Genomic DNA, 144,179 nt, shown 5'->3' on the forward strand with positions numbered 1-144,179 from the left:
TAAGGTTGTGACACCTGACATAAGTTTTGAGTAGGAAATAGTCACTAGGATCCTTTCTCCATGTGGAAAACAATGCCTGTAACAACAGGGTTTACTCCTCTAATCCCACATTGTGAGGGATGACAGCATAGTGTTCCTTTGCCTCTGGGGTACCAGGGATTGCAGTAAGGGCTTCTAAGCTAGAAGATGGTATGGGAACATTTAAGAATTATTGGAATTAGGCCCCAGACCACGTGAGACATTGTTTCCATAGTGGACACACAGAGTTTGACTTGAAACTAGATGCTAAGAGAAACATGGTTGTGTCAACTACCATCTGTTTGTTCTAATTTCTACTTTGCTCGTCAGCGATGATGCTTCAGTGGCTCTTTATTCACCCAGCATTATGTTAAATAGGCATGATGGGATCTGATAATTTCTCATTGCCTCCAAATTGTGCCTCGTATACACCACAAACATATTTGACTCTATTCCTATTGCTCATCACCCTTGCAAACCCTTAACCCTTCCAGGTTATCCAAATTTTACTCATCCTTCAAGGCCTAGACTTCCTCATTCATTCATTCATGAAGTATTTTCTGAGCATGTACTACGTGCTAGGCAGAGTGGCAGGTGCTAGATCTATAACAGCATATGAGACAGACACAGTTTCTACTTTGACAGAGCCTGTGTAACTTGGACTACAAGCAGGAAAACAAATCATTGAGACCATGTGTTACCAAAGCTCTCCAAGAAGAGGGATACATCTGAAATGGTGCTTTCTAACAGTTTTTACCACATAGCACACATAGATAACATATATTGGCTCCCTGGGATAAATGGATAAAAAAGCAACCTGCCAGGGAGCTCTGGCCACCCCAAAGGCAGAAGGCATCAATATCTTAGGTGCATGAGGAATCTCTTGGAGATCTCTGGTGTAGAACCTCAAGCTATAACCCGTGAGATTCCTGTTGCTTTCACTCCATGTAGTCCATGAAGACTGATAGGGCCTTCAAGGACTACATGGGGTGAAAGCAACAGGAATTTCGTGGTTCAGTGGGCAGAGAGGATGCTGCTTTGAATGAATGCATGCTCCTTGTTATTATCTGGAATTTGGTAAAAGTCACTCTCACCTCTTCAGTAGTAGGCTCAGACTGGAGGCCTTCTCAGGCAACTGAATCCTGAAAGACTCTTTGTCTTTTCCAAATTCCTACATATGTAGAATCTTCAGCTCACAGTTCAGCTTCTCATTCACCCTCATGGTCTGACATCATGTGCTAATAGCACAAGAACTTTTTTGTATCTTCATAACACCTAGCAATACTACACAAGAAGGGCCAGAAGCATTTAAGTGCCATGTTTTAAGACGAAGGAAATCTAAGAGTATTGGAACTTCACAGGGTTTTAAAACAAAAATGGCTTTGCTACCTAAGAAAAGTCCAGTGCTCAGTCTGTCTTTAAAACTTGTAAAAGAGAAACTCCTAAAGTTTTAAGAAAGAGAATGAAGTCAACAGCTCAAGCTAACATATTTGTACAACCTTACTCCTGGAAACAGGATGCTGAGTCCCTGCAGCTCCAGGCCAGTTGGTTTTGGAGTTTGCCTTCTTCTGAGCGAAACCAAAGGCTAACCAAGATAGCCCACAACCCGAGGAGATGGGATCCAGAGAGCTATTGTTTATACCATAAGCAAAAAGGAAGAGTTCACAAGCAAAGAGAGCCCAGGGGGCCTCTTGCAGAGAAAACAAAGACTCCTGCTGAAATGTAACAGAAGATTCCATATCCTTTCCTTCACTTGAACTCCCTGAGAAAGGTTAATCCTGTCACCACCATGAATCTTGATGGGTAATAAAATGTAGATCTGGGTGAGAAATTATGCCACCTAGAGGAAGGCTGGTGAGCACACTTGAGCGATTTCAGCTCGTCTTTCTATATTCCTCCCTCAGTCGGTATCTAGGCAGGAGGGCTTCTTGATTTTTCTCTTTGGCCTTGTCCCTCACCTACTCTTGGAGAGCCACATTGCCACTTTCCTATGTTGATACATGCTATTCAACATCCGAAACTGAATGTGGGGCATGGAGTGCCCTATGGTAAGGAATGTCGAAGATACAGCTAAGGTGAGAAAGTCATTTGTAAGAAGAGCAGTTGGCTATAAAGAAGAAAGTATATGTGGACATGTCTGTAATTTATATGTATGTATATGTATATCTAATTTGAAGCTTCTTATAACTTCATGGGCTAGCAAATAGCCAGGTGCAAAAATAAATACCTGAACCTCAAAAGAATTATTTTCAGATTTCTACTGCAAAAGTCACTCTGGAGAGACACATGCGTGGGTGAATTTCAGCATGCTCTCTCTTCCTTTTTCCCTTTGTTTTTGTTTGACTGATTTATTATAACTTCAAGGCAAAAATATGAAATGGGAAACTTGGTGTTTAGCACTCCCAAGTGTCCCTCCACCACCACTAGAGCCCATTTTTAATTTGTGATACCCTTAGGAGTGTCTTCCAAGAAATGCTCTGATTCTATATCTCATCCTCTCAGAATCTCTCATTCTTTTTAGTGTTAAAGGAAATAGCTAGCTAACTTGCTGATATGGTTAGGCTTTGTGTCCCCAGCCAAATCTCATCTTGAACTGTAATCCCCATAATCCTCATAGATCAAGGGAGAGACCAGGTGGAGGTAATTGAATCATGGGGGCAGTTTCCCTCATGCTGTTCTCATGATAGTGCGTGAATTCTCACAAGATCTGATGGTTTTATAAGGGGCTCTTCCCCCTTTGCTCGGCACTTCTCCTCCCTGCTGCCTTGTGGAGAAGGTGCCTTGCTTCCCCTTCACTTTCTGATATGATTTTAAGTTTCCTGAGGCTTCCCCAGCCATGCTGAACTGTGAGTCGATTAAATCTCTTTCCTTTATAAATTACCCAGTCTCAGGTAGCTCTTTATAGCAGTATGAAAACAGACTAATACACCTACCAAAGTGAAAGAAAAATTGATCCTACCAAGAAGGAAGAGTTAGAAGAGCCAACAGTTAACTAGGAGCCTCCTTCCTTGGTTAACCGTGAATACTGTCCACTCCTCTGTGAATTATTTTGTTATTTAATCCTAAAGATAAATGCTAATAAAGGAATTGAAATATCTAACAGGATGGCCTCCATTGGCCAGTGAGGGAGGATGAGGTATGGAAATTGTTTCTCTGTTTTGTTGTTGTTTTTAACCTTCCCATGTGATTCCTAAGTGCAGCCAGGGTGAAGCAGCACCAGGAGAGATGAGTTTAACATACTGGAGAACATACTGGAGTAAAGATCACAATAAATTTGTTGTATCAACAACTTAAAACTCTTCTGCTGAGCACATCTACAGAGGTGCTATATACACCTCTGTTACACAAAGGCTGTACATTTCCTAATTACTGCTATTGTTGTGGAAATATTGCTTCAGTCATTGTCTTCAAATATGTAAATACAAGTGAACTAAATTTATTCCAGACAGTTAAAGATTCAGAATGTGTTATTCCTCCCAGAACAATGACACCGAGGACATCATTTTTCCTTTGAGGCCTTTACCTATCCCGCTGCTGAACCATTATGTGCCCTCTCTTATTATTTTTTTTTTTAACAGAATCTTGCTGTGTCGCCCAGGCTACAGTGCAGTGGTGCAATCTCGGCTCACTGCAACCTCCGCCTCCCGGGTTCAAGCAATTCTTCTGCCTCAGCCTCCCGAGTAGCTGGGACTACAGGCACATGCCACCACGCCCTGCTAATTTTTTGTATTTTTAATAGAGGCGGGGTTTCACCATGTTAGCCAGGATGGTCTCAATCTCCTGACCTCATGACCTGCCCACCTCAGCCTCCCACAGTGCTGGGATTACAGGCGTGAGCCACCATGCCCAGCCCCTTTTTTTGTTTATTATTTTAAGTTCTGGGATACATGTGCAGAACGTGCAAGTTTGTTACGTAGGTATATGTGTGCCACGGCGGTTTGCTGCACCTATCAACCCGTCATCTAGGTTTTATGCCCCACATGCATTAGGTATTTGTCCTAATGCTCTCCCTCCCTGTGCCCCTCACCCCTCGACATGCCCCAGTGTGTGATGTTCCCCTTCCTGTGTCCATGTGTTCTCATTGTTCAACTACCACTTATGAGTGAGAACATGCAGTGTTTGGTTTTCTGTTCCTGTGTTAGTTTGCTGAGAATGATGGCTTCCAGCTTCATCTATGTCCCTGCAAAGGACATGAACTCATTCTTTTTTATGGCTGCATAGTATTCCATGGTGTATATGTGCCACATTTTCTTTATCCAGTCTATCATTGATGGACATTTGGGTTGGTTCCAAGTCTTTTCTATTGTAAATAGTGCTGCAATAAACATATGTGTGCATGTGTCGTTATAGCAGAATGACTTATAGTCCTTTGGGTATATACCCAGTAGTGGGATGGCTGGGTCAAATGGTATTTCTGGTTCTAGATGCTTGAGGAATCACCACACTGTCTTCCACAATGGTTGAAGTAATTTACACTCCCACCAACAGTGTAAAAGTATTCCTGTTTCTCCACAGCCTTGCCAGCATCTGTTGTTTCCTGACTTTTTAATAATCGCCATTCTGACTGGCATGAAATATTTTCTTTTATGACTCTTTACAATTGTACTCTTTATTAAGCACTTTGCTGCTGAAATGCCACCTCTTGCCTTTTCAATCGTTAAATTATCTAAATATATTGTTATGGTGTCAATGTTTTTCTATCAGTTTTCTCTCCTATCCCATACCCACCTTTGATTCATTTGAAAAGACTTGAGAAATGTCTTACTACTGACACTGCTCCATGTAGCTCTTGCTTATTTACCCATCTGGGGAAACAGGATGGCTTTCTTAGAAAAGCCAATTTACAGATTACACTAAAATACTACTCCTTCTGCATCACTCAGCTTTTTAACCTGGTAAGTTTTAAGAAATTTCAACAGCAAAGTTGTTATTCAATGGGCATGATGGACTACAAGTGCCTTGAGTTACGTATATCTGCCCTAGATGTAAACTTCATTGTTTTTTGTTGGATGATATTTTAAGAGGATATAAAATAAATTGGTCTAAAGGCCAAAAAGAAAAAGAAAAAAAAAAGAAACTAGAATGGAAAGTTCCTGTTGGAGAGAGAAGACGGAAAGTTTATTGACAATGGAATAATGCTTTCACCACGGAGAGGAAATTTTCAATCCTATACCCAACCAAATTATCAGTTAAGGTCTCCAATTATTTCCCATTTATCCCTTCTCAGTAAGCTGCTGTAGAATGTATTCTATCAAGGAGAAGTAATAATCCAAGTGAGAAAAAGACGTGGGATACAGAAAACAGGAGATCCAACACATGACAAAGGTAAAGGTAAGTCTCAGGATGACGGTGAAGGTAGATGCCAAGATAATGACCCTGCACCAGAGAAAGGAGGGCAAATCATCTGGTTCTAGGAGAGATTTCTTCCAGATGAAATTGTTAGAATTCTTGTTATCTGGAAGTCTAGAGAGATTTAAGCAATTAGTTGGAGAGCCTGCGGTAGAATTAGCGGTAAGTACATAGAAAACGAAGCAAGTGAAAGAAAGACAATCATTAGCTCCAGTGGTTTAAAAGTGCAGAAGAAAATGAATCAGTTTTCCCACTACATTTCAGCTCTGAATAGCAGTTATTATAACGTAAAGACTTATTGATCTAACTATGCATTTATATTGAGAGGATGAGAAGTGTCCCTGTGTACACTCAAAAGTTGATAAAATCAAGAAGCAGGGATACAAGCATGTTATTTAGATACAAGATGGTAAACACCAAAACAATCAATTAAGAGTTAAAAGTGGTTGCCTCTGAGGCAGAGGAAATGGGGAGGATGAAGGCAGTGGATAGCTGTTTTTCAGAGACTTTGTAGAATAGCTGCCTTTAAACCTGTGCTTTTCAAACGGTGACTTACAATCTCTCTGGAGTAATGCTGTCCAATATGGACATAAAAATAAAAATCCAGTTCCTCATACTAACCACATTTTATTTTTTAAAGATCTTTTAAATTTTTATTTTATTTTTATTTTTTTTTAGAGCTGGGGTCCCACTACGTTAACCAGGCTTGTCTCAAACTCTTGGCCTCAAGCGATCCTCCCATCTTGGCCTTCCAAAGTACTGGGATTGTAGGTGTGAGCCACCGGGCCTGGCCAACAATAACCACATTTTAAATCATCCACGGCCACATGTGGCTGGCAGCCACTACAGTGGATAGTGCAGATACTGAATATTTTCAACTTCACAGAAAGTTCTACTGAACAGCACTATTTTACAGGGTAATTAAATCAATTTAGTGAGTAACAGCCAACATTTAAATAAATGAAATAGAATAGAAAACCAGTGTGCATCTCATTAGTATTGTTTTTTCACAAAATATTTTCATAAAATATGTGTGCACAGCATTGTGGATCACAACAAAAAGAAGTTTGGAAGCACTCCTTTACATTATGTGTGCAAAACCCTGATTAAAATTTTAAAAAACATTAAGGGTCAGGCACTGTGGCTCACATCTGTAATCCCAGCGCTTTGGGTGGCTGAGGTGGGAGGATTGCTTGATGCCAGGAGTTCAAGACCAGCCTGGGCAACATAGCGAGACCCCATCTCTACAAAAAAAAAATAATAATTAGCTGGGCATGTTGGTGCGTGCTTGTAGTCCCAGCTACTTGGGCGGCTAAAGTGAGAAAGAGGATCGCTTGAGCCCAGGAGTTCAAGGCTGCAGTGAGCTATGATGGAGCCACTGTACTCCAGCCTGGGTGACAGAGTGAGACCCTAACTCAAGACAAAAATACATAAATAATAAAAAAAAAAAATAAGAGTCACAGACTCCTTATACCTAGTAGAATCCTCAAATTCTTGTGATCCATAGCCCCATAGCCCTATAGGAAACTCAGAACCTAGGGCATCATTTAAGAAAATAGAGCTTGGAACAGTAATATCACAATACTAAAGCTAGACATGATGGACCATAAGGACTATCATGTTCCCTATTTCTTCTGTCATTTGACTTTCCCTTTTTGCAAAAGGCATCATTTTTGAAGTTTGTTTGTTTGTTTGTTTTTTAATGGGAAGAAGAAACTAAGGCTAAGGCTAAGGTCATGAGATTGGCCCATGGTTACAAAGCTAGTGTCAATAAGCCCAGGTCTCCTGACCTCTAGATCTAGAACTTTTTTCACAAAATCTTCAGGGGCAGTCAGTTCTTTAAGGCCCTGAGTATGCTAGTCAATACTTTAAACAACCTGACTGATGAATAGTGTCTAGATACAATAATAATTATGATAATAATAGCTAACATAAGCTATTGTTCTAAACACTTTACATTTTAACTCTCACAACAACCCTATTAGGCAGATCCTATTATCCATCAACCCAATTTTTCCAGATGAAGAAATGCACCTCCAAAATGCTAATTAATCTGCTGAAAGTTACACAACTACAGTGGCAAAGCCAGGAAATAGAGCTCTTAATGCCATTTTATACACACCCTCATATAACTCAAATTAATTTCTCTCTAAAATATTAATTAGCCTAAAAGTAGCAGTTATAATTTGGTAGCACCTACTGATAATCCATGTTTTGTCCCAAAGTATCAGTGTTACAAAGGGGTTTTACTCTATTGACTGGACCAAAGTAACAGTTTGGGATTCAAATACTCTGAACTAATGGATGGGACTATACAAGCCGGTTTAACTGCTTAATGCAATTCCATAAACCTGGAGATGAGTACTTTAAAAATATGTGTTTAAAAGTTTGGTTAATAATCTTCAAACTTGGAGATTTTATCTCAATGCGTAATGAAGTACAAATTGGCTTGATAACATGGGTGAATTTATTTCTTAAGATTTGAGTGCAAACTGAAAAACAAGAACAAACAAAGCTTTTCATCAAGAATAAACATAAAATCTAAACAATTCTGCAATCGTGCATTTTAACAGAAAGTACAAATATGAATACATTATAATTTGTAACTGCATTTAAAAATTAAAATATTTCTCTCCAAATCCAAAACACCACACAATCTTTATCTGTTCTCATCTTGTTACCTTAGAAACATTTGTCATATGCTATCAGGAAAATATAGGCAAGACTTACTAATCAGTTATTCATGATCAAAGAAACATGATTCTCCTTAACTGTGACTTTTTGAATCATTTATCTGTATTTCTGAAATATCACACAATTATACCTCTACTCTAGAGAAAAAAAAGAATAAATACAAATATCAAGGAGGCAGGAACATTCATGGAATTAAAGCAAAAGTCACAAGTGTTTGACTTAGAAATGTACATATTGTAGTAAATTTTTAAAGTACAACTTTAGTTGATGGCTGACGTGTATGTAATAATTGTGAGCAATTTAAACAGGTATAAAAATGTGAGATCAAAATCTTTAGGCTTAAATACTTGAAAAGTCACTATGGATATGGAAAGATTTGTTTACATAAACATGTATATTTTTAGATGGAAAATCAAGGGGTAGTGGCATCTCCCTGGTCCCTTAACAATATTTGGATTTTTGCAAAGAATTAGCAGCACCCAACCTTAAGTGTTAATTATGTGTTTCTAAAGGACCTATAACAGATCAGTTGGCAGTGTTCTAGCTTTTGGGAGTTGGGGGCAGATTGGGGGTGCAAATATCTGAGATAAGATAGTACATGCACTCACACATTTAAAATCACCATTCTAAATGCGAAAAAAAAATCACATATTGGAAAAGTCTAAGAAACTCATTCTTAAGGGATAAACAGCAGGGCAGGAATAAAAGCTGAACAGTAGTCTACTTGATAATAATGGTATTTCACTCTTCAAAGGCAAGTTGGGAAGAATGAGAATACTCACATACACATAACTTCAGGGAAAACTTGCCTAAAATTTTACCTTGCAAAACACTGAACAGAAATCTTTACAGAAACCTTCATTCTTGTTTATAACACTTGATTTTTCCCTTATTACCACCACATACATAACATTTAAGTATTTTCTTTATAAATATTTTAGAGCAAAAAGAATGTATTTTGTTGCAATGGTGGCCCACATCTGTACAAAACAACATAAGCAACACACACACACATATATATATATGCATATATATATAAAATGATTAAGAAAAAGTGCAAAGAATAACAGTATTAAGATTTTTTGCATTTTACAGTAACTATGGTTCAAGTGTGAATATTTATCAGGGATATATAATCCCAGGTTTTAATTAAAGATTCAAAAAGAAACCACACTCCCAAGTTACTGCACAAACATCAGTCCCTTATCAAGTAACTCTGCCCTTCTCCCAAATCTAGTATTTCCAGTTTCTAAGCTCTTCCCAAACAGGAAAAAATGATAACAGTGTTTTCTTCCCTTTAACTTCCCAAAACTCATCCAAGTTAATCACCTGTAAGTTCGAGCAAGATATTGGGGAAGTCATTCATTATAACCCGCTTTGCTAAAATTAAAGCAAAATGAAAGACTTTCTGAAATGCAAACTACTGATCAATAATCAAAGCAGCAACAGCAAACAGACCTTAAATTACAAATGTAATTTAATACATGTACATTTTAAAATCAATCCCTGTTATCAAAGATAAATTCAGAGTTTAAATCTCTTTCCCAGGTTCAGTGCTGTGCAAGGGTTCTAATTCCAAATACTTATGATTTTATCATCTTTTCTAAGAGAAAATGTTTGCCTGTTAACTTTTTACCTTCCTTGCTCTTGGTCTCAGCTTTTCAGTTTGAATAAACACATAAAGACAATTTTCAGCATTTCAAAAAATGTACTTTCCTCTTAAGTCATTCAAATAATTACAGTTATTTTTAGATCTCAAAGTTTCAAAAAAGCAGCTCAATTTCCCTTTAAATATATTACTAGATATTTTTTGGTGTTGTATATGTTGTTTTATTCTTATTTTAGGCACCGTAATTATTCACAACATTACAATGACTCTATATCTAACCTATGCAACAATTATAATCTTAATACCTTCTAAGGTATTATTTGATTTTGTGTATTATATTACTATTGAATTTTTCCTTCAAGATAAATGGTTGGAAGAGAATTTTAAAGCCCTGCAGCACTTTTGCTTTGAGTAGTGTTAATACATATTTTCTGTCATGCTTAATATTTAAACTTCTGAAATAGGAAGACAAGAGGCATTGGAAGCTGCAAATTTCCTCAAACTACATTCTACTCCAACTCCAATTTATTTTGTTCAACATTAAATATTTTTCTTTACAAAAACAAGTATATCTTAGGCTAATTTTTAAAAACAGAATTTCTGCTCTATAATAACACAGCTAAAGGGAAATAACTTTTCAATTTCAGCTGCACTAGAACTATGCAAAACTAAGTTAAAGTAAACCGGACAACAATTTTAATAACTTTTGGTTTTTTTTTCTTTTTACTCTATCTTTAGAATGATATACCTTACATTCTAACAGCTCAACAAAGGCTTAAAATTCTAGAAGTTGAAAACCACCAGGCTACCTCCTGCACAACCATCAATAAGACAGCAACATTTTATTTGCCCCCATACATTCGTTCAATGTCTTTGAGGTAATGGTTCTTCAGCTCCTTCCTTTTCAGTTTGAAAGCATCAGTTACCAAACCAGTTTCAGGGGTCCATGGCTCTGGGCTTAATCGAACCTTGATTGGAATTTCAAATCGCTCCAATTTCACTGAAATTAGAAGTGAAAGATGGGAGAAAAGGAGAGGGGGGGAAAGAGAGGAGAAAGGAGTGGGGACAGGGAAAGAAGGGGAAGGAGAAGCAATTAACAAAATATGAGTTTTTCAGGATTTACCTAGATGATTCGGGTGTTGAATCACCAATCACCACAAACTTATTTAATGGTATACTAGATAGTTTATTAATGCTACCTCTACCTTACAATTTCATTTTATATTTCTCAAAGTATACATAAGTTGTTTCAGTTGGATAGTTTTAGTCTATGTGGTTATTAAAATATACATACATATACACATTATTTATACTGACACACACACACACACACACACACACACATACACGCATACACACACATCTTCCTCTTCAGAGACTTTATATTTGCCTGAGATGGTCTTTCTCAATACAGTTGTGTGTCACTTCCATACTTTATCTATATGTCTGCTCAAATGCCACCTCCCTGGAGAGGACTTCCCTGACCACTCATAATAAAAGAGAAGTCCCTTTGTCTCTCTATACCTTCTTAACACTATGCTTTGTTCAAAGTAGTTATCACCACCCAACATATTATATATTTGTTTCACCACGGAGCTAAAATGTAAGCTCCATAAAAGCAAGGTCTTTGATTTTTTCACTGCCATCCACAGGGTTGAGAGCCCTCAATAAATACATACAAGTTTATTAATTCATTCTACAGAAAATCAAGCCTCTAGACAAATATTCTTTATAAACTTTACTATATATTCAAATGCAGATAAAAAAGGGGATTGTGAATTTCATATCTTTAAATGGTATAAAAACTGATGCAATGAATATTGTATTTGAGTTAGACAACTTATACATATTGGAAAAAATATAAGGAAGGACATAAAGGTAATTAACACAGTATTAATACTTTTAAATTCCATAAATTATATGCCATCAAGTTATTTATTATGACTACAAGGGTAATTCTTTAAATTATGGAGGCCTATTAACAGTAATGTTAATCAACAGATGTTATGTTAATCAACATAAAATGTTATTTTATGTGATTATTTAAAACAGCAATTGCCAAGAAGCAAACATTCGCACATTTTAAAAAACTACTAAAAAATAGCCTAGATGAGTTTAGAAATGATTTGGTTTCAGTGGCAAGCACAAAGAACTCACATTCACCAAAGTTCTTTTCTAGTACTAGTCTACATTTTATGAAAGCTTGATTGAACTAGTGAGTTTCTCACTAAAATGACAGAAAAATATAAAGTTGAGTATGAAAAATAATCTTTTAAATATAAATTAGAACCAACTTCCTAAAAATAATGCCTGAATGGGTCGTAAAGGAACATAAAACTTGCTTGAATTAACCAGGTCTACTCTGTTATTAAAGTACAGCTCAGTTACACAGACGTTCATAAAATAAGCTTATCTGCTCCCAAGGTCACATTTGGAACTCAAGGAAACAGTTAAATTCTCAGCTACAGATTTGGCCCCCCAATTTTTTATTTCATTTTACTTTTCTTACATACATAGGTCCTAGTCCAGAAACACTGACAAAATTGGGACAAGGCAAACACATTATTTCAGGTGCACACAAGCAAATGAAAGCAGGCTGAAAACAATCTACTTAGTTAAATTCCTACTTTAAAGCCAAAAAAATAAAGACTGCCATAGAAGTTTCATCTTGAAAACTCCTAAACATTATCTAATACTCCAAGCCATAGGAAGCAATGGACTGTCACAGTTTCCTGTAAATAGAATAAATTGCCAACAAGTGAGAAAGGTTAGGGGAAGGAAAAACAAAACAAACAAAAATGTGGCATTTTTATCTGAATTAACTAGAACATTATGAAATGTGACTTGCAGGTGGCAGCAAATATCGATTTTCATAGCCATTAGTAGTTGCTCAAATCACCCAAAAACAAGTATTTTGCATTCTTATGATACTATGTATACCTCACAATTATACTTAAAATATGAAGAGGCCTGCTATGAAAGATGTATAACTTCTGACAGATTTGCTGAATACAATCAAAACTATTTTACATTTTTTTGCATAAGTCTCTGAAATTATAATTTGCAAAATGTTGGCAAGATAAATCCTTTGTGGCACAAAAGGTTTATGATTTATACATTTAGCTCATGATTACCACTCATTATCCATATCATGAGTTACACGCCTCACTGTAAGCACAGGAAAGTTATGAGGACCTAGTGGGTCCTAGGATTTTATTCTGCCTTCTAACAAAGTGGGATACAGTTTGACTTCCCCCATTGTTGCTTCTACACAATTAAATATGCAATGGAAAATTATTCAAGTCACATTCTAATCCATTAATATATTCAGAGGATGAATAAGAGTAACTACAGTGCACCTCTGATGATTAGCCTTTTGGTTGAAATACTATATATTTCTTGAAATACTGTATTTAAAGAAAATACTATATTTGAAATGCTATACTTAAATACCTAAAGAAAATACTATATATTTTTAGAAATACTATATTGAAAGCAAATCAGGCTTTGTATCAAAAAAGGCTCTGGGAGCCTGGTGTCATTAATATAAAAGTGTGTTATATCAATAATATTATAACAAAACCACCTTGAAGAAGGAAATATTATGTCACACTATTTTTATAAGTATAAAATATATGTCACACTGCTTTTATAGGTATAAAATAAATAAGCTTTTTCAATCTGATTATGTTAACAGGCAATTGTTATTTAAAACTTTACAGTGTCTAGAATTCAGAAAATTATTCTTGGGGAGAAATTAGTTTTCAGGTAGAAAAACTATTACTATAAACTATATTTTTAAACCAAAATGTAACCTAAGTAGTTAATATTTTTAATAAATAGAAATAATAGGAGCCCAGTTAGAGAAATAGGTATATTCATATATCTCTGATAGGAATATAAGCCGGTTCAGTTTTCCTGGGGAGAGGCAGCAATTTGGCAATGAGGAAAAAAGTCTTTAAAATATATATTCTCTTTGACTCAGAAATTCTGTTTCTAGGAATTCACACTAAGAAAATAATCACATAAGAAAATAATTGAGTATACAAGATTCGTGTTATATTTGTTTACAGTGATGGGGAAGAAGGTGAAACTCACCTAAAAATCTAATAGGGACTTAAATGGCTATTTATGCACTGGGACTATTTAGTATTTAAAATGATACTGTAATCTTCTATTTACTGACACAGAAAAACTTCGATTATGTTGACAGGTTAAGTATATATACCAAAATGTAATCTCGCCACCCAAAGATAAACTACTCTCAAGTGATTTTTACTTCCTTCTTTGTAATAGTCTGTTGTCCAATATTTTATAATGAGTATAGATAACCTATAATCAGAAAAATGATATTTTTATTTGTAAGAGAAAAACAATGGGTTAAAATTAGGTTAACAGCTTCCAACAAAACACAAAGAGTATATAGTTTTTCTCTGTTCTGCCTAAAAAAGAATTTAAATTGTTTAGAATAATTTAAAAATGAAAAAGGTATTAACCACAAGGCAAAAAGTGAAACAAGAGAAAATGAGCACTGAATGAGAAAGTGTAACAAAATCTTAGAAGACAAAAAGCAAAGGAATTTGTGGTAATTAACTTAGGGCTGAGGAAGCCAAAGCAACTACCAACAAAAGAGGTTGCCAACAAGCAGCAAACTGCCCTCACAGTAGAGCCCAGGCAAGTGCCCCCTAAACCTGTGCCTCTGAAGATAAGAGATGAGGGGTAAAGCTGGAAACAGCAGCACTGGGCTCCAGCCTGTTTAGAGAAAAGTTCTCCCTCCCCCTATGCTGCCCTTCTCAAAGCCATTTGTAGGCAGGTCTACTTTTTGGAAAAACTGAAGCAGAGACTCGGGACTCATGGACATTAGGTACAACAGAAGGAGGGAGTAAGGCTGAAAAGAGAAGGATTCAGTGAGGGTGAGACCCACTGCTCTCCCATCCCCCCCAACAACTCCTTTACCTCTTTTGGCTACCAGAATTCTGGCAGTCAGGCTAATATCGCCCAGGTAAGAGACTGGAGAAATCTCCTTTGGAGAAACAGAATGACTTAAGAGAAAAAGACACTAACATTGGAATGCCTTTTCAGTGAAGCCTAGTAAGCTTTCCAAACAGTTTTTTAGTACCTGGTTCTTAAATATGGACATACGAGGATCAGCAGACACTTGGGACTCAATGACCAAGGCAAGCATAAAGTACAACTTGGAGGTAAAAGAGACAATAACAGGAGAAGAAAACTACATAAAAAGGATTCCTTTTAATATCCTCAGAGGAATAAGAGACAATGCATTGACTGCAACCATGAAAGAGCAACAGGGTGCTATTAAAAAGGAACACTGAGAGGACAGGAACAAGCTCTTGAAAATTAAAATTCTGATAGTGGAAATTGGAAATTCAGTAGACAGAAGAGATGATAAAGTTGAGAGAGTCTGCCAGAATATAAAACAAAAAGAGAAATACAAAATTTTAAAAAGGATAATAAAATTAGAGGATGAAAGCTGGAAGTCCAACAGCCATATAAAAGTAGTCCCAGAAACAGACACACAGGGTGGGGGGAATTATGGGGAAAAAAACAAATGAACAAACAAAAGATAAATTAACATTTCCCAGAACTGAAGGGCAGAGATCTCCATACTGAAAGGGCCCACAACAAGTATGCACAATGATAAATGATCAAAGACCCATACTAAGATACATCATTATGAACTATCAAAACATCAGAAATTAACATAATGACTCTGAAAGCTAGGAAAGATAAAATAGATCATACACAAAGGAATGGGAATCAGGATGCAGCACTGGAGTTGGAAGACAACAAAGCCAAGCCTGCAAAGTGTTCAGGAAAAATGATTTAGAATTTATCACTCTAAAATATGCCAAGACACATCTCAAGGGTGAGGACAGAATAAAAACATATTCAGACACGCAAGCACAGTCTCAAAAATTTACCTCCCATGCACCTTTCTCAGGAAGCTGCTGAAGGATGTGCTCTACCCAAACCGGCAAGTAAACCAGGAAAAAGACAGATATGAGATCCAGGAAACAGGATCCAACATAGGAGAGAAGCAAAGGAAATTCCCAGGATGATAGTAAAGGGAAGCCCTGGGGAGCAAATAGTCTAAATTTCAGCACGAGGATAAAGGGCTCTAAGAAGTATGTCTCCGAGAACAAAAATACAGACATGCTATCCTTTCCTGTATTAGGGAGAATTTTTACAATTTTATCAGAGTTTAGAGGAAGAGTTAAGAATAGGTATACAAAAAACTAATGAAGAGAGGAAATTTTAAGATCCAGGGAAACACAAAAAATTGTCCAAGAAAGGAAATATAATCATAAAACACTATGCAGTTCAGCTGTGAATATTTTCATAATCATAACGGAAACCTGCGTGTAAAATGCAAATTGTACTATTGGAAAAGAAAAAGTGTGGTGGGGAAGGCAAGGAGAATGGTCATAAGAAAGGTAAATCATCTTCTATGGTTAGAGGTCCATAAAAGTCCATAACATCACAAATGAAAAATTCAAGAAGGAGCAATATAACCATTTTCTTTAGAAAAACGGAGACGAATGCCAGAAACTTTAAAAAAACAACTAAAGTTGAAGACAGATGAGAGTTGGGGAAAAGAGGGATATAATATGGGCTGCTTTTGTTGCAAGTCCATAATACTGACATTTTTTAAACTATATATACTTGTTATATTGATAAAACTGAAACTTAAAAAAAGGTTATAAAATCAGCCACCCACATGGAATCCCTTGTTGGGAAAAAAGAAAAAAAAAGCCTACTATTGAACTTGAGCATTAATTTTTAATCTCTTTAATTTTCCAATCAACGTTCCAATAAGCTTTCTCAGTCCTTTCTGCTAACGTAAAACTGTTGATTACTCTCTTTCCTGAAACTCTCTTAGCAGTGGTCTGCATGGGCATTGCTCTCCTGGCATCTTGCCAATCATGCTTCCCCCACACATCTTCTTTCTTCATCCATTCCTTGTATGCTGGTGTTATCCAGAGACCCATCCACAGCCTCCTGTTCTCCCTTTACAATCTCACCCAAGGTTGGCCCATCTACTTTCATGGTTTCAATTATCCCCGAGTCTATAGTAGAGTCCAGGCCTTTCCCAATAAGATTTGGACTACACACAACCGCCTGCTGGACATTTTAAATTTGATTATCCAAAATGTGTTTTTTATTGTTTTCTTTTTTATACTTTAAGTTCTAGGGTACATGTGCACAACATGCAGGTTTGTTACATGTGTATACATGTGCCATGTTGGTGTGCTGCACCCATTAACTCGTCATTTAGCATCAGGTATATCTCCTAATGCTATCCCTCCCCCCTCCCCCCACCCCATAACAGGCCCCAGTGTGTGATATTCCCCTTCCTGTGTCCAATTGTTCTCGTTGTTCAATTCCAATCTATGAGTGAGAACACGCGGTGTTTGGTTTTTTGTCCTTGTGATAGTTTGCTGAGAATGATGGTTTCCAGCTTCATCCATGTCCCTACAAAGGACATGAACTCATCCTTTTTTATGGCTGCATAGTATTCCGTGGTGTTTATGTGCCACATTTTCTTAATCCAGTCTATTATTGATGGATATTTGGGTTGGTTCCAAGTCTTTGCTCTTGTGAACAGTGCTGCAATAAACATACGTGTGCATGTGTCTTTATAGGAGCATGATTTATGATCCTTTGGGTATATACCCAGTAATGGGATGGCTGGGTCAAATGGTATTTCTAGTTCTAGATCCTTGAGGAATTGCCACACTGTCTTCCACAATGGTTGAACTAGTTCACAGTCCCACCAACAGTGTAAAAGTGTTCCTATCTCTCCACATCCTCTCCAGCACCTGTTGTTTCCTGACTTTTTAATGATTGCCATTCTAACTGGCGTGAGATGGTATCTCATTGTGGTTTTGATTTGCATTTCTCTGATGGCCAGTGATGATGAGCATTTTTTCATGTGTCTGTTGGCTGCATAAATGTCCTCTTTTGAGAAATGTCTGTTCATATTCTTTGCCCACTTTTTGATGGGGTTGTCAAAACGTGTTTCAAACTACATGTGTCCCATACTGACCTCATCATCTTCTTGTATATGCCAGCTCTTCCTCTGGTATTTTCTAGCTCAATCAGTAGTAGTATTTACCTTGTCGCTTCAGCTACAAATCTGGGGGCTATCCTAGACTCCTCTTTTCCCTTATCTACATTATCCAATTAATCACTGAAGTGTGCCAATTTTGCTTCATAAACGTTTCCTGATTCCCTGCTTCAGGCCCTCATTACTCACCACCCCCCAGTCTAGGTATCTCCTACAGTCCTCTTCAACTGGCCTTCTGCCTCAGTCCAGTCCCCCTCAAATTCATCTTCAGCACGGCCTCCAGAGTGACTGCATCTCTCCAAAATGCAAACTTGACCACATCACTAACCTAGTAAAACCTGCCAATGCTCCTCACTGTCTACAGGATTACATCCAAATTTCTGAACAAGCATAGAAGGTACTACACAACTTGGCCTCTGCTAACCTCTACAGCCTTACCTCATACTTTGCACTGTACCGGTACCACCAGACTCCTTGTAGTTCCGTGCACACATCATCCTTTTCATACCTATTTGCCTTTCTCATGTTGCTTCTTGACCTAGAATGCCCAACCTAGTTAACTTCTAATTAACCCTTAAGAATGAGCTGAAGTGACATCTCTTCCATGTCCTCCCAAGTAGATTAGGTACCCTCATCTGTGGTACCATGATTCTCTGTTCATCTCTCTATTGCTGTTAAGATTGTTGTCTCTCTCATGTGCCCCTCTCACCTGATAATGAACTACATGAGAGCAAGAAATGAGTCTTACTACTTCTGTATTCCTAGTGTGTAACACAATTCCTGGCATACACTATATAAGCAGATTTTCTCCAATTGGTTATTAATGTACCATCTGAGATAGTCCATTTACAGAGCCAAAGTATACACACAAAGCATAATCATGGTTATAACACTATTTACTAAACTTAGAGTTACTAATTTCTGCTTTACAGACACAAAGTAGATTTATGTAACAGATCTACCCAAAGATGGACCATTCCAAACACAGGCTAGATGACCACTTTGGGAAAGATGTTGAAACATGCAATAAAGAACTACATAGGTTATTCTACTATATGACATTGAAGGATCCTTCCAACATGGAAATCCATTATACATATTTCAGAAATAGGTTTCTTAAAATCCTGTATTTTATTATTAAAGCAAATGTCTTGAAGAGTCTAATGCAAAAGACATCATTAGATGACTTTTAGGGACTATACCAGTCTAGCAATTTCTTACTTACTGGCATTTGCAGCTTCTCGAATTTCTTTCAGTATTTCAGCTTCCATAGCAGGATTATTGCAGATATCAACCCAAGTTCCTTCTACCCCTTTCTGTTGTGCCAAAAGTGTCAACCTTTTCTGGTTAGGAACCACAAAACTGATCACATAGGACTGATCACTAAAAAAATAGAAAACAAAACAGAAATGAAAACATTGAGAAAAGTTATTCATAAACTAGTCAATAAAACAGTACAATACAGATAATTCCAAATATATATTTCTCTTATTTATTAAAGTTTCATTAGGAAATGATAAAACCCATAGTACCAGCATAAAGAAGGATATATAGACCAATGGAATAGAGAAACTAGAAGTAAACCCTTGTATCTATGGAGAAATGATCTTTGACAAGGGTGTTAAGACCACTCAATGAGGAAAGGACAGTCTTGTCAACAAATGGTACTAGGAAAACTGGATATCCACATGCAATGAATGAAGGTGGACCTTTACCTTACAACATATACAAAAATTAGCTCAAAATGGATCAAAAATCTAAACACTGAAAAGCTATTAAGTGGGTGCAAAAGTAATTGACATTAATGGCAAAAACCGAAATTACTTTTGCACCAATCTGATAAAACTATAAAACTGCTAGAAAAAAAAAAAACAGAAGAAACACTTTATGAGAATAGATTTGGCAATATTTCTCGGACATGACACCAAAAGCAAAGGCAACAAAAGCAAAAAACAGATAACTGGGACTACATCAAAATTAAAAACTTGTGTGTATCAAAAGACTCAATCAGCAGAGTAAAAAGGCAATCTATGGAATAGAAAAAAAAATTTGCAAATCATATATCTGATAAGGGGTTAATAAACAGAATATATAATTTCCACAACTCAATAACAAAAAACCAAATAGCTCAATTAAATAATGAACAAAGAACTTGAATAGACATTTCTCCAGCGATAATATATGAATGGCCAACAATCATAGGAAAAGGTGCTCAGTGGCACTAATCATTGGGAAAATACAAATCAAAACCAAAGCAAAATATCCCCTCACATCCATGAGTATGACTACTATATAAAACAAACAAGCGCTAGTGAAGAAGTGGAGGAACTAGAATGTTTGTGTACTGTTGTAGGAATATAAAAATGGTGCTGTTGCTATGGAAAACAGTATTGCAGTTCCTTAAAAAATTAAAAATAGAACTGTCATATGATCCAGCAATTCCAAATCTAGGTATCTATCCACATAATTGAAAGCAGGATCTCAAAGAGATATTTGCATGCTCATTTTCCTAGGAGCATTATTCACAACAACCAAAAGGGGGAAGCAACCAAAATGTGCACTGACAATGAATATATAAACAAAATACATTATATGGATACAATGGAATATTGTTAAGCCTTCAAAATGAAGGAAATTCTGACATATGCTACAACACGGATAATCCTTGAGGGCATTATACTAAGGGAATTAAGCCAATCACAAAAAGGCAAAGACTGTATAATTCTACTTATGTGAGATTTCTAGAGAAGTCAAATTCATAGAAACAGAAAGTAGAATGGTGGTTCCCAGGGGAAGGAGGGAGAAGAAATAGGAGTTGCTGTTTAATGGGTATAGAGTTTCCATTTTGCAAGAAAAAAAGGTCTGGAGATTGGCTGCACACCAATGTAAATATACACAACACTACTGAACTGTACATTTAGAAATGGTTAAGATGGTAAATCTTACGTTATATGCTTTTTACCACAATTACAATTTTTTAAAAAGAATAAAACCCATAAAAATAAGACATATCAACACATAAAGAAAATGGCTCAGTCTCTTAGGCTTTTGATTTAGAAAAACTTGGGTTCAAAATTCATCTCAACATGTAGTAGTTGTGTTACATTTTTGGGAAAATTACTTATGCTAAGTCTCAATTGTCATGGATGTTAAATGAAATAACTTGTCGCACAGCTAAGTATTTAGCAAGATGCAGGTGTCCAATAAATAGTTAACATGTCTGAGTTATCTAAAATGATCTTCAAGCTGTTGAATTCACTAACTTACATAAATGTACAATTCCCCAGATCTGATGAAAATTCTAAGAGAAGTCTATGTTACCCTTATGGTAATACGTAATCACATTATTTTCTAAATATCTTTTGACTTATGAAACAAAAAATACAACTTTGGAAAGTTACCTTTTGGCAAAAGCACAGATGTTGTCAATAAGTGGACAATTCTTCAGTGCAGCTTCTACTTTCCCAAGAGATACATATTCTCCTGCTTGTAACTTCACTAGATCTTTCTTACGATCTGTAAGTCATAAAGAATGTTAAGTCATCCATAGTCTGTTTAACTAAGGTATATGCAATTCTGACTGTCTTCTTTGAATATCATTGCCTTAATTGTTATTTACAAAACTACTTCTTCTAAAATTATTATTAGGTTGGTGCAAAAGTAATTGTGGTTTTTGCCATTACTTTTAAAATGGCAAAAACTGCGTATATATAATGCTTGCCCATACACACCAGTTAAAAATAAAATGCCTAGTTAAATAAGTATTGGCTAAAAGTTACACCTTATACCCAAAGCTTTAGCATCTTATTATAATCTTAAATACTATAATCAATTTAATAGAGGGAACTAGGACTTTGGAACATTCGATTTGAATGGTAACTCTGCCTGGTACTAGCTAAGTGATCCTGGGCATGTCAGTTAACCTCCTAATCCTCAAGTTGTATCAGGATAATGATGCCTACCTCATATAGACATATCCCACAATGTCTGGCATGTAGAACACATTTAACACATGTCAATTCTCCTTTTCCACTTGTGAAATTATCTTGTTAAAATGACAGTTCTCTAAGAAAGTGCTAGCACAGGATGGCACAGCTTGAATAATCATCACATGGCCTTGAAATGAGTATGAGTGCTGATTTGCCTACCCGTAGCCTGGGAACCCACTCTACATAAATAACCTTTGATTCCAGTGCAATTAAGGAACAAGGGGGAAAAAAGCTTGTTGTTTCTCAACTGAACCATGGTTCCTGGTTCAAATTTCTAGATGAAGAACCAATTTTCCCAGGAAATCTCTAACTATATTCAGGTCAGATATCGTGAGGTCCAGCGACGGATTGAAATCAGTCACTACATGTAGGTGAGGAAACTCTATGTCTTAAAAAAGACCTGACTGGGATCTTGCTGAGGGGTTCTCATCAGCAAGTTTTAACTTTTGCCTCATCCAAGTGAATAGCACAAGGGCCCATTTTGGAGTCATTTTTTGAACATAAAGGTCCACTTCAGTAGACTCAATGAGGACAATGCCAAAGTAACTGACATTCTCAGAACCGACTAGTGCTAAGGATTGATATTAATTTTCTAAGGTTCAGGCCTCGTTAGACCCATATAAATAGCCAACAGTAAAAAAAAAATATATGTGCCCATGCTGCCCCTTGGGTGGAGAGGTGAAGAGTGAGGAAGGCCTAGCATAGAGTATGTTATAGGAAATGGTTATATAAAATCACATGTGGTTGACCAAGAAAGACGTTCTCTGAGCTCTTTTTGTTTTCTCATTACCTATTTGCTATTTCCCTGCCCATTCTCTCTACACTCAATGCTGCTGTTGCTAGTGCTGCTAGTACTTACGCTAAAGTTCAGGCTCCGTTTAGAATATTTTACATATATCAACTCATTTAATCTTAACAACAGCCCTATGAGGTTGGTATTGTCCTTGTTTTGCTGATGGAGAAGCTCATACATAAGTTAAATAACTTGTCCAGAGTTTGAACTAATGGAACCATCAACTTTATTAATGACTGATCAATATTACCTTTCATATATACTGAAGTTATAAAAACTAAAGAAAACTATAAAAAGAAAACATTCTAACCTATAATCTGTAAACATCCATCGGGATGGAATTCTCCAATATCACCAGTGCAAAACCACCTTTGTCCATTTTCATCCACAGAATAATCTTCTGCTGTTTTCTCTTCATTTTTAAAATATCCCATGGAGATGTTCTGTCCACCAATTACGATTTCACCTCTGGGGTTTGGTTTGTCATTAATTGTATAACCGCCTGGAAATCATAAAAGTAAATTAGTTATTGTTCTACAACAAATTTCATTAATTCTTAAAGCTTATACGTATGTTAGTATTTTTCTGCTGATCAAATTTTATATAACTTTATGAGAGAACATTAGTTTATATTTACCAAAATTTACATGAGGATACTGGGTGACTGTGATTTTAAAAACACTAAGAAAGGCTCAATGATAATCACCACCAACAATCACCCATCTCAAACCTTCCCATACCATAACATTTCACACTTAGAACACCATTAGAGCTTAGTGTTCACAGAGTTCTGTTAAGATAAAATCACCCCCAGGAAGAGTAACACTTGAAGCTGTTATAAGTAAATTACTGACATACTGATATCAATGCATTTCAAATTTTTTCTAAGGAGGTTTTAACCAAAAAGAACGTGCAGTTAGTACCCAAAAATGGTAGCACCATAAAGTAAGAGGGAAAGGGGGGACTATGGGAAACAGGAAGAAAATTGCATTAATTTTGCCTGTGGCCAGTCATGACTTTAGAAGTTCAAACACTAAACTAATTGATAATAACTACTAATATATTTCATCACTACTCATTACCTCTGTATTACTGAAGGAGGCTTACTTTAAGGAAAATATACAAAAATCTAAATTTGCAAAATAAGATATAGATTAGATTTTGTGTCATAAAAGGATTAAAATCAGGGTTCCTTTCAGCTGTTAGCTGCTCTGATAAACTTAAAACTATTCAATATTTCAACACGATAAAACCCATTGTATGTTAAAAAAAAACTGAGATCATTCATACAGTATAAAGCCAAAGAGTCTTCACAGCAAGGAAAACTCCAAATACATGTTCAACAAGGGACCTACTCCCCAAAACTGACATTAAGGCCCAGTACCAGGAAATCAGAAAATAAAAATTATAGTAAAACTTGGTAAGGAGATTTTTGCCTTTAAACATTTCTCTGATTCCACTGCCTAACAAATAAAAACTTACCTAATAAAATAATTCTGATGTTGATGTCCAAAACACATACACACATACTATTTTCTTCAGATTTTCATGGTAAAATTGGAAAGCCATTACCATGGAAAAAGGGAAGACTAAGTCCCAAGGTGTAAAACTCTTGCGAATGCAACTGGCTTTTTAAAATGTGTTTTTAAAAAAGAAATAGTCATTTGCTCATAGACCACTGACAATAACATACATAATAAAAAATGCTTTAGAAACTTAAAGTTTATGTTAGATAAAAATGCATTCATTTTCTCAGGGTTTGGAAAACCTAAGGGTTGCATCCTACAAGGTAACTTGTACTTTAAATTTTTAGTCCGTGGTTCCATCCTAAGGTAAATATTCTCTTTTAAAATCTTAAGCATTTTAATTATTCTTCCTTTCTCTGACATGGCTAGGCTGTTAATTATTTGTTTTATTTAACAGTCTACTTTATTGTAGTTACTGTGTATGTTTAGTATCTTTCATTAAGAAGACTGGATCATATTTGCCTTCAGCTACTTTATAGAAAGGATGATCATCAATGTCTCTAGTTTTCTTCTAAGTGGCTTGTCTCTGCAGGTACATATAAAAATTCAACTATACAAATAGCTGGACAATTGAGTCTCAACTATGAAAATATTTTCTGGGATCAAGATCTAAGAAGTTGGTGTGTGTATGAGTGCAACCCATCATTCTATCCCCTAAAAATCTGGGGTTTCTCAGCCCAAACATTCTCACTAGTAAAGTCAAGTTTCAAGGATCCTCACCTTCTCCAAACCCAGAAAGCTCCAGTAAGAATTTTTTTTCTCTTTACCTTCAAGTATTGTCAAGTTCAGAATCATTAGTCCTAGATTCTAGAGATTTTATTTTCCTCTTGGGAACCTAAAGGTATCACTGAGGAAAAAGAACGCATGGGGACAGGCAACAGCAAAACAGCAGAGAATTACTTGCTTCCCCAGACTTTAAAGAAATGAAAGTCATAAAGCTGACAGTAGTTTTCAGCATATCTTGAATCACTAGAGCTTTTCATAAAATTCTTACCTTCTTGCCAGTCTTTTAGCTTAATTTCACAGCAAATAAGAGGTGCTCCAACTCTGCCAGTAGTATAGTCAGTTACTGTGAGGGGAAAAAGTAACAGAGATATTAGCATACCACATTCCAGATTTGTACCAATGTACTGGGAATATTAGAGTTAGAGCCAGAGTCAGAAAAATGACAAAAGAAGGAGTGCAAAGTGTGATCATTTTTCAGTATTTCAACTCCATTTCAGTAGTGCAATGGATTCCATTGTTGTTACATCATTTTTGCTTTTCATGGTTATATTTTATGTAATTAAGTATAAAAATATCTATTAAAGGAGGAGAGATGGCTCCACCGTTATCTACCTAAGCTTGTCATAAGATAGATTTTGATTGGAATTCCTGCTCTACCACTCATTGGCTGTGTAATATGGACAAGTAACTTAGCCTCTCTAAGCCTCCATTTCCTCATCTATGAAATGGAGATAGTAACAAAAGCTACTTCACACAGGGATATGCTGTGAGGATTAAATGAGATGATACATGGACAATGCTTAACACTTCTTGGCACAAGCTAAGCCTTCAAAAGATGTTAGCTGCTGTTGTCAAACATCATCATGATGACGATATCCCTTTGCAATTTGTGATTATTGCTAGCAATAAACAAATATTTATGGACAGCCCATTATGTAAACAGCATTATATTAACTATTATGAAGAAAACACATGAGAGATAAGGAGACCCTGCACTCAATGACCTTACAAATGAACTGGGAAGAAATGCATGTGAAACAATTCAGAGAACATTTAAATACTAAACTGCATGGCACTGAAGGTAAGCACAATAGTAGCTTAGAGACTCAAACAATGAATGTAAAATGAAGTGGTTGGGAAAGACATTATTGAAAAGTGGGCATTAAAAGATGGTTGTGATCAATTAGCAAAAAGGGCATTCCAAGAGAAGGGAAAAGAAAATACAGAGAGATGAGACCAAGAATGCCTTTATAAGCAACAGTAAGAAGGCTGGCGGGTCTGGAGAGAAGAGCCAGGCATTGTGTATATGTGGAGAATAATGGAAAATGATGTTGGATAAGTACACTAGCATCAGATTAAAGATGTCAAAGCTAGGTAAAGAGGTGTTTAGATTTGATACATCAGGTATCAAGCAGTGGGTGAGGTGGATGTATCTAATAGAAGGATACAGGATAAATTAGAAGTGATGTAACGTAGGCAGACACAGCTGTTACAAGGCTGTTAGGTCAGGCCAGGCGCAGTGGCTCACGCCTGTAATCCTAATACTCTGGGAAGCTGAGGTGGGTGGATCACCTGAGGTCAGGAGTTCGAGACCAGCCTGGCCAACATGGTGAAACCCTGCCTCTACTAAAAATACAAAAATTAGTCAGGTGTGGTGGCACACGCCTGTAGTCCCAGCTACTCAGGAGGCTAAGGGAAGAGAATTGCTTGAACCCGGGAGGCGGAGGTTGCAGTGAGCTGAGATTGTGCCACTGCACTCCAGCCTGGGCAACAGAGCAAGACTCTGTCTCAAAAATAAAAAGGCTGTTAGGTCGGAGCAGAATGGAGCAATAAAAAGTTGGACGACAAAGGTGGTATGGAGGGAAAGGAGAAACCCAATGAAGGAATGATCTGATGACATTTAAAGATATTTTCAAATAAACAATCAGATGACTTCAAAGCTGATACCTGGAATGACTTTAAGGATGGTATTACCATTGACACAAACAAATAATTTGTCAATAGAGAGACAGTTTAGAATAATGGCATTGATTTTGGACACAATGAGTTTAAAGCGAAAATAAGATTATCCAAAAAAACAATTCCTATACCCCAGTGTTTCTCAACCTAAAGTGATTTTGCTCCCCAGGGGATATCTGGCAATGTTTGAGGATATGTTTCATTGTCACAGCTGGGGTGAGCCCATAAACATCTGCTTTGGCAACTAAATATCCTGCAATGCATACAACAACCCTCAACAACAATGAATTATCGGATTCAAAATTTGAACAGTGTCAGGGTTGGGAAACCTCACTTTAGGCTGTTGAAAATAACAAAAGGGAAAGCAAAGAAGTCAGGACAGGAACACAGATTTAAGAGGGAGCATAAAAGTGATACTTCATTTTTAATAGGACAGTTCTCCAAAGAAGTGATCATTTAGAGAAAGAAGACTAAAGGACCAGGGTGACAGGATTTTGAGGACTGACTATGTGGCATAAATATTTATAAGGCGACTGGGCGTGGTGGCTCACCGCCTGCAATCCCAGCACTTTGGGAGGCCGAGACGGGCAGATCACCTGAGGTCAGGAGTTCGAGACCAGCCTGGTCAACATGGTGAAACCCCGTCTAAAAATACAAAAATTAGCCAGGTGTGGTGGCACATGCCTGTAATCCCAGCTACTTGGGAGGCTGAGGCAGGAGAATTGTTTGAACCCAGGAGATGGAGGTTGCAGTGAGCTGAGATTATGCTATTGCACTCCAGCCTGGGCAACAAGAGTGAAACTCCATCTCAAAAAAAAAAAAATTATAAGGCTTAAAATTAAAAGGTCCACATGATACCTATAATTAAGAATTTATAAACTAAAACTACACTGATTTGCAATCAATCTGATATTAGTTAAGAGGTATTTTAAAGTTGCAATGAATCTGATATTAGTTAAGAGGTATTTCAAAGTTACCATGGTTTCCAAAGGTAATGCAAATATATTTTATTAGCAGCAGCTGATACAGAATATTTACCACATTAATAATGCTTACCTTCAGTAACTGTCCCAGCACCACATGATTCTGTCAGTCCATAACCCTGGCCAATTGGGCAGCAGAAGCAGACATTCATGAATCGGTGTGTCTGAGGAGATAGCGGGGCCCCTCCAGACAGCATCATGCGGACATTCCCTCCCAGCAGAGCCTTCACCTTTTTAAACAGTAACCTTAATAAAGGGAGGATAAATGATTTTAATGTATGCATACATTATTCTTGGCAACACACTAATTTATAAGCTCTGGGAAAGATTCCTCAACTGGTTGAACATCTCAATGTCAGAATCACGGCGAGAATGAGAGGTTAACAAGGCAACAACTAGTAACGCCTTGAAAAAATGCCAGAAAAAAACTCTTTAAAAATGAAGAAAGATAATGTGTAGTATCGGGAAACTATGCTGACACAAGTAAATGAAAGAAAACAGACGTCAGAGGAAAAAAATATTTAATTATCTTTGGAACATTTAATCACCTATCTTATCTCACTTCCAATAAAAAATGCTTCCCCATCCCCACTCCTCAGCATCACATTTCAAATAACAGTTATATTCATATACTTACTGCACTATTTTATGAATACAATAAATCAGAAACCTTCATGCAATGAAGATCACTTTTTTTAGTTAGAAATGACATTTTTTAAGCTCAAGTGTCTTGATTCAAAAGTCTATTTTAGTTTTTCTTTATGAGACTAAATTTTATAAATAAATCTTAAATATATACTCAATTATTAAAATTTGTTAAATTGCCAAGATCAGAGTCCTCTGCTTGCTGTATAAACAATAAGACTTAGAATAAAAGAGAAATTCAACCTTATGATCATGATGGTGATATTCAAATGAATTAACTTGCCATTTATTTATTCATCTTCTGGATTTAAAAGCATAAAAAAATTTAAAGGCTCAAACCACAGAGCCTATGAAATGTACTTACAGATTGCAAAGAGGTGCATCATATCCCTTTTTGATCTGTTCCAATTTGTAATCATAGCCTATCTTGAACAGAGTTTTCTGAATATAATTCATCTCTTGGACTTTGCTCATAACATTCTTATAAATTCTATCCATGATTTCCTGAAAGTTAAACAAAATATTCAACAATCTGAAAAGAATGGAGACAGTCTTTACTTGAAGATACCTTACTTGCAACATCTTGGGTAAAAGTCTTTAGCATAATGGACATATTTGTTTCTTTAATTATATAATTAATTTCACTGACTACTTGTTCACTACTTCAAAAAGACTAAGGACAGATATAGGGGTTTCTTCAGTTCTATACATTAAGTTAATCTAAATTTTTTTTTTTTTTTTTTTGGGGGACGGAGTCTCACTCTGCTGCCCAGGTGGGATCTCGGCTCACTGCAAGCTCCACCTCCTGGGTTCATCCCATTCTCCTGCCTCAGCCTCCCCAGTAGCTGGGAATACAGGCGCCCGCCACCACACCCGGCTAATTTTTTGTATTTTTAGTAGAGACAAGGTTTCAATGTGTTAGCCAGGGTGGTTTCGATCTCCTGATCTCGTGATCCGCCACCTCGGCCTCCCAAAGTGCTGGGATTACAGGCGTGAGTCACCATGCCCAGCCAAGTTAATCTGAATTTTTAAGAAATGTTAGCTCGAGTTTAGAGAATTCACTCAGCTGTCACAGAAAAAAAAAAAAATTTAATCTCTGTTACAATATATTCACTTATTCTCAAACAGTACCAAAACACCTGACTATGTTGAATCTATTCATAATGCTTTTCTCTTTTTTTTACTACAACTTTGTGACCTTCTTACAGCATGGCAGAAAGCATTAGTTTCTTAAAATCCTAAGTATCTATAGTTTAAGCATTTCTATTACATTTTAACAGAAGCAAACAACATGATTCTTGCTCACACAAACTTGGAAAACTGGAGGTAGGACCAGGTTTAAGATATACCGACTCCAAGGTTAATACAAAACAAACAAAAAAAATAAACAGCCCAGACTACCACTAAATGATGTTTTCTTGAAATTATTTAACACAAATTAAGAATTATTACATAAAGCACATCTGTTTATAAATACGTGTTTCCAAATATTTAAAATATCAATTATCAGTACAAATTAAGGTATGCTATAATGAATAATTTAATGGGCAGTTCTTTCAATATTAGAATAGAGCCACTCACAAATGAAGACAGCAGAACCATCCCTTAAAAAGGTTACCACAGGCCGGGCATGGTGGCTCACGCCTGTAATTCCAGCACTTTGGGAGGCTGAGGCAGGTGGATCGCGAGGTCAGGAGTTCGAGACCAGCCTGGCCAAGATGGTGAAACTCCGTCTCTACTAAAAATACAAAAATTAGCCGGGCAAGGTGGCAGGCGCCTATAATCCCAGCTACTAGGGAGGCTGAGGCAGGAGAATCGCTTGAACCCAGGAGGTGGAGGTTGCAGTGGGCCGACATCACACCACAGCACTCTAGCCTGGGTGACAGAGCAAGACTCCGTCTCAAAAAAAAAAGGTTACCATAGCACTCAAACATAGTACAATATTGTTTCCTCCATTTCCACAAAAGGAATCACTATTATATAACTGAAATATTTCTCTACATCTGTGACAGAATCCCCAATCATTCCCTAGCAGGACTTGAACATACTACTATAACCATCCTTCTTAAAAAGCATATGAGATCTTAAAAAAAAGCGGGGGTGGGGAGGGGAGAGGGGTCTGGGGCTTGGGAATGAGACAGATGTGTGAGAACCATGTCTACTGCTCCTTCCAGCACTGGATACTAATCATAGACATCGGCAAGGCCTTGATGAGTAAGGAACATAATACATTGTAACATGTTGGCAGAGTTTATTGTTAGCACATTAAGTCACCCTTTATCTCAACCTAACACTACATGATGTTCAATGGAGCCACAGCTGATAAGTAGTGACTTATTCTGAATTTTCACTGTGAATGTTATAGTATTCAATCAATCTTTCATTCTGACCCAGGAAAGAAACAAACTCAAAAAACAGACTCTACCAAAAATAATTCTCAATAATAAGAGTTTTTTTTTTTAAATGGCCTATTTCTGGAGGAACAGGAGGGGCTAAAAAGGAAACCCAATAATATTTGATGAGGTGCCAATGGACTAGCAACATAGGAGACCATTACTATATCAAGGCCGCAAGAAATAAGAAAAGTGTCATTGGAACCTGGATGAGGACTCTAGCCATGGGAAAGACCTGGTTACAACCAACGGGAAAGAGACTATCCAACAGGGTCTCCTGACAACTGCTAAAATCTGCAGCCCAGCAGGAAAGGAGCAAAGGTAATAAGTGTGCAGACTCTCTATCTTTCTGCCCTCTGATCTCTCATGAGGCCCTCCAATTGGCTGAACCCAACCAGAAGTCATAAGGCAAGGACGCACTGGTAATTCGTGCACAGAACATAGCCCCTCAAGACACAAAGTAAAGCAGGGAAGAATGGACAATGGGCAATTAGAGGATAAGCAGCCTATGTGCTAACTGTGCTTATCCTTCAGGCCTAAAATCGGAGATTACTTCTTTAACATCTCAGCCCTTACCTCTTCCTGTGTTATCTGAAAAGGTTTGCTAGGGAATTCTGTATGTGAAACAGTCCTAAATAGACAAGCCATAGTGGTTAAGAAGACTGGTAGACTGATACTCCACCAGTATCAGATTGGTAGAGTTCAAACTTTGATTCCATCACCTATGAGCTGTGTGGCTTTGGGGCAACTTTCCTTCTTTATAAGATAGAGTAACAGGGCCCACCTTGCAGTCTTAGAATTAAGTGAGATAATTTATCTAAGGCATTTTGCACAGTGCCTACCTAGCACATAGGAAGCACTGCACTAGCTATTATTAGCAACTTTTTTATGGTTTTAGTCAGATGCCTCTTCTTTCTGTTTGAAAACTTTATGAATTACACAGAACCTCTAAATAAAAAGGCAAAGTCTTCTCTGACCTATTCTACTTCTTTGTTATTTGGTAATTTTGCAATTAGAAGCTAAAAGGACCATAAAGTATCTTCCATCTGTAATTCTCAGAAAAACTTGGACTGAATACTTTCTTACCTAATCTCAGACTTTCCATATACAAAAGTAATTCTGTGAAAGATATTGGGGTAAGATTTCAAGTCTGATCATAATATAAGCAGTAGTGATACACAGTCTTTCTGAAGTTTCTGAAGCATAAAAAAGCTAGAACATATTTGATTACACAAATCTGAAACATGGTGTTAAATGTTTCAAAATTCATCATTACAAGGCTATAAAATGTAACATCTTTTTTTTTTAAGGCAGTATTTCACATGAGGATTCTGAATATATACAATTAAACTTTTTTCCTTTGGGAGCTCTCTCCAATTTTCAGTTTACTTAATCACCATAAGAGAGTTGGGAGGGCTTAGATCCTCGACCTTGTATACGATTCTTCAGCTCCCTAGGATAGCCTAAAGTTTCCTCATTTTTTTAATTAAGAGATTAAACAAGAGGATCTTTAGAATATATTCTACCTTAAAATGGTCTGACCAATTCTTATAGTAGGTAACCTGAACTAGGTCATTTTCATCACCTAATTTTCATGTATCAGCAAACTCAAACAGGCGTACATTTCAAAATCTTGCCATTTTGTCTTCCCCAGTATGGTACCTAAGATTTTAATGAACACATTTGCTGTGATTTCAACAAGGTAAAATTATTTTAAAATGTAGACATATCTAAGAGTATTACTTTTTAAAAGGTCCAAGTACGATCAATAAATTATATAAACGATCCTCTTATGTTCATATTCATATTCTGTACTCACCGGAACAGCAGCCATAAGTGTGGGCTTCAGTACAGTACAGTCTCCTTTGCTTCCTTTTTTAATTTTGCTGGACTATATTAAAGAAAAAATAAATATGATCAGGAAAACCAACCTTAAAACATGTTGTAATTCAAGTATTAATAACAAATACAGAAGTTACACTTGGAATTTGAGCTTTTATTGCTCTGTGATTATCTGTTAACAACTATTATAACCTACAAGTCTCAAATGTAAGTACTTTAGTGCTACAGATAACTGCTTCTAGCACATTTCACCTTCCTTGGAGGAGAAACCTTGATCCAGGATAATAAGAGAATGAGATATTTTGATGAATCAAACATTCTTATTAATAACATAGTATCAAATATAGCACAGACTACTACTACATTTTCAAAAAAACTTGATTAAGACAGATATAACACTAAAACAAAATTGAAGGTGATTTTAACTTTCTTTGATTAACAATAGGCAAAGCCACATCTTGAAGACACCACTATGAACATCAATTAACATCATACTGAAACTCTAATTTGGTAATATTCTAGTTGGTAAGATACAGAGAACACTGCCAGGGACAAAGTAGAGATACACATAAATGTGCACAAATGGCCATCCATATAGAGGATGGTTCTCCTGATAGAACTAAGTTGCCTTTCTCCTACTTTTCTTTAATATGGATAAAGGAGATAACTCGTTTTACGTATGTGCAAGGATGTGCACATTTGCAAGTGGAAACCTACACAGAAACCATGTACACCACACACAGGAGGGCTGCTCTACAGAGACAAAATGGGCTCTCATGTCCTTCAGGTTGGAGTTGCCCTCTGCATGCTATTGACCAGTTCTTGCTACAGAGAGCAGTTCCAGGATAGCAGAAGCCACAAGAAGCCCTTCTTTGTTTTTTTTACTCTTAGTAATTTTATCAGTTATTTTGTCTTCTTGTGATCATAGTAATCCTGGTTATGACAATATTGCTATCATCAGTTGGCTCCAAATGTGGTGCTTCTAGTCTCCTGCATCCTTCTGATTTCCTATGTGAAGCAAGTTCCTGTGTTTTAGATTCCTAGTAAGATTGAGAGTCTTTACAGTAAAGTTCATTTAAAAAGTAGGTGTGAATTTTACTGAACAGGCTTCTAATGTACTAGCTTAGCCTAAGAGACAGCAAGAATTAAGTCAGACCAGCAACAGACTCCAGCTGTCCCTCCTTTCCCACACTGAGGCTATTGTTCTCAGAAAGGCAGTGAAAAATCAAAGAGTGGCTAGTCCTGGCTTCCAAATTCACAAAGGGAAAAAAAAATTATACTCAAAGTTTACTGAAATGTTTTCTACATTTTGATAATGTCTCTGAGCATAAGAAAAACCCACGACAACAAAACATAATGATCAGAGATTTTACTAAATTTTTTTTAGAGTTTAAGCCTCAGTCTTATTGATAGGTCTACTTTGATTTTACTAGGTCAAGTTCTGTTATCAATTGGATAGTGTATTTATTCATACCATTACTATTCTAGCAGATTTTAAGTGTGAATTTATAGCTGAGTGGTATAGTCAAACACAGCAGCACCCTGTCATACAAAGATTGTGTTTCTTAAAGTACAAAGCTAGGAGTTGTTTGGAACAGAATGCTTTCTCACAGAAAAAGCCACTTTAAAAGAAGGCTGGATTCTTCTTTCAAAGAGAATCCAATGTGGTAATGACCAGGAGGGGACACAAGGGACATTCACGGGTGCTGATAATGTTCTTTGTTTTCCTAATCTAGATGGTGATGATCACAGAGGTCTATATGTGTATGTGCTTATTAAATCTCATCAAGCAGTACACTTAATATTTGTGCACTTTAAGTCATACATCAAAAAAAAAAAAAACCACAAAAAAAGGTGATTGGAATCTCAAGTCCAAAAAAAACTATTTAACTTTTTTGTTTTAATAGTATACAACCTATCTAGCCTCTCCCTAAAATGGTATTTCTACAAATAAAGTATTACAATTTCTAACTGAACACTGAGGACGTATCTTACCAACTACATGCTCCATGGAGACTCTCAAACAAAAGGCAGCATTGCCTGGTGGGGGGCGGTCTGAAAAACAACAGCTGGGCCCCCACTGTTGGAAGAGCAGAGCCACTTATAGACAAGTCATTCCTACCTATACTCGCTTTATCTTTCAGCATCCAGAACCCCACAGCTTCTTTAGTGGCTCTTTTTTTTTTCCCTAAGCCTGGTTGAAGCTTTTCTACAGCAACTATTCCAAAGAAGACATAAAACAGAACTGTGGACAATAGTATTAGGTGTGTAATTTCAAATGGGTATAACATATATGAGTTAGCCCCACCCATTGTTGGGATTTCTGCTATGAACTACAGAAAGAAGGAAGAATCCTAACTTGGTATGGTGAGCTGAGACTACCTTTGGAGGCGCCTCAGCCCCTACCAATAGAACTTTCTGTGATGGTAAAAATATTCTTTATCTTTGCTGCCTAATATGGTAGCCATTGGTCACACGTAGCTATTGAGAGCTTGAAATGTGGCTAAAGCAAATAAAAAAAATTTTTTCAATTTTACTTAATTTTTTTTTTTTTTGAGACAGTCTCGCTCTGTCGCCCAGGCTGGAGTGCAGTGGCACGATCTTGGCTCACTGAAAGCTCCACCTCCCAGGTTCATGCCATTCTCCTGCCTCAGCCTCCCGAGTAGCTGCGACTACAGGCGCCCGCCACCTCGCCCAGCTAATTATTTTGTATTTTTTTAGTAGAGACGGGGTTTCACCATGTTAGCCAGGATGGTTTCAATCTCCTGACCTCGTGATCCACTCGCCTCGGCCTCCCAAAGTGCTGGGATTACAGGCATGAGCCACCGCACCTGGCCCTTAATTTTTATTTAAATATCTGCCTAGTGGCTACTGTATCAGATGGTACTGCTCTAGAAAAATCTCGGGAAAACTGGGCCAAGACCCTAACATATCTCCTCCCAGAAACCCACCAATGCTCATGGGTAGTGTGTCAAAAAGGCTCATTGCATTTATATTCTCTATCGTAGTTCTCAAGAGTAAAAATCTAGTAGAAAAAAGTAATTATTCATTTTTAAATAATTTTAAGACTGGGCACAGTGGCTCACACCTGTAATCCCAGCACTTTGGGATGCCGAGGCGGACAGATCACTGGAGGTCAGGAGTTCGAGACTAGCCTGGCCAACATGGCGAAACCCCATCTCTACTAAAAATACAAAAAAAATAGCAGGGCATGGTGGCGGGCGCCTGTAATCCCAGCTACTCCAGAGGCTGAGGCAGGAGAATCTCTTGAACCCGAGAGGCAAAGGTTACAGTGAGCCAAGATCATACCATTGCACTCCAGTCTGGGTGACAGAGCAAAAGAAGAGAAAAAAGAAATAATTTTAAAATATATAGCTAAAGCAATGCTAACAAACCTACAGGGTAATCTCCTATAGCTACATATTGTTCATGGAAGCTATTTTGAGGTCAAGGAGAAAGCTTTAGCTGAGTTAAAATATCTCGAGTCCTAGTAATATGTTCTCAGCCAAACTATGCAGCATCATATGATCATGCCAATATACTGAAAAGTTTGTCACCTGGTCAGAGAGTGTAAGCGGAGAAGAATATCCAATCCTGCAGCCATAGGTAAAGCAAGATATCTCTGCTGTCAGTTCTAACACATGAGCCAAAGGCAAGTAGCCAATATATGTGTCCTTTGGTCTAAAACAAAATGAGAGAAATATTTTAACCATTCTTGAAAAGGCATTTGAAGTTAGAAATACCAAGAACTTTATCATTTTAATATAGATTGAGTTTAGAGAATGCTGAACATGAACTCTGATTTCTAAGAAGAAAGTTAAAGAATTATCTTACCCCAGTCCAGGTATTCTTTCACATTGGCCTGTCATTCCAGCTATCAAATTGCTATGATGCATCATCACTCCCTTAGGTCGGCCAGTAGAACCACTAGTATACATAACAATGGCCATGTCTGAAGGCGTTGGTCTACTTGGAGGAATGCCCACTAAATGAATGAATGAAAAACATCACAGTTACTTCAGTTCAAAAGTTAAATTACTAAACAATAATAGGATATTTAGATTTTGCATAATGATAAACTATCAATAGACAGTATTTGCTTTAAATCATCAAAATGAGCTGGGTGAGGTGGCTCATGCCTGTAATCCTAGTACTTTGAGAGGCCAAGGTGGGAGGATCACTTGAGCCCTGGATTTCGAGACCAGCCTGGCCAACATAGCAAGACTCTGTCTCCACAAAAACTAAAAAAGTTAGCCGGATGCAGTGACATGCACCTGCAGTCCTTGCTACTCAAGAGGATAAGGCAGGAGGACTGGGTGAGCCTAGCAGGTTGAGGCTATGGTGAGTTATGGTCATACCACTGTGCTCCAGCCTGGGCTAGAAAACAAAAATGTGTATCAAATTCTGGTTACAGTGAGCATTTTGGACTCAATTTGGCCCATTTTCTGGATGTTTAACCTAATCTCTGTCTGTGCATTGCCTCTCCACAGTGTTGTATACAGACCAATGTTGTGGAAAGATTTCTGGGACTTTGGAGTATCAGGAGGACAGAGTATTGTGTATAAACTTCTTAGGCCTCAGTTTCTCATCTCTAAAATAAGACAGCTGGACAGATTGTGGTTACTAACCACTAGTGGGTATCAGAATCACCTGCAGAACTTAAATAAAATACTATTTCTGAACCCCCTTTCTGAAAATTCAGATTCAACATGTCTGGGATAGAACAAAGCTCCACAAGTGATTCTCATATATGCCCCTGATTGAAAACCACTGGATCTGATCTTTAAGGTGACTCCAATGCTAAAATTCGAAGGTGATAAGTTTTAAACAGCACCCTGGAGCTTCCACTTTCAAGACAGTGTATAGTGCTAACCTAGTAACCACTTTTCCTTCCAAGAATATACCAAAATGGCTAAGAAGCCACAGATATATCATCAGAATTAAATACAAGTTTAACAGGATTATCACATTTAAAAATCGTTACACAAATTATTTACATTTTTATACCCCAGTTAAAATAACATTTTTTTAAAACAGTGAGCTATACCACTAAACAAAGATAGTTACACTTAAACTGGCTAATTTTAATGTTTTTTAAAGATATAGTCATAGTTTATAAACCAAGCAAATAAGGACTGCATATTTCCTCTGATGATTAACCAAAGCAACAGCAGTAGCTAAATTCTTCTTAATCTAAGCACATAATGTGATACTTTGCTTCTGCCCACTTTTAAGTAAATATGCAAAAAAGTGGCATCATAATAACTGTCTGTACCACAAAAATATATGTATCCTATCTATTGCAGAGATGAATAGAACCAAGTGGGATATGTGGCCTATTACATTATTGCTCACACAAAATTATGAAGACTATTGACCCCTTAGCTTGCTGCCAACACCCTTTGGTAAATCAGCAGAACTGTAACTGATCCCTACCAATCAGGACTTCTCAGTCAAGTTTATCCCAATCTTACAGGGTCAACCTAGTGTAGAAAAACAATTCTCTATGGGTCTCATGTTCCGCACATCTTGCAAGCAGAGACATTGACTTTGTTCCAGACTATCTTTACAAGGATATTTGCACAGAGATAGTGTCTCTCCCCAGAGCAAACAGCAGGCATGCTTACTGTCCAGTACAATAAGATAATAAGATATTCAGGCTCTTTAAGCTCAGAGTTCCTCTCTTATGACACAAATGCTGATATGATACTCTGGCTACTGCTATTGTTGTGAGTAAAAAACTGTCCCTCATCTCAGACCCAAAAGTCTATGGCCCCAGGAAGTTTTGCAGGCTCATCTGTTTGCTGGCAAGCAGGGTAAAATCTGACTCTCTGCCATTCTGGACACACGGCAGATGTGTATAATAACACCTGTTATTATAAACGCATGCTCATTCTCTAATGGTAAAATGTTCAGAAGCTGAATAGAGGTTCGACCAACATTTTCTCCTGCAAAAATGAATCATTTTCTCATTATAGTACGGTATTTTGACCATTGCATTCAACATGATAAGAAAACTCTTCAAATGGAGTATTAATTTCCTCAACTCTCTGCCCTGATGGCCAACTGACATTTTGCTACAAGGTACACTTACTTGTTTCAAATGAAATACCAACTACCACACCTCAGTGGTAAAATAAATCCAAGCATTAATCTTGGTAAACAGCTTTGCATCCTCTGAAACATCCTTAAGATAACTAGCATTAAGCATTTATTTCAGAAAGTTTACTGAATGGAAGGCCTGAAATATTTTTCTTTTATGAGGCCCAAATTGGAAGGTTATAGTGGGTTATTTAAAAAATGAAGAAACATTTGGCAGCAACAGCCATAAAGTCTGAACCACAGATTACATCTCAACCATTTAGTGAAATTTACTAACTTATTTTTTTTTTAGGAGAAATGGAGGGAAAATCTTAATCATATATAGTCTTGATGGTTTTTAAAGATTTTTAAACTTTTTTTTTTCAGTCAAAGAACTTTTGTGGATTTACTCATGTCATTTGTTTCCCTAACCTACCGAAATAACAAACTTGGAATAGGTAAATAAAATTGTTTTTACTGCTTTACTTACAGTTTTCTGGGTCGGATCCCAACTCTTCTACTGATTGCATGCTGTGAATCTCAAATCCTTCAGGGTACTCTGCTTTATTGACAGCCTTATTGTCCACATAAATGATATGTTTAACACAATTGATATCTAACAATGCAGTCTGTTGAGCAGAAAGAAAAAAAACAGCTATTAAATTTGAGCGCAACAAAAATTCACTTACTGAATATTTTTCCGTCCTGCCAGACAACACGACCATGAATTAAAAGAAAATTTCATATTTACCTTAAGTTTACTTTCCAGAAGTTCAACACTGGTAATCAGATAGGAAGCCTCAGATTCATTTAGCCCATGAACCACTGCTTCTTTGCCAAGTGTGGCATATAAAGTCACAACTACATAATAAACATAAACACAAATATTAAGTAATAAACATCTATTAAAAATGGATATTATTGAAGTCAGTCTTTAATAATAGGTACACTTAGAGACACGAAGACATTGTATATTTTAATTTGATTTCATAGTCTCTGTTACCATCCTTCAACCTTGCTTCAAACTCCCTGGGAGCCCAAAGTTTTCCTTACAAATTCCCAGAACTCTCACTTCCTAAACCTGAAGAAACCCAGAAACACTCGCACTGCCACAGCTGATCAAAAATCTGTCAATTTAGATGCTCAAGGCCAATAGGTACTGGCTGAACTCTTAATTCAGGTCAGACTGGCCCAGCTAGGGCTTCTTCTTGATACACACTTTCATCGGCCATAGCCTCCAAAGAATGGATAAGTCCTTGAAAATCTTGAGGATCTTAAGTCATAAGATCAGCCACAGATAATGTTCTTACTCCTTCTAAGAAGCTGTTTTAGTGAGTCCAATGTACAATGTGACTGGTGACCTCCACACCTTAATTAGAGAGATCAAGGAGATCTACTCTTTAGAAGCCACCAGAGATAACATAAACCAAGATCAGTTAGACTCAAAGGACATCTGCTAAATTTAGAAAGAACTGAAAATTCAGCTCTAGATTGGTAACCAGAAACAACGTGGTTAAAAATAGCCATTTTCACAAGCTGTTCATCGTTGAAAGTGGGTAATGGGTACATAGGGGATCATTTTCATATTATCTATTTTTTGTTTGAAATTTAAGCTCTATAATCCTACCTTACAGTGTTATATTTCATTCAACAAACAACGGAGTACTTAGTATGTGACAATACATTGTTTATTTCTTAAACAATGGCAACAACAAATGCTTTAGTATTAGAAATATACTCAATTTTACTTTCTAACATATCTAATGCCAATTCCAGCTGTCACACGCATATTTCACACGTAAAATGGAATAAGTCAAATAAGAGGTCTCAAAGTGAAGCAATGAACTTGAATTATCCTGAGAAATGGTTTTTTGTTCTTTTAATCATTACTCTTTGTATATCACCCCCCAAATACCCCCAAACTCCATCTCTTTCAGTCACAATTCATTTCCAATTGGAAAATAAAAGTGTAAATCACATTCCTTAAAGCTGCCAATTCCCATATTAGTTCTTACAAGTTACCATATTTAACAGGAGTTATCAGATATCTTTTAGCCACAATATTACATGCCATATTATGGACATAATTTATGTGTAAAATGGCTAAACAACACCTACTTTGAAAACAAGAGCATCTCAAAACAATTTTCACATGCAAGCAAAGACCCTTCTCTCCCCTCTCCGAAAACACAAGGCACTTACGAGGAAAGTTGTACTTAAAGCAGGTCTGTGCTGCAATCATCCATTCGGCCCTGGTCTCACAGAAGATGGCAATGGTGTTCTTTGGTTTTAGTCCCAGTGCAGTGAGTCCACTACCAAAGTTATTCACTCTGCGGTTCACTTCAAGATAGTTCATCCATTTATAATTCCCAAGAATTAACTGTTAAAGTGATACATTCTCTAATATTAGTATATTCAAACAAGCAATTAAAATACTACCCAAAGCATAAAACTCTAAAAATGCTCTTAAGCGAACACACAGAAGCTACGAGCGGCTTCTGAGTAGTTTTACACAGCAATATAATAGAATGCCAGCATATTTAAAATGCACTCGATTTATGATAAAACAAATGTGTCTTCCTCTTTAAAACATAAATGAAAAGCACCAAAATACTTTACCTTCTTAAAAACTTTTCCATTTGGCTGCATTTCATTTTCTTCACTTAGGATTTCCCTGGTCCCAAGGCTGTCCTTCTTCCCAAACTTGGATACAGCATGGTCAAATAATTTATCCAGAGTATCTGCTCCGGGGATGTCTATTACAGCTAGTGAGTCGAAGTGTGTGACAGAGCGATATGGACTTCCAGGTTTGTCTGAAGTGGGCTTAGCTTTTATTCTCTTTGCCATAGCGTTTTTCTTCTTGGCATTGGTAAGAAAATACCATGGAATAAATATAAGGGCACTGTATATTGTTATTAACAAGTGGACAGGCAGCAAAATAATGGTAAGCACATTTAGCTTAAGTTTCATAGTGGAAAGGCTTCTAAAATGGTGCTTATTTCTTGTTATTCTTTGGCTTTTGAAAGCCTTATTGTGCTGAAGAAGGCAATAATAGAAGCAGCAGTAAGAATAGCAGTACAGCCAAGGCAGTTCAATCTTAGTGATACAGATAAAAGTTAGTAATCTTTGGAAGCCGACAATAAAGTACGCCTGTAGGTGATGACAATGAACCAAGCAGAGAGCAGGAAAAACAAAAACAAAAAACAAAAAACAAAAACAAGAGTATTAACAAGTTGATAGCACAATTGATTTAAATACTCAGGTCTTTATTAGTTTACACAATTAATTACGGAAAGCTGAAATAACTGGTCTGAAAGGCTGGCATTTTCCATTTGTAATCATTATTGACGTAAATGTCTTTGAGCACATCAACTTCTGAATTTATTTTTTTCTAGGTTTCTAGGTGTACTGGTACTCTGCATATCATTCTGTGAGTTGAATAACAACCTTAATGCTTACACAAATGCATGAATATGATATTTAAGTTTGTCAAAACTTTGGTAGAATAGGGTATGCCAATAATGAGATTTCTCTTAAACATGTGCATGTAAACTAGACATCTTTAAATAGTGTTAGGTTTATAGCCAAAGGGGGAGTGGTGGGGCAGAAACTATCAACTTAGATTTATTTCTCAAAGGTCAACCCAGAAACATTACTCTGAGTTCTTCATTAAGGTAAATTTCTCAGGTAATGCTATTTACTATCTACTATTTCCCATATGGGAGCAATACAATTGTAAAATCATTTCCTACATGTCCACTTTGTGCTCAAAACTGCACCAGCTGCCTAGGAGTGGTAATAGAAGTCTGAAGTAGTATTAATTCCTGGCCCTTGGCCATTATAAGTTAACACTTATGAGTCAACTATCACACAAGATAGATCCAGTATTTTTGAATCTGTTTGGGGGAATGGGGACAGGGGGTGCAATTAAACCATCTCTTCTAATAAACACTACTGCAAACTGCCCATATATAACACTAAAGTGGAGTTGCTCTGGCCAAAACAGGGTTTGGGGATGTCCAGAGTCCTGCCCCAGAATTCCCGGAATCCCAACTCCCAAGGTGAACACTAAAGCATTTCCACTGAAAAGCCTTGTGGTAATACATAACTAATACATAACTACCACATGCAGTATAGGCAGTAGTATAAGCAATAAATGCAAAAGCAGTTCAGAGGAAGTGCAAAATGGCCAAGAGTAACTAGGAGAGGCTTTGTGGAGATTAGATTTAAGCTGGACCTTATGTTGGGCATCTAGAAATGAAAGAGGAATGGAAGGTATTCCAGGCTCAGGGACCATATGAAAAAAGATACAAAGGTGGGAATGAAAGGACTTTGGGAGAATAGGAAGTACCAATAGCAAGGACACTAGTCTGACTGGGGCATAGCGTACACTAAATACGCTAAATACACTTGACTAAATACGCTATGGTAGTTACAAAATCTAACAAATCAGGCAAAGTAATTTTGATTGGATTACGCAGAAAGCTGGGGGCTGCTGCAGGTTAGAAAAACAGTGCCATTGGAAAGAAACCGCAGAAACAGGCTCAAGAATAGTAAAATTTCTTTTCTTTTTTTTTTTTTTTTTTTTTTTGAGACAAGGTCTCACTTTGTCACACAGTCCGGAGTGCAGTGGCGTGATCTCAGCTCACTGCAACCTCTGCCTCCCGGACTCAAAAGGTCCTCCCACCTCAGCCTCCCGAGTAGCTGGGAACACAGATGTGCATCACCATGCCGGGCTAGTTTTTTTGCATTTTTTGTAGAGATGGGGTTTCGCCATGTTGCTCAGGCTGTTCTCAAAATCCTGGACTCAAGCTATCTGCCCTCGATGGCCTCCCAAAGTGCTGGGATTACAGGCGGGGGCCACCACACCCGGCCCAAGAATAGTAATATTTTTCAAGGAGCTTACCTTCAACTGAGAAAGCTATTTTGGTGAGTTGTAGCATATTTCAACAAGAAAAATCAAAATATTAGTTCACTTTGAAGAGACAAACTGAAGCCCATCCTTCTGCAACTTTTGTAGAAACAGACTGACAGACTTAATTCAATTGACCCCAGGCTAGTTGATTGTTTTTATACCATCTAATATAAAATGGTAGTTTAATCCTGCCTGTGCCTTTGTTCATGTAATTTACTTGAGTACAGTGAAATGAGCAAGAAACTGGAAGTCACTGGGTGTCAATCCTCATCTCTGCCCCTAACTGGCTGTGTAACCTTGAGCAAACCATCTGCCTCAGTCTGGGACCACACTAGATCAGTAGGCCTTAACCTCTTAGAGATGATGGGCCTTTTTGAGAATGAGAATGAGGAACCCAATTCCCCTCAGAAAGACATGCTAAACGATACACACAATTTCAAGTGATTCACAAGTTCCTTGAAATCCATCCATGAACTTCAAAGGGCAACAACCCTGAACTAAAAATGTCTGGCCTAGGTGATTCTTAGGGCCTTTCCAGCTTTAAATTCTATGATTTACCCTACCTGGAAAGTACCTTCTCAGTCTCTTGGACAAGTCTGGTCATTCATTTCTTCAAGATAAGGTATGTCATGTCAAGGGTTTATCATAATGCTGAATGTAAGATCCCCTCTAACAATCCTCTCCTCCCACTGAAGATTTCATAGCTACCCAAGTCCAGAACAATCTTTACTTTTTCTAATTTCACACATCATTAGCAATATCTACCACTCAATCTGAAACATGATTATACTACCATCACTTCCAAACTTCTGGGTACCTCAGTATAGAACACGGACCAGTAGTTCTCAACCATATCAAACCCAGTACCTCTTTCTTATGACAAATATTTTGTGATACCTCTTCATAAACATCAAAGGATAGTCATAATCTACCAACACACCATTTTAAAAAATGATTTCTTACTGGTAATATAAGAGTACCATAAAGAAACTAATTTAAAATTTAACAAAATACTTGTTTCAATACATACATTCTCAGAGATAATATTAGCAGACATAAAAGCATGTCTTCAGATTTATAAAATGCCCCTAAGGGGTGAGCACCACCTTACCCTCAATTGAGAAATCTTCAGACTTAAGGCTGAAGATATATAAAGAAATAGAAAATAGCTTTTGAAGAGCCTATACTTTAGTTGGACTTAAAATGCATTGTATGTTTTTTAGTTATTGATGTTACATAAATTTAATCTTTTATACATATTTGCCTTAAGTCTTGGAGAAAGAGAAATGCTTTCTAGGTAATCCTCATAGTGCTTAGTACAGACACACACACACACATGCACACGCACACACACACACACACACACACACAGCAGGTAAGGCTCAAAGAACATTCAGGTGAGAAGAAACCAGAGAGATCATTTAGTCTAGAGATTTTCAAATTCTTTCTGCAGGTAGTGAGGGGGTCACGGGTCATCCATTTGAATAAAACCTTATATAGATATAAAAACACAAGCGTAGATAAAAGCAAAAAACCATAGCTGCTCTGGTAGGGGAGGCTATGACAGACCCTCAAGGGACTCCTTGGAACTTCCAGTTCAGCTGAATATTTGAACCACTGATATTGTCTGATCCCTCATCTTATGAGAAGCAAATGAATGGCAGAGCACAAATCAAGCACCCAGTGCTCTTTCAAGTACACTAGCCAGCCTCTGCCCAGTTTTGCCTATCATCTTAAACTATAGTACTTCCTTGTCAGGGGTTATACTCAGTCTATAGATAAATTCATTTCAAAAAAGATTTAAACATTTCACTTCACTTCAAAAAAAAAAAGAGTTGGTGGTAAGGGTATGATGCTGAGCATCGTACCCATCATTAGGCAGAATATAATGTCTCATAAGAGAAACAACAAAAATTTTCTAGGCTAGCAGATCTGAGTTTAAAATGTGGTTCTATGCAGCCATAAAAAACAATGAGTTCATTTCCTTTGCATGGAGATGGATGAAGCTGGAAACCATCATTCTCAGCAAACTAACACAGGAACAGAAAACCAAACACTGCATGTTCTTACTCACAAGTGGAAGTTGAACAATGAGAATACACGGACACAGGGAGGGTTACATCACACACAGGGGCCTGTCAGGGGGTGGGGGGCTAGAGGAGGGATGGCATTAGGAGAAATACCTAATGTAGATGACGGGTTGATGGGTGCAGCAAACCACCATGGCACGTGTATACCTATGTAACAAACCTGCACATTCTGCACATGTATCCCAGAATTTAAAGTATATTTAAAAAAGAAAGCTCTATATTAGTGGCTTCATCTGTAAAACAGGAATACTGCTTATATTACCTACTTTATAGTGCTTTTGTGAGAAACCTTTGTCTTCTTCCTCTTAAATTCCATAGGCAATCATACTCAGTCCCTCTTGGTTGTCTCACTTGGTTGTACTTAATCATCTCAACCACAGCCTGGTTCTATCCTATACAATTCTCCACCTAATCTGTACCTGTACCTATGCAGCTGAATTTGCTGTGAGAAACACACAACTGTGTTGAATGTCTCACTTTAAACTTGTGATTGCTACCTCAAATGGACTCTCCCTGATGCAGAGAGACCACAATGCACTAGTCCACTCACTGGCCCACTCCTCTGGATTTCATACTTTACTCTCTTCAGACCACCAACATTCCTCATCCAGACTTATTCTCAGCAGCTGACCTATTTTGCAGACAAAACAGCAACAATCCAAAGATAATTTCCACAGACTCTCACTGCTACATCTACCCACCTAATCAAATCTGTGGCCACATGCTGTTTTCTCTCCTGTGACTATGGATGAACTGTTGATGCTCCAAGCTGAGGCCAACCCCTTCACTTATGCATTACACTCTGTCTTTATAAGGACACGGAAGTGCTGCTCTACCAATTCTTCCCCCTCGTCCTTCCTCATTAATTTTCCCTGCTCTTCTGAACTATTCCCTTCAGCATCATAACCAGCTGTTATTTCTTTCATCTTAAAAAACATTCCCTCCTTTGCATCTTCTTTTCAGCTATAGCCCATTTATTTTCTATCTCTTTGGCACTCCTCAAAAGAGGTGTCTATGGCTCTCTGTCTCCCAGTTCTCTCCTATTTTCTCTTGAACCCACTACAGTCAGGCTTATGTCTCCTACCACTCTATAAACTTGTTCTCCTCATCAGGGTCTCCAATGACTTCCATGCTATTAGATCCAAAGGTCAATTAAAGCTCAGTTCTCTTCTTCCTTGACCCACTGGCAGCCTTTAACACAGCTGAGCCCTCTTCTGCTTTAAACTTCTTCACTTAGCTTCCAGGAGACCATATTCTTCAGGTTTTCTTCCTACTTCCCTGGCTATTCCTTTTCAGTCTTTTTTTTTTCTGCTTCTTCCTCATATTCCTGGCCTCTAAATGGTATGGGGCTTGGTCCTTGAACCTCACAATTTTAAATACCACATATATGTCGTGACGACTTCCAAATTTCTCCCTCAAGCCTGGAAGTCTGCCTTAAACACCAGATTTGTATATCCAACTGTTCCCTCAACAGATCCACTTAGGTGTCAGTTAAATACCTCAAACTTAGCATGTTCAAAACTGAGATCATCCTTCCACAATCCTATCTCACCCAGTCTTGCCTATCTCTATATATTCCACTTGGTTTGACCAAAAACCTTAGATTCATCCTTTTACCCCCCTCTCTTTCTCACATATTCCACAGGCAATTCACCAGCAAATCCTAATGGTTTGACTTACGAAAAAGGTGAATCTAATTCAACTACTTCTCACCACCTCCACTGTTACCATCCTGGTTTAAGCCAATATCATCTCTCAAGTGGATAAATGGGATAGCCGATCTAGTCTCCCTGCTTCCACCTCATACCCCTACAATAAATTCTAAACTCAGAAGCCAGAGTACTATTCTCAAAATGTAAGTTAGATCATACCATTCCTCTGCTCAAAATCTTTCAAAGAATTCCCATATGACTCACCCAGAATATAAGCTAAAGTCCTTACTATAATCTATAAGACTATATAATCTTTCCCCTACCCCAAGGTTCTGACTTCACCTCCTAGTATGCTTTCCCTGGAACATTCTTCTGCAGTCCCATTTGTTCCTGCCTCATGGCCTTTGTACTTGATGTTCTCTCTGCCTGGAATGTTCTTCCAAGACACCTACGTAGCTTATTCTCTTGCCTCTTTTTTTTTTTCTTTACTCAAAGAACACCTTCTCAGTCAGGCATTTCTCCAGCTACCTTCTTTTAAAATTGTACTCCCCACACTTTCTATCCTTTACTTGCATTATTTTTTTCCTGAGTACTTTTCACTAATATACCATGTTTTATTTTTCATGTTTACTGTCTATGCTCCCAGTAGAATACAAGCTTCACAAGGCAGAGAGTTTGTCTCATTTGCTGCTGAATCTGTGACTGGAACAGTGCCTCCATGTGTTGGCTTCAATCAAATTGTTTACTGAATTAAGAATGTACTGGAATTATTCTGAATCTATAAGGTAAAAATATATGCAAGTACAATAACGTGAAGGTAGCTAGCTTTAATCACCTTAAAAAACAATCACTTGTCCATGTCAACATCCTAGGAAATACTCTTAAAATAAACTTGAACATGTTGTTAGTTGCTTAATAGAAAATATGAAACTGGAAAAACTGCCTGTTGCACAGAGTTGGAAAAGATTGGTGTTATAAAAGCACGAAGGTTACACAATTTGCACTATGTCCATTTTCACTGATACTTTTCACAAAGGTATGCTGTCCTTCCATGTATGAAGAGTGATGCTGCTATCCCACCATTAGGAGGACATGAACTTTGAGTGGTGCTTCCTTGAGATCATGTATTTATATGTCAGCCAGAAAAAGGCAGGGCATTATCTTCAGTCACTGGATAGTTAATTGCTCCTGTTGAACTTTACCATTCCATATGGGAATCATAGTAATAACCAGGTATTGAGCATTTACTACAGGCTAGATACTGTGCTAAGTCCTTCAGATATATTATCTCATTTAATCCTTCAGAAAACTCCTCTGAGGTAGTACCTTCATTTTAAAGATATAACAGACTCAGAGAGATTAAGTTGCCCAAGATAGCACAGCTGAGTAGAGATTCGAACCCAGGTCGATTTGATTTTAAAGTCCATGTTTTAGCTCAATTGTCTGTGATCCTAGTCATACTGGTATAATCTAAATAAGTGAGAGTGACAAAATTTGGGTATGAAGAAATACTGGCAACAATTTTGAGCACTGATCTGTCCTACATCCTAAGACATTTTGTGTGGGGGGGGGGGTGGGGGGGGCCTCTCTAGATGTCCAGTAAGTACTAGAAGTTTTAGTGAAAAATCAGATTCAATTTTATTTTATTTTTTTGTTCTGAGGTGAGATTTAATAAGTATTTCATTCCAGTTACTTCAAACACTCCGAGATAGGTTAAATACAGAAAGCATTAATGATACATTAAGCTCTAGTACACAAAGTAAACAAACACTACATATTAATTAAAGTCTGAGTTTAAAAGAAGAAATCGTCTTACCCAGAAGCATGTGACACAACACCAATTTGAGAATGAAAGAGAAAAACTACTGAACTGCAGTTGGTTAATGCCAAGATATTTTTTCAAAAGTTTTAGAAAATGAACTAAACCAAGCAAGGATCCATGCATCTGCCAAGTTGAAATATACAGTAGTGACAAATTAACTTTGTCCTTGACATAAGATCTTACAAAAAGTTTTTAAATCAATTTGAAAATCAACAATTAACTATATAAGTACTACTTTTTTAGAAGTCTCATTTTCAAGTTACACATTATTTAAGAGTAATTTAAACACCAAATAAAGAGACAATTTGCCTTCTGAAAAAGATTAGTTGTAACTAGTAAACATTAAATCAGAAAACAATTATAAAAGTTCCAAGAGATTAAACAGATAAGAATACCTGCTGTACTTTAAAAGATCATATTTCTAAATAGATGTTGCATCACAAAGACTTTTGTAAAGGGGTGGAGTGCTTCCTTAAAATCTTATTTTCTTTCATACACTATTAAAAACTTCCAAATGATTGTAAAACATACAAGAGAAAGCTCAACTAGGTTGTCAGAATGGTTTCACTTTGTAAATGAAATCAAACTTTACAAGAGACATTACAATTAACTTTATACTTTAACATTAAAACTTAGAGAATGCCAATACCTAAAGAAAATAAAAGCATTAAGAGTTGCTAACAAGATCTTTCATCAGTCTGCAAGACGAAATAATCATGTAAAATATATGTATCATTACGGCACTTGTCTCATCTGATTCAAATTGTTATATTGCAAATAACAAGCAGTCTACTCAATATGAAATAACTTGTGCAATCAAACCTTAAGCTCAAATATACAGTAATTATAATAAATACATTTTAAAACCAAGAAAAGCAAAACAAAACCTAAGATGACTATGTAGATGCCATATACCAACACATTACACCTGTGCCTGGCTAGTATGACTGAAAGCTTTTCACAATTATGACTGATCTTTGGGTGCGTCTCTCACAAGATAAACTGAACCTGTTTACTTCATCACCTGGGGAGGTATTAATTCCTGAAGTCGCCATTCTGCCAGTCTCTTTGCAGCTTTTCCCAGCAAAGAAAGCACCTCAGCTGCCATGTTGAAGATACTTTTAATGCTCTAGAGTGAGTTCCCTCCCATCATGCCTTAAGAAGATCCCCAGCATGCATCAGATAATGTTGTTGCTAGGTCATAGGATGTTATAATCGGTATCCTATCCATCTATGTTAAAATGAGGAGCTCTAGGAGTCAATGTTGCTGCCTACACACTTCACATACACTGTGTATAATACTTCTATTCCTCATTTTAAGTGATCAAGATACACTTGATTTTTAAAAATGTAGCTTTCTAAAGCTGGGAATTGGTTGTATATAATTTAATCCAATAATTGGTTGTAAATAATTTAATCCAAACCTTACATTTAAGGAATCTTGAGGATAAATCAGGCTAGAAGTGGCACCTACTGGCTAAGCATGATGCTATAATCAAACTTTACTAAACATAATGAAAAAGGGAGAAAAACTAAGTTCTGGGTGATATGTGTTTAGAGAGCAATACAAATGGTTCATTGCTGTAGAAGGGCAGCAGATAGCATAATGACAATGTCAATGTTGTACAACTGATGCTAAAGAGTAACTGCTGCAGGTCCCTGTACACAAAACCTTGCTGCTAAATTAAACTGCCCATTGTACCACAGTGCAGACTTTTATTTTATCTACAAAGTCTTCGATTTACTGGGTGCTTTTTCTCTGTTGGGATATACAGATGATTTTAACATAAGTTAACCAAAAATAATTGGGTTATAGAATTTAACTTTAAAGTTAACTTTTATAATAAATGTGTTTTGTTCAAGTGAAGAATATACAAAATATCTATAGGTTATACATCTATCTCCTGTCATCTTATATATTTATTATAATAAAGTAATACAACTTAGGGCTTTCAACAATGAGCGTACATTCCAAAAAAGTCTTTAAGCAGCAGTAGTAGTTCCCATAGGAATATATTCATGTTACAGGGAGAATTTTACAACTGTGCCTTTTTTTGCCACATGATCTGCCCTCCCCATTCTGCCAGAGGAGGAACCAGTTTAATAGATTAGTTTGTCAATGTTCTTTTCAATATGTCAGACTGTTAATAAATTATGCAACAATGCAGTCTTAAACCATTTCTTATAAAATGGCCAAATAAATGACTATAATTCAGCTGCCTGACCACCATAATACAAAATTGTATCGTGATTTAAAAAAAAAAAAACTCGGGGGGGGAGGAGCCAAGATGGCCGAATAGGAACAGCTCCGGTCTACAGCTCCCAGCGCGAGCGACGCAGAAGACGGGTGATTTCTGCATTTCCATCAGAGGTACCGTGTTCATCTCACTAGGGAGTGCCAGACAGTGGGCGCAGGTCAGTGGGTGAGCGCACCGTGCGCCAGCCGAAGCAGGGGCGAGGCATTGCCTCACTCGGGAAGCGCAAGGGGTCAGGGAGTTCCCCTTCCAGGGGTGACAGACGGCACCTGGAAAATCGGGCCACTCCCACCCGAATACTGTGCTTTTCCGACGGGCTTAGGAAAGGGTGCCCCAGGAGAGTATAGCCCGCACCTGGCTCAGAGGGTCCTACGCCCACGGAGTCTCGCTGATTGCTAGCACAGCAGTCTGAGATCAAACAGCAAGTCCGCAGCGAGGCTGGGGGAGGGGCGCCCGCCATTGCCCAGGCTCGCTTAGGTAAACAAAGCAGCCTGGAAGCTTGAACTGGGTAGAGCCCACCACAGCTCAGGGAGGCCTGCCTGCCTCTGTAGGCTCCACCTCTGGGGGCAGGACACAGACAAACAAAAAGACAGCAGTAACCTCTGCAGACTTAAATGTCCCTGTCTGACAGCTGTGAGGAGAGCAGTGGTTCTCCCAGCACGCAGCTGGAGATCTGAGAACGGGCTGACTGCCTCCTCAAGTGGGTCCCTGACCCCTGACCCCTGAGCAGCCTAACTGGGAGGCACCCCCCAGCAGGGGCAGACTGACACCTCACACGACCGGCCAGGTACTCCAACAGACCTGCAGCTGAGGGTTCTGTCTGTTAGAAGGAAAACTAACAGAAAGGACATCCACACCAAAAACCCATCTGTACATCACCATCATCAAAGACCAAAAGTAGATAAAACCACAAAGATGGGGAAAAAACAGAGCAGAAAAACTGGAAACTCTAAAAACCAGAGTACCTCTCCTCCTCCAAAGGAACGCAGTTCCTCACCAGCAACGGAACAAAGCTGGACGGAGAATGACTTTGACGAGCTGAGAGAAGAAGGCTTCAGACGATCAAATTACTCCGAGCTACGGGAGGATATTCAAACCAAAGGCAAAGAAGTTGAAAACTTTGAAAAAAATTTAGAAGAATGTATAACTAGAATAACCAATACAGAGAAGTGCTTAAAGGAGCTGATGGAGCTGAAAACCAAGGCTCGAGAACTACGTGAAGAATGCAGAAGCCTCAGGAGCCGATGCGATCAAATGGAAGAAAGGGTATCAGCCCTGGAAGACGAAATGAATGAAATGAAGCGAGAAGGGAAGTTTAGAGAAAAAAGAATAAAAAGAAACGAGCAAAGCCTCCAAGAAATGTGGGACTATGTGAAAAGACCAAATCTACGTCTGATTGGTGTACCTGAAAGTGACGGGGAGAATGGAAACAAGTTGGAAAACACTCTGCAGGATATTATCCAGGAGAACTTCCCCAATCTAGCAAGGCAGGCCAACATTCAGATTCAGGAAATACAGAGAACGCCACAAAGATACTCCTCGAGAAGAGCAACTCCAAGACACATAATTGTCAGATTCACCAAAGTTGAAATGAAGGAAAAAATGTTAAGGGCAGCCAGAGAGAAAGGTCGGGTTACCATCAAAGGGAAGCCCATCAGACTAACAGCGGATCTCTCGGCAGAAACCCTACAAGCCAGAAGAGAGTGGGGGCCAATATTCAACATTCTTAAAGAAAAGAATTTTCAACCCAGAATTTCATATCCTGCCAAACTAAGCTTCATAAGTGAAGGAGAAATAAAATACTTTACAGACAAGCAAATGCTGAGAGATTTTGTCACCACCAGGCCTGCCCTAAAAGAGCTCCTGAAGGAAGCGCTAAACATGGAAAGGCACAACCGGTACCAGCCACTGCAAAATCATACCGAAATGTAAAGAACATCGAGACTAGGAAGAGACTGCATCAACTAACGAGCAAAATATCCAGCTAACATCATAATGACAGGATCAAATTCACACATAACAATATTAACTTTAAATGTAAATGGACTAAATGCTCCAATTAAAAGACACAGACTGGCAAACTGGATAAAGACTCAAGACCCATCAGTGTGCTGTATTCAGGAAACCCATCTCACGTGCAGAGACACACATAGGCTCAAAATAAAAGGATGGAGGAAGACCTACCAAGCAAATGGAAAACAAAAAAAGGCAGGGGTTGCAATCCTAGTCTCTGATAAAACAGACTTTAAACCAACAAAGATCAAAAGAGACAAAGAAGGCCATTACATAATGGTAAAGGGATTAATTCAACAAGAAGAGCTAAGTATCCTAAATATATATGCACCCAATACAGGAGCACCCAGATTCATAAAGCAAGTCCTGAGTGACCTACAAAGAGACTTAGACTCCCACACATTAATAATGGGAGACTTTAACACTCCACTATCAACATTAGACAGATCAACGAGACAGAAAGTCAACAAGGATACCCAGGAATTGAACTCAGCTCTGCACCAAGCGGACCTAATAGACATCTACAGAACTCTCCACCCCAAATCAACAGAATATACATTTTTTTCAGCACCACACCACACCTATTCCAAAATTGACCATATACTTGGAAGTAAAGCTCTCCTCAATAAATGTAAAAGAACAGAAATTGTAACAAACTGTCTCTCAGATCACAGTGCAATCAAGCTAGAACTCAGGATTAAGAATCTCACTCAAAACCGCTCAACTACGTGGAAACTGAACAACCTGCTCCTGAATGACTACTGGGTACATAACGAAATGAAGGCAGAAATAAAGATGTTCTTTGAAACCAACGAGAACCAAGACACAACATACCAGAATCTCTGGGATGCATTCAAAGCAGTGTGTAGAGGGAAATTTATAGCACTAAATGCCCACAAGAGAAAGCAGGAAAGATCCAAAATTGACACCCTAACATCACAATTAAAAGAACTAGAAAAGCAAGAGCAAACACATTCAAAAGCTAGCAGAAGGCAAGAAATAACTAAAATCAGAGCAGAACTGAAGGAAATAGAGACACAAAAAACCCTTCAAAAAATAAATGAATCCAGGAGCTGGTTTTTTGAAAGGATCAACAAAATTGATAGACCGCTAGCAAGATTAATAAAGAAAAAAAGAGAGAAGAATCAAATAGATGCAATAAAAAATGATAAAGGGGATATCACCACCGATCCCACAGAAATACAAACTACCATCAGAGAATATTACAAACACCTCTATGCAAATAAACTAGAAAATCTAGAAGAAATGGATAAATTCCTCAACACATACACCCTCCCAAGACTAAACCAGGAAGAAGTTGAATCTCTGAATAGACCAATAACAGGAGCTGAAATTGTGGCAATAATCAATAGCTTACCAACCAAAAAAAGTCCAGGTCCAGATGGATTCACAGCCGAATTCTACCAGAGGTACAAGGAGGAGCTGGTACCATTCCTTCTGAAACTATTCCAATCAATTGAAAAAGAGGGAATCCTCCCTAACTCATTTTATGAGGCCAGCATCATCCTGATACCAAAGCCTGGCAGAGACACAACAAAAAAAGAGAATTTTAGACCAATATCCTTGATGAACATTGATGCAAAAATCCTCAATAAAATACTGGCAAACAGAATCCAGCAGCACATCAAAAAGCTTATCCACCATGATCAAGTGGGCTTCATCCCTGGGATGCAAGGCTGGTTCAATATACGCAAATCAATAAACGTAATCCAGCATATAAACAGAACGAAAGACAAAAACCACATGATTATCTCAATAGATGCAGAAAAGGCCTTTGACAAAATTCAACAACCCTTCATGCTAAAAACTCTCAATAAATTAGGAATTGATGGGACGTATCTCAAAATAATAAGAGCTATTTATGACAAACCCACAGCCAATATCATACTGAATGGGCAAAAACTGGAAGCATTCCCTTTGAAAACTGGCACAAGACAGGGATGCCCTCTCTCACCACTTCTATTCAACATAGTGTTGGAAGTTCTGGCCAGGGCAATTAGGCAGGAGAAGGAAATCAAGGGTATTCAATTAGGAAAAGAGGAAGTCAAATTGTCCCTGTTTGCAGATGACATGATAGTATATCTAGAAAACCCCATTGTCTCAGCCCAAAATCTCCTTAAGCTGATAAGCAACTTCAGCAAAGTCTCAGGATACAAAATCAATGTGCAAAAATCACAAGCATTCTTATACATCAATAACAGACAAACAGAGAGCCAAATCATGAGTGAACTCCCATTCACAATTGCTTCAAAGAGAATAAAATACCTAGGAATCCAACTTACAAGGGATGTGAAAGACCTCTTCAAGGAGAACTACAAACCACTGCTCAAGGAAATAAAAGAGGATACAAACAAATGGAAGAACATTCCATGCTCATGGGTAGGAAGAATCAATATCATGAAAATGGCCATCCTTCCCAAGGTAATTTACAGATTCAATGCCATCCCCATCAAGCTACCAATGACTTTCTTCACAGAATTGGAAAAAACTACTTTAAAGTTCATATGGAACCAAAAAAGAGCCCGCATCGCCAAGTCAATCCTAAGCCAAAAGAACAAAGCTGGAGGCATCACACTACCTGACTTCAAACTATACTACAAGGCTACAGTAACCAAAACAGCATGGTACTGGTACCAAAACAGAGATATAGATCAATGGAACAGAACAGAGCCGTCAGAAATAATGCCACATATCTACAACTATCTGATCTTTGACAAACCTGACAAAAACAAGAAATGGGGAAAGGATTCCCTATTTAATCAATGGTGCTGGGAAAACTGGCTAGCCATATGTAGAAAGCTGAAACTGGATCCCTTCCTTACACCTTATACAAAAATCAATTCAAGATGGATTAAAGATTTAAATGTTAGACCTAAAACCATAAAAACCCTAGAAGAAAACCTAGGCATTACCATTCAGGACATAGGCATGGGCAAGGACTTCATGTCTAAAACACCAAAAGCAATGGCAACAAAAGCCAAAATTGACAAATGGGATCTAATTAAACTCAAGAGCTTCTGCACAGCAAAAGAAACTACCATCAGAGTGAACAGGCAACCTACAAAATGGGAGAAAATTTTCGCAACCTACTCATCTGACAAAGGGCTAATATCCAGAATCTACAATGAACTCCAACAAATTTACAAGAAAAAAACAAACAACCCCATCAAAAAGTGGGCGAAGGACATGAACAGACACTTCTCAAAAGAAGACATTTATGCAGCCAAAAAACACATGAAAAAATGCTCACCATCACTGGCCATCAGAGAAATGCAAATCAAAACCACAATGAGATACCATCTCACACCAGTTAGAATGGCAATCATTAAAAAGTCAGGAAACAACAGGTGCTGGAGAGGATGTGGAGAAATAGGAACACTTTTACACTGTTGGTGGGACTGTAAACTAGTTCAACCCTTGTGGAAGTCAGTGTGGCGATTCCTCAGGGATCTAGAACTAGAAATTCCATTCGACCCAGCCATCCCATTACTGGGTATATACCCAAAGGACTATAAATCATGCTGCTATAAAGACACATGCACACGTATGTTTATTGCGGCATTATTCACAATAGCAAAGACTTGGAACCAACCCAAATGTCCAACAATGATAGACTGGATTAAGAAAATGTGGCACATATACACCATGGAATACTATGCAGCCATAAAAAATGATGAGTTCACGTCCTTTGTAGGGACATGGATGAAATTGGAAATCATCATTCTCAGTAAACTATCGCAAGAACAAAAAACCAAACACCGCATATTCTCACTCATAGGTGGGAATTGAACAATGAGAACACATGGACACAGGAAGGGGAACATCACACTCTGGGGACTGTTGTGGGGTGGGGGGAGGGGGGAGGGATAGCATTGGGAGATATACATATGTAACTTACCTGCACATTGCGCACATGTACCATAAAACCTAAAGTATAATAATAATAATAATAATAATAAAAGAAAAAAAAAAAAAAAAAAAAAAAAAAAAAAAAAAAAACTCATTCTGCTTTTCAGTATTAAATAGATCTTAGAAGTGATTCTAATTAAATAACTCAAAGACTGATGAATCTGTTGAATATTGAAATCTTATGGCCATATAGTCAATGCTCACATATTAGCCATAGTAAAGAACAGAAGGGCACATATTCTAAAGACAGCAGATAATTCAAAAATGCATTTTATCCTTATTAGCATTTCATTTTGAGTATGTCTGACATTTCAGAAATTAAAGAATTCCTACCTAAAGAAGGAAGTCACACAAAGCCAAATATAAGAAGCCATGGAAAAATACCCCTAGAGTTAATATCTCCACATTAGGATTGGGAATACATTCCATTCTGTTCTCTCCCTCCACATTCATTTGTTTATCTGGCTTATGCTTCAGTAAGATGAGTGAGACAAGGGTGATAAGGGAGCTAATTATTTCCATTTTGAAACGTATTTTGGGAAAGTTCAGACAAAGGCAATTGATGGGGGGCCTCTAAAGTGTCACAGAGTACTATCTGCAATCTCCTGAACACAACTGGCCAGATATGTTCATGCCAATGCTTCTGGTAACTCTTACTCTTCACCTTGGTAGTTTTTTCCCTTCCAAATCTAGATGGGCTGCAGATTGATTGCTATAAATATGTATGTGTGTGTGTAGGTGTGCATCTGTGAGAGAGAAAACAGTACTTTCTGTAGTTAAATTAACTATAGAAGTTTGAATACTACCACTCTTCACAGTGGCAGTATAGTCTGTCAACTTCCAAAAGGAAATAATAACTTTGCTGATATTTTAACTTCTTTGTCAGCCACTGGGTAGTGTGTAACACGCAAGTAGCTGAATTCGGTGACAGCTAATTCTGATCTGCTGATACAAATCTTTGGCCATGTTTAAGATTCTTCTAATGCAGGCTAATCAGTGGACTTCAGCACTTAGCTATACAAAAACATGGCCTTTTGAATTTCTTTATACTTGGAAATCAAAAATAGTTATTAGCACATAAGAACTACTATATCTTCAGTTTCAAATTTATAACCTATTAAAATGAAAGCAATTTTCAGAAGACCAGAAATTCTAGAGAGACAGTATCAGATATAGGGTTTTAGTCCTGGTTCACAAGCTGCTGAGCGGTAAGACCTGGAACAAATTAACCTCTCAATGTCTGTTTCCTCATCTGTAAAATGAGAAAGTTGGGTTCATATCTTAAGATATCACAAAACAGTAAAAAATGTAAATGAAAGAATAGTGGGGGGAAATGACACAGAGCTACCAAGTTGTCGTCGTTCTTCTGCCAGGCATGAATTTTTTTAAAGCCCTACCATTTACTATCACCATAATTTCATGAGATAAATAACATGTTTAATTCCCCTAAATTAGAAAGATATATTCTATAAGAAGCAATCCTTTAAACTGAAAATGTTTAGCTTTTAAAAACTCATGATCTGCTATCCTTATTTTTCTCACTTCACCATGGACCAGTAAAAATGTTTTCACTAACCAGCACTGGTCTAAAAATCAACAACTGGGGACTATAGGACTAGGTAAATTTCAAAGTCCAAGCCTCAAACACTATGATTTTAATTTTAGGTGCTCTGTTGTATTTCTTTTACTCCATATTGTAGTCTAGAATAGATGCCTCAATGAAATATATACTTAAAAATTTATGAAGATCAGAAATACACGCAAATCAGTTTGAGAGAGAGCCTCAATGTATACTTGCCCCGATACATTGAAGCTTATTCTTCAATAAGCTTCGGCGCAAGTATACATTGTGGCTGTCTCCCAAAGAATAAGCTTCAGGCTGGTATGGTGGCTCATGCCTGTAATCCCAGCACTTTGGGAGGCCAAGGTGGGCGAATCACGAGGTCAGGAGTTTGAGACCAGCCTGGCCAACATGGTGAAACCCCTTCTCCAGTAAAAATACAAAAATTAGCCAGGCGCCGTGGCGGGCACCTATAATCCCAGCTATTCAGGAGGCTAAGGCAGAAGAATTGCTTAAACCCGGGAGGCAGAGGTTATAGTGGGCCGAGATCACACCACTGCACTCCAGTCTGGGTGACAGAGCAAGACTCCATCTTGGGGCAAAAAAAAGAATAAGCTTCAACGTATCGGGGCAAGCATAAACTGCTATGGATTTAACTTCATCAATAATAATGAACCACTGAGGACGGGCGCGGTGGCTCACGCCTGTAATCCAGCACTTTGGAAGGCCGAGGCGGGAGAATCACTTGAGGCCAGGAGTTCAAGACCAGCCTGGGCAACATGATGAAACCCCGTCTCTACTAAAAATACAAAAAAATAGCTGGGCGCGGTGGCACGTGCCTGTAATCCCAACTACTCCGGAGGTGGAGGCGGAGGTGGAGGTGGAGGTGGAGGTGGAGGTGGAGGTGGAGGCAGAGGTGGAGGTTGTAGTGAACTGAGATGGCGCCACTACACTCAAGCCTGGAAGACAGAGCGAGACTCTGTCTCAATAACAACAATAATAATAATAATAATGAACCCCTGATTGTGTACTTACTGTTAAACCCATTTTAAAGATAAGGAAACTGAGATAATGAGAGACTAAGTAGTTTACCAAAGACACATATTCTATAAGCCTCAGTAGTCAGAACTGGAACTCCAATCCCTGACTCCAGTTTTGGGTACGACTCAAATAGAAAGACGTTGTTTGAATTTTAATTACCACTTGTTCTTTTACAAATGAGTGGCAAATGGTTTAAATTTTAGAAGCTGCACAGGGTAAAATGTTTTCCTATTTTGCTCTATAAAATAGTGCCTTTTTAAACACAATCATAAATATTGGTAGAGTTTTTCCTCTATAAAAAGGGTCAAGATGCCTGTTAGTATGGTCACTTAATTTTCTCAAAAAGCTAATAAAATTACACATTTAGAATTTCTAAAGGACAAATACTTACAAATGTCCTCTTTTTCTCTTAAGAAGAACACGAATATCTTCTGTGATTTCAATCTGTAGTAAGAGACAGCATTTATGAGTACAGTGACATAAGAAAAGTGCCCCTTTAAAAGAAATATCGAGTGCTTGTTCACATTATCTGTGCACCTTAGCTCATAAGCCAGGTACTAAAGGAAAAGCAAGAAATGACTAGAGATGAGTGTCTGACTAGAATTAGTGCTATTAGGATCTCAGAAAGTAACTGAGCCAGACTCTAAGTGACAGTAGTTGAAACTCTATGGAAAAATGACAAGAAGCAAGAGCCATGTTCTTAACTGTTTTATTTGTATCTCTGAATCCCCCATGGTCAGGACCAAAGCCATGTTCAGACACAGAGACAATGTCTGACCACAGCAAACTAGTCAGTCACGCAAGACAGCCATCCCCACACACAGATGACTGTAGGCATCTATCCTCCCATCAAAACCAAAAACGAGTAAGTTCCTTGAAACAACACGAGGTTTCTTCCCAAATACAAATATGACACTGGTCTAAGCAGAAACCTAAATATATTTCCATCTTCTTTCAATTTGTAAACACATCATTTTTGTGACATTTTTCAAGATATACACCAAAAGGACCTGGTAATGGTGACTCACGCCTGTAATCCCAGCACCCTGGGAGACCAAGGCAGGCAGATACCTTGAATCCAGGAGTTCAAAACCAGTCTACAAAAAATGGCAAAACCCCATCTCTACTAAAAATACAAAAAATTAGCCGAACATGGTGGTGCATGCCTGTAGTCCCAACTACTCAGGAGGCTGAAGTGAGAGGATCACCTGAGTCTGGGAGGTCAAGGCTGCAATGAGCCAAGATTGTACCACTGCACTCCAGCCTGTGCAACCAGAGTGAGATCCTGTCTAAAAAAAAAAAGAAAGAAGAAAATAAAAGAAAAAAGAAAGAAAAAGAAAAAAATATATACACCAGAAATGTTTGTCAGTTTCGGGTTGAGGGTTTGACCTATTTTGGACAATGCAGGAGTAAACTAGTTACCATCTGAATACTTGGAATAGTAAAATAAGGCCCTTCAGTAATTTGATATTGCTTTCTACAGAGCTGGGGCCCCCTGGGCATGATGCTATATTCTGAAGAACTAAGGCTTTATTCCATCCGGCAGTATTCACTACTATTTGCATATGATTATGTTACGAGAATAACCCTTCGAGTTTTTTGGGTTTTTTTGTTTTTTTGTTTTTTTTAGTCTAGACGCCCCCATGGAAGTCATATAAACGAACATCCACATAACTGTAATCATCACACTAACTAGCTGGTGTTAATTCAGACAGTTAATTTTCTCCTTGCTACCATTAAAGAGATGAAGGAAAGAATGATTTATACCCAAGCCTATTACTAACAAAGGCTAGTTACTAATAGTGAACTACTTTCAACTTTATGTAATATCCACAATCTACTTTTGTTGAGGGGTTACCAGGGACAGTATCAGTATATGTCTTAACACAAATGGTTAAGATTACTTATAAACGGAAGTCAGGTTATTTCATATGTTCTTATTTTTCTTCCAGAAACCTAACATTTGCTATTAACATGAAGGGGGGGTGGGGCGGGGAACTTGCATATAGATATTAAAATAAGATCCAAAGAGCTCACAAGGAGAATGTTGGAGAAGAAAATCTTCATACTTCTATATAAAAACGTACACATTTCCCCCATAGATAATTCCAATAACTTAAAAATGACCAAAAAAAAAAACCCATCCTTCTATAAAATCATCTAAAGATCTAAAGGTGGAAGTTGCAGGGGAGAGGGATAGGGGAAAATACAAAACTATCTGCTAGTTTGCTTAATTTGGAAAATAACTCCATAAATAAATATTTGCAAAGGATAGTCAACTCTTGACCCTTGGTACTAGAGAGTGTCAGGGAATTCTCCAAGCTGGATGAGAGCCCCAGCTTAAACCTTCTACTCGTCTCCATTCTCATAGCCCCAAATTGGCTGAGCAGGAGAAGCAACTCTCAGAGGTTCTCTAATGCGAAGGAAGTAATTTTTCTCAATGCCTATCACCTTAAAAGCCATTTCTTTCATCACAAAAAAATGAAAGTAGCAGCTACCCAGCAAAGAAAAGGAAACCAAATCACATTTTGTAACCTAGCCTTAGTTCTACACAACAGAAAAACTGATCCTGCACTCTCCTCTCTCCTAGTCTCCTCCTACAAAATAGCATCTCCCTGTTAAAGTCATTATACTAAAATAAATTAAATAATTTAATATAAAAAACTAAGCAGATTACCACCATGTGGGTTGCATTTACAGATGATCAGGAATTGGGATGATTTAGCTAAAATTGTAAAACAAACTTTAGACTCTTTCACTTCAGATATATGCAAGGTTTTTGTAATATAAGAAAGAAAGTCTTAGCCTAGCAAATCTTTAACAGACTGAAGCATATAATATTGTTTGTTTCGACCTAACAGTAACCTGGTGGCATTTAAAAAAGAAAAAAGAGATAATACAGCATCAAGGGTTTATCATCTTACAATTAGAAGGCAGCACTGAGAAAGCCCAACTCACCAAATGTCAATGAGCAAAACAAAGTCCATGCAGCTAATAGGAGAGCAAAAAGTGATATAAAAAAAGTAAAAACTGATACAAATACAAGGCAGTGTCGTTCAATTTCAGACAACCCTCATATTTGGGGACAGACTTTAAAACAAATCATTAATGTGTTTGGCTCTAGCCCTCTCTGCAAATAAGTTGGTCTGTTAAGCAATATTTTGAAAACATTCTTCCACAAGTAAAGTCCATACTAAACTTGTGATAGCATCTGTTGGAAATGTTTCAAGCATGAAGAATCATCGTCCTGTACTTAATGTCTCAAAAATCGATCTTAATAAGTTTAAAATAGAATGTTTCAGAAAACAGTGGAAAAGTATTAAGAAAGCTTTTGGCCGGGTGCGGTGGCTCATGCCTGTTATCCCAGTACTTTGGGAGGCTGAGGTGAGCAGATGACCTGAGTTCAGGAGTTTGAGACCAGAGTGGCCAACATGGCAAAACCCCATCTCTACTAAAAATACAAAAATTAGCTGCGTGTGGTGGTGCATGCCTATTAACCCAGCTACTGGGGAGGCTGCGGCAGGAGAATCGCTTGAACCCGGGAGTCAAGATCACGCCACTGCACTCCAGCCTGGGTGACAGTGAGACTCGGTCTCAAAAACAAAAAGAAAAACAGAAAAACATTAAGAAAGTTTTTAGCATTTGATGTTCAAATCTAAAAGTAAATTCTGGCCAAGTCCTTTTCAAAACAATTCCCTAAACAATGGTCCTTGATAGGTCTTATTTTAGATAAGTATACATAAATCACATATTGGTAAATAGTAGATTAAAACTGCCATACTAAAATACATTTCAATGTTTAGAAATGTTGTTATCAAGAAATACAGGTCAAAAACAGTATGTATGACTGCATTCTAAATATGTACATATATTTGAGTGTTACATATTCATAGAAAAATTAGCAAAATGTACTTCAAATACTAACAGTTATTGCTGGGTGTTAGGATTAGAGGTGAATTGTTTTAATATTTGCATATATTTTGGTTTTTTTCTGCTGATTTAGTGTCTTCCAAAATTTTCAAAACTAAAAATTGTATACTTAAAATTTATTTTAAAAATCATAAAGGAACAAGAAAATGTCTCATTAAAAACAGTACTAAAAAACTGTCGTAAGCCAGTCAAACTACTGGAAGGTATCACTCACATGCTAAGCTGTGGGAGAATCTTTTCTTTTCCCCTTAAGAATATATGTGAGCCAGGTGCAGTGGCTCACGCCTGTAATCCCAGCACTATGGGAGGCTGGGGGCGGGGGGCTGGGGGGGGGGGAGGTGCAGATCACAAAGTCAGGAGTTCGAGACCAGCCTGACCAACATGGTGAAACCCTGTCGCTACTAAAAATACAAAAATTAGCCAGGCGTGGTGGTGGATGCCTGTAATCCTAGCTACTCAGGAGGCTGAGGCAGGAGAACTACTTGAACCCGGGAGGCAGAGGTTGCAGTGAGCTGAGATCACACCACTGCACTACAGCCTGGGTGACTGAATGAGACTCTGTCTCAAAAAAAAAAAAAAAAAAAAAAAAGAATATATGTGAATGTGGTCAGGCACAGTGGCTCACGCCTGTAATCCAAGCACTCTGGGAGGCCAAAGCGGGCAGATTACCTGAGATCAGGAATTCAAGACCAGTCTGGCCAAGATGGTGAAAAACCCCCTCTCCACTAGAAATAACAAAAATAAATTAGCCGAGCACCACGGTGCGCGCCTGTAACCCCAGCTACTCAGAAGGCTGAGACATGAGAATTGCTTGAACCCGGGAGACGGAGGTTGCAGTGAGCCACGATTGCATCGCTGCACTCCAGCCTGGGTGACAGAGTGAGACTCTGTCTCATAAAAAAAAAAAAAGAATATATGTGAATGTGTAGCACAGGAGGACTAAGTGGTCATAAGATTGAGTCACTTGATTCGTAAATATTAAAACGTATTAAATAAATGTTACAACATAAGTACAAATACCCAAAATCTAGCCTGTGCAATGTACAGAATGAACTAGATATGTTGCTTCATGGAAAAGTTAGATAACTTTTTTAAAAAGTTTTTTAAAAATATTCAGGGCTGGGCACGGTGGCTCATGCCTATAATCCCAGCACTTTGGGAGGCTGAGGCGGGCAGATCATGAGGTCAGGAGTTCGAGACCAGCCTGACCAACATGGTGAAACCCTGTCTCTACTAAAAATATAAAAATTAGCCAGGTGCAGTGGCGCACACCTGCAGTCCCAGCTACTCAGGAGGCTGAGGCAGGAGAATCACTTGAACCCAGGAGGCGGAGGCTGCGGTGAGCCGAGATCACACCATTGCACTCCAGCCTGGCTGACAGAGCGAGACTCCATCTCAAAATAAATAAATAAACAAACAAACAAACAAACAATAAAATAAAAATATTCAAACATTACCAAATATATTAAATGAAGTGAAAGTGTCCTTTTTATCCAACCACCTAGAAATAACAGCTTTTTATATTTGGTGGGTAACTTTGAAGCCTTTTTTCTAAGCATATTCTAATACACACATACATTTTTTTTTTTTTTTTGAGATGATGGAGTCTCACTCTGTCACCCAGACTGGAATGCAGTGGCATGATCTCAGCTCACTGCATCTCACTCTGTCACCCAGACTGGAATGCAGTGGCATGATCTCAGCTCACTGCAACTTCCACTTCCCAGGTTCAAGCGATTCTCCTGCCTCAGCCTTCTGAGTAGCTGGGACTACAGGTGTGCACCACAGCACCCAGTTAATTTTTGTATTTTGAGTAGAGACGGGGTTTCACCATATTGGACAGGCTGGTCTTGAACTCCTGACCTCAAGTGAACCACCCACCTTGGCCTCCCAAAATGCTGGGATTACAGGCATGAGCCACCCCGCCTGGCCAACACATAGCATTTTTCTTCTTCTTCTTCTTTTTTTTTTTTTTTTTTTTGAGACGGAGTCTCGCTCTGTCGCCCAGGCTGGAGTGCAGTGGTATGATCTCGGCTCACTGCAACCTCCGCCTCACGGGTTCACACCATTCTCCTGCCTCAGCCTCCCAAGTAGCTGGGACTACAGGCACCCGCCATCACGCCCGGCTAATTTTGTGTATTTTTAGTAGAGATGGGGTTTCACTGTGTTAGCCAGGGTGGTTTCGATCTCCTGACCTTGTGATCTGCCCGCCTCGGCCTCCCAAAGTGCTGGGATTACATGCATGAGCCACTCCGCCTGGCCAACACATACAATTTTAAACAAAAATTGAATCATACTATCTATACATGTCTGCAACTTGCTTTAAAAAAAAAAAAAAAAACTGGGCTGGGCACAGTGGCTCATGCCTGTAAGTAATCCCAACACTTTGGGAGGCCGAGGTGGGTGGATCACCTGAGGTCAGGAGTTGGAGACCAGCCTGGCCAACATGGTAAAACCCCATCTCTACTAAAAATACAAAAACAAAATCAGTCAAGCGTGGTGGTGGATGCCTGTAATCCCAGCTACTCTGGAGGCTGAAGCAGGAGAATCACAAACCCGGGAGGCGGAGGTTGCAGTGAGCCAAGATCACGTCATTGCACTCCAGCCTGGGCGACAACGGCAAACCTCTGTCTCAAAAAAAACAAAAACAAAAACAAAAAACAAACTGACTCTCTTACATGTCTTTCCATGGCAGAATACATAGATCTATTTTTTTAACCATTCCAAGGCATTCCATTGATTGCATGAGCATATTTCAATTAAGTTAACCCATATTCTCTGTTGGTAGACATTTGGGGTTTTTCTAATTTCTGATCATTGAAAAGATCACAACGAACATCCCTATCAATATACTTACGCTAGTGATTCTAGAGGATTTATATCTAGCAGAACTGCTGATTCAAAAGGGTATGATCATTTTATATTTAGTCTATTAAAAATTGCCCTCCAGGCCTAGAAGCAGTGATACCCCAATAGCAATGAGCATATCCAGCACACAGATCTTGGGTTCCAAATACTATTCTCCAAGAAAAAGAACCAGAGCTCTTTGGAGCAGTTGATTACAGGGCTGAGGCAGGAAATATTCAAGATGAGGTTAGTGTCATCTAGTGCCAAGGAATAAAGAAGTGCTGAATTTTTTTAAATGGGGACATGTTAAAAGGACACAGGGGCCAACCCAAAAAGAGTTCCCAATGGCCAAAGCTGGCATTAACACAACCTGGGCAACAAATAACAGTAATACTAGATTATATCCCACAGAATAAAATAATACCCATGAGTCCATACTAATATAAATGAACGACTGAATAAGTAAATGAGGGAGAAGAGACTAATCTTCCTCATAGAAGAATTCTAATAAATGTAGAAGGAATAAAGGAAATAGAAATCTCCATTAGGGCACCACAGGAATAATGACTACAGGCAAAATCCATCAGTGAATGCTAATGCTGGTGAGCAAAAGCTGAAACTGGACATTACATGGTCTCAAAGTATCTCCCCCAAATATGTATTAATAAAAAGTATGTGGATATTACTTCATTGCAAAGGGGAAAATAATAACATTACTGTGGAAAAACACAGTTGATACCATCTTAACTAGGTGATCAGAGTTACCATCACCAGTAATAAGGTACATCTATATCATGTAAGCCCTAGCTTGATTCACTGAGAAGAATACAGCATCATTTTTGTGGTATTCTTGCCCAAATTGCATAATCTCAATCAAATCATGAAAAAACATTAGATTAACCCAGATTAGGAACATTTTTAGTTTTTATAATTGTACTATAATTGTGTAACATGTTAACATTGGGGAAATTGGGTAAAGGACCCATGGAAATGGTGTATGATTTTTACAACTCTATTGTGAGTCTAAAATTTATTTTTTTAAAAAAAGTAAAAATGCCCTCTAAAAAAGAATATACTGTTTCATATTCCCACCAGCAGTATATTAACATGCCCATTTCCCCATATCTCCTCCAATACTGGATTGAACTGTTTGATAGATACCAAAAACACTGTCTTAATTTTTTGCTTTTCACTATTAGCCAATGAACATATGAAAATATTTCACTGACTGGGTACGGTGGCTCATGCCTGTAATTCCAGCACTTTGGGAGGCTGAGGTGGGCAGAACACTTGAGGTCAGCAGTTCGTGGCCAGCCTGGCCAACATGGTGAAACCCTGTCTCTAGCAAAAATACAAACATTAGCAGGGTGTGGTGGGAGGCACCTGTAATCCCAGCTATTCGGGAGGCTGAGGCAGGAGAATTGGTTGAACCTGGGAGGTGGAGGTTGCAGTGAGCCGAGATCGCACTACCGCAGAGTGAGACTCCATCTCAAGTAAAAAAAAAAATCACTATGTCTGAATTTCTTAGACATATTAGATAAATATTGTGGGGTTTTTTGTTGTTGTTGTTGGCTGTTTGTTTTTTAGTTTTAAGTAGTAAAATATATCTCCTTTATGGCTTCTGGGTCATTTTCCCACTTCAAGACTATAAAATTATTCCCTCGCATTTCTTAGAAGTATGATTATTAGGTCAAAGATCTTATAAACTATGCCATATTCACATTCTCTGATGCCTTCTTACTTGAGATACCAAACTGCATATCCATGACAACGGTCATATTTCTTTGCATAGATAAATATGCAGTATTCTGATAGTTTTCACTTTATCCATTTTGAAGCAATGTTTATTTTTATTTTTCTTATTTAAATAAGGTAAAAATTAAAGCAAATAAGCATTTATAAATAAACGCTTATTTATCTTAGACCCATTCTCTTCATCTAAACTCAAAGACAGAGTCTAGTTTGAATGCCAAGAGAAATAGTCCAATCTTAGCTAATAATTCTATTATCATTCATTTTGTTATATAAATTCTCCCCCATGATTAGTAAGAAGATATATAAATACGATGTAGATCTATCAAGTGCCTAATGAACTACAAGCACACAAATTTCACTCCTTACATATCAAGTTGTAGACTCTCAGAACCAAAATAGGCTTTAAAGTAAAGATAATGAGCTTGTCTCTAAAAAAGAAACACTTCTCTTGGGCAAACCTGGAGGACACTATGCTAAGTGAAATAAGCTAGACACAAAAGGACAAATACTACATTACACCATTTATAGGAGGAAACTAAAATAGTCAAACTCATAGAAGCAGAGAGCAGAATGGTGGTGACCAGGGGCTGGGTAGAGGGAGAAACAGGATGGTATTAGTCAAATGATACAAAGTTTCAGTTATGAAAGATGAAAAAGTCCCAGAGATCTACTGTACAACATGGTGCCTATAGTTAACAATATTGCATTGTGTATTTTAAAATTTGCTAATAGGGTATATCTTATGTTAAGTGTTTTCATCACACACACACACAAATAACAATACATAAGAGGGCAGGAGGAAACTTTTGGAGGTGATGGATGGGTTTATGGCATAGATTGTAGTGATGATTCTCTCCGAATTCATTGAGTTGTATACATTCCATCTTTACAGCTTTTTGTATGTAAATCATACCACAATAAAATGGTTTTAAAAAATGAGGGATGGGTCATTAACTATTATCCATTTTTGGTGCCAATAGTTTTCAAAGGCAACTTTTTAATTATATAGGTGTAATCATTCTCTAGGGAAAAATGAATACAAATTAGAGTGTGCACACAGAGGTTTCCAAATGAATCCATCCATCTCTCTTTAGGAAGTCTCTGCAGTGTACATTTCTTAGGACAGTTTTGCTTAAGGAAGTTTAGCTTGTTCTGCTACCAGTGACAGAGAGCAGGGTAAAAGACACAGGGAACCAGTGAGATGCCTACTGAAATAAGAAATGGAAGATGCTCAAAGACAAACATTGCCTGGTTTGACATTTTGTCTGTGTGGTTTATTCTGCCTATTTGCTTCCTTTACCTGAGGCTTAATTGAAATCTCCAGTTTCTGAACCATACTTTTTATCTCAGCTTTGAAATTCAGTTTAAATATGTACCTTTTGGGAAATTGTTGCTATTTATTTTTTTAACCACAAACCCACCCATCCCTCATATTTAGTGACAAACAGAAGCTATTAAAACACTAGAGGGATTTTCAATATCTGATCCAAGGAAAGCTTTTTTAAATGCCAGAAAATTCCTTTGAGAGGTGGAATTTTGCTCTTGTTGCCCAGGCTGGAGTGCAATGGCACGATCTTGGCTTACCGCAACCTCCACCTCCCAGGTTCAAGCGATTCTCCTGCCTCAGCCTCCCGAGTAGCTAGGATTACAGGCATGCACCACCACGCCTGGCTAATTTTGTATTTTTAGTAGAGATGGGGTTTCTCCACGTTGGTCAGGCTGGTCTCGAACTCCCAACCTCAGGTGATCCACCCGCCTCAGCCTCCCAAAGTGCTAGGATTACAGGCGTAAGCCACGGCGCCAGGCCTCATTTACTTTTTAGCAATAATGTTTAAATCTTGACTTTTGAATAGGGGTATATACTAGCTTAAAATAACTTACTATAACACAAAAATTATGGATGAAGTTCTAGGTTGACATTAAAATTTATTCATCTACTCTTTACCTTCTTCACAGAGGTGGTAAGAATTTTTAAAAATGAATATCATGATAACTGTAAAATAATTTTAAAAAGAAAGAAACAGTTCCCCCCACTCCATGACTAAGAAGCTAAAATAGGGTCTGCTTTCTAGAACATTAAGAAAGTACCCTATGTGCTTCCCTCTATACTAAAGTTAGGAAATTCTTTCTAATCAGTTATAATTACAGCTTTACTCTTAAGATCATCTTGAGACTAGATAAAAGATGAATGTGAGAATATGAAAAAACAAGAAAGTACACCATTCCTTTTCTTTCAGTTACCTAGAATTAAATTAGCAGCAGTATCAACAGGGAAAGCACATTCTCTTTATGAGCTCTCAATATATCAATTGCATTTAAGTTAGAATTTTTCAAAGTCATAAAAATCAACAGATCATACTTTTTGAGGTCCACACCTAAGAAACAGCTTGATTATTATGAAACAACTACTGGGGAAAAAACTTTCAACATATGAAAATTGCTGTCACACTGATAATTCTTGACTCTGAATCAAGAATCTTATGACACTGATTTTTAAATATTTTGGACAAATAGATTACATAACAGCAAACACTGACCTTACCACAACTCTCCTTTCCAAGTTTAGTCAAGAAGTGTGTTGATACATGGATGAATCTGAATTTACAAGGCATTCGTTAAAATACTAGAGACCTGATTACTTGAAGAAAGTGTCTGTTACCTTAAGTGTTCTTAACCAGAAAGTACTCCTGTGTAACAATCAAGACTTCCCACAAAATTTGTACAATTTTTGCCAGAAGGTATGTTTTGTTTTTGTTTTTTAAAATGGCAAAAACATAAGTCTTACACACAGAGAAATGCCTAACATAATGAGCAGAAAGTACATATGGAATTATAACTTTAGGAGAAAAAATAGCACTTTCCTCTACATTAGAGACTGATAAAGTATTTCAGAAAGGAAAAATATATTTTTAGAAACATAGACCCTTAGAGTTAAAATATGGTCCGTTTAGACAATTCTCAAAGTATCAGCTGGAGTTACCAGTTCCTTGCAGTACTACTACTCATAATATTACATCCTTACTTTAATTCCTGCCATGAATAACTTTTATTTACTAAAACAGATAGCAATGCACTGGGGGGTCCATAAAAACTAGTGCCAATTAAGAATAAAGAAATTACTCAGTGCTGCCAGTATACAAAAAGGCACTTTATATACTGTTGACAGAAGTAGAAATTAGTACATGCTAAATAGAAAACAACTTGGCAGTATGCGACAACAGGCCTTCAGTTATACTTCCTGCACTTGTAATTTTACTTTCTATTTCTGGGAATATCCTAAAGCTGCAGTTCTCAAACTTTTGGGCACCAGAGACCAGAGGTGGAGCTCAGGCAGAAATGCTCACTTGTCGCTCACCTCCTGCTGTGCAGCACAGCTCCTAACAGGCCATGGACCAGTACCGGTCCACAGTCTGGGAGTTGGGGACCCCTATCCTAAAGGAAATCATTAGAGATTCACACAAAAAAATAGAGGACAGTCATCACGGTGGTACAGATAACAGAAAAAAAAATAGGAACAACTTCAAATGCCCAATAGGAGATTGGTAAAATAATGTATCCATGTGATCAAATACTATGCGGCCATCAAATGCAGCATTGCCAGAGTATTTAAGAGTATGAGAAAATGTTTAAGATAGATGAAGTGAAATTGGTTTAAGATGAAACTTCATACTCAAGATCAACTTCCTCAAATTTATGTAGGCTATAAACCAAAATGTTAATCTCCAGGTTGTAGAATTACAGGTGATTTTTTTTTTTATTGAGACAAGGTCTTGCTCTGTTACCCAGGCAGGAATGGAGTGGTGCAATCTTGGCTCACTGCAGCCTCGACCTCCTGGGCTCAAGCCATCCTTCCACCTCAGCCTCCTGAGTAGCTGGGACTACAGGCATGCGCCACCACACCAGGCTAATTTTTTGTGTTTTTGGTAGAGACAGGGTTTCGCCTTATTGCCCAGGCTGGTCTCCAACTCCTGGGCTCAAGCAATCCATCTGCCTCAGCCTCCCAAAGTGCTGGGATTATAGGCATGAGCCACTGCACCCACCTAGAGGTTATTTTTAGTTTCATCCTTATAATTTCCCTACATTTTCTAAAACTTCTACAGTGAATGTAACTTTTAACATTTAATAATAAAGTAGAAAATATAGCACCAGCCTTTCAATTAATTCTAATGTGTGTCTATGTATTGACAGTAACAATGAATATTGTCCAAAAGGTGTTTAGCCCTACTCAAGTGGCAAAGTAATACTGTAAAAGGAGCTAAAAGTTGGCTTTATTTGTACTAAGGAAAGCAGGTTAGATCTTCTGTTTTTAAATTAGGCTCAAAGCAAAATAAACTCTTCTTTTGCTCATGTAATATAACCTATAAGCTAAATAAAATGAGGGTTTTCTTCCTTACTATAACTACCATGGTTAACTGTTTTCTGAAGCTAAGCATCCTTTTGGTGTCCCCTATGTCAAAACGTGACTAACAAAAATTGACTAGTACAAGCTGAGTCTCCCTAATCTGAAAATCCAAAATCTGAAATGCTCCAAAATCTGAAACGTTGTGAGCACCAACATGACACACAAAGGACATTCTCATTGGAATATTTCAGATTTTTGGATTAAGGATGCTCAACCAGTCAGTATATAATGCAAATATTCCAAAACCTGAAAAATTCCAAAATCCAAACACTTCTGGCCCCTGGCATCTTGGATAAGAGATACTCAACCTGTAATAACAAGTGAACAGACAATATCAAAAAGGCAGACAACCATGAGGGGTTCTGCACAGATGAAAGTATAAATAATTTCTTTAAAGCTAAGAGTTCTACTTACTTATCCTCTTAAAACAAATGGGAACTCAAATGCCAGATTATATCTGCATGAGATAGAATAGGGATCATGCCATACTTGCAACCTTCTGCCCCATAATGAAAATGTTTTTCAACTGACCAGAATCAGTCCCCTACAGGAAATGAAGCCTGCCCCCAGGAGAAGGTAACTCAAGCAAAAGGAACCAAATGAATATCATTCCTTTGATGTCTGTGATTAGTAGACCCAGAGGGCTACTTTCCACACGGGTGATCAGAGGGCCTGTGAAAGGAGGGGATTTCAGAAGTGAGCTTTCCATCAGTACTTTCTTCTTTACAACCTGGTTCTGGGACCAAATACTCAAACTTCAGAGGATATCATCTTACCTGTCTAGCTTCAGACATTCCAATCAACTGTGCTATCACATTACAAATGTGCACTAGCTGACTTCAAAAAGTAGGAGGCAGAAAAGGCTGAATCATTTCTTTCTCTCAAAGTTTTTATTTCGAAATGTTTCGAGCAGTGGTAAAGTATCATTAAGTAATTTCACTTCCTGTAAGGCCCACACATCTACAAATGTGTCCTGCAATAACCCCAACAGGGTCTGGCAGCATGGAGTTCACAATGCTAAAAAGTACAAAAAGAATACAGCTGCTATGCATACAATTCCAGTATAATAATACAATAGAATATTTTCTCAAAAATTAACTTTTACTCCAAAGTAAAGGGAAATCTGTCATTGATGGTTTGCTAAACTGGGTTGAGCCAGTACTTCTGAAGCTAGAGTCACAAACTTGATCCCCAGATAAACTGGTTAAAATGAAGGCGAGGCCGGGTGCGGTGGCTCATGCCTGTAATCCCAGCACTTTGGGAGGCTGCAGCAGGCAGATCACTGAGGTCGGTAGTTCAAGACCAGCCTGACCAACACGGAGAAAACCCGTCTCTACTAAAAACACAAAATTAGCCGGGCCTGGTAGTGCATGCCTGTAATCCCCTCTACTCAGGAGGCTGAGGCAGGAGAATCGCTTGAACCCGGGAGGCGAAGGTTGCAGTGAGCCAAGATCACGCCATTGCACTCCAGCCTGGGCAACAAGAGTGAAACTCTGTCTCAAAATATAAAATAAAATGAAGGTGAACACATTTCCCAGCTTTCTGAGCACTGTACTGTGATTGTCCCAGCATAATTATCAAACCCCTCTTTCTTTTGCAAAAATATCCTAATGATGACCCTAGTTGTATCCTAACTTTCGTCCCACAGAGAACAAGGCAAGAATATATGGGTATATTAGCAGAAGCCAACCTTCACTCCTGGAAAAACACTTCCAAGTAAAAACTCCTGTTTGAATCCACAGTCATATACGATGGGCAAGTAAATGAAAGCACCAGCTGCACACCATTAATCACACAAACACACAAGACTCTTTATTCCAAGTGTTTCAATGATATCAAATTACTACAATCTCAGTTTATGTGCAACATTTATAATCCAATTTCTAGAATCTAGATTAACACCTTAAATGATGACTTCAAACTGAAGTCAATTTCTCATCTCACAAAAAACACACTTGCATCTTAAACACATATAGGACAAATCAGATGCATTATAAGAAAATACCTCCGTGTATAGGTATTTAATTTGTGACTTTAAAAAATTATAGTCCTATTTAATAAGTTATGGTCACCCTTTAACTAATTTTATTTTTTAATTTTTAATTTTTTTTGTTTAGAGATGGGGTCTTGCTTTGTCACCCAGGCTGGAGTACAGTGGCACAATCATAGCTCACTGCTGCCTTGAACTTCTGGGCTCAGGGGATCCTCCTGCCTTAGCCTCCTATAACTAGGACTTAGGAACTCACCACTGCATCCGGCTAACTTATTTTTTTTATTTTTGTAGAGTAAGCATCTCACTATCTTAACCAGGCTGGTATTAAACTTCTGGGCTCAAGTGATCCTCCGGCCTTGGTTGCCCAAAGGGTTGGCATTACAGGCATGAGCCACTGCACTCAGCCTAACTTTAAAAATCAGAGAAAAGGATATTGCCAAGTTAACTTTAACAATCAAACAAAAACCCTAGCCTTTCAGGAAATACATATTTCACACCAATTTTATTTTTGTAATAAAATATGTAACCAGTTATAATTTCCCATCTATGGTTTTCTGGAAAATATGTGTCAATAGCCTCAGAGTTGCCTATCAAATGAAGCATTTCATTCCCAATCAAGAATAAAAGACTAAAGCAAACCTGTATTTCTAAACTAATCCAGATCCTATAAGCTCCAGCTGTTTTTATGGTAGGTAGTACCAGACACAGACCATTCCATTTACTAAGGAAGACTATGCCCCAGCTGAGAGGCAATCCAGTATGGTAGTTAGGAGCCAATATGCTACAGCCAGATGACCTGGGTTCAATTCCTGGCTGTGCCACTTACTAGAGATGGATGACCTAGGGCAAAATATTTAACATCTTTTCCTCATTTGCCACAACCATAAAAATGGAGGGGATAATATTATTACTTACAGGTACTGTCATGAGGCTTAAAAGAGTTGATCTCACAGCTGTAGCCATTACGAACTTGAACTTCTTTTAATTTCTCAGAAGCATCAAGCTTAATCTCTCATCTCCGCTTCTAGCACATGCTTTTCCCTTTACCAGTAACATTCTCTTCTGCCTTTTCTTGCTTCCCTTTAGGTCTTCATTTAAATGAAATGTGTAGAAAGCCTTCCTTGACCTCCTATGTTATGTGAGGTGCCTCTACTATTTGACCTCAAAGTACCCTACAAGACAGCACTTAAATTTGTCTATGTTTCTGTTCCCCCGCTAGGCTGTAAGCTCCTTAGAGGCAGAGGTCATGTCTGTCTTGATAACCACTGTAATACCTGGGGCCTAGCACAGTACTGGTTCACAGTAGGTGCTGGATAAATATTTTTGGAATTAAGTTGGAATGAAATAAGAAGTCATATTATGTAGAAAGGAAACCAAAAAAGGATTTCCAAGATAAATCTTTCAATCTGAGTAGAAGTATATGCCTCTCCACATTTGAAATACATAGGAGGGCCTCCTCTCATACATTAGGAGTCTCATCATTGAACAGGAGAAGTGGCATTTTTTTAAGAGATGGTGTCCTGCTCTGTTGCCCAGGCTGTAGTGCAATGGCACAATCGCAGCTCACTGCAGCCTCAAATTCCTGGGATCAAGCAAGCTTCCCACCTCAGCCTCCTGAGTAGCTGGGACTACAGGCACTCGCCATCATGCCTGGTTCATTTTTAAAAATTTTGTAGAGACAGGGTCTCACCATCTTGCCCAGGCGGGTCTCACCATCTTGCCCAGGCTGGTCTCAAAACTTCTGGGCTCAAGCGACCCTCCCACCTCAGCCTCCCAAAGTGCTGGGATTACAGACGTAAGCCACCATGCCTGGCCAAGAAGTGCCATATTCTGACCAAGTACAAACTTGATGCCAATTCTGGGTAAGAACCATAGCTTCATAAGCAGAGTAAGTGACAGTGTGTTCAGTGTGTTTACACTTACTATTTCACATCCTATATTCCAAAGCTTTATTAAAATAAGGGTATCACAGCAAAATTATATGACTAGTGTCCCAGAATATTATCAGCTGGCCGAAATGAAGCTCATAAGTGCCAGTGGCATAGGTGGGGAAAATAAAAGGAAAATGAGACCATGAATGTGGAAGAGCATACAAGAAAGAAAAAGAAAGCCAGGTGCCATGGCATGTGCCTGTAGTCCCAGCTACTCAAGAGGTTGAGATGGGCGGATCATTTGAGCCCAGGGGTTTCAGATCAGCCTGGGCAACATGGGGAAACCTTGTCTGTACAAAAATTTGCAGGCTGTGGTGGCACACGACTGTAGTGTCAGCTACTCCAGAGGCTGAGGTGGGAGGATCGCTTGAGCCTGGGAGGTGGAGGGTGCAGTGAGCCGAGATTGCGCCACTGCACTCCAGCCTGGGCAACAGAGTGAGACCCTGAGAAAAGAAAGAAAACAAAAAGAAAGGAAGAAGGGAGGGAGGGAAGGAGGAGAGAAGGGAGAAGGGAAGGGAAGAAAGGGAGAGAGGAAGGAAGGAAGGAAGGAAGGGAGGGAGGGAGGGAGGGAGGGACGGACGGAGGGACGAAGGGAAGAAGGGAAGAAGGGAAGGGGAAGGGGAAGGGGAAGGGGAAGGGAAAGGGATGGGAAAGGAAAGAATTTGATACGGTGAAGAGTGCTAGAGCAACATCAGCAGCTTGTCTATAACGTGCCACTGGGTGGCACCACTGTCCTTAGCTAGTCACTACAGATATGGAACCAGGATAGAGGACCATCAGGCTCTCTTGCAGAGCTTAGGTGAAAACTCAGAAGTCTATCTCTATTGTATTGACACACAGATGCAAGTCACTATAGTTAAAGTTCTCTGCATATGTCATCAACACAAGGATATGTCTTCAGGATGTTGTGTTTATCAGAGACTCCTGGAAGGTGAGTTTGTCAACATTGTTGCTTAGTCCAAAGGCTTCAGAAACAGCTCACTATTCTAAATGCAGATTCTCAGGGAAGTGAGAAATGGGACGGGGTGCAGCGTGGTCAGAATAACCTAGAAAGCTTTTTCAAGCTATTAGGTTGAACCACATAAAATTGCCAATAGTAAAAAATTTGCTACAGACAAAAAAAAAAGGCAATTTCAAGTGGTTCAACATAATATATGTACATTTAGAATCACTGGCTTATTGAGCCACTGTAATGATGACAGTGTCATATTTCTCATTTGTTAGGGGGGAAAAGATTGAGAAGACACACACAGTTGGCCTTTTACTTAAAATCATGAAGAATTAACTGAGCAAAGAGATGGAAACAACAAAATACCTAAAAATAGGGAATAAACTACAGTCATGAAACACATAACATTTCAGTCAATGACGGACTGCATATACAGTCGTCCCATAAGAATGGAGCTGAAAAATTCCTGTAGACTAGTGAAGTCACAGCCACATTATTCATGAATACTAGCAAACCACCATGGACATATCAGTATTTCTAAAAAGAATGACACCTTCTCAAGAAGCGCCTCAGGCAGGTCCTTTAGGAGGTATTCCAGAAGACACTCTTATAGGAGATGACAGCTGCATGCATGTTACTGCCCTTAAAGACCTTCCAGTGGGACAAGATGTGGAGGTGAAAGACAGCGATACTGATGATCCTGACCCTGTGTAGGCCTCGGCTAATGTTTGTGATTGTGTCTTAGTTTTTTGTTTTTGTTTTTGTTTTGAGACTGTGTCTTAGTTTTAACACACAAGTTTAAAGAGAAAAAAATCAATTTGAAAAATATAAAAAAGCTTATAGAATAAGGACATAAAGAAAAAAATATTTTTGTACAGCTGTACAGTGTGTTTGTGTTTTAAGCTAAATGTTATGAAAGAATCAAAAAGTCAGAAAAATTTAAAAGTTTATAAACTAAAAAGGTTATAGTAAGCTAAGGTTAATTTATTACTGAAGAAATAAAAATATTTTCATAAATTTAGTGTAGCATAAGTGTACAGTATTTATAAAGTGGACAGTGGTGTACAGTAATGTCTTAGGCATTCACAGTCAGTCACCACTCATTCACTGACTCACGCAGAGCAACTTCCAGTCCTGCAAGCTCCATTTATGGTAAGCACCCTATATAGCTGAACCATTTTATCATCTTTTATACCGTTTTTTTTTACACTACCTTTTCTATGTTTAGATATATTTAGATACACAAATACTGAGCACTGTGTTACAACTGCCTACAGTATTCGATACAGTCACATGCTATACAGGTTTGTAGCCTAAGAGCAATAGGCTGTACCATACAGTCTTGGTGCATAGTTGGCTATACCATCTAGGTTTCTATAAGTACACTCTATAATGTTCACAATGATGAAATTGCCTAACAACCCATTTCTCAGAACATGTCCCTGTCATTAAGCAACCTATGACTATGTAACTACATGTATTAAAAACAGCAAACATGGCCAGAGGTTCACAAAAAAAGTAAATGCTATATTAAGTATAAAAAAAGCAAAATGTGGGTCAGGTGCAGTGGCTCATGCCTCTAATCCTAGCACTTTGGGAGGCTGAGGTGGGGCGGATCCCTTGAGCTCAAGAGTTCCAGACCAGGAATGAGGGATATAGACTAAAAATATCAGTAGTTGTCTCTGGGTAGGAAGATTACTGTATTTTGTTTTATGTTTTTATATGCATACGTTTTCTAAAATAAACATGTATAATAATTTTGAATTCTGAAACCAAAGAAAAAGATTTTGGTAGAAAAACAAGGGAAATCCAAATAAATTCCTTAGTTTAGTTAACAGTATCACACTAGTGTTATATAAAATGTTAACATTAGGGGAAGCTGGGGGCACATTACAGAGGACCTCTGAACTATCTTAAACAAATTTTCTGTAATTTAAAATTATAAAACAGGCCAGGCACAGTGGCTCATGCTTGTAATCCCAACATTTTGGGAGGGTGAGATGGGAGGATCTCCTGAGGTCAGGAGTTCGAGACCAGCCTGGTCAACAAGGCGAAACCCTGTCTCTACAAAAAAATACAAAAATTAGTCAGGCGTGGTTGTGCACATCTGTAATCCCAGATACTTGGGAGGCTGAGGCAGGAGGATCGCTTGAACCCAGGAGGCGGAGATTGCAGTGAGCTGAGATAGTGCCACTGCACTCCAACTACATCTCAAAAAAATAAAATAAAATACATATACATATATAGAGAGAGAAAGAGATCAAAACAATAAATCATATAATAAGATGATATTTTAAAAATCTAGAAGGCATGAAACTAAAACTTTTAAAAATCTAAACAAAAGTATCCACTTGGTTAAGTGGTCCCTACATATAAACAGGAATATGATGGTACAAAGCTTTTCTGGTAGTAAGTTACTATGCTCTTTTAAATTGCAACAGAAAGTTATAAAGGCAATTATATCATCTGGCCTCTCCTAAATATGACAGTGACGTCACCCCACTGGGTATGGACTCACTGAAGTGGGAAACAAATGGTTAATTCTCATTTTATTTGGTTTTGTAAACATCATTGCTGAAGAATAACATGTTGATTTAAGGAGGAAGAAAATTAAAAGTTAAGTATAGCCAGTAACAACCCTTTTCCTTCAAAATATTTTTTAAAATCTAGTTTCCCAAACCCTGGGTAGTTACAGGTACATGTGCATGCATTTGTTCAAGAAATACTCAGTAAGTATATACTATGCCCTGCCTTTGTGGAGCTTACTATTCAACTGATATTTTAAGTGGACAGCAGACTAACACAGAGAACTAGACATGTAGGTAGAATAGGAAAGGAAGGTCACACATGAGGCAATCCTCAACCCTATAATAATTGCCCAACCTGACAATTATATGCTTTTTAAAAGTTAAAAATAATAGTTACCCTCTGGAATTAACCAGTTATACCTGTTACTACTTAAGTATCACCTGGCTTGCTTTGAAAATGAATGTTATTAAAAACTTCCTTCAAATATTGGGGCAAGGAAAAGTATGCAAAGCCAAAGGATGAAAGTGAGGTTCTGAAAGAATAGAGGAAGAAAAATGCAGAGTCGAAAAGCACCAACTGAGAAACTAAAACATCTTGATCAATTTCACCTACAGACTAGCCAGCTGTTACAAACAACACTGCTGTCTGGTTATAATACTCCAGCAAGCGTAAAGTTTGGAATAGGTTAGTTCCACTGTGGAACACAGCCAATGGAGGTTTCATTCTTTAAGTACTTAAAATGCCTCAGTATAAGGCACTTTTGCATAGTGCCAAAACAAGAACTCTAAGAACAGATTTAAAGAGAAGGGCCAGAGCACTAAAAAAGCCAAGCAGAGCAGGAGTCTTTTTTCCCATCTCAATGAAATACTATTTAAGGAAGGAGAGTTATGTATCCCCATACAAAGGTCAGCCAAGAAAATGGCTGTAATCCTAAGTGTTGATATTTCCTACTAGTAGATATTGCCCATGCATCCCTAATGCATTTAGCTTCTGTTGCATCTGCAATGTAATGTACCTTTAAGATATCCTTTTGCAGCTATTTCTATGATTATCTAAGATATATCACCTTTAAACTAGGCAGTAATTCAATCCTCCTTGAAGCATCTGCAACCAATATGAATAGCAATAAAATATAAGAGGGTAGTTTGCTTTTTCATCAAAGGCAAAACTAAGGCCAACACAGAGGACAGTTTTGAAAAGAAACCTGTTCTCTCTTACCATACATCTTTAACTCTGATTGATGGCTATGTGACTGTGTCTTACAAGCCTGATTTTTTTTTAAGAATAAGAAAAGATTGGCTCACGCCTGTAATCTCAACACTTTGGGAGGCCGAGGTGGGCGGATCACCTAAGGTCAGTAGTTCAAGACCAGCCTGACCAACATGGTGAAACCCTGCCTCTACTAAAAATACAAAAAATTATCTGGGCGTGGTGGTGAGCACCTGTAATCCCACCTACTAGGGAGGCTGAGGCAGGAGAATTGCTTGACTCAGGAGGTGGAGGTTGCAGTGAGCCGAGATAGCGCCATTGCACTCCAGCCTGGGTGACAAGAACAAAACTCCATCTCAAAACAAAAAAAAAGAACAAGAAAAGATTAATTTCAAAATGCTTTCAATAGCCCCATCTTACGGTTTTCAGGGCTGCTAATGCCTGAAAGTAGAAGGGAATGACATTGAGGTTCAGAGCCTTGTGCCAAGCCCAGACAGCATCCTGGTCTTTCAGCAGCAATGGGGCAGTGCCGGCAAGAGCAAGGGGAAAAAAATGGTCTGGCAATAGCAGGACATGGCCCCAATCCTGGCCAAAAATCAAACTCAACACAAATTCCAATAGTTTATACTCACAGCCGTGTCCAACCCTTTGAATGCGAGGACATTTTTGCTTATCTCTGGTGGTAGATATCGTGAAAATTATGTACACACCTTTAATTTTTTTTTTTTTTTAGCTCATGAGTTATCATTAGTGTTAGCATATTTTACGTGTAGCCCAAGACAATTCTTCTTCCAACATGGTCCAGGGAAGCCAAAAGGTTGGATAACCATGGTTTAGAGGATCATTCCACAGAACTGTTTTATGCAACTCAAACAGGTAACTGTGCAACTTTGATTTTAACTAAAGAGGTAGAGGTCATAAGCAAAGTCCACAATTCTAAGATTTGGTTTTCTGTCCTAAACAAATTCCTGCTCACTCCTCACAATGCAAAAGTAACATTTTCCCATGATTTCATGACAAAACATTACAGCATTTAGAAAAGACTGGACAAATAATATGACCTTAATGTTACAATTTGCTAGGAATTATGCGAAATTGAAGAAATCAACTCCAGGTTGAAAAATAATTCTTTCAACCAAAGTCAGCTGCTTCAAAATGTGTTACTTACATCTCACTGAAGTCATTAAGTACCATGTAACTGTTATATAACAATAATCCCAACTTTGAAAGACAAATTCAGTTTTGACTCAATTTTGCAGATTTTCACTGGAGACTGATCATCAAATGAAATACTGCAGACTTCTCAGTATACTACCTAGCTTAAGAAATCCCATAGTCAGCCAGGCACAGTGGCTTACTCTTGTAATCCCAACATTTTCGGAGACTGAGGCAGGCAAACTGCTTGAGCTCACGAGTTGGAGACCTGCCTGAGCAACATGGCAAAACCCCGTCTCTACAAAAAATACAAAAATTAACTGGGCATGGTGGCATGAGCTTGTGGTCCCAGTACTTAGGATGCTTATGTGGGAGGATCGCTTGAGCCCAGAAGGTGGAGGTTGCAGTGAGCCGAGGTCACACCACTGCACTTGGGTGATAGAAGTGAAACCCTGTCTCAAGAAAAAAAAAAAGAAAGAAAGAAAAGAAATCCCACAGTTTACAATTTGTTGTTTAAATATGTCTCTTAAGTACAGACTAGATCTCAGATTCTTGGTTTTTAAAACTCAATGTACACTCTGGCTATAGACTGTAAGTTCACTGCCACTCCTCCTCATCTTTGGTAGTGTCCTAGTATGGCATCTACCTCCTCTTTTAAGCTGGCAGTGCCCTAAGCAAGGTGATCCTTCAACCAGAGGGGGTGCAGGGAGACAGTCAACAGACTTCCTTAGTTGAAGACAATTGGAAACAAGATTATAAGGAAGCACTTTATCCCTATGAGGCTAACAAACAAAACAAACAAACAAAAAACTATGGTCTTCAGGGTTAGGGATTTTTCAATAAAAAGATAGCTCCGTAAAACGTGTTAGGAACAAATCTTCTGTTTTACTAAATGTTATCACTGCAATCATAAGCCAGTCACTCCACAGAAACATTTTATGTAACCAAACAACAATGGCATAGATGCAGGGTACCACAGAGATAAGACAGGGGTTAGGGAACTATCCCACCACTAGAATGTTCTCCAAAGTGCCAGAAGTGCCACCTATGTAAAAGTTGTTATGCCTATGGCAGCTTAAGAGTGACCCCTACTGAGCTAGGATTCAAGGCAGCTGGCAGGGCTGATGCAAGTGTCAACTCCCCTATTTTGTACTCCTCACGCTGAAAATCATCAATCATTCAGTTCTAACTAAGTCCACAAAGAAATGCAAAGATATGGCTGAGCTGTAATGGTGATGTTGGGGAACTCCATTTCAAAACAGGAATAAAAAAGAAGGTGGGGAATTCACCATGGAAGTTTTCATTCTGCTACTGTCTCTTCTGAAACAGTCTGTATTTTAAGGGATACCACCTATAATGAAGTCAATTCTTTGGGGGAATGTTTCCTTTAAAAAGCTACTTTCCGCCGGGCATGGTGGCTCACGCCTGTAATCCCAGCACTTTGGGAGGCTGATGTGGGCGGATCACCTGAGGTCGGGAGTTCGGGAGTTCGAGACCAGCCTGACCAACATGGAGAAACCCTGTCTCTACTAAAAATACAAAATTAGCCGGGCGTGACGGCTCATGCCTGTAATCCCAGCTACTAAGGAGGCTGAGGCAAGAGAATCGCTTGAACCCGGGAGGCGGAGGTTGAGATGAGCTGAGATCATGCCATTGCACTCCAGCCTGGGCAACAAAAGCAAAACTCCATCTCACAAAAAACAAACAAACAAAAAAAAAACAAAAAAGCTAGTTTCCTGGCCAGGCATGGTGGCACAGGCTTGTAATCCCAGCACTTTGGAAGGCCAACGCAAGTAGATCACTTGAGGTCAGGAGTTTGTGATCAGCCTGGCCAACATGGTGAAACCCCTTTTCTACTAAAAATACAAAAATTAGCTGGGCGTGGTGGCACAGGCCTGCAATCCCAGCTACTCGGGAGGCTGAGGCAGGAGAATCACTTGAACCCAGGAGGCAGAGATTGCAGTGAGCCGAGATCACGCCACTACACTCCAGCCTAGGCAACAGAGCAAGACTCAAAAAAAAAGCTACTTTCCTACAGACATTTTAATACTTAATCTCTTGATGACCAAGAGGATGTTAAAATTAAGTCAATGCGTATATAAATTTTTAAAAACCTGCTTCCACATAGAAATCCTGGCCTTAATACTTGACACTAAAAAACAAAATCTTAGTAAAACAGCCCAAAATTTTCTGGGGGGAAATTTGAGCTGTATAACATACTTAGGTCAGTTATTTTGCTTAAAAATTTATAACATGTAACTCTATTTGAATATGCTAATACTCACATTTCTACTTCAGGAAATAAAAAAACTACATAGCTTCCTATCTACAGGTTGCTATAATTCACCAATACTGTGTGCCTGAGCCCTGCCTTTTGTAGTTTCCAGGTTATGGAAAAACAACTTGCTTCACAGAAATTCTAACCTACTCCTATAAGGAATTGTCTAGGTACAGAAGGGACCCCAATGCCTTCCAAAATGGGTCTTTGCCTTGGTTCCTGACACTTTCTGAACCCGAAATATTCCACTAAAGACTTTAAACCATCCTAGACTAACCTTGCAATTGACTGTTGACCAAATCAGGAAAGTTTCCATGGTTCCAGGTGAAGAAATATCATTATCCTAGGCCTTCTCTTCTCTTTTCTGCTCTGTTTGTCTAAAACATATTCATCTAACAATTGCTACAGCTACTTCTGCCCAGTTCTACCCTTCAGTAAAGTTGTGATTTTTCAACTATTCTTTGAAGCTGCTTCTCAACTTAGTATCTTCAGTTGTCATATGGAACATAGGATCTTTTACTTGGATTCATCCCATGTGGTATTAGTGCTAGTTCTTCTTTTTCTTCTCAAAACCATGACTGAATTTTATGCTCATTCACCAAGTTCCTGTCTCCTGACTGAGGGAGTTTTCAGTTTTCAGTTCATCTGGAAAGCAGAAATTACTAACATATCCTGAGCACAGTGAATTTTCACCATCTTAGCAGGGCAGCTCTGCCTATTTCTCCAGGTTTTCTTTGATAAAACATCATTCAGGTATTCCCCAGGAGAGTTGGTCCTTCAAAACCCTATCATTATTTATAGTATTAAAATACTTTAAGTCCACATTAAAGGTAATAAAACAGAATACCTAAGAAAAAACAGGGGCCAGGCATGGTGGCTCATGCCTATAATCCCAGCACTTTGGGAGACCAAGGCAGGCGGATCACCTGAGGTCAGGAGTTCGAGACCAGCCGGGCCAACATGGTGAAACCCCATCTCTACTAAAAATACAAAAATTAGCCAGGCGTGGTAGTGCATGCCTGTAGTTCCAGCTACTCAGGAGGATGAGGCAGGAGAATAGCTTAAACGTGGGAGGCAGAGGTTGCAGTGAGGCGAGATCCCGCCACTGCACTCCAGCCTGGGTGACAGAGTAAGACTCCGTCAAAAAAAAAAAAAAAGAAAAGAAAAGAAAAAAGAAAAAACAGGTATTTCACCATACCTCTCCACTGCATTAACCTCATAACTACCACAAGAATCCACCATTAACATTTTCAATGCCTCTGTAAAAGTTCAATCTCACTTGCCCTCTCATTAACCAAGTGAGAAATAGAGAAACTCTATCCTGATTCCCTTTAAAATCTGCTAACTTGATAGCACCTAAAACCCTCTGTACTGTGAAATCAATTCCAAAAAGGCCTAAATGGCTTTAGAGAATAGGGACACTGTTTCAATCATCATAACAAAAACCCGAGTATAGCTATGTTGGGCCTTCACATTAACACCATTGTCTACCAGGTAGAATCTTGTTTTGTAAAATGCACTGTTGAATTCATGGAAAATAGTAAGTAACAAAAACCCTTCAACAAAAGTAAGATATTTTCACCTCTAAGTCCTACAGCACAAACCCAGAGGAAATTATAATGGGTCTTCAGCAAATTTGTTTAACAAATACTTCTAGATGACAAGAGAAAGTAGCATACACACATACTTGCCTAAATCAAACTTAATTCTCTGACACAGTTCTCCTAATAATCAATTTGATAAACTACAAACTGAGATATCGTAGAAAAAAGGTTAATGTTGCCACAGATACCTAGATTTTCTTTACTTTTATAAGTTGTAAAAGAATACAACTATACACACCTCTACCAAAAACTAGCCACAGCAGTTGGTTTTTCTTTGAACAAAAATAACCATTCAGGTTCAGTGTTTAATTCTTCGTTAAAATCAAACTCCACCCAAAAAAAGCTTCCTAATGATATTTTAATATATTGCAATTTTACATCGTCATTGATAGCTACAATGTAAATAACATGTTCATAGTTAAATTCAAAACAGAACTGAACTGATTCAACATTAAAGACTTTAAAATTCCTTGGTTATTTACTTTGGTGACCATGACTTTTTTTTTTTTTTTTAATTATGGTTTGTCCTAGAAACCAGTTATTTTAACTAAAACACTGTATTTACATGGCACGATGTTGGGCCTTTTCCCACCAGATGTCTTTTTCACTTACTTGGAGTTACTGATCCTGCAAGATGCTCACAATATAGTGTCGAGTTAAAGAAGGAAGTTACAAATCAGTATGTACAGTAAAAACCCATTTTTGTAGAAAGGTGATGTATGTGTGCACATGTGCATGCAAGTGTCCATACACATAAGCACAAGCATATATACCAAAAAGTTGACAATGGATGTTTCTGGGTATGAAATTACTTCTTTTATTCTTTTTTATACTTATATTTTTGGTGTCAAAAATTTAGAAAATACCAATAATACTTCATCGATAGCAGAAAACGTCATTTTTTAAAAAACCTGAGTGTTCAGTACAAGGCATTAATTACATTTATAGTAGAGTGTTGTTGTAGAATGAAGGAATCCTATTATAAGCATCCTCCAGTGTGCAAATGTTTCATATTAGTAATCTGCATACCTAATATCAAAATAGTAATTGTATTTTGCTATAATAGTAATCTGCATACCTACTATCAAAACTGTAATTGTAAATTATATAATATAGAATTGTATAGAGAAAAAGTAAAACTATACTGCCCTCCTCTAACACCACTCTCTTTTCCTCTAGGGATAATTACTCTTGATGTGTATCAATTAGATTGTTTTGTATTACCCATACACATGATAAGGGTTTATTTTTAGATAAGTAGAATTATGGTATACAACTGTTCTTTGACTCCCTCCCCCTCTCTTCCCCTGCTTAACAGCATACTTTGGAACTCCTATGTCAGTGTATATACGTCTAACCAAGAGGCTTTTCTTCTTTTTTTATGTAATAGCTCAATGGTATTCCACAGTATAACTTATCATTATTTAAATCATTCCCCTACTGATGGATATTTAGGAGACTGCCAAATTTTCACAGTTACAAACAGTTTCACTGCAGCGAAACCTTACATATAGTTTTACACACATGTAATATTTCCCTAGAATTGTTTTCTAATAAAACTATTGGGTCAAAATGTATGCACATTTAAAAATGAGATGATTTTGGTATTCTTCAGCAAAGAGTTATACATGTGAACTCTCATTAACAGTGTATGCAAATGCCTATTTGTTAAAAGTGGATATTAAGTTCTTGCCAATCTGTCTGGTGAAAAATGGTTTACATTTCCCTAATAACCAGAGTGAATTTGAACATCTTTTCTCTTTTATTCACCAGTACTTCTTTTCCTGGGAAATGCCCATGGATAATCTTCTGCCACTTTTTGCTTTTTGTAGTAGGTACCTTTCTCTTATTGATCTGTAGGAGCTCTTTATATATTATGGATATTATGCAGTAGAAACCCTTTTATCTAATGTGATTTGGAACAATTGGTTACATAATTAAAAAGGTTAATTTCAGGTAAACGATCATATAAAATATGTATGGCAAACATTTCACCTTCCTTTCATCAGTGGTATACATATACTCATTCAACAAAATTTTTGTGTGTGTGGTTTTGGTTTATTTATTTTTGGGGGGTTTTTTTGTTTGTTTTTTTGTTTGTTTGTTTCTGAGACAGGGTTTTGCTCTGATGCCCAGGCTGGAATGCAGTGGCGTGACCTTGGCTCGCTGCAACCTCTGCCTCCCAGGCACAAGCTATCCTCCTGCCTCAGCCTCCCAAGTATCTGGGACTACAGGTGTGCATCACCATGCCTGGGTAATTTTTGTTTTTGTTTTTTTGAGACAAGGTCTCACTCTGTCACCCAGGGTGGAATGCAGTGACGTGAGTGATCATGGTTCACTACAACCTCCACCTACTGGGCTCAAGCAATCCTCCCACCTCAGCTTCCCCAGTAGTTGGAACCATAGGCACATGCCACCATGCCCAACTAATTTTTTGTATTTTTTGAGCTGGGCGTGGTGGCTCATGCCTGTAGTCTCAGCACTTTGGGAAGCTGAGGCAGGCAGATCACCTGAGGTCAGGAGTTTGAGACCAGCCTGGCCAACATGGCGAAACCTCATCTCTACTAAAAATACAAAAATTAGCCGGGTGTGGTGGTGCGCACACCACCCACAGTAGTAGTAATCCCAGCTACTCAGGTGGCTGAGGCAGGAGAATCGCTTGAATCTGTGAGGCGGAGGTTGTAGTGAGCCGAGATCATGCCACTGCACTCCAACCTGGGCGACAGAGCGAGATTCCGTCTCAATAATAATAATAATAATAATAATAATTTTCTGTAGAGATGGGGTTTCACCATATTACCCAGGCTGGTCTCAAACTCCTGGCCTCAAGAGATCTGCCTGCCTTGGCCTTCCAAAGTGCTGGGATTATAGGCATGACCCACTGTACCTGACCTGGGTCTTTTTTGTTTTTGTTTTGTTTTGTTTTTTTTATTTAAAGACAGGATCTCACTCTGTCTCCCAGGCGGGAATACAGTGCTGTGATCATGACTCACTGCAACCTTGAACTCCTGGCCTCAAGCAATCCTCCTGTCTCAGCCTCCTGAGTGACTGGGGACTACAGGTGTGTGCCACCACACCCAGCTATTTTTTTTTTTTTTTTTTTTGAGACAGGGTCTTGCTATGTTGCTCAGGCTGGTCTTGAACTGGCTTCAAGCAATCCTCCTGCTTTGGCCCCCCCAAAATGTTGGGATTACAGGCATGAGCCACCATGCCAGCTTCAAACTTTCTATATGGGGCCAAGAGGCCAAGACCTTTTTCTCTAACTCCAGGCCCATTGATTTTACATTTGACAAGTAATGTGAGCATAAAACCCTTTTAGATGGCCGGCGTGGTGGCTCACGCCTATAATCCCAGCACTCTGGGAGGCCGAGGCGGGCAGATCACGAGGTCAGGAGATCAAGACCATCCTGGCTAACACGGTGAAACCCTGTCTCTACTAAAAATACAAAAAAATTAGCCAAGTGTGGTGGCGGGCACCTGTAGTCAGGAGAATGGCGTGAACCCGGGAGGTGGAGCTTACAGTGAGCCAAGATCGCGCCACTGCACTCCAGCCTGGGCAACAGAGCGAGACTCTGTCTCAAAAAATAAAATAAAATAAAATAAAATGAAACCCTTTTAGATTTTTATATTTTTTCCACATATCTTGTATAGTCATCTTACCCACATCTAAGTGGACAGTATTTTTTTTTTGCAACTTGTTTTCATTAACTCTTCTCAAAACAATTTGTTTCATCATAATGAATCTAATGTAATCATCACCCAGCTTCAACAATTATTCATATGTGCTGAATCGTGTTTCTTCCATGCTACCCACAACCCACCTCCATCCCTCACCCCTTGTATAATGTTAAGCAAATCCCAGACATCATATTATTTCATTTGTAAATTTTCAGTAAAAAGAACTCCAATTTCCCCCACTCATATATTGTCAGGTTACAACATATTAAACAAATTACCTTTTAAAAACAAATCCAACCAGGCTGGGTACGGTGGCTCACGCCTGTAATCCCAGCATTTTGGGAGGCTGAGGCACGTGTATCACCTGAGGTCAGGAGTTCAAGACCAGCCTAGCCAACATGACAAAACCCCGTCTCTACTAAAAATACAAAAAAAAATTAGCCAAGCATGGTGGTGGGTACCTATAATTCCAGCTACTTGGGAGGCTAAGGCAGGGGAATTGCTTGAACCCAGGAGGCAGAGGTTGCAGTGAGCCGAGATTGCACCACTGCACTCCAGCCTGGGCAAAAAGAGCAAAACTCCATCTCAAAAACCAACAAACCAACCAACCAACAAACAAAAAAAAACAAATACAACCAACATATACAGGTTTAGTAATAAAAAAACATTTACTGTACTGGTAGGTAAACAAGCACACTGGAGTACTGGAGATCAACCAACTAATACCAAGTATTCAGTGTACACTGTATTTTACAAAGGAAATAAAAATTATTCAATGTGGTGAGTCAATTAATTGGAGGTCAATTAAAGCTTCTAATGCATATGTAGACACTTTTTCATGTTTATTTATTTTATTTATTTATTTTTTGAGACAGGGTCTCGCTCTATCACCCAGGCCAGAGTGCAGTGGTGCAACCATAGCTCTCTGCAGCCTCGACCTCCCAGGCTCAAGGGATCCTCCCACTTCAGCCTCTGGAGTAGCAAAGACTACAGGCACATGCCACTATGCCTGGTTTTTTTTTTGTTTTTTTTTTTTAGAGACAGGGTCTCACTATGTTGTCCAGGCTGGTCTCAAACTCCTGGGCTCAAGCAATCTTCCCACCTTGGCATCCCAAAGTGCTGGGATTATAGGCATGAGCCGCAGTGCCCGGCCATCACTTGTCTTTTTAACTGCGTTATGATGTCTTACACTTTCTAGAAGATACTTTTAATATATACTTAGATTTTTAAAATATATTCTTAAGTTATTTTTGTGTATGATGAGAGATGGAGATTTATTACTTTCTAAATACCTGTCTTTACTCAATTTCCATTTTCAACATCACACTTAGAACACTTAAAAGAACTAAAGCGTCAACTGCTTCGTTATAAAAAAGGAAGTTGTACAAACAAAATAATAAACCAACAGTCTAAGCTCAGTTTGATAGGCTCTTACTACCATGTACTTAAAGATCACATAGCAGTTTCAGGAGCAAAAACACTACCATGCCTGGCTCTCTTATTACCGCTACCGCTCACAACAGGGTCTCCAAAAGACATCATAGACTGCATAGAAGTCTATCTGCAGCTTACTGATTGCCACACATGTAAATTCACATTCACATTTAAATAACCCACACCTAACAACAAAATCAACCATCTCAACTCTCTATGCATTCCTTATTGCTGCTCCTAGACCATAGTGCTTTGGAGACTTAGTAAAGAAAATGAATGCACTCTCCTGAATCACAATATTACCTGGAAATGTAGCCAGAAGGTATAAAAAGTCAGGGTAGTTTTGTTAAATTGTGTGTGTGTGTGTGTGTGTGTGTGTGTAATCAACAATTTATAAGGTTACCTTATCTCTGGGGTCAGCAAACTTTTTCTGTAAAGGTCCAGAGAGAAAATTGGCTTCACGGGCCATAAGGGCTCTGTTTCAGCTCTGATGTTGTATTGTGAATGCGGCCAGAAAACACATAAATTAATGGATGTGGCTATATTCCAAGAGAAGTTTATTTACAAAAACCAGTGGTGGGCAGGATTTGGCCACAGGCAGTATTTTGCCAGCCCCTGCCTTATACCAATGTTTTATCTTTTTCAAATAACAATCTACTTCCCTCATTGCATACATATTTGAGTAAATATAGTAACACTGAAGGGACAAATAATAATTTCAGTACTGCCTTACAGAAATGAATATTCTCAAAGTTAATCACTAACCTTTTCCTATAAGTCCTTCTCATATGAGCACATACATTTTTCAAGATATAAAACTGTAAACATCACCTTGAACCTAATATTTATTTCAAAAGACAGTTACAATGACTGTCATGTAGCTGCTATAAAAGGAAAAATGCAGTCTAGACAGTCAAATACAATGATCTTTTATTCATTATTCTCATAATCAACAGTGAGTAGAAAAGTCTGCTAAATACATGGTCATGAATCATAACTTCACTACTCAAAATGCAGAAGTAGACTTTCAAAGTACATTTAAATAAGAACACAAATTTGTTTTTTGGATTTCTTACCAAAATCCTTGATGGGAAATGATACATTTTGCCAAAATATTTTTAATTTAGAAAGTGAAACCAAAAACCTCTTTAGCATATCATGTGTCTATTTAATTTGAAAATACAAATTTTAATGTTGCATTTGACAGCCTGGTGAGGTAGACATTATATTTTTAAGGCAGCCATTTTAATATAGTGAGAGCATGTGTGAATATGTATCAACATTCTAAGCCATTAAGGCCACTTGTTCACAGAATATATTTGAGCTCTAAAATTGTTGAAAGAGAAAATGCTCAAATAGCTTACAGAAATAATGGATGTTATACAGAACAGAAAGGAATCAAATTAAATAACAAAAGTTTGTAAGATTTCTTGACACCAAAAGCACAGTCCATAGAGGAAAAATTAATAAACTGGACATCATCCAAATTAAAGCCTTTTGCTTTGTGAAATTCCCTGTGAAGAGGTTGGAAACACAAGCTACAGACTGGGAGAACGTATTTTCATACCACTACCTGACAAATGATTAGTATTAAGAATAAAAAGACCGGGCGCGGTGGCTCACGCCTGTAATCCCAGCACTTTGGGAGGCCGAGGCGGGTGGATCACGAGGTCAGGAGATCGAGACCATCCTGGCTAACACGGTGAAACCCTGTCTCTACTAAAAATACAAAAAAAAAAAAAAATTAGCCAGGTGTGGTGGCGGGTGCCTGTAGTCCCTGCTACTCGGGAGGCTGAGGCAGGAGAATGGCGTGAATCCAGGAGGCGGGCTTGCAGTGAGATTGCACCACTGCACTCCAGCCTGGGCAACAGAGCGAGACTCCGTCTCAAAAAATAATAATAATAATAAAACTCTTAAAACTCACCAGGTTAAAAAAAAAACCCAAATAGAAAATGGACAAAAGACATGAACTGACATTTCACTGAGGATACAGAGATGGCAAATAAACACATGGAAAAATGATCAACATCATTAGCCACCAGAAAAATGCAAATTAAAACTAGGAGGATATATTACTATACACGTATGAGAATGGCTAAAATGAAAAATAGTAACACCACCAAATGCTGTCAAGGATGAGGAGCATTCACACATTCCTGGTGGGAATGTAAAATGGTACAGCCACTCTGGAAAATGGTTTGGCAGTTCCTTAGAAAACTAAACATGCAAGTGCTATACCACCCAAGAAGTACATTCTTGGGCATTTCAGAAACAGAAATTTATGTTCACACAAAATCCTGTGGACAACTGTTCATATGAGCTTTATTCAAAATAGGCAAAAAATAAATAAATAAATAAAACAAAAACCCTGGAAACATCAGATGCCCTTCAACAGGTGACTGGTTAAACAAACTGCAGTAAATCCATATTATGGAATACTACTCAGCAATGGAAAGGAACAAGTCATTGATAAAGGGTATATTCCTTGCACTAATCTCCAAGGAATTATGCTGAGTGAAGTAAAGCCAGTCTCCAAAGGTTATATGCTGTGTGATTCCATTTACATAAGCATTTTTAAAATGACAAAATTATAGACATGAAAAACAGATCAGTGGTTGCCAGGAGTCAGGGATGAAGGGAGATGGCTACATCTATAAAAAGACAACAAAAAGGATCCTTGTGGTGATGCAATTGTTCTGTATCTTGACTGTGGTGGTGCTTATATAAATCTACGCGTGATAACATTATGTAGAACTAAATACACACATGCAAATGACTGCATTAAAGCTGACGAAATCTGAGTAAGGCTGATGGATGGTATCGATTTCAATTTTGTAGTTGTGATGTTACACTATACTTATGCATGAGGTTACTATTGGGGGAAATTAGATAAAGCGTATTATTTCTTACAACTATATGTGAATCTACAACTATCTCAAAATAAAAAGTTAAAAGGGAAAGAAAGTATATAAGACCAGCCAATGGTAGAAGTGGAAAAACAAAGCTTTTATTTTTGCTAAAGGCTCAGCAATTGAAAGTGAAAGGATGGAGAAAAAGGTAATGTCAAAGACTCTACAGGCTACAATTAATAGAATCATCTCTTCCTCCCCTATGGAGCCTTAACTTCTCCAGAATTTTGTTTGTCCTTGATTTGACTGTTGCTGTTTTTAATAAAAATAAACTGGATGTACATCTGTCTTTCCACATGCCCCCCAACCATCTCCATCAGCCCAAAGTATAAACTCATAGAGTAGGGTTTGTCTTCTTAACCATCATGTCCTGAGGGCCTGACATACGTGACAGATGAAGGAAGAAGATAGTTGAATGAATTAATAAATGAATGAGATGCCCACATATTCTTTTAAAGTTCCTAGCCAATTACAGTTGTAAGGCAGTATGTGAGTGCAGTGGCGCGATCTCGGCTCAGTGCAAGCTCCGCCTTCCGGGTTCACGCCATTCTCCTGCCTCGGCCTCCCAAGTAGCTGGGACTACAGTCACCCACCACCACGCCCGGCTAATTTTTTGTATTTTTAGTAGAGACAGGGTTCCACTGTGTTAGCCAGGATGGTCTCGATCTCCTGACCTCATGATCCGCCGGCCTCGGCCTCCCAAAGTGCTGGGATTACAGGCGTGAGCCACCACACCCAGCCATTCCCTTATAAATTTCTAAAAGCCATGGACATTTAAAAAATAGTGTGGTATAACACACATTTCACTTGCAAGCAGAAATTAACATAATACCCAACATTTGTAAAATGCTTGAGTTTATAGATTTTCACATATAATTATTTATTTAATCAGGATTAATTAAAAACTAAGTATACCTAAATTGAAACCACTATACACAAACCTTTGAGAAAAACATTCTAGTCAACTGGTATAACAGGATTTATGACAGCCTTAACGCAAATTGCATTATGTGTGTGTGTATACCTATACATACACGTGTGTATATATATATTTGTCATATATATTCATTATAAGAATATATCATTCAAATTGGGGGACTTGTGGATCATTTCAACAATCATAAAGACACTTATTTTACAGATGCAAAAACTAAGAGAGATGAAGTGACTTGTTCAAGGTTATATATATATATCTAGAGCTGGGTCTAGAACCGGAGCCCCTCCAGAGTTCCAATTCATTTCTCTTGTCTTTGAATTGAACAAGACTCTTCTTTCTTCACCAATCTCACCCCTACCAAAAATACTGAAAGAAATATCTTAATCTAAATCACTTGTTTTTAAATAGGGGGTTTTCCAAAAAAAAAAAAAAAACCCACAAAACTGAATTTACTCAAGCTTTCAATTGCTGTATTACACCTTCCATGGATTTTTAGTTGTCAAATTATTTCTTATATCAGGACAATAAGGTACTTTATTCTAAGGTACAAGTATACTGACAGTTTAATGTTTCATCCCCCACCTAAATGGCAGAGAGTGTTAATTCTAACAGGAGTCTTACATGTCTTACACTTTAGCAGTTTCAATCAAAAGATGAGCTATTTTACAATTTAAGGAAGAGGACTTACACTGTTAAAATCTTGACTGATTTGCTCAACGGCAGTACCATCATTGAATCTCCACCTGCTGCCTTATGTATCAAGAACATTTAAAAGTCTTTCTTGTTAGAGACAAAATAAAAGAAAAACTAAGGTGACAAGTAACTATGAGAAATAAGGCTTTAATCAGGTTAAATTTGCATTACGCAGCCTGCATGAATTTAGAGGTCCTAGAATCAAAACACTAGAATGAACCTTTGATATGCTCTAGTTCAACAGACTGATTTTTGCAGAAGAGGAAACTGAAGCGCTGATGAGACCATTAACTGATAAAGCAAACCGCTTACTTTTTCAAAGGGATTCATTTCAATGCCATTTTACCCTTATTTTGCATCTCACTGTTGTTTCTCAGAGCGACGATTGACCTTTTTTTTAGGTGAAAAGAGCGAATAGAGCAAATTAATTTCAAGAGGGTGAAAAATGCCTTTGAAGGAGGAGATGCTGGAGTGAAGAGAAATGACGTCTTATTTAAAATATGTAACCCCTTGATGGGGTTAGACAATGAATCATATTCTCCTAGATTTTTCTATGTCTATAGACATCAGCCACAGTTCTTTCGGGCACTCAAACGAGAGGAAGAGGAAGTGAATAAAGCTCATACTAAATATATAGCACCCACTGAAGGCAGGGATGTAGACAGAAAGAACGGGGGTGGGGGAAGGAAGGAAAGCACGCTTCGCCAGGATCCAGCTGTTTTCTAACATACCTAAGCCTACGGAAGCTAGGAAGATATCGGAAGCAAAGAAGATATCGGAAGCGACGGCATCCCTCAAATTCGAGAGGGCGGATGCCTCTAGGGCTAGAGAGGCTCCCTAGCCCTCAGTTACAGAGCGACTGGGAGGGGACAAAATGGAGTTGAGGTTTAGGGGCACCCTAAAGGTCGTTTGGAGGTCTAGCAAGCACTTCATGGTCTCCTCTGGAAAGGGCCGTGGCAAAGCCTAGTACCCCGATCAGGAAGATGACTTCTGGCCCTCGGGATGCGGTGAGCGGTAGGAAGAGGCAGGCTGGGGTTCCGAGGACCCCAGACTCCATCACAGGAGCAGATACAGTGACCTCGGGAATCTTCCCGGCCCCAGCGGAGGCGAGCGGACAGATAGCCCTGGCTCAAGGAAAAAAGCGAGCCGACTCCAGGGGCTGGAATGCCCACCCAACCTCCTCCCGGCTCAGGTGAGGTACGCCAGTCCCCCTCTGGAAATGGGGCCCTGGTACCGACAGGGCAGGGGTGCCTGGGCCGCAGCCTCCCCATCCAGGGATACTCACCGGAGGGGCGGCCCACCGCGTCTTCGCAGCCGGCCGGCGCCTGGCACTCGGGAAGCTCGCAAAAAGGAACCGCGTGCCCGCTAGCGCTGGGACGAGGAGGAGCGCGCCGCGGAGGCCAGAGAAAAAGCCGCAGCGGCGCGCGCGCACCCGGACAGCCGGCGGAGGCGGGGCTCAGCGCGAGCCCGGAAAAGACGCGCCCGGAGGGGCGGGAGGAGCGGGGGCGCGCGGTGGTGTGGCAGAGCCAGCCGAATCGCTGGCGGCAGACGGCTCGGCCCACCCACGCGCCCGCCCCCGCTCGCCCGGGACGTCAGCCGAAAAGGCGGAGCCGAACGGGCTTCCCGGGGCGCGGGAGGGGCGCTGCGGGGAAGGCGAGGCGGCTAACGGCTCACCTCAAGTTGTTGCTCCTGCTGGCGATCCGCTTCTGTCAGGCTCGCTGCTGGTGTTTGTTGAGTGTGTTTCGGGATGTCCTTGCGCCTAACAGCAGTGAGGCGCAGAATTGGCCCACGCCCTCACCTGCGGCTTGCTTCGCAGGACTCCACCCCAGGATAAAAGTTCCCCTCGGGTCATCTTCCAGCTGCCCTCGAAAGACACTCACTTTTGGATTTCACTGCTCCTGGTTTAGAGAGCTATCTTAAACACTTTGACTAAAAGCATCTTGCTCCTGTAAGCCTGAACTAATGCCTCTCATCCATTTATCTTGCCTCTTACTGCGTTAAGATCCCCGCTCACTCCCTCTGATGAAATATCACAAGGACGCAGGATTTTCACGTTGTCTTTCATTTCCACGATGGTTTCATGGCAAAAGAACCCCCAACTGATAAGGAAAAGTCACCGCAGCTTTGTGACATCTTACTAGCCCTGATCATTCCTTGTAAGCCAGTCATACGAATGCTGTTCCAACAGATGCAAGAAATTGCCATTAAAATTAAAATCCCAGCGAACTATCTGAGGGCTTCAAAAGGGACAGACCATAATTGCAAATGAGGCCTGATAAACTGCCAAGAATATATCACCCCAAAAAAATAAATCTCAAGAATTCTTCCAATTCCCTGATGCGTAATGGTGAACTAGCTTCCTGTTCCTGATGGTAATCGACATTTCACTTAACTTGTTGATTTCCATTTTCCCATAGAATTACCATTTGTGCTTGTGTGTGTATGTGTGTGTGTATATATATATGTATATATAAAATGCCTTACCACCTGAGATTACAGGCTAGAGTAGTTCTTAAACTTCAGTGTGCATCACAATTATCTGGGGTGCTTGTTAAAATGTAGGTACCTGGAGCTACAACCCCCAGGTATTTTGATTCTGATCTGGGTAGGGATAAGAAATTTGAATTTTTAATAAGCAGCCCAGGTGACACTAAAAGTGGTTAGCTGAGAGCACAGAGCTATAGTTTTTGTGTTACTACTCTAAAGCCATATTACCAATTCAATTTCCAAGAAACCCACCCACTTACATAAAATATACCTATAAATATTGCTAAGACAGTCATGTAGCTTTCTTTTTCAAGATTGACCTACAAAGTTCAGTACTTCAAACAACGAGTTTAATTGTCATGTTTATTTTATGAAATCTTGTTTTAATACCAGAAATAAGCAATCATATGTCAGGTATGTAATTCACTGGGCAACTATGATGTACAGAGCACTATCACCTACAGTTGGGTTAACACAAATGAAATTGAAGAAATGAATATCGCTGCTCTCAATAAAGTTAGTGTCTAGTTGTGGAATTAAAATATAGATATAATACAAACCCAGTGTAGCACATACATCAGTGTGTTGGATGAAGATGAAAAAGAACTTGTAATTAAAGAGTACTTTTGCCAGTTTCCTTTATTGTCAGTCTCTTAGCCCAGACATTTTCAATTAGGTAATTTCCTCTGAACAGAGTCTTCAGCTTACTGAAGTTCCTCCAGCTCTACAAGATATAAAGGAAAGAAATCACTATAGCCTGAAACTATCCGTTTTTTGGTATACAAATGTGTGTATGATATACATATAGATATGTTTATCAGACCAAGAAACTATTTGGATTTTCAAGATCTCTTATTACTTAAGCTATTCATTAGTGTGTACAGTTCTGGCTGTCTTCATCACCTACCACATCTCACCTTCTTCCACATCTAACTGCACCCAAGTTTGAAGAGGAAAGAAGAACTATACCTCCAAAAAGGAAACCAAGTATAACCACGCTATTTCCAGCTTTCCTTTTTCGGAGTCAAAACAAACCTTGCTTAATTTCTTGTCATCAGAAACCTTCCAGAAATTACTGCCCAGGAGCAAAATATTTCCCAAGCAGCTGTCTGACATTTTAAAGAGAACATTTGCAACGTTGTTTATTAGTTAGGAAGATAGGGTATTATTATCCCTATTTCACAGATGAAGAAATAGATGCAGGTTAAGTGTCTTGTCCAGTCACACAACTAAGTAGTAACAGAGCCTGAATTTCCTACTACACTGCTTATGACTCCTAGACCAGGGTGCTTGCCGCTACATCAAGCTGCCTCTGTAATGAGTCCTACCCAGAACTACCAACCCAATTAGAAATGGAATAGATAAACGTATGGATATGGAAGAGTTAGGGAAATGTACAATGCAATTGACAGATTCGAAATACAATGTAATAAGTATTAAAAGCATGAGAATTAGTCTGTTAGAAGCTAAACAGAATTTAAAGGACAGCTCTGTTAACAGGCACTGATATTTAGGCCTTGCCTGTTTTATTATTCTGTAACAAGAAGCTGAAACAGATAGCCAGGCTGCTCTTGGCATTAGTTATTTATGGAAGGGCAGAAAACAACTGTTCTTCATTGACTGTGTAACAAGCCTTTGCGTGTTAAACTTCACAGGTTTGTAGAATAATAATAATTTTCTTCTGTGGTCTAAATACAAGCAGCAGGACTTCATAATAATATTTGCATTGACAAGTTGTGTTAGATTTTGTCATTAACAAACCTTATTTTTTGCAGACCCAACAACCAGGCCAAATATTGTCTTTAGTGGCTTGTGTTAAACAACCGGTGAAATCAGAAACCTACGTAGAAGATGATCTCACTGTGAACATAAATAATAACCTAAGCCACTCCTTTCAAAAATGATCAAAGGCATAGTAGCTACATCTAAATGTTATTTTTGAGAAATGATTTGTTTTTTCAAAATAACTATTTCTTTTCATTCTGGCACATTTTTCAGGTTTTTAAATTAATGGAAACACCAAAACAAATAGACATCTAGTGCACCCAGATAGGAAGACACAGTATTGTATGGAGTCAAGTCTTTCCAAATTAATCCGTCAAGACAGTGTGGTCCACATCAAAATCACAGCAGGATTTTAATGGAACTTAATTTCAGTTTCTCTCATGAAACTCCTTATTTGTCCTTTTTAAAGATAACTACAACACCCTCTAAATAAAATCCTCCACAGTTATCCTTGAAATTGTTTGTGCAACCTTCCCATAAAGAATCAAAAATAACAAAATATTTTTATTATCCATAAGGCCATGAGTATGTGAAAAATCTGCTGTGGTTGTCATTGAATCTGTAAGAAAAGTTGCCTTTGGTATATTTTTGCCCACTCTCTGTAGTGATTCTAGCCCAGTAATATTACGAAAAAAGATAGGTCATCAATATCATAACTTGCCTTAAATCTCTATTATCCTTTCCCTTTAACATACAAAAAGCTTCCAATATGTCCTATTCTTAAAAGACCAGTAAAATAACAAAATTTTAAAGTGTCCCTTACTCAAAATCTTCGACTATTAGTGCTGGGAAGCCACTTAGATGCAGAGTAGCAGGATGGAAACCATATGGGTTTGGACTTAAGCCAACCACCCTAGACCAAGTTATATAACATTTTCCTGAGCCTCAGCCTCTTCTGTAAATTGGGGATAATAATGGTACCTCATTCATAAGACTCTTCTGAGGGAGGATTAAATGAAATCATGCCTATAAAATTCCTGATTTATGGCAAGTGTGTATAAAATGATGGCTATTAATCACCAAGTTCAACCTCTTCATTTCACAGATGAGAAAAAGGAAGCTAGAACCAGAACAATCTTTCTCCAGATTCTCCTACTTATTCAGTAACTTTCTTTACAACTAAGGACAAATTCCTTGAGAAGTGGTCTACAGCCACTTCATTCACTAAATCACTATCTGACCTCCAAGTTAATCTCCATTCCCATCAATCCTACAAATATTCCTATTGCTAATGCCTTCTATGAAATAGACAAACCCCATAATTATGCTTAAATAATTATGGGACTATTTCACTCTGAAACTGAGTGAATAGTCCCCACTGGGACTATTGGACTGATTAAACCCTTTGATATTTATTCAAAGCATCCCTCTTCAAACCAAAATTCTGTAATAAAACTGTCTGCTTCACTTGGACCCTACATGGCACCTGATACAAGCCAAATTACTGTTATTCAAATAAAACATTTTTAACAATATGTTTCAATGAATAATTATTACTTTTAGAAATAGATATAAAAGGTTATTAAATATTTTTAATTTTTCTTTTCAAGTTGGTAAGACCTTTAGATTGATAATATTCAATTTTGGCCAGAATATGAAGAAACTTGCACTCATATATTCTAGGTAGGAGTGTAAATTGGTTTGGCCCCTTTATTTTATTTTATTTATTTGTTTTTGAGACAGAGTCTTGCGCTGTTGCCCAGGCTGGAGTGCAGTGGCACGACCTCAGCTCACTGCAACATCTGCCTCCCGGGTTCAAGAGATTCTCATGCCTCAGTCTCCTGAGTAGCTGGGATTACAGGTGCCCGCCCCCACGCCCAGCTAACTTTTGTATTTTTAGTAGAGATGGGGTTTCACCATGTTGGGCAGGCTGGTCTCGAACTCGGAACTCAGGTGATCCACCTGCCTTGGCCTCCCAAAGTGCTGAGATTACAGGCGTGAACCACTGCACCCAGTCTGGCCTTTTTAAAAGACAATTTGGCAATATCTTTTAAATTTTAAAATGCATATACTCTTTGACATTTTCATGTACAGGGCTCTACTATACAGAGAAACTTGAACAAATACACAAAGATAAATGCACAGGAATAGTAACCAGAGTATTATTTTAATAGTGAAAAATTAATCAAAAATCCCAAGTGTTCATTAATAGGAATGCGGTTAATACCTTATGGTATATCCATACTATGGAATACTGTGTTAGGTTAAAAAAAAAAAAAGAATGAGGCACAATTATTTAAATATCTATATGCAAACATAATGACATGAAATGATGTTTGTGATATATTATTAAGAGAATAAGAGCAATCTGCAGTTCGATACACATAATTCATTCTCATTTTGAAAAAAATAATTATATGTCACAGTATGTGTGTGCAGCAAACATCTGGAAAGATCTATACCAGATCTATACCAGATAATGAATAGTTGTTATCTCTAAAGAAAGGGATCAGAAACTTCTTTATATACTTACTTCTATTTGAGCAAAAGAGGTGAACAGGCACTTCTTTTGTAATATAAATAAGAATAAAGAGACAATCAGTGGAAAAATGAGCCTTACTGAATGAAAATTTGCTTTACAAATAGCCTTTCTGGAATGTGTTTAGCCTATGTACAGTGATGTACAGCTACAGAGAATTTGGAAACCTTCACATAGGGCCTATTTGCACCATGGCTCAATAAAGAGAGTATAGTCTTAGGGAGGGCCAATTCCTAAGCTGTTCTAGATCATCATACCTAAATTTTTGCCCTTTGGCAACAAAATTAGATTTGTTGAACTATTTCATAGATTCCATTGAAACAAGCTTGTAAAAAGTTGAGGTTAAGACCAGATGTGGTGGCCCATGCCTGAAATCCCAGCTACTTGGGAGGCTGGGGCAGGAGGATCACTTGAGTCCAGGAGTTCAAGACCATCCTGGGCAACATAGTGATATGTCATCTCTCAAAAAAAAAAAAAAAAACTATTAACTGAGTGTGGTGGCATGCACCTGGAGTCCCAGGTACTCTGGGAGGCTGAGGCAGGAAGATCCCTTGAGCCCAGGAGTTCAAGGTTACAATGACCTATGACTGCAGCAGCCTGGGCAACACTGTGAGACCCTGTCCAAAAGAGGGAGAGAGAGAGACAAAAGAAGAAGAAGAGGAGGAGGAGGAGGAGGAGGGGAGGGGGAGAAGAAGAGGAGAAGAGAAGAGAGAAAGAAAAGAAAGGAAAGAAAGAGCTGAGGTTAGCCACAGAATCTAGAAGCTGTCTGTATAGAGACAGTGTGTATTAGATACATATAACAGCTAAAAATGATTTTCTTAAAATCTGTGATTCACCTTCAAGGTATTTGCTATGAGTGTCTTCTCATGGGAGAAGTTCACCCTGGGTTTGATTCTGGGTAGAGAGAGAGGTCATTTCTTTTGTTTGGTATTTGAAATTGGGGAGTTTTTTTTGCGGGAGAACAATATTTTAACATTCTATTGGGAAAAAAAGAGGGAGGAGAGACAGCTTAATTGAACAGAACACATTAAACTTAGACCCTTCAGCTTTGGCCGGGTTTGGTGGCTCAGGCCTGTAATCCCAGCACTTTGGGAGGCCGAGGCGGGTGGATCACGAGGTCAGGAGATCAAGACCATCCTGGCTAACACGGTGAAACCTCGTCTCTACTAAAAATACAAAAAAGCCGGGCGTGGTGGCCGGCGCCTGTAGTCCCAGCTACTCAGGAGGCCGAGGCAGGAAAATGGCGTGAACCCGGGAGGCAGAGGTTGCAGTGAGCCGAGATTGCGCCACTGCACTCCAGCCTGGGCGACAGAGGGAGACTCCGTCTTAAAAAAACAAACAAACAAACAAACAAAAACAACAACGACAACAACAACAAAATTAGCCAGGTGTGGTGGCGGGCGCCTGTAGTCCCAGCTACTGGGGAGGCTGAGACGAGAATGGCGTGAACCCAGGAGGCGGAGCTTGCAGTGAGTGAGATCGCACTCCAGCCTGGGTGACAGAGGGAGACTCTGTCTCAAAAAAAAAAAAAGACCCTTCAGCTTCAATCATACCTCCCTTCCCCACACCCCATACTGTACCTTGTTTCCCAACATTGCAGAAGCTGCTATTTTTTTAAAAAAATAAACAAGTTAACCTAAGGCTGAAAGAAGGACTAAATACGGATACACAAGGAAAGCACTGATGCAAAGTACATTTGTAAATTAACAAAAAAGAAATAGCCATGGGGTAATAAAAATATCAAAATAAGATTTTCTGATAATCCAGATCAGATCAGTTCCCTGATAAAGTTATCTGATGGTGAAATTTAATAGAGCCTTTATCTGCTACAGTGTTCAAGATGAGAAAACCTCTAAAATTGAAAAAAAAAAAATACTAATGTATCGACCATGTCAGCGACATTCATCTGAGATTGCTAGCCTTTCCCTTTCCATTGGCTTTTTGTATTAATCCCAGGATTATGAACAAACTCATGCTGTGCTGTACCTAAATGCAACATAATCCTTCCCAGGTAGATCTTAAACTCCTGACTCCTCATCAGAGACTGAAGTTGCCAGTTGTACTCTTGTGGCAATGAGATGACCCAGAGCTCACTGGGGCCTATGTTAGAAGAAAACCCCTATAGTGGCAGGGCAGAATGACCTCACCATTTATTATGACTTTTCCTACAAATGGAAAAAAAAGGGGAGGAGTTTCAAAACCCAGTACCTTCCTGTAGAAAATAAAATGCATCATCAGATTAAGTGAAAGTCAAAGTGTCCTCATTTGAGATCATCACAGAAGTTACAGCATGAAAGACTGGAAAAATGCAGAAGATGAAAAGTGTTTTAGCTACTGAATAGGAGACAGTGCTATGTCCTGTCTGAGCCCGTTGCACCATGTTTGAAAAACAAACATCTATGACACACATTGCAAAACCTAGATTAAGAAACCTCAGGGCAGAGGGCAGATCATCACACGTACAAGTGTACCCAGGCACTTGGCCAGTACACAAAGAGGTGCATGGCTTCAGCACTTCGAAGTCTGTGTCCTTGGGCCTCTTTGTTTAAAAAAAAAAAAAAACTATTTTCATGATACAGGTTTGATCAAGGCAACAGTTTTACTTTCTGTAAATGTAAACAAAGAAAGGATATGCATTTGCCTATGAAATTTAAAGTACCTAACACATGAACTTTTCAAATAGAATGATAGAGCAGTAAAGAACTTTAAAGATCATCAAAAGTCCAGTCACTTATTTATTTAAAAATGAGGAAACTGGGGCTCCAAGAGGTTAAATAATTTACCCAAGGTTACAAAACTTGTTATTTCAGAACTGGGGACTGGAACACAGATCTCCTGACTCTCAGTTCAGTGATCACTCCACTTTGCCACGTTGCCTTGCCTACCTCATACTATTTCCTAGAGATTTTACAATATAACCATAAACAAAATTATCATAACCACACTTTCTAAAGTGCCCTGATTTGCTTGGATTAAAAAATCAACAGGAATATCTAAGGAAAACAGAAAAAGATGATCTGTTGGATTTATGTGGAATATGTCTGAGGAAGCAACTGGAATTTTTGAAGAAAAGATTATTTCTTCTCCTTTACATAATTTGTTATGGAAAAAAGTCTAAACTTTTCCAATACATTTGTTATCATCTGGATGTGCTTAATCTACCCCTCAACAAACGTCCACTCCAGGTTGCAAACTCCTCCTTACCCAACGTGCTGATGGCGTTGATAACTTGCTTTTCTTATTTCCTATCTGCCACTTTTTGTTTGCTTGTTTGTTTTTTGAGATGGAGTCTCCCTCTGTCGCCCAGGCTGGAGTGCAAGGGTGTGATCTCGGCTCACTGCAACTTCCGCCTCTCGAGTTCAAGCATTTCTCCTGCCTCAGCCTCCGGATTAGCTGGGATTACAGGCGCCCACCACCACACCTGGCTAATTTTTGTATTTTTAGTAGAGATGGGGTTTCGCCTGTTGGCCAGGCTGGTTTCAAACTCCTGACCTCAGGTGATTCGCCTGCCTCAGCCTCTCAAAGTGCTGGGATTACAGGCGTGAGCCACCGCACCCGGCCCCTGTCTGCCACTTTTATGACATTCTTGCTATTTCATTTAACTATATGAGCAAATATACCAAGCCTGTAGACTTGATATCAGAAAGGAACTTCCCAGTGTAGCAGAAAATGTAACACTCTCAGGGGTTAGGGCCAGGAAGCCATTTGGGGCATTTGACAAATATAATTTTGTAAAAACAGCTTTCTCATTCTTGTTTGCTTCTGATCTTTCCATCTTCTGTAATATATAACAGAAGCTGTAGAAGTTCAGAAATATCCAAATGTAAGAAATAAGCTACATTAAAAATGACCACGAAACACATGAAAAGATGCTCAGCACTACTAGTCATTAGGGAAAGGCAAATCAAAAACACAATTAAATATCACTCCATACCCACTAAGATGGCTATAATGATAATTTTTTTTAAAAACACTGGAAAATAACAAGTGTTAGCAAGAATATGGAGAAACTGGAATCCTCCTACATTGCTGGTGGGAATGCAGAGTGGTGCAGCTGTTATGGAAAACACTTCAACAGTTCCTCAAAAAGTTAAACATAGAGTTACTAATAACCCAACAATTCTACTCCTAAGTATATACCCAAAATAATTGAGGCTGGGCGTGGTGGATCATGCCTGTAATCCCAGCACTTTGAGAGGCCGAGGCAGGTAGATTGCTTGAGACCAGGAGTTTGAGGCCAGCCTTGGCAACAAGATGGACACCATCTCTACTAAAAATTAAAAAAAAATTTTTTTTAAAAAGCTGTGTGTGGTGGCACATGCCTGTAATCCCAGCTGCTCAGAAGGCTGAGGCATGAGAATTGCTTGAACCCAGGAGGCAGAGGTTGCAGTGAGCTGAGATTGTGCGACTGCACTCTAACCTGGGTGACAGAGCAAGACTCTGTCCAAAAAAAAAAAAATTTGAAAACAAGTACTCAAATATATGTACACTCATGTTCATAGCAGCACTATTTACAAAAGCCAAAAGGTGGAACACTCCAAATGACCATCAGCATATAACTAGACAAAGAAATTTGGTACATCTATACAATGGAATATTTTTCATCCATAAAAAGGAATGAAGTACTGATACACGCTACAACATGGATGAAACTTGAAAATAGTACATTAGGCCAGGCATAGTGGCTCACACCTGTAATCCCAGCACTTTTGGAGGCCGAGGCAGGTGGATCACCTGAGGTCAGGAGTTCGAGACCAGCCTGGCCAACATGGCGAAACCCCATCTCTACTAAAAATACAAAAAAAAAAAAAAAAAAAAATAGCCAGATGTGGTGGCACGTGCCTGTAATCCCAGCTACTCAGGAGGCTGAGGCAGAGGTTGCAGTGAGCCAAGACTACACCACTGCACTCCAGCCTGGGCAACAGAGCAAGACTCTGTCTCAAAAAAAAAAAAAAAAAAAAGAAAATAATACGTTATGTAAAAGAAGTCACACACACAACATCACTTATTGTACTATTCCATTTAAATGAAATCTCCAAAATAAATTCGTACAGACACAACACAGAATAGTGGATGCCAGGGGCTAAGGAGAGGGAAGACATTGCTTAGTGGATAAGTTTTATTTTGGAGAGATGGAAATGTTTTGAAACTAGATAGAGGTGGTGACTGCACAGCATTGTGACTGTACTAAATACCAGTAAATCGTTCACTTGAAAATGGTTAATTTTGTTATTTGAATTTCACCTCAAATTATTATTAAAAAATAAATAAACTGCATCGGAAGGATGAAGCAAAAGATTGTAAACTTTCAATATTCAAAAGTTCATGTAATGAAGCATTAGAGAAGATATGCAGAAAATAATATCTCAGAAAATAAAACGGAGTGGACCAAGTTCCCTTGGGGTAAAATTTAGGTTTGAAGAGTTATGAGGTGTTTTTCTTGCTCGTTTAGCTTGGCTAATTTTCTAAGATTTTTTTTTTTTTTTTTTTTTTTTTTTTGAGACGGAGTCTCGCTCTGCCGCCCAAGCTGGAGTGCAGTGGCGCGATCTCGGCTCACCGCAAGCTCTGCCTCCCAGGTTCACGCCATTCTCCTGCCTCAGCCTCCTGAGTAGCTGGGACTACAGGCGCCCGCCACCACGCCCGGCTAATTTTTTATATTTTTAGTAGAGACTGGGTTTCACCGTGTTAGCCAGCATGGTCTTGATCTCCTGACCTCGTGATCTGCCCACCTCGGCCTCCCAAAGTGCTGGAATTACAGGCATGAGCCACCGCGCCGGGCCAGAATGAATATTTTCTATGTCTGCTTAGAACCCTAAGTGTTAAGACATAACATCTTAATTTGTTTTACTATAGCATCAATATTTTTATCTGTCCTCAAGGGTTTTTCTGCTTCTCTCTAATGGGCAACATATAGGGATAAAATTTTAATTATTTTATTAATTCAACTTTAAATTTATAATTATTTGAATAAATTTTTATTTACATGCAATATAAACAAATACATCATTTTGTGCTCTAACCACATTTGCATACTATGTCATATGTTCCTAAATGATGTGGCATTAAAATTATAAATGATTGTTTTAAAAATTCCATATTCTGGCCAGGCACGGTGGCTCACGCCTGTAATCCCAGCACTTTGGGAGGCCAAGGTGGGCAGATCACCTGAGGTCAGGCATTCAAGACCAGCCTGGCCAACATGGTGAAACCCCATCTCTACTAAAAATACAAAAATTAGCTGGACGTGGTGGCAGGCACCTGTAATCTCAGCTACTCGGGAGGCTGAGGCAGGAGAATCGCTTGAACCTGGGAGGCAGAGGTTGCAGTGAGCTGAGACCACGCCACTGCCCTCTAGCCTGGGTGACAGAGCGAGACTCTGTGGCAAAAAGCAAACAAACAAACAAACAACAAAACAACAACAAACAAACATATTGTATAACTTTACTCCCAAATTTAAATTTCTTTTTTTTTTTTGACAGGCTTGTCTCGAACTCCTGACCTTGTGATCCGCCCTCCTTGGCCTCCCAAAGTGCTGGGATTACAGGCTTGAGCCACTGTATCCGGCCCCCAAATTTCCATTTTTAAGAGGCTAAGGAAACAACAACAAAAAAATGTGTTCCACAAATATAGAATTTCAAGAAATTTTAAATCTTTACCTCAAACTCATTCATGCAGTCATTCAGTCATTCAACAAATATTTAAGTGTGACTTTGTGACCAACTGGGAGTGGGGAACACAGATATGGTGCCAAACTCAAGAGACAGATCACCTCCCTTAGGGAGCTTATATGTTGATGTATAAGACAACCAAATGAGATAACTTCAGAAAATGATGTGTCATAGACAACATAAAACATGACTATGAGATTAAAGGTGCATTTTTGTGTAAAGCTGTACTTTTTTTTTTTTTTTTTAGTCTAGTGTAGTAGTGAGAAGGTGGGAAAGAGTAGAACAAGGAGTTTGATCTGTAACTGACTGTGAACAATCAATTGAGATAAATTACTACCTTTGGACCAGCCTCAAGGTGTATTTTTTATTTTTATTTATTTTATTTACTTATTTATTTATTTATTTATTTGAGACACAGTTGCTCTGTCACCCAGGCTGGAGTGCAGTGGTGCAATCTTGGCTCACTGCAACCTCCGCCTCCCAGGTCAAGCAATCCTCCCACCTCAGCCTCTCAAGTAGCTGGGATTACAGGCATGTGCCACCATGCCCCACTAATTTTTGTGTTTTTAGTAAAGATGAAATTTCACCAGGTTGGCCAGGCTGGTCTCGACCTCCTGACCTCAAGTGATCCACCGGCCTCGGCCTCCCAAACTGCTGGGATTACAGGCATGAACCACTGCGCCTAGCCTTAAGGTGTACTTTAAATAGGGTGATTTGGAAAGGCCTAGCTGCGAAGTCAACATCTGAGCTAAGATGTGAATAATAAAAGGGACCCAGTCAGGCCCAGGTCAGGAGGAAGAATGGTCTAGTCAGAAGGATCATCAAGAGCCAGACATGGTGGCTCACGCCTGTAATCCCAGCACTTTGGGAGGCTGAGGTGGGTGGATCACCTGAGGTCAGTAGATCCAGATCAGTCTGATCAACATAGTGAAGCCCTGTCTCTACTAACATTACAAAATTAGCCCGGTGTGGTGGCTCATGCCTATAATCCCAGCCACTTAAGAGGCTGAGGCAGGAAAATCACTTGAACCCGGGAAGCAGAGGTTGCAGTGAGCCGAAATCACGCCATTGCACTCCAACCTGGGCAACAAGACCGACCGATACTCTGTCTCAAAAAAAAAAAAAAAAAAAAAAAAAAAAGGATCATCAAGAGCAAAAGTCATAAAGAAAATCTGGCAATCTGGGCTTGGGTCTTGTACAACTGGACGGATCATAGATAACTAGAGAACTAAGGGCAGAGGCGACATGGAAAGAAGTCAGAGAGGTGAGGAGGAACTGGTTTTTCAGGGTAGTATAGTCCAGGGCAAAAAGTCTGATTTTATTTAAGTACACCTATGCTCTGAAATGTTTACAACACCAAGAGTAATCTGGTCAAAGCAGTAGATAAAAGGGATTGGTGAAACACAAACAACACACACACACACACACACACACACGTTTAAGAGAGGATATACCAAAACATAATACTTCCCTTTGGTTGTCAGAAATTAATTTGATCAACCTGAAAGATTGTTTTCTTTTCCTTCTAGCCCAGGATTTCTCAAACTCAGCGCTATTGACATTTGGGCTGGATAATTTTGGGAGGAGCTGCCCTGTACATTGCAGAATGTTTAACAGCATCCCTGATATCTACCTGCTAAATACTAGTAGCACCCCTCTCCGAGGCTGTGACCACCAGAAACATGTCTAGAGATTGCCAACTGTCTTATAGAAGCAAAACTGACCTTGGTAGGGTACAACTGTTCTAATGCAAGGCAGGAAAGTGAATAGATGACATGTAGGGAGGTAGACTTTGAAGGAGGTGGCATTTTCTTTTTAATTTCGCCTTTCCCACCTCCAGCCTCGTTCCAAAGCCTCTCCTGATTCCCCAGCCTATGGAACACATACACTGGTGTTAAGTAAATATTCAGTAAATTCTTCCAATACCGACTGCCAATCTGTACACACTGAGCCAAAATTTTTCTTCAACAACAGGGTGGTAGGTGGAGGATACCATTGGATTTGAGTAGTCTGGGTAACTGCCTCAACTTTTCAGCTCATTTTGTTTATACAGAGCCTTAAAGAGACAAAACCTCCTACTGGATGTCTACAGAACACCAAAAGAATTATTCATTTTCTAAATTCCAACAAAGTTTTCTGAAAACACAACTTTTATTCACTGACTTCAATTATAAACTTAGAGTTGCATTTCCATAAGCAGGACCTCCTAACAGAGTATGAGACTGTGAGAGTAGCAGAGAGAATAGTCAGAGACTCTCGGGAAGGGTTTCCCATTCTTGGTACCATTGACATTTGGGGCCAGATAATTATTTTTGTGGGGTCTGTCCTGTGCATTATAGGATATTGAGCAGCATCCCTGGTCTCTGCCCACAGGATGCCAGAAGCACCCACCCCAGTCCTTTTGCAAAAATAAAAAAAAAACTGTTCGTAATGAATATCCAGGAGTTCATACTGATGTAAAGAAATGATGGATAAATGAATAGATATGGGAGAAGATACAAATTTCCCACAGAGAAGAATTCTAAGTAATTTATGTAGATACACTTTACTCAAGGAGGTAGTACATAATTCCTCACTCTTTGAGTGAGGGCTGCACATAGTGACTTGCTTTCAAAGAGTAGAGTATGGAAAGGCAGGAAAATAACTTTACAAAGAAGAAACTTCGGCCAGGTGCGGTGGCTCATGCCTGTAATTCCGGCACTTTGGGAGGCCGAGGTGGGCAGATCACCTGAGGTCAGGAGTTTGAGACCAGCCTGGCCAACATGGTGAAACCCCACCTCTACTAAAAATACAAAAACTAGCCGGGTGTAGTGGCGCACATCTGTAATCCCAGCTACTGGGGAGGCTGAGATAGGAGAATTTGTTGAACTTGGGAGACAGAGGTTGCAGTGGGCCGAGATCACACCATTGCACTCCAGCCTGGCCAACAGAGCGAGACTGTCCCCCCGGCCAAAAAAAAAATCTCACAAACACTACCTTGGATAAGTGGCCAAGATTAACATCATCAGTGATGTCATGTTGATAGTCTTAGATATGATATAATGAGAATGGCAGTTCACCTCTATGGTGCCTCCCCCTCAAATCCCATATCAGAATAACATGAGATAAATTGGCCAGGCATGGTGGCTCACACCTATAATCCCAGCACTTTGTGAGGCTGAGGCAGGCAGATCACCTGAGGTCAGGAGTTCCAGACCAGCCTGGCCAACATGGTGTAACCCCATCTCTACTAAAAATACAAAAATTAGCCGGCCGTGGTGGTGGGCGCCTGTACTCCCAGCTACTAGGGGGCTGAGGCAGGAGAATCGCTTAAACCCAGAAGGCATATTTTGCAGTGAGCCGAGATCGTGCTACTGCATTCCAGCCTGGGCAACAGAGCAAAATAATAACATTAGACAAATCCTAACTAAAAGATATTCCGCAAAATACCTAATCAGTACTCCTCAAAACTGTTAAAGTCATCAAAAACAAAGAAAGTCTGAGAAACTGTTATAGCCAAGAGAAGTCTAGCTAAATACAATGTGGTTTCTTGGATGGGGTCCTGAAACAGAAAAAGGACATTAAGTACCAACTAAGTGTGTCCAGAATTGGTGGGTTCTTGGTCTCACTGACTTTAAGAATGAAGCCGCGGACCCTCGTGGTGAGTGTTACAGTTCTTAAAGGTGGCATGTCCAGAGTTTGTTCCTTCTGATGTTCGGATGTCTTCAGAGTTTCTTCCTTCTGGTGGGTTCGTGGTCTCACTGGCTCAGGAGTGAAGCTGCAGACCTTTGCAGTGAGCGTTACAACTCTTAAGGCGGTGCATCTGGAGTTGTTCCTTCCTCCCGGTGGGTTCATGGTCTCGCTGGCTTCAGGAGTGAAGCTGCCGACCTTCGCGGTGAGTGTTACAGCTCATAAAGGCAGTGTGGACCCAGAGAGTGAGCAGCAGCAAGATTTATTGCAAAGAGCAAAAGAACAAAACTTCCATGGTGTGGAAGGGGACCTGAGAGGATTGCCACTGCTGGCTCAGGCAGCCTGCTTTTATTCCCTTATCTGGTCTCACCCACATCCTGCTGATTGGTCCATTTTACAGAGAACCGATTGGTCTGTTTTACAGAGAGCTGATTGGTCCGTTTTGACAGGGTGCCGATTGGTGCATTTACAATCCCTGAGCTAGACACAAAAGTTCTCCACGTCCCCACTAGATTAGCTAGATACAGAGTGTCCACACAAAAGTTCTCCACTTCCCCACTAGATTAGCTAGATACAGAGTGTTGATTGGTGCATTCACAAACCCTGAGCTAGACACAGGGTACTGACTGGTGTGTTTACAAACCTTGAGCTAGATACAGAGTGCCAATTGGTGTATTTACAATCCCTTAGCTAGACATAAAGGTTCTCCAAGTCCCCACCAGAGTAGCTGGATATAGAGTGTCGATTGGTGCATTCACAAACCCTGAGCTAGACACAGGGTGCGGATTGGTGTGTTTACAAACCTTGAGCTAGATACAGAGTGCTGACTGGTGTATCTACAATCCCCTAGCTAGACATAAAGGTTCCCCAAGTCCCCACCAGACTCAGGAGCCCAGCTGGCTTCACCCAGTGGATCCCCCACTGGGGCCACAGGTGGAGCTGCCTGCCAGTCCCACGCTGTGGGCCCGCACTCCTCAGCCCTTGGGTGAGGATGGGACTGGGTGCCGTGGAGCAGGGGGCGGCACTCGTCGGCGAGGCTTGGGCCACACAGGAGCCCACGGAGAGGGCAGAGGCTCAGGCATGGCGGGCTGCAGGTCTGGAGCCCTGCCCCGCGGGGAGGCAGCTAAGGCCTGGCGAGAAGCTAAGGCCCCGGCACTGCTGGGGGACCCAGCACACCCTCCGCAGACGCTGGCCCGGGTGCTAAGCCCCTCATTGCCTGAGGCGGCAGGGCCAGCTGGCTGCTCCGAGTGCGGGCTGCCAAGCCCACACCCACCCGGAACTCCAGCTGGCCCGCAAGCCCCATGTGCAGCCCCGGTTCCCACTTGAGCCTCTCCCTCCACACCTCCCCGCAAGCTGAGGGAGCCGGCTCGGGCCTTGGCCAGCCTAGAAAGGGGCTCCCACCATGCAGCGGTGGGCTGAAGGGCTCCTCAAGTGCCGCCAAAGTGGGAGCACAGGCAGAGGAGGCGCCGAGAGTGAGCGAGGGCTGCGAGGGCTGCCAGCACGCTGTCACCTCTCATAAGGACACGGAAATAAAGTATAAACTTTAGTTAATAATAATGTGTGAATATCTCTTCCTTGTAACAATACATCACACCAGTGTAAGACGTTAACAATAGGGGAAACTAAGTGAAGATACATGCAAGTCTTTGTACTATGTTTGCAACTTTTTTTGTAACTCTAAAACTACTGTAAAAACTTTTTAAGTTTATTTTTTAAATGTCTTCAGATATTGCCAAAGTTCCCCTAGGGAGAAAAATCTCCTTCAGTTAAGAATCACTGTTCTAGGTCAATCTAGTCATATGTTTTATCATTATAACACTTTCCACCTTTTACAATATTTTTACTAACTCCCAGCTCTCCTCTATGTTGTCAGCAACTCTTAATATTCAAGAATTCTTATGACTTTAAGATCTCCTTTGTTCTCACCCACAGCTTCCAGAGCTTTCCTCCTCTCCACTTTTGTCTGTCTATTCACTACATACCAATTGAAGTGGAGTTCAATGTCATTTCCCTCATAGGTAGTGCTGTCTAACAAATCAAGTCTGTAAATTCTTCTACTTCAAGACATGAGGTAATAGTTAAACTACTTTTTTCAGCTTGAAAAATCTGCACATTGTGATTATATTAAAAAGGGCTACTTGCACTTCATCAGTGTTGCAAAAACTTCAGTTCAAGAGTGATACTGTCTTAATATTAAGACTGCTTTGCCCTGAAAAGATATTCCACCAATATATGGAACAGAGGCTTCAGCTGCAGATATGAAATAGAATTATTTTAAGGTGAAATGGTCTGCCAAATCAAACATTGTCAGTCACTCTCCATAGCATTTTGTGATTTTAAAAAATTTTACCTAGTAGTTGTTTAGCCATGAATATGAATTTCTGCCTTCTTCAGGGTCTAAATATGAAGAAACAAAAGAGTTTGACCCAATATTGAAATTAAACCTGAAAAAATTAAAGATACCAGTAAAAAGAAAGACAAGTGGAGCCACTAACGTAATTTATTTTTATTTTTATTTTTATTCTTATTTTTTGAGACAGAGTCTCACTCTGTCACCCAGGCTGGAGTGCAATGGCACCATCTCAGCTCACTGCAACCTCCACCTCCTGAGTTCAAGCGATTCTCCTGCCTCAGCCTCCTGAGTAGCTGGGATTACAGGCACGCACCACCACGCCCAGCTAATTTTTGTATTTTTAGTAGAGGCAGGGTTTCACCATGTTGGTCAGGCTGGTCTCAAACTCCTGACCTTGTGATCAGCCTGCCTTGGCCTCCCAAAGTGCGGGGATTATAGGCATGAGCCACTGTGCCCGGCCGCCACTAACGTTTCCAACGTGTAATCCTCTTTTTGAGGTGGTGGTTCCTTTTATACCACTATTTCCTTCCTCTGAATTGCTGTTCCTGTTCCCACCTAGCTCTAATAGAAACATAGCCTATGTTTTATTATATGTGTAGCAGTGTCTTGGCGGGGCTGAAGGTAGTGCCAGAACCTTGTCTGAGAGAAATTAGATGACACTTCCCCCATCCCTTCTTTTATCTATTTGCATAAGTTTATATGCATGGAGACTGGGGTTTGGGCCGAAGGAGGAGTGATAAGTTGGTTTTCATTTGTTGTTATTTGCTGGAGCACACAGAAAAAGATAATGAAAGCTGGAAAGAAAAGAAGGTAAGGTAGAGTGCTGGTGCTATGGCTGAATCTTTGGATTTGAGGCCTAGTAGGGGAGAAGGGTATATGGCCAAAGTTGAGGGAATCATTTTCTTGAAGGACTTTATGTGATTCTGGGCTGAAATAATGCTGTTTAGGTACAAAGTTAGAAAATTATTGTAGAGTTGGGTGAGGGGCCTGGATCCCAGTACCTCAAGGACTGGAAACTTTGTGAAAATAGGGAGCCAGTACCCTTGGCACAGACAATGTTGTTTGCACAAAGGGCATCTGCAGCAGAGGCAGTGATAAGGTGCTTTGCCTAGCAGGCTAGAGTATAAGAATGTAAGTGAACTTGTTACAAACACGCGGCAAACAACTCTTCTGAAAACAGCCAGAAATAACCAGAGAGTCCTTGGAAGGGTTTTAAATTCCTCTGTGAGCAGGTGAGGGCTTGAAGCTGATGAAATTTGGATACAAGTGTACATGTGATCTCATTTTACCAGCAGGAAAAATCTGGAATATTTGGGTTATATAATTTTTGTTTTCTAGGATTCAATTCTAATAAGATCTGAGATTTCTTAAAACTGTCTCCATCTTAGAAGAATACTACTTCATACCTGAGCCATCATTTACCTCCCAAGTCTAAAGACACACTATTATAGTTTCCACTGAGAGTCCTTTGAGCAATCTTGTCTAACAGCATACTAACTGGCTATAGGTCTCATTCTCTGGAAGTTCCCTAGAGTTAGCCTTCCTCAGTCACCTAAGTTAACAAGGATACTTCTCCTTCAGAAAAGTAATGTAGCTTATTTTTACTTTAACCCCCTTGGAAGCCTCTAAATATCCTTTTAAAAACACTTATCATAGGGAGCCACATGCTCCTTTCAATAACCAGTGTTTCTTTCTATGAAAATAGTCCTCTTCGGGCCGGTCACGGTGGCTCATGCCTGTAATCCCAGCACTTTGGGAGGCTGAGGTGGGCGGATCACAAGGTCAGGAGATCGAGACCATCCTGGCTAACATGGTGAAACCCTATCTCTACCAAAAATACAAAAAAAAAAAAAAAAAAAAAAAAAAATGAAGAGAACCTGGGAGGTGGAGCTTTCAGCGAGCCGAGATCGTGCCACTGCACTCCAGCCTGAGCAACAGAGTGAGACACTGACTCAAAAAAAAAAAAGAAAATAGGCCTCTTCAGATCATTACTCTTTGCTGAAAATCCAGACTTTTGTGTCCTAGATAACTACAATAATTATCTTGCTCCTTTTCTATTTTTCTTTGTACTCTTTAGTTAATACGGAAAAATAGACACTCATGTTCTCTGCATATGGCAAGTACAGAAAAAAATTCAATGAACACCAAGATATCTAGACTATATATCAACTAACAAAAGATTTAGAAAGACAAATTTCTTGGACTGTAGCCACATGTCTTCTTGCCTAAGAATTTAAAGATTCATTTAAGATCCACTTAATATTCCATAATAATATGGTCAGTTAGGACATAGATGTTGACCTCGTGAACATTTTCCCCATTACTAAGGAAGTGAAAGAAGATTGCATAGTAAGTTCAGTTTTATCTTTGGCTACAAAAGCTAATAACCCAACAAGAAACTTACAAATTGGTCTTTGGACTAAGCTTCCAATTTGCCTTTCAATTAAAATGAGTTTATACGAGATCTAAGTACTCTTGTAGACTGACTATGTGCCATGGAAAATATTCACAAGATGATGTGCAAAGGATCCAGAAAATAAATATATTTACTACTGAGGTCATGTACCAGTCTATATCATGGAAATTTAAAATAGCATCCTAAGATATTCCTGTAGATAGGCAGCTGAACACTACTGCCAAATCTTACTTTCTAGACAAAGCAGGAAACCAAAGTTATAGACTCAATGTGTCAGGAGATTTAGGTAAGCAGAAATAGTGTTAAAGCAACATGAATCCAAAGGTCATCAGAGTTGAATGTCAGGTTTCTTTAATAGCTACATGACCATTGCTTTTCTTTCTTTTTTTTTTTTTTTTTTTTTGACTGAGTTTCACTCTTGTAACCCAGGCTGAAGTGCAATGGTGCAATCTCGGCTCACCACAACCTCCGCCTCCCGGGCTCAAGTGATTCTCCCACCTCAACCTCTTGAGTAGCTGGGATTACAGGTGTGTGCCACCACACCCAGCTACTCTTTTTGTATTTTTAGTAGAGACGGGGTTTCGCCATGTTGGCCAGGCTGGTCTCAATCTCCTGATCTCAGGTGATCCACCTGCCTCGGGCTTTCAAAGTGCTGGGATTACAGGCATGAGCCACTGCACCTGGCCAACCATTGCCTTTAAGAAATCCTTGTTGGGAAGTGGAGCAAGAGGGCTGAATAGAATTCTCCAGCAATTAGGCCAGGTGTGATGGCTCATGCATGTAATCCCAGTATTTTGGGAGGCCAAGGTAGGTGGATTGCTTGAGCTCAGGAGTTCGATACCAACCTGGGCAACATGGTGAAACCCCATCTCTACAAAACTAAACTAAACTAAACTAAACTAAAATAAAATAAAATTAGCTGAGCGTGGTGGCATGCACCTTAGTCCCAACTACTTGGGAGGCTGAGGTGGGGGGATCACTTGAGCCTGGGAGGCAGAGGTTGCAATGAGCCATGGTCATGCCACTGCACTACAGCCTAGGTGACAGACCAAGACCCTATCTCAAAAAAAAAAACAAAATTATCCAGCAATTGTCTTTCCCACAGGAACAACAAATTGAACAAATATCACCACAAGTTATAAAAAGAAACAAAACTGAAAAAGTAGGAGAGGGAGATGATGTTAAAGTGTAGAGTTTTTATTAGTTTTCTCTTTGTTTGCTAGTTTGTTTTTGCAGAGTTAAGTTCTCATTGGTTTAAAATAATGGGTTTTAAAATGTTGTTTTCAAGCCTCATGGTAACCTCATATCAAAAAACCTATAACAGATACACAAAAAATAAAAAAGCAATAAATTAAAACATACCACCAGAGAAAACTACTTTCACAAAAAGAAAGGTAGGAAGGAAGGAAGGAAGATAATGCCACAACACAAGCAGAAAACAAATAACAAAGTGGCAGGAGTAAGTCTTTACTTATCAATAATAACACTGAATGGAAATAGACTAAACCCTCCAGTCAAAACACATAGAGTTGCTGGGCATGGTGGCTCATGCCTGTAATCCCAGCACTTTTGGAGGCCAAGGTGGGCAGATCACTTGAGGTCAGGAGTTCGAGATCAGTTTGGTCAACATGGTGAAACTCCATCTCTACTAAAAATACAAACAATTAGCTGGGTGTGGTGGTGGTTACCTATAATCCCAGCTACTGGGGAGGCTGAGGCAGGAGAATTGCTTGAACCCAGGAGGCTGAGTCTGCAGTGAGCTGAGATTGTACCACTGCACTCCAGCCTGGGTGACAGAGTGGGACTCTGTCTCAAAAAAACAAAACAAAACAAAACAAAACCACATAGAGTGGCTGAATGGATGAAAAAAAAATAAGAACCAACTATCTTCTGCCTACAAGGAACACTCATCACCTATAAAGACACACATAAACTGAAAATAAAGGGATGAACAGAGATATTCCATGCAAATGGAAACCAAGAAAGAGCAAGAGTCACTCTATTTATATCAGATAAAATAGATTTCAAGACAAAAACTATAAAAAGAGACAAGGAGGGTCATTGTATAATGGCAAAAGTCAATTCACCAAGAGGATATAACAATTGTAAATATATATGCACTCAACACTGGAGCACCCAGATATACAAAGAAAATATTACTAGAGCTGAAATGAAAGACAGACCCCAATACATAAATAGCTGGAGACTTTGACAACCCACTTTCAGCATTGGACAGATCATCCAGATAGAAAATCAACAAAGAAAGATCAGACTTAATCTGTACAGTAGGCCAAATGGACCTAATAGATATTTACAGAATGTTTCATCCAATGGCTGCAGAATACACATTTTTCTCCTCACTACATGAACATTCTCAAGGATAGGCCATATGTTAGGCCACAAAACAAGTCTTTAAAATTTCAAGAAAACTGAAAGCATATCAAGCATCTTCTCTGGCCACAATGGAATAAAACTAGAAATCAATAATAATGAGAGGAACTTTGGAAATTATACAAACATATGGAAATTAGATAATATGTTCCTGAATTACCAGTGAGTCAATGAGGAAATTAATAATGAAATCAAAAATTTATTGAAACAAATGATAATGGAGACACAGTATACCAACACATATGGGATATAGCCAAAACAGTACTAAGAGGAAAGCTTATAGCAATAAGCACCTACATTAAAAAAAAAAATAGGAAAACTTCAAATAAACAACCTAACAGTGCATCTCAAAGAAGCAGAAAAGCAAGAGCAAAGTAAGCCCATTAGTAGAAGAAAATAAATAATAAAGACCAGAAGATAAATAAATGAAATTAAAACAAAAAATACAAAAAATCAAGGAAGTGAAAAGTTGGTTTTTGAAAGGACAAAATTGACAAACCTTTAGCCATACTAAAAAAAGTGAAGAAAAGAGGGAAAAAAAAGAGTGGAGGCCCAAATAAATATAATCCTAAATTGAAAAGAGACATTGCAACTGATACTGCAGAAATTCATTAGTGACTACTATGCTCATTAGAGACTACTATGAGCATCTATATGGCAATAAATTATAAAACCTAGAAGAAATGGATAAACTTCTAGACACACACAACCTACGTAGATTGAACCATGAAGAAATCCAAAACCTGAGTAGACCAATAACAAGTAAAGAGATTGAAGTTGTAATAAAATGTCTCCCACCTAAGAAAAGCCTGGGACCTGATGGCTTCACTGCTGAATTCTACCAAACATTTAAAGAAGAAATAACACCAATCCTACTCAAACTATGTTGAAAAATAGAAAAGGAGAGAATACTTCCAAACTCATTCTATGAAGCCAGTATTACCCTGATACCAAAAACAGACAAAAGCATATCCAAAAAATAAAACTACAGGCCAATAGCTGACGAACATTAATGCAAAAATCCTCAACAAAATATTAGCAAATCAGATTCAACAATACATAAAGAAGATGATTCATCAGGACCAAGTAGGATTTATCCCTGGGATGCAAGGATGGTTCATCACATGCAAATCAATCAATGTGATACATCTTATCAACAGAATGAAGGACAAAAACCATACCATCATTTCAATTGATGGTAAAAAAGCATTTGATAAAATTCAACATTCCTTCTTGATAAAACCCTCAACAAATGGGATATAGAAGGAATGTACCTCAACACAATAAAAGCCATATATGACAGACCCACTGCTTATATCAAATTGATTAGGGGAAAAAATGAAAGCCTTTCCTCTAAGATCTGGAACAAAACAAGGATGCTTACTTTTACAACTGTTATTCAACATAGTACTGAAAGTCCTAGCTATAGTAATTAGACAGGAGAAAGAAATAAAGGGCATCCAAATCAGAGAGGAAGAAGTCAAATTATATTTGTTTGCAGATGATATGATCTTATATTTAGAAAAAACTGAAGACTCCACACACACAAAAAAAAACTATTAGAACTGATAAATTCAGGAAAGATGCACGATGCAAAATCAACATACAAAACTCAGTAGCATTTCTATATGCCAACAATGAACAGCTGGAAAAAGACATCAAGAAAATAATCTCATTTGGAATAGCCATAAATAAAACAAACTATGTAGGACTTAATCAAAGAAGTGAAAGATCTCTACAATGAAAACTATAAAACACTGATGAAAGAAATGTTTCATCATTTTAAAATGTCCTTTGAAGATGACACCAAAAAATGGAAAAATATTCCATGTTCATGGATTGGAAGAATCAATATTGTTAAAAATGTCCATATTACTCAAAGCAATCTACAGATTCAATGCAATCTTGATCAAAATACCAATTACATTCTTAACAGAAATACAAAAAAAATTCTAAAATTTATATGGAACCACAAAAGACCTAGAATAGCCAAAGCTATCCTGAGCAAAAAGAATAAAACTAGAGGAATCACATTACCTGACTTCAAATTATACTACAGAGCTACAGTAACAAAAACAGCACGGTACTGGCATAAAAATGGACACATAGACTAACGGAACAGGACAGACAACTCAGAAACAAATCCATATGTCTACATTGAGCTCATTTTCAACAAAGGTCACAAGAACGTACATTAAGGAATAGACAGTCTCTTCAATAAATGGTGTTGTGAAAACTGGATATCCACATGCAAAGGAAAAAACTAGACCCTTGTCTCTCACCATATGCAAAAGTCAAATCAAAATGAATTAAAGACTTAAATCTAAAACCTCAAATTATGAAACTACTACAAGAAAATCTCCAGGACATTTGGAGTTGGCAAAGATTTCTCGAGTGATACCCCACAAGCACAGGCAACAAAAGCAAAAGTGGACAAATGGAATCACATCAAGTTAAAAAGCTTCTGCATGGTAAAAGAAACAATCAACAAACAAACAACCCACAGAATGGTAGAAAATGTTTGTAAACTACCCATCTGATGAGGCATTAATAACCACAATATATAAGGAGCTCAAACATCTCTATAGGAAAAAATCTAATAATTCAATTAAAAAATTGGCAAAAGATTTGAGTAGACATTTCTCAAAAGAAGACATACAAATGGTAAACAGGCATATGAAAAGGCGCTCAATATCATTGATCATCAGAGAAATACAAATCAGGACTACAATGAGATATTATCTCCCCCAGTTAAAATGGCTTAAATCCAAAAGACAGGCAATAACAAATTTTGGCGAGGATGTGGAGAAAAGGGAACCCTCATGCCCTGTTGGTAGGAATGTAAATTAGAACAACCACTATGGAGAACAGTTTGGAAGTTCCTCAAGATCCAGCAATCCCACTGCTAGATATATACCCAAAAGAAAGACATCAGTGTATCAAAGAGATACCTGCACTCCCATGCTTGTTGGTATACTGTTCACAATAGCCAAGATTTGGAAGCAACCTAAGCATCCATCAACAGAGGAATGAATAAAGAAAATGTGGTACCTATACACAATAGAGTACTAGTAAGCCAAAAAAAAAAAAAAAAAGAATGCGATCCTGCCATTTGCAATAACATGGATGGAACTGGTGGTCATTATGTTGAGTGAAATAAGCCAGGCTTGGAAAGACAAGAGGATGGTTACCAAAGGCTGGGATAGGTGATGGGAGGTTTAGAGGGTGTGGGCAAAGTGGGGATAGCTAATGGGTACAAAAAAAAGTTAGAAAGAATGAATAAGAACTAGTATTTGATAGCATAGCAGGGTGACTACAGTCAATAATAATTTAATTGAACATTTAAAAATAAGTAAAAGAATATAGGCCGGGTGCAGTGGCTCACGCTGTAATCCCAGCACTTTGGGAGGCCAAGGTGGGCGGATCACCTGAGGTCAGGAGTTCAAGACCAGCCTGGCCAACATGGTGAAACCCGTCTCTACTAAAAATACAAAAATTAGCTGGGCATGGTGGTGGGCGCCTGTAATCCCAGCTACTCGGGAGGCTGAGACAGGAGAATCACTTGAATCCCGGAGGCGGAGGTTGCAGTGAGCCGAGGTTGTACCACTGCACTCCAGCCTGGGCATCAAAAAGTGAAACTCCCTCTCAAAAAGAAAAAAAAAAAGAATATAATTGGATTGTTTGTAATACAAAAGATAAATGCTTGACGTGACAGATACCCCATTTATCCTGATGTGATTATTATGGATTGCATGCCTATATCAAAATATCTCATGTAACTCATAAGTATATACACCTACTATGTCCCGACAAAAATAAAAAATAATTTTAAAAAAATCAAATGACAAACCAGAAAAGTCTTTGAATGAAGGTGAGTGGAATTATAATAGTTTTGATACCCATTCCAACAGTTTTCACATAGCAAGCACAAGTTGGGTAACTATATACAGGTAGCCCCTATCCCCAAGAAAATGCCATATAGTCAAAGTAAAGCAAAGTTTTGACAATTTTTTCATAACTATAGAATTTCAGACATCCATAGAAGTAAACACTCCAATGTGTCAGACAACAATTAAGCAAGTCATCAACAAGCAAAAGCGGCTATGTGCCTTCCACTGTGCTAAATGCTGTGGGGCATATGAAAGAGACAAGATATAATCTCTTATTGAGGAGACAGGCTCAGAATACATAAGACAAAGGAAGCCATACAACAAAACAAAAAGGCTGAATGCGGTGGAGCAGACTAGAAGAGTCAAGATAAGTCCAAAAAGGCCAGAATAGTGGAGGGTTTCACAGAGAAGTCTGGATTTGAGCTGGATGGCACAGAGGAGGGCAGAATGCATCCTTGGAAGAAGAAACAATATGAGCAAGGGTAGAGACTGGGAATAAAGAGGGCACATTGGGAAGAGTCCAGAAACTACACTAAAAGGAGCAGAGGATTCTTGTCAGGGAAGAATGATAAGGAAGTTTGGGAGAGACAGTCTGCAAGTTGAAATAGAATTTCAGAGCTGTAAACCCTGAAAAACCACAGAAATGATTACTAGATGTTCTTATGCGCACTGGTATAGAGAGGGCTGCATCACTAATGAGACCCTTCAGTCACTCGTTCACATGCGGAGGTCTCTGCCAATAGTGTCTCTTTGAATAATACAAAAGGAAGAGATGATGATGTAGAAATTGGGTAAACATAAAAAGTAATGTTTTGGGGTGTAGTCTCTGTATTCTGAAAGCAAAACACTATTGCATGCTCCACCCATTGAGGTTGAAATTCTTTTCTTACAAAAAAACTTAACCTTTGCCTGTGGAGAATAATAGCTATTTAATCTATCGTACAGTTAATACACAATTAAGTGCCTGCCTTTCTACCTTGCCAATATTTCAGTAAGCAATTCACATTTTAACGCAGATCAGATTACTGTCTTTTGTGTTTCAAATGTTTATCTAAGAGTTGCAGAGATAACATCTACATTGAAAAGTGGCATTAAAAACCCAACAGACATTTCTGGTTTCCTGTCCAATATGTAAGGAGCTTGAAAGTTGCCATTCCATCCTAACAATGAGTAAAAAACTGAAGAAACTGAAAAATCAACAGCTCTTCTTACATCTGTCGGGGAAGTAAGGTCACAGTGGAAACTGCTGCCCCCAGAATTGGAGAGACAGTCAGGGGAATCCAGAGAATCACAACTTACCTGAGCAGAAACATCCACAGGAACCAGCACAGGGTAGGAAAACCTAGAATGTAATTGATGAATTGCTGGAGGCTCAGTGTGGACAAGCCTGTGAGCTGAAAACTTCTTTGTTTTACCTCCTGGGAGTTCTACCAGGTTCTCACAGTAAAGATCAGACAAGAACTCCTTAGGGTTTCAAGTAGCGGGAGGAAAGTAATTATTTTGAAATATGCCAGAGCATTCTGTTCTTAACAGGGCCTGCCATCAAGATAATCTATTTTACTGGAACCTAACCTATTGGGGTTTCATCAGAGCCTAACAGACCTGGCTGAAGGGAAATGGCCAACTCGCGTCTGCTCTACCCTTCTGCCTGTAGGAAGGGAAATACCCAACTCCAGCTCCAGTCCCCTCCAGCCATTCTATCCCATCTAAGGTGGGGGGAAGGGAGGACACAGAGAGGCACTTTTGAAGTTTACAGCCCAGGGGCACAGCATCACTAAAATAGTGAGACCTAATTATAAAATTATAGAATGCTTCCCCTCTCCCAAAACCTTAGCACCATGTCACTAAAGGCCTGTTGAACAGTTTCTTTCACCCAGTACCTGTACATCATGACCAGCTTTCAACAAAAAATTATAAAGCATACTAAAAAACAAAAAAAAATACACTTTGAAAGACAGAGCAAGCTTTAGAACCAGACTCATACATGGAAGGGAAGTTGGAATTATCAGTTGGTAGATTGAAAGAAACTATGTATGATTAATGTGGTAAGGGCTGTAATTTAAAAAGTAGATAATACACAAGAACAGCTGAGTAATGTAAGCAGAGATATGGAAATTCTAAGAAAGAATAAAAAAATGGTGAAGATCAAAACACTGTAACAGAAATGAAGAATATTTTTAATGGACACGTTCGTAGACTGCACACAGCTGAGAAAAGAGTCTCTGAGCTTGAGTATATGTCAATAGAAACTTTCAAAACTGAAAATCAAAGAGAAAAAAAACACTGAAAAAAAGAAACAGAATGTCCAAGAACTATGAAACAAAGACATAACACATGCATAACAGAAATACAAGGAGACTTCAACAAGTTTATGGAAAAAATAGAATTAAGAGATAAAAATAGGCAACATAGCAAGACTCATATCTACAAAAGAAATCTTTTAAAAAGCCAGGGGTGATGGTGCATGCCTATAGTAGTAATTACTCGGGAAGCTGAGGAAGGAGAACTTGCTTGAGCCCAAGAGTTTGAAGCTTAATTGAGCTTTGAAAGCACGACTGCATGCCAGCCTAAGCAACAGAGCAAGACCCTGTCTAAAACAATTTTTAAGATAAAAATATATAAACTTTATTTCTCAATACAATTTCCATCAATGTCAAGACACTTTTATAAGCAGTAATACCAGCTATCTAGTCTATCCCTGAGGGCCCTGGGAATTTAGTTATGTCAATGTAGTCTTTTTTATATAACTAACGGAAGAAAAAAATAGGTGCCATTTAAAGAATTTTTAAAATTAGGAAACAAAAAGAAGTCAGAAGGAGCCAAATCAGGGCTGTAAGGTGGATGCCTAATAATTTCCCATCAAAGCCCTCACAAAATTGCCCTTATTTGATGAGAGGAATGAGCAGGAGCATTGTTCTGGTGAAGAAAAACTTTCTGGTGAAGTTTTCCCAGGAGTTTTTCTGCCAAAGCTTAGGCTAACTTTCTTAAAACACTCTCATAATAAGTAGATGTTATTGTTTTTTGGCCGTCCAAAAAGTCAACAAGCAAAATGCTTTTACCATCTCCAAAACCCATTGGCATGACCTTTGCTCTTGACTAGTCTGCTTTTGCTTTGACTGGACCACTTCCACTTCTTGGTAGACATTGCTATGATTGTGCTTTGTCTTCAGGATCATACTGGTAAAGCCATGTTTCATCTCCTGTTACAATTCTTCAAAGACATGCTTCAGGATCTTGATCCTGCTTATTTAAAATTTCACAGCAAACTAACACAAGAACAGAAAACCAAACAACGCATGTTCTCACTTATAAGTGGGAGATGAACAATAAGAACACATGGACACAGGGAGGGGAACATCACACACCAGGGCCTGTTGGGGGCTGGAGGGCTAGGGGAGGGATAGCATTAGGAGAAATACCTAATGTATGTGATGGGTTGATGGGTGCAGCAAACCACCATGACACGTGTATACCTATGTAACAAAACTGCACGTTGTGCACATGTACCCCAGAACTTAAAGTATAATTTAAAAAAATAACAAACAGAAAAGTAAACAGAGCCAGAGCCCAGGACCCTTCTAAATCAGGATACTTTGCAGCTACACAGATGGGACATTCATGGAGCCAGACTTACCCTTTCAAAGTATCTCCTCACAAAATATTTAGATGTGTGGGGAGCTGAAAAAACAATTTTTTAAGAAGCGAACTCCCTACTAGCAAAGTTGCACATGACCCCCTAACCACACAAGAGTCAGCAATAAGAATTCAAAACCACCAAGTATGGTGCACTTGGACGCATACAAGACTAGTTGAAACACCTGGTTCTAGTCCCAACCTTTACTGTTTCTAGTCCCAACCTAGTCCTCACTTTGCTATGAGACCATAGGCAATGCATTCTCATTTGTAAAATGAAGGGATTAAAGTATATGATGAAAATGTCAAAAAAAATTTCAATTGAGCTTGAGAGGATGGATACTCCATTCTCCATGATGTGATTATTACTCATTGTATGCCTGTATCAAAATATCTCATGTACCCTATAAATATGTACACCTACTATGTACCTACAATAATTAAAAATAATTTTTAAGAAATGTAATACAATCTCCATCGAAAGCTCTGCTCTTGTCTGAAGCTGATCTGGGTGCAATGGTTTCAACACTCGTCAAGTGGAAAGTTTGCTCACCTTTAATTTTTCAGTCAGAATTGTGTATGTTGAACCAACTGAGATGTCTATGGTGTTGGCTATTGTTTCTGCTGTTAATTGTTGGTCCTCTTCAATTAGGGCGCGAAAAAGATGAATTTTTTCCTCACAAAGTGATGTGTATGATCTGCTGCTGCAGGATCATCTTCAATATAATCTTCTCCCTTTTTAAAATGAGTTATCCATTTTTTAACTGATGATTTCTTTGGGGCATTGTCACTGTAAACTTTTCATAAAACATCAATTATATCACCATTATTCCACCTAAGTTTCATCACAAATGTAATGTTGGTTCTTGCTTCAATTTTAGCAGAATTCATATTGTTCTCATAGAGACTTTTCAAACTAATGTCTTATTCTTCTTAGTTCTTCAAACTAGAACCTGTTCAGACATGTTAGAACAAGTTAGGGTGACTTTACTTTGGTGCAAATAATTTTTAAGTCATGTATAGTTTTTTATAATATACACTTTCCATGAACTTTTAGAAGACGCTTTGTACAACAAGGAGAAGTAAAAGAGAAAGGAACAGAAAATATTTGAGGGAATAATGACTAAGAATTTTCCCAAATTAATGTCAAACCCCATCCCACAGACCCAGGAAGCTCAGAGAACGTCAGGCAGGATAAATATTTAAAAAAACTACAGGTAGGCATATATTATCAGGAAATCAAAGATAAAGAAAAATGCTTAAAAGAAGACAGAGGGAAAAACATCTTACCTATAGAGGAGTGAAGATAAGAATGACATCTGATTTTCTTTTTTCTTTCTTTCTTTTTTTTTTTTTTTTTTTTGATGGAGTCTCACTCTGGTGCCCAGGCTGCAGTGCAGTGGCGCGATCTCAGCTCACTGCAACCTCTGCCTCCTGGGTTCAAGTGATTCTCCTGCCTCAGCCTCCTGAGTAGCTGGGACTACAGGCGCACACCACCACGCGTGGCTAATTTTTGTATTTTTTAGTAGAGACGGGGTTTCACGATATTGGCCAGGCTGGTCTCAAACTCCTGACCTCGTGATCCTCCCACCTCGGCCTCCCAAAGTGCTGGGATTACAGGTGTGAGCCTCTGCACCCAGCCTGATTTTCTAAGAAACTACACGAGCAAGAAGAGTGGAGTTAAATATTTAAACTGTTGAGAGAAAAAAAAAAATAACCAAGCTAGAATTAAGTATCCTGTAAAAAGTTTCTTCAAAAGTGCAGGAGAAATAATGACTTTTGCAGACAAGAAAACATCGACAAAATTTGTTGACGGTGATTTGCTTTGTAAAAAAAAAAAAAAAAAAAAAAATGGTTTAGGCTGGGAGTGGTGGCTCATGGCTGTAATCCCAGCTAATTGGGAGGCTGAGGCACGAGAACTGCTTGAACCCAGGAAGTGGAGGTTGCAGTGAGCCGAACTCGCACCACTGCACTCCAGCCTGGGTGACAGCACAATACTGTCTCAAAGAAAATAAATAAATAAATGAAGTTTTAAAGGTTCTTCAGAGGGAAGGAAAATTATATAGATCAGAAACTTGGATCTATATAAGGAAAGAGAAAGCATTAGAGATGAAATTTAAAAAGTAAAGGAAAACTTTTATTTACTGATTTTTAATTGATTTAACAGGTAATAGTTGTTCAAAATAATAAGAGCAACAAGGGTTAGATTACATATGCACATTTATGTGTATATAGATATATAGCTACGTACACTTGTGTATTAGTGAAATAAATGATAGTGATAATGCAAGGGACAGGAGGGAAGGATTAGGGATAATTTGTTATAAAATACTTGTGCTACATGTGAATTAGTGAAATGTTATTTGAATGTGACTTGAATTTAATTGTAAAAGTATATTGCAAACTCTAAGGCAACCACTAAAAAAAGCTTCGAAAAATGTATAATTGATATGCTAAGAGAAGAAAGAAAATCGGATCATATAAAATACTCATTTAAAACCAAAAGTGGCAGGAAAAGGGTAGAGGACAAAAATAGGAACAAATAAAAAGGGCAACAAATAGAAAACAGTAATAAATATGGCAGATATTAATCCAGATGATTGATCAATAGTGATTTTAAATGTCAACGATCTAAGTATACCAATTGAATAACAGAGATTGTAAGAATGAGTCAAAAAAACAAGACCCAGTTAGATTATTTCTACAAGATGTCTATTATAAATATAAAGACACACATAGACTCAAAGTGAAGGGATGGAGAAAGATATACCAAGCTAACACTAATCAAAAGTCTTGAGAAGCTATCTTAATTACAGACAGAGCAGACTACAGAGCAAGAAAAATTATCAGGGATACAAAGGGGCATTGCATAATGATAAAGGGGTCAATCTTCAGGAAGAATAACAATCCTTAATGTGCATTTGTCTAATAACAGAGTATTAACATAAATGAGGCAAAAATTTATAGAACTACAAGGAGAAATAGATAAACCCACTATTATAGTTGGAAACTTCAACACCCTTCCATCAGAAATGGACACATGCAGCAGGCAGAAAATCATTAAGGACATAGCTGAACTCAACAGCACCATCAATCAATTGGTTATAATTGACATCTATAAACGATTTCATCCAACAACAGCATAATACACATTCTTCTCAAGCTAAATTGAAACATACATCACATTCTGGCCATAAAACACACATTACATTTTTAAAAAAATAGAAATCATTCACCGTGTGCTCTCAGACCACAATGAAGTTAAACATCAATAACTGAAAGACAGCCTGAAAATTCAAAATATTTGGAGATCAAACAACACACTTCTAAATAACACATGGGCTAAAGAAGAAATCTCAAAAGAAACTCAATAATATTGTCAACTAAATTGAAATGAAAATACAACTATTAAAATGTGTACAATGCAGCAAAAGCAATGTACTTAGAGGGAAGTTTATTGCATTACATGTGTATATTAGAAGAGAAGAATAATCTAAAAGCAATTATCCAAGCTTGCACCTAAGGAAACTAGAAAATGAAGAGCAAATCAAATCCAAAGTATGTAGAATAAAATAAATAATGAAAGTTAGATCAGAAATCAATAACATTGAAAACAGGAAATCAATAAAGAAAATCAACAAAACCAAAAAGCTGGCTCATTGAAAAGACCAATAAAATTGATAAATGTCCTGCCAGCTAAACTAAGGAAAAAAAGATGACACAAATTACTAAGATCCGAAATGAAAGAGGAACCATCACTAAAGGTCCCATGGACATTAAAATGATAATAAAGGAGGTTGAGTATTGTGGCTCACACCTGCAATCACAGCATTTGGGAGGCCAAGGCAGGAGAATCACTTGAAGCCAGGAGTTTGAGATCAGCCTGGGCAATAGAGAGAGACCCTGTTTCTACAAAAAAGAAAGAAAGAGAAAGAAAGAAAGAAAGAAAGAAAGAAAGAAAGAAAGAAAGAAAGAAAGAGAAAAGGAAGGAAGGAAGAAAGAAAGAAAGAAAAGGAAGGAAGGAAGGAAGGTAGGAAGGTAGAAAGAAGCCAGGTGTGGTGGCATGCATCTGTAGTCCTAGCTACCTAGGAGGCTAAGACAGGAGGATCACTTGAGCCCAGGATTTCAAGGTTGCTATGGTCACAAAACTGCCCTCTGGCCTGAATGACAGACAGAGTAAGACGCTGTCTCAAAAAAAAAAGATAATAAAGAAATACTATGAAAAAAAATTTGATAACCTTGATGAAATAGAGCAATTCCTTGAAAGATACAATCTGCTGAAACTCACACAAGAAGAAATAGATGATCAAAATAAGAATATAGAATTTCTTAATCTATTAAATAAATTGAATCAATAATTAATAACCTTCCACAACAGAAAGCACCAGGCACAGATGGTAAATTCTATCAAGGTGAATTCTACCAAACATTTAAGAAAGAAATTATACAAATTGCAAATTATCTACAATGTCTTTCAGAATATACAAGCAGAAGGAATACTTCCTAACTCGTTCCTAACTCGGCCAACTCTTCCCTAATACCAGAATCAGACAAAGCCATTAAAAGAAAATAAAACTACAAACCAACAACTCTCATGAACATAGATGCAAAAATCCTCAACAAAATTTTACCAAATCAAATCCAACAAAGAATTTTTGAAAAACCCTGCACCACAAACAAGTGGGATATAGCGGGTGTACAGGATGGTTCAACATTTGAAAAATCAATTAATGTAATCCATTACATCAACAAGCAAAAAAGAAAAGTCTCATAATTATATCAACAAACGGAGAGAAAGCAATTAATAAAATCCAACACCCATTCATGATTAAAAGAAAAAAAAAAACTCCCAGCAGAATAGGAATAGAGGAAAACTTCCTCAGCTTGATAAAGGACGTCTACAAAAACCTACAGCTTACAAAAAATCTACAACTAACATCATAGTTTATGGTGAGAAACTAGAAGCTTGTTTGCAAAGATATGGAACAAAGACATCTTTTCTCACCACTTATTTCCAACATTGTATCAGAAGTCCTAGCTAATGCAATAAAACAAGAAAAAGAAATAAAAGATACATAAGTTGGAAAAGAAGAAATAAAACTTTGTTTGCAGATGACATGATCATCTATGTAGAAAATCCTTAAGAAACTACAAAAACAAAACAAAGTCCTGGAACTAATAAACAATTATAGCAAGGTTGTGGGATATGAGGTTAATGTACAAGAGTCAATCACTTTCCCATACACCAGCATATTGCAAATAAGTGGAGCTTGAAATAAAAACACAATACCATTTACATTAGCATTTTCAAAAATGAAATATGCAGGTATAAATCTTGGGAAATATGTACAAGATTTATATGAGGAAAGCTATTGAACTCTGGTGAGGCTGGGCACGGTGGCTCACACCTGTAATCCCAGCACTTTGGGAGGCCGAGGCGGGTGGATCATGAGGTTAGGAGTTCCAGACCAGCCCGGCCAAGATGGTGAAACCCCGTCTCTACCAAAAATACAAAAAACTTAGCTGGGTGTGGCGGCAGGTGCTTGTAATCCCAACTACTCGGGAGGCTGGGGCAGGGAATTGCTTGAACTTGGGAGGCGGAGGTTGCAGTGAGCTGAGATTGCGCCACTGCACTCCAGCCTGGGCGACAGAGTGAGACTCCATCAAAAAAAAAAAAAAAAACTCTGATGAAGGAAATTCAGAGAACTAAATAAGAGGGATAATCCATGTTCAATATTGTCAAGATATCAGTTCTTCCCAACAACTTAATAAATAGATTCGATGCAATCCCAATCAAAATCCCAGAGAGTTATGTTGCAGATACTGGCAAATTGATTCTAAAGTTTATAAAGAGAGACAAAAGTCCCAGAATAACCAACATAATATTGGAGAAGAGCAAAGTTGGAGTACTGACACTACCCAACTTCAAGACTTACTGTAACGCTATGGTAATTAAGATGATATGGTAGGCCGGGCACGGTGGCTCAGGCCTGTAATCCCAGCACTTTGGGAGGCCGAGGTGGGAGGATCATGAGGTCAGGAGATCGAGACCATCCTGGTTAACATGGTGAAACCCCGTCTCTACTAAAAATACAAAAAATTAGGCAGGCGTGGTGGCAGGTGCCTGTAGTCCCAGCTACTCGGGAGGCTGAGGCAGGAGAATGGCATGAACCCATGAAGTGGAGGTTGTAGTGAGCAGAGATCGCGCCACTGCACTCCAGCCTGGGCGACAGAGAGAGACTCCATCTCAAAAAAAAAAAAAAGATGGTATGGTATTGGTAAAAGAAAGACAAATAGATTAATTGAATAGAATAGACTAAAGAGCATAGAAATAGATTCACATGAACATAGTCAACTGATCTTTCACAAAGAAGCAAGGACAATACAATTGAGCAAAGAAAGTCTTTTCAACAAATGGTGCTTCGGCTGGGCATGGTGGCTCACATCTGTAATCCCAGCACTATAGCAGGGAGGATTGCTTGAGCCCAGGAGTTTGAGATGAGCCTGGGCAATAGAGCACGACCCCATCTTTAAAAACAAAAACAAGAAAAAAAATGGTGCTTGAACAACGGAATATCCACATGCAAAAAACAGAATCTAGACACGACTTACACTTTTCACAAAGATTAACACAAAATGAATCATAGAGCTAAATGTTAGATGCAAAAGTGTAAAACTCCTGGAAGGTAACATAGGAGAAAATTAAGATGACCTTGGGTATGGTGATGACTTTTTAGATACAACACCAAAGGTACAGTCCACAAAAGAAATAATTGATAGATGGGATTTCATTAAAATAAAAAACGTACACTCCTCAAAAGATGCTGTTAAGAGAATGACAAGACACAACACAGGCTAGGAGAAAATATTTGGAAAAAAATATCTGATTTAAAAACTGTTATCCAAAATATGCAAATAACTGTCAAAACAGAACAATAAGAAAACAAACAATTCAATCAAAAAATGGGCAAAAGACCTAGTCAAAGAAGATATACAGATGGCAAAGAAGCATGTGAAAAGATGTTCCACATCTTATATCATTAGGGAAACACAAATTAAAACAATAATGAGATACCACTACACTCCTATTGGAATCCCCAGAATCCAGAACACTGACAACATTAAATGCTGGTGAGGATGTGGAGCAACAGGAACTCTCAATCATTGCTGATGGAAATGCAAATTTGTACAGCCACTTTGGAAGACAATCTGGTGATTTCTTACAAAACTAAACATATTCTTACCATAAAATCCAGCACTTGTGCTCTTTGACTTTTACCCAAATGATCGAAAACTTCTGTCCACATAAAACCTGCACATGGATGTTTATAGCAGCTTTATTCACAATTGCTAAAACTTGAAAGCAACCAAGATGTCCTTCAGTAGGTGAATGGATAAATGAATTGTGGCAAATCTAGACAATGAAATGTTATTTGACTCTAAAAACTAATGAGCTGTCAAGCCATGAAAAGGCATGGAGGAAACTTAAATGCATATTGCTAAGTGAAAGAAGCCAATCTGAAAAGATTACATTCTGTGTGATTTCAACTATATGACATTTTGGAAAATAAAAAAAAAAAATGGACATGGTAAAAAGACCAATAGTTGCCAGGGGATAGTGAGGAGGAAGGAAAGAATAGGCAGAGCAGAGAGGATTTTTAGGCAGTGAGGCTATTCTGTATGCTATGCTAATGGTGGGTACATGTCATTATACCTTTGTCCAAACTCACAGAATGTACAAAACCAAGAGTGAACCTTAATGTAAACTATGGACCTTGGGTGATAATGATGTGTTAGCATAGCTTTATCAATTGTAACGAATGTACCACTCTGGCTCATGATGTTGATAGTGGGACGCTGGGGTTGGGGGTGGTCAGGGGGTATATGGAAACTCTCTGTACTTTCTTGCTTAATTTTTCTGAGAACCTAAAATTGCCCTAAACAATAAAATCTATTTAAAATAGAAAAAAAAAATGCCAGATGTGGTGGCTCATGCCTGTAATCTCTGCACTTTGGGAGGCTGAAGTAGGAGAATTGCTTGAGCCCAGGAGTTTAAGCCTAGCCCAGACAACATAATGAAACCCCATCTCTACAAAAAAATATTAGCCAGGTGTGGTGGCATGCGCCTGTGGTCCCAGATACTCGAGAGGCTGAGATGGGAGGATTGCTCGAGCCTGGGAGGTCCAGGCTGCATTGACCATGATTGAGCCACTGCACTCCAGCCTGGGAGACAGAACAAAACTCCCAAAAAGAAAAAAAGAAAACCAAAATGGAAAAACAAAACACAATGGAAAAATGTTAAAATTCAAATTATTGTAGTGTCACTATAAGGTGACATTCGTTTCAGAGATTCACATCAGAAATTCCTGTTGCAAAACTCTATTTATTCTTCTCTTTAAACTGGTATTTAAATTTATGGGAGCCATGACTAGATCTATTTTTCTACCATCATAGAACATACTGTTATAAAATGTACACAACTATTTGAATTTGGGCATGGATATGGAATCCAGTCAGTGGTTTAAAGAAGGTGAGAAAATAGCTGGGCGCCATGGCTCACGCCTGTAATCCCAGCACTTTGGGAGGCCAAGGTGGGCAGATCACCTGAGGTCAGGCATTCAAGACCAGCCTGGCCAACATGGTGAAACCCCATCTCTACTAAAAATACAAAAATTAGCTGGACGTGGTGGCAGGCACCTGTAATCTCAGCTACTCGGGAGGCTGAGGCAGGAGAATCGCTTGAACCTGGGAGGCAGAGGTTGCAGTGAGCTGAGATCACACCACTGCTCTCCAGCCTGGGTGACAGAGTGAGACTCTGTCAAAAAAATAAAAAAGAAAGGAAGGAAGGAAAGAAAAAGAAGTTGAAAAAGCTGAAAATGTTTAGTACTTTGCTCCCAGAGAAAAAAATTACTGACCTAACGTCCTTAAACATGTTCAGTCATTCATGCAACGTATATCTATTAAAGAGTGTACTATGTGCAGGCTGGGCAAGCTGGCTCACACCTGTAATTCCAGCACTTTGGGAGGCCAAGGTGGGTAGGTAACCTGAGCTCAGGAGTTCAAGACCAGCCTGGCCAACATGGCAAAACCCCGTCTCTACTAAAAATACAAACATTAGCTGGGTAAGGTGGCAGGTGCCTGTAATCCCAGCTACTGGGGAGGCTGAGGCAGGAGAATTGCTTGAACCCAGGAAGTGGAGGTTGCAGTGAGCCAAGATTGTGCCACTGCACTCAAGACTGGGCGACAGAGTGAGACTCCATCTCAAAAAAAAAGAGTGTACTATGTACTGAGCACTGTGGTAAGCACTAGGAATACCATCGTGAGTTCTTGCTCTAAAGGAACTCACAATTTAGTGACAGATGATAATCAAATAATCAGGAACTGGGATGCTAGTCTCTGAGGTCAGCTGCTCCTTGGCATACCCTTGGAAGGTCAGCCCTTCTGAAAGAAGGTTGACTGTCCAAAGTCAAGAAGCCCTCAGTGATAGGCAGGCTGAAGGGGCAGCAAGGAGTCCTCATAACAGAGGAACCGCATTGCTCTGTTCTTTAGATGTTTCCAGAGAGTAAGCCCAAAGCTACGTAGAAAGAAGGGCTTCAAGCTGAGCATTGTGGTTCATACCTGTAATTCCAGTGATTTGGGAGGCTAAGGCGGGAGGATCATTTGAGGCTAGGAGTTTGAGACCTGCCTGAGCAACATAAGGAGACCTCTACAAAAAAAAAAAAAAAAAAAAAAAAAAAAAAAAAGGGCGGGGTGTGGTGGTGTGCACCTGTGGTTCCAGCTACTCAGGAGGCTGAGGTAGGAGGATCACTTGAGCCCAGGAGTAAGAGGCTGCAGTGAGCCATGCTCGCACCACTGCATTCCAGTGTGAGCAACAGAGCAAGACCCTGACTATATAAAATAGGAGGTGGGGGTGGGGGTGGGAGGTGGTTGCTAAGGAATCAGTGTTGCGGCCCCTGACAAGGAAGAGGGCTAGGGCACTCTCCATGCAGGCTGCCACTCCTTGGTGTTGATCAATAAATATTGTTTTCATGAAAAAACATAATCAAGTAATCACACTAACAAATTTAAAAAGCAATGGTGACAAGTGCTCCAAGGGCATAGCACACAGTGCTATGATAATTTTTAACAGCTGGATTGACCTAGTGAGGGGGATCAAAGAAGGCTACCCTGAAGAGATTGCTCAAAATGTGATCTGAAGCATGAATAAATGTTAGGTGAGAAAAAAAGGAGAAAGGGTTCCATCTGAAAAAAAAGAAAACTCAAAATATGCAAAGTCCCCATATCAGGAGGAAGCATGGTGACATGAATAACTTAGAGATAAATGTAGCTGTGGTGTGGACAGTAATGGGGTTTCAGGTGACGTTGGAAACTAAACATGTGCCAGATCACACAGGGCCTTGTAGGCCACATTAAGGAGTTTTGTGTTTTACTGTAAGGGTGGTGGGAAGCCATAAAGGTTTTAAGTATGAGGATGATAAAGCATTCCTTACAAAAAGACCATTCTGACTATAATCAGAATAGATTGGAGGGGAGCCAGAGTAGATATGTGTAGATATTAGGAAATGCTGCAGTACTCCAGGTGAGAAGTGATGGTACAATAGTGATAATGGAGACGGAAAGAAGTGGATAGATTCTGAATTTTGTTAGGAATTAGAATAAGCAGAATTTGGCAAAACACAAGTGTCAAGTTGAGGGGAGGGACAGGAAATATCAAAAGACTCTTAAGCACAACTAGATAGAATGGTAGGGCAAGCCACTAAGATAAGGAAGGCTGGAAGAGTACCAGGTTTGGGGAGTGAGTTGAGTTTGAGGGGGCTTTAAGACATCCTACAGGAGAGATCAAGTAGGCGGTTGGATATACAGTCCTAAAGGTCAGAGGAGCAGTCCGAGATGGAAATATAGATTGGGCTCATCTGTATGCCAGTGGTAGTTAAGCTGTGGTTATGGGTGAGCTTGCTAGGGAGACAGTACAGAGTGAGATGGGAGAGAACTGAGGACTGGGCCTTAGGAAAAGCCAGCATTTGTCATGGGAAAGAAGTTGCAACAATACATGGGTTATTCCTCTACTTCTGGAATTCAGAAACCCTGAATTTTTTTTTTTTTTTTTGGCTTGGCCACTCAATTACTTGGCACCATCCCCAAAAACAACTCTCCTCTGTTTAAATCAGCATTCCAGTTGTCGAAGGGAACTGTGTCATTTTTGAGGAGTACTTTAGCTTTTTACCAAATATCATTAGGAAAATGATCATAAATATAGTGTAAATTGAGCGTACAGCAACAGAGGTTTAACTTGTTAGAATATTGTGCAAAACAAGTAGGACTCACAGTGACTGCTGTACCCTTCCAGAGTGGTGGGAAGAGGGATGGCCCCTCGACTATTATGGTCTTCAAGATGGTTGTGGTCCTACATGCCTAGCCATTCTCTAAGAATACAGCTATGCTTTCTAAGTATAAAGGCTGTTCTGGAAGAAAGAGTGAGAAAGGAAAAGAAAAAAGCAAGGGCTTCCCCTCCACCTTTGTTAGCTTCATTCTGTAGTGCATACTTTTATGCCCTTGGGAAGTGGAAGGGAGGAATGAGCTAATAATTTGGTTGATTCAACCTTCTGACCTCTGAGTCAAAAAATTACCCAATAGTCCTTTTAGCAGGCGATGAGGGGGTAGTGCATTCAGAGTCAGGAGTCTGTGCCTCTGATAATGATTCATATGCTGAGTGACCTTCGGGTAAGCCATGCAAACTCCCTCCATTTCAATATCAGTAATACCAACTGTCCCCCCTATCTCTTGGGGTTGTTATGAGAGTGTGATGAGATCACAGATCTGAAAGCATTTTTTAAATGTCAGACATTATCATGCCAAAAAGGAAGCCGTCCACCAAGAGCTAGTCTGTCTTGATATAACTTTGTTACATGATTGATGTATTAATTCCTGTTCTATTTTTCTAGCTAACTGCTTCTACCACTACAAAGTCAGTATCAAAATGTCTAAATAAGCAGTTATATTAATCAATGTTCCAGTTTACAACTGGAAACTCTGCAACAAAAAATGTAAAAACCTAGATTATTTTTATCATAATGTGAATTCAAAGGTCTTGACTTAGCCCACTGGGCCCTACATTATCTAGTTCCCAACTATGTCTTTGACCTCATCCTTGACTTTCCCTCACTCTGCTTTGACCTTTTTTGACTTCTTGCTGTTCCTTGAATAACCCAAGCACTGTCTTACCCAAAGGCCTTTGTATTGCTGCTATTCACTCAGAATGCAATCAATTCCTCCTGACATCCTTCATTTCATTTGAGTCTCAGCGGCCTAAGATATGATGCAGAGGCCTTCTCTAACTACCCTATTTAACTACCCTAAATACTCCTATCTAAAGTAGCACATACCCCTAACACTTGCCACCCATGTGTCTGTTTCCCTCCTCTTAGGTTTGCTTTATTATTTTGCATAGCACTAAGCACCACCTGACATCCAATATTTGTTTTTCAGTTTTCCTTCCAACAAGAGTGTAAGTTTTATAAGAACAGGATATTTTTGTTTGGTTTGTTCCTCTGCTGTATACTTAGCACTTATAATATAGCCTGGCACATAGTAGGCACATGATAAATAGCTGTTGAATAAAAGAACGAAGGAACATAAGTATACTACTGAACTAGCCAGAGCTCATAAGAACAATGAAAAAAACATAGAAAGAAAAAAATAGAGCTAACCAATTGTTGTGGATGTAGTTGTGATAGAACTGTTCTGATGAAGTCTGTTAAATCACATCAGAAAACTGAATAAAATAGGTCAGATTTTGCAGTCACATTTCATTTCATGAAATGTATTATTCTTTTTAAACTCTATGGAGTATAATTTATTGATTTATTTCTATAGTTAATTAATTACTGCCTGCTTCTGTCTTCTTTTGTTTACAAGAAATAAATAGTTAAAATATTCAGATATTTCTGCTACTTTTTCCAGGCTCAGAGGGAGCCAGATCCCTAAGTACTACAACCAATACCTAGAACTATGTCCTCATTCATTGGCAATGACCTAGGATGAGACAAAACTCCTAGTAGAGATTTCTTTGTCTTCATCCTCTTCCTCCTTGACATCATCTCACTTTTAACAACAAAAAAGACATTTGTTGATTGATTTTTTGTGTGTGTATCTGGCAGTCTGGCAAGCATTGAGATTTTAATAACCTTTCTATATCTTACCCCCAACCGCAAAACTTTAAGTGGTCTCACTTGGAAACAATGGCACATAAACTGTCTTTGTATTTAGAAATCAGAAATAAGATGGCACTTTTGAAGTAAAGGCTTCGTGAAAACAGGATAGTGGAATGGTTAGGAATAGGTCTTGTCTGGAGTCAGAGGTCAGAGCGCTCAAACCAAATTCCTGCTCAGGAACGTCCACAAGCTGTGTGACACTGGCATGCTGTACAACCTCTCTGTTCCTTACTGTCTTCATGTGTAAAGCAATAATAATAAATGTATACCACGGAGGAGTTTTGAGGAATAAACGAGGTAATTCATGTAAGGTGCTTAGGACTGAACCTGGTAAATTGAAAATGCTCAATAAGTGTTAGCTATTATTGCACAAGGGATTCAAAGTTTGCAGAGTCTAAAAAAGGCAACTCTGGCTGCAAATCAAAGAACATCTTCTTATGTGAAAAAGGTGGAAAGACTAACAGTTACTCAATATCATTTGTGTCAAGCCCTCATACACAGTGATCATTTTAAGTTTATAACTAGGAAGGAAGTCCAGAAACATACTGGAAACACAGATACAAGGCTTTCAAAAAACACATACATTTTTGTAAATCAGGAGTTGGCAAACTTTTTCTATAAAAGACCCTATGGGAGATATTTTAGACTTTACAGACCAGACAATGTCTGTTGTGATTACTCAACTCTGCTGCCATGGGGCGAAAACACTCATCAGCAATGTGTAAATGAATGGGCATAGCTAATAAAACTTTATTTACAAAAACAGGCAGTGGGCTGGCCCGTGGGTCATTATTTGCCCACTTCTGCTCCAAATAATGATCCTAGTCTATCAGGGTTCTAAAGGCCACTTAAGCTGAGTAACCACAGAAAGCAAATACATTAGGGAGGAGAATATAAGGAATGAGGATAATTCAATAAATGTAAGAATAAACAATGGGTCATTTAATGCCTTTCCTCTCCTATCCCAAATAGTAGTAGATGCCTTAGATGACAAGGGAACGGTGAACTTCGTTTACTCTCTCCTTCATTTAACACATAATTGTGAAGCACTTATGCCCCAGGCATTGTGCTGTGATCTATGATGCAGAGTGAAAACAGATCTAGTCCCTGCCATCACGTAACTTACAATCTAATCAGATAGGGATAGGGATAAACATCAGCCAAATAATCACACGAACAAACTTAAACCTGTACCTATGCTAGATCCTACGAAAGCTTATAAGAGGAGGATGGCTCTAGTTATGGAGCTCATGGTTGGCTTCCCTGAGAAACGTGAACCTAAAACTTGACCTGAGATCTGACAAGTGAGTTGCTCTATTTGGCAATAGAATAACTATTCGGAGCAAAGGGAACAGCATACGTTCTTTTAGAATAGAAAGGATGGTGCATGCAAGGGATGAAAATAAGATCACTATGACTGGAGTCCAGAGATCCAGACAGAGCATGGTGAGAGATGGGGCTGGAAAGATAGGCACAGGTCAGACCATAAAGGACCATGGCAGCAATCAATGCTTTATTTATTCAGCAAATATTTACTGAACACTACTCTACATCAGGCTCTGCGGATACTGTGGTAAATGAGAAAAGCAGACATTAAACAAATAAACACTCAAATCTTTAATTACAAAGTTCTGCCTTTAGAAGTTCTATGTCCTGGCTGGGTGCAGTGGCTCATGCCTGTAATCCCAACACTTTGGGAAGCTGAGGCAGGCAGGTCACGAGGTCAGGAGATCGAGACCATCCTCGCTAACAAGGTGAAACCATGTCTCTATTAAAAATACAAAAAATTAGCCAGGTGTGGTGGCAGGCGCCTGTAGTCCCAGCTACTTGGGAGTCTGAGGCAGGAGAATCACTTGAACCTGGGAGGCAGAGGTTGCAGTGAGCCGAGATCGCACCACTGCGCTCTAGCCTGGTGACAGAGCAAGACTCCATTAAAAAAAAAAAAAAAAAAGTTTTATGTCCCAAAACTCTGTCCAGTGGCTTGATTTGTTTTTTAAAAAATTACCTGGCCTGTTTCCACAATGCAGTCCCAATTTAACAAGGTGCCCACGTTAGAACCACATTCAGGCCAGGCACAGTGGCTCATGCCTGTAATCCCAGCACTTTGGGAGAGCGAGGCGGGTGGATCACCTGAGGTCAGGAGTTCGATACCAGCCTGGCCAACACGGTGAAACCCCATCTCTACTAATAATACAAAAATTAGCCAGGCGTGGTGGCGCACACCTGTAATTCCAGCTACTGGGGGTGCTGAGGCAGAAGAATCGCTTGAACCCGGGAGGTGGAGGTGGCAGTGAGCCGAGATCACACCTTTGCACTCCAGCCTGGGCGACAAGAGTGAAACTCTGTCTCAGAAACAAACAAACAAACAAAAACAAAACAACAACAACACAACAAAACTACATTCAAATGTATTACTCTATCAATATCTTTTTGGCAATCATGAGTGGATTTGATATAAGATCCCCAGTACTCAGCCTGTGAAACACCACGCCAAATTATTATTATTATTATTATTATTACTATTATCATTATTATTATTATTATTATTAAGACTGGATGTTGCTGTGTCACCCAGGCCAGAGGGCAGTGGCACAATCACAGCTCACTGCAGCCTCAGTGAGCCTCACTTGAGGGATCAAGTGATTCTCCCACCTCAGTCTCACAAGTAGCTGGGACTACAGGTATGTGCCACCATGCCTGGCTAACTTTTTTCTATTTTTGGTAGAGACAGTGTCTCACTTTGTTGCCCAGGCTGGTCTCGAACTCCTAGGCTCAAGCAATGCTGCTGCCTTGGCCTTCCAAAGTGCTGGGATTACAGGTGTGGGCCACGATGTTCAACCCAATTCCAGATTAATAATGAGCCACTGATAGTCTCTTTTCTGGGATGTGGGCTTCCAGACAGATGTGGCCTTTCATGCTGTCCATAGTGACAAGTCTTTATAACTTGCTATTGAGGATGGTATCATGGACAGGACTGTGACAATAAACC

General features: G+C 38.8%; 1 protein-coding gene across 8 annotated transcripts; it reads right to left on the reverse strand.

The window, feature by feature from the left end:
- Positions 1-7,816: 7,816 nt before the first annotated feature.
- On the reverse strand, positions 7,817-97,784 carry ACSL4 (acyl-CoA synthetase long chain family member 4). 8 transcript variants are annotated; one of them, XM_063660098.1, is made up of 17 exons: positions 97,494-97,653; positions 60,367-60,419; positions 57,363-57,391; positions 41,316-41,555; positions 40,899-41,076; positions 39,448-39,557; positions 39,187-39,325; positions 36,450-36,600; positions 36,173-36,296; positions 32,593-32,664; positions 28,745-28,884; positions 27,809-27,981; positions 25,062-25,136; positions 22,852-23,043; positions 21,161-21,275; positions 18,985-19,142; positions 7,817-10,670 (listed from the first exon to the last, which is right to left on the reverse strand). In XM_063660098.1, the coding sequence occupies exons 3-17, from the start codon at positions 57,384-57,386 to the stop codon at positions 10,513-10,515; spliced, it is 2,049 nt and encodes a 682-aa protein (XP_063516168.1). In that variant the 5' UTR covers positions 57,387-57,391; positions 60,367-60,419; positions 97,494-97,653; the 3' UTR covers positions 7,817-10,512. The 8 variants fall into 8 exon arrangements, with proteins under 8 accessions (XP_063516168.1, XP_054327227.1, XP_054327229.1 ...); XM_054471252.2 differs by lacking the exon at positions 57,363-57,391 and having other exon boundaries at positions 41,316-41,552; XM_054471254.2 differs by lacking the exon at positions 57,363-57,391 and having other exon boundaries at positions 41,316-41,846.
- Between the last annotated feature and the right edge of the window lie 46,395 nt (positions 97,785-144,179).

The sequence above is a fragment of the Pongo pygmaeus genome, chromosome X (genome assembly GCF_028885625.2).
Source record: "Pongo pygmaeus isolate AG05252 chromosome X, NHGRI_mPonPyg2-v2.0_pri, whole genome shotgun sequence".
Lineage (NCBI taxonomy): Eukaryota > Metazoa > Chordata > Mammalia > Primates > Hominidae > Pongo > Pongo pygmaeus.

Bases quoted from the DNA above. Each gene is read 5' to 3' on its own strand.
- ACSL4 (XM_054471254.2), bottom strand. From the start codon at position 41,666: ATGAAACTTAAGCTAAATGTGCTTACCATTATTTTGCTGCCTGTCCAC. The intron at 39,326-39,447 runs GTAAATATGAAA...TCTGCTCAACAG, and splicing joins TTCTGGAAAGTAAACTTAAG to ACTGCATTGTTAGATATCAA. The intron at 21,276-22,851 runs GTTAGAATGTTT...TATGACTTACAG, and splicing joins TGGATGTTTACAGATTATAG to ATCGTAAGAAAGATCTAGTG.